The sequence below is a fragment of the Lacerta agilis genome, chromosome 2, assembly GCF_009819535.1.
Source record: "Lacerta agilis isolate rLacAgi1 chromosome 2, rLacAgi1.pri, whole genome shotgun sequence".
Taxonomy (NCBI): domain Eukaryota; kingdom Metazoa; phylum Chordata; class Lepidosauria; order Squamata; family Lacertidae; genus Lacerta; species Lacerta agilis.
The window spans coordinates 73,878,286-74,022,464 of NC_046313.1; the positions used below are offsets into that span (position 1 = coordinate 73,878,286).

Below are 144,179 nucleotides of genomic sequence, written 5' to 3' on the forward strand. Positions count from 1 at the left end.
AAAAGTTGAGATGGCTTGACACAGTAACAGGTTAATACGTATTGGTAGTTAATATGTGGTAAAAGCATCTTATTTTGATTTCACACACTTTCCTGCAGTTTTCAATTACAATTCTCACATCACTCATCAATACAGGGAAATGCCCTTCTTGTATGTAACCTGTCTATATTATTGGACAACAGGGTCCTTTGTAGATGTTCACTAAATTCTTTAAATCAACTATATCTATTCTGACATGCTGGTGTGGTTACTGACGGCAGGTCCTGCTTTGATCCGAATCTGAACTACTGTCTGCTTGAGGGTCCTGGAGGCAAAAGAGCAGTTTTTTGCTCTTCCAGGAATCTCTAGCAAGTAGCACAGTCTTTCCTTTAGACCCAAACTCGGGGGTAATGAGAGCATTTAAAGGAAAGCAGGGAGGGGCAGGTGTGACATACCTTGCACAGGACTCTGCCTGAATATTAATGGAAGGCAGAGCTCTGATGTTGCCTCAGCACCAGTCAAATTGAGGCTGAGCCCTGTATATAGGAGGACGAGCTGCATTCTAACAGAAAGCTGTGCCTTCATTGAAAGGTGCTTCTTCATATAATGGGGTCATGTCCACTCCAGCAGTCTTTTACTCCAACAGAGCCGTGGAGGAAATTCCGCCCACACTGGGACTTCTGTGCTAGTCCTCCAAGTGTGACGGTGGCAGAGAGGCCCGAAAGGCACTGGCACCACAGATATGTTTAGTAGAAGTGATTCTGGAGCTGACCCAGCTTGTCATTCCCCTTCTTATTCAGAGTCTTCAGCTTCATCCCCTGAAGAAAAGGGATCTGACACCACGTTCATGACAGAAGATGCATGCTATCAAAATGGTTCTGTAAAATATATTTATTTTTACTCTCCGTCAGGGATTGGGCTGGTAAGCTCACTCACTCATAACAGATGGAAGGCATCCCTTGCAGACAAGCCACTGAAATATCCACAACTTACATTTCTTTCCCTTGTGTTTTGGTTCTGTTCTTGTCATCCACCATACCTAACCAGCAATGTAGCATAATGTTCTGATTCAAAAAAATATCAGAGCTGGCTGACTCCACCCACTCCCCCTCACCACCACCGCAGCCACCCCTCAATCTCAGGTTTAAAATTGGCACTCTCCACCAGAAGCTTTCTAATACCAAGGTACTAAGAGAGATTTCCAGTACTGAGAGGTATTGCTTTTTGTGGCCATCGTAACTAAAATCCAAAAGCAATGAGCACCCTGTGTGGATCTGTAATTGCTACCTTATGTGGTCCCTGAGGTCCTGGTTTCAGCAAAGCAGCCATGTGTGCTACAGTCCATTTGCAAGCTCTTGGAATTGGATTATAGACTCATAAATTTGCTGCATGTTGTGTACACTCTCACTGAAACCCCAGAAGACCAGTTGAGTGTAAAGGCATTCCAGATGGGAATTTAAACGCTAAATTTCATGTCATATTATTTAACAGGTTAGTTTTTATCCCTCATTTACTTGCCATCTGTCATTACTTCAGTTTCCCAGCAAGATTGCCTGGGTCATGCACAAGCTTTTGAAAGCAGAAGAAAATTAATACTAATATCATCCTTGCTCATAAAATTGCTGCATTTAAAAATAAAAATTGAAATTATACACATGTCGTAACTACTGAGCATTTTAATCAGGATATCATTTGCTTTAATGCTGGGAAGCCTTAAATTATAGTTTCTGGTAACATGTTCTCATATATTGTATTTAAAATCTAAGGACAAGTTATCGGTCAGGTTTGCACCTGGGTTGTATCCTGTAGCACCTTTTTACTCTTTGACCAGTGGACACCTTCTGTCAGAAGAGGGAGAGAAACATTTATGATGATGATGATGAGGAGGAGGAGGAGGAGGAGGAGGAGGAGGAGGATTTGCCAATTCCCTGTGAAGACTTTGCACACACCCAAACCCAAATTCACTTTAGGGGTTTGGGATTTCTCCTGGAATATTGTGAGAGTTGATGCAGGAGAAGAGGAACAGCAAAAATTACCTCTTTACCATTCTGCTCACAGAACCCTCCACAGGATTAATATTACTGATTATTGCTTAATGATAAAGATAATCCCATTTCACCCACAAATGAGCATGAAATCCCTTTGCACATGATAAAACACATATTTTTTTGGGGGGGGGGGGATAGGGATAATGGGAGTGTAATGCAGGTTGACAGAATGGCACTGCAATTTTTATTTATTGTCATACTATTCATTTTTTGTTTAAAAAAAAAACCCAAAAACCTCTGTGGAAGGCCCATTATGCCCCAAATGCATTAAGTATTAACAAAAAGTGCATTGCTTTTCAGCATCTTTTGAGATCGGGTATCATTTTTTTGCCATAATGTTTACATCTGTTAATTTATGTGACAGCCTTAAATTCAAATCACAAAAATTCTGAAGAAATTCATAATATTGAAACTAATACTGAATATGAAGTGTTAAATCCTGCTTTCCACTATACCAAGGGATAGACAGACCTATTAAAACCCAGTATTTACATGGGCAGCCATTGCACAATTCCCCTGAGAGCATTGGAATGACATCAAGTTCTTTCATTCCCAGGGCCACTTGCTTTTGTTGCTCTGTGCTGGCAAGCAGTTCCATGCACCAGCCACTCCAGGTGCCCTCTTCTGAAAAGTTTAAAGGAATAAAACATATTTAGAGGTATGCAGGTAGTGCATAACCTTCATACTTCCTGACAGAGGAATTCGCTTAACTGTGAAATCTGAAGTGGACCAGTGATCTAATATGCTTGGATCAAATCAGGTGAGTTTGGAATTTAGAAATCTGAGATTCTCTCCTTATCCCTAGTTGTACCGAAGATGAGAAATAAAATATAGCATGTTTATATGAGAACTGCAAGCTTTAATCAGTAGATTAATCAATTAATTTTTAAAGGCCAATTTTAATCAGTGAACGCAATTTGTAATTGGGGAACTGAGAGGGCTACTGTTATACAGAACGGACAGAATGTTACAGATGATATATCCTTATTCTAAAAATGAGAGATAGCTTGTATTTGTTAATTTGCACATTATTTCATGCAACCTTCAATAAATATCACAAATGCTACCTATACAGAGAATTTGAAAGCATGCAATTTAATTAAATCTACACATTGGTTTTAAAGGCACATCATTAACTATGATACATAGGTATCAGTGAACAGTCTTAATCTACATGAATTAGTAGGTTTGTGCACAGGGAGCCTACAGATGGGTTTGGGTTCTTATGGTTTCTAGATTTAATGATTTGGGGCTCTACCACCACCACTACTTCATTGGATGAAGAGACTACATTTCCCTCTATTTATGACATTTGAAATATATGCATATCCACACATTTAATACAGCATTGAATATAGCATGGATAAATGCATTGGAATAACCAACAGTTGTGGAAGAAGAACCCCGTAAGCCGTGAGTACGGAGGTTAATTTGACCCAAAATTTATCAATTGGCTTTCCGGGAGGAACGTAAAAAGGAAGCCCGTTCCTCTCACTGCTGTATGGAAGAAAATAACAATGTTTCTAACTGCTGCTGCATAAGTGGATACATTGTCTCTACGGAGCTTTTTGACAAGTTTGATCGGCTGAATCCCCGTTAGGGGAACTAAGAAGTTGGAAGTATTTCTTCTTTAAAGACGTTGGATTATAATCTTTTCACCCTGATTTAGGGGAAAATGGCGGCTGAAACTTGTGGTTAATGATGGAAAAGTACTGAAACTTGATATTCCCTGCCTACTTCTACCATGCTTGGTTTCGTTTTTAAACTGGCTTTAGATCCAGGTATGACCCATGGACAAAGGATAATTCTTTTGAAGTTAGAACTGTTAAACCAGAAATTAGAATTGTTGAAGCAGGATGCTGATGAAAGGTTTTTTGCAACGGGAAGGACTTTTGAGAACTTTACTAAACTGGAAAGAAACCTTGCCAGGGAACTTGAGGAAATATTTGAGCAACAATATACAGTGACTACGCAACTCCAAGAAGAGGGAAAACCCTGTTGGTGTGAGAGGCCCAGGCTTGAAAGACATATTATATCCGATTTCTGGGGTGAGAGCCCAGAAATGAAGGGAAATTTTTTTTGGAAATTACAATTAGAAGATAACTGGAAGTTCGAAATAGAGATGCTGGAAGATGACGTTTTGTGTCCCCTGGAGTTCTCTGCAAGGATGTTTGTGGACTGTGTTCTGGCCTTTGGTTATAAAGAAAAAGAGGACATTCTGGACAATGATGGAAGGAGATGGAGAGAAGCCTGGTGGGTGATCCCGAGATGGCGAAGGAAAATGGATAGAAGAGGGATAGGGTGAATTTTTTTTAAAATGTAATTAGGACGGCTTATCATGGTACCCTGAAGTCAGTGTGTTAAGAAATTTTTGATTTGAATTAGCGAAGAAATACATGGATTGATTATTAGCAGTAGTTTTAGTAAAATAAGATGTTAAGAATTGATTTAAGAAGAAATATTTTGTATTATGAAGTTAAATTATATATTAAGAAGTTATATTTGGATATCCCGATGGTAATGGATTTAAATTTCAGAGATGAGAAGTTTTTAAAGTAAATTAGAATTGGAAGCATAGGAGAGAAAATGGGGGAAGTCCCCCAAGAAGATTTGAAACAAGATTTTTTAATTAGTGAAAGGAATGTTGGTGTTCCAGCGTAGGTTTGTATTTTTGTTATTTCTGTTTTGATTGTTGTATTTGTTGTTGTATTTGTTTTACTGTATGTGTATTTGTTTTTGTGGAAAACCAATAAAATCTCTGTAAAAAAAAAAAGGAATAACCAACAGTTGTGAATTCAAACCATTGTTTCCTTCGCTCTGTGAAGGGACTGGGCTTTTTCAAAAGTTATTTTGTGGTCAGATAAGTGCTTATCCAGCTACAATCTGACTGCTTTATCAAGATTTCTGCAAGTCCCCTATAGAATTATTTAAGGAATTTATACCTCACAGTCAGACCTCACACGGGCATTCATATAATGAACAATGAAAATTAGGAAAAATGGAATAATCAAATGGAAAAGACAACTGTTTCTTTATAAGAAGCTGGTTTTTTTTCTCTGCAGCAGCTCCCCACCGCTCAAATTTATTGAATGCTCTCCCCAGGGAGACACACCAGGTACCAACCTTGTCTCTGGCATAGCAATAGACAAGGATGTTTTTGTTTTCCTGGCCATTTGGGCAGCAACCATGATTTGATATTGCATTGTTAAATCTTTTTAAAATAGGTTTATGTGATTTTAACACTAATTTTGGTCCAGGACTTTTAAAAAAATGAATCAGAGTGATATATAAATTTAATAAACCTAGTGTTAACCGTATCTGGACACCATGCTAAGATCAAAGTGAAACTAACGCTTCTTCTTTTCACTCCAATATAACACCTAGTGGCTGTGGAATTTGTACAGCTAACACAACAGCAGGTTCCTAGGGTAACAGGTAGAAACTAGAGAAAATGAGAGAAGAGGAGATGGCCAGGAATGAGAATATTTGTGAGTTTGATTAAAATGAACTCTGAATATTTCTGAGTTTGCATTTGAAGATAACATAAATAAGATACAAATAAGAGAAATCGGATGAGGAACTGCAAACACTGTACTCAGTAAATTAATGCCAACAAGACATGCTTTTCTTCTGTTGCCATTAATTTTCTCATATGGCTTTTTAAAACTAACAGTAATCTTTGTTTTTAGTTAGCCAATTCTGATTTCCACCTTTTTTGTTCACTTATACCAAGCACGAGCACAGATCGACACCCGATTGTAACAATGGATTTTTGAGCAGTTCTTTGCAAACAGGAACCCAAACCTGATGTGTAGTGAACTCCGCACATGTTGTGATGAAATTGCACATGACTGACTCAGCCTGTGCTAGCAAGGGTGGAAGTTATAAGTAAAACTCATTGTGGTCATGGGTTTAATGGGCTCTGCACAGTACACCATACACATTTAAAGGAAATCCCTAGGATTAAAAAATTATAATTCATGTGGTGAAATAAATATAACTGGATGCATGCTAAGAAATAAGTTTAGGAATATAAGTACAAGGATGAGCATTCGGTGATAATAGTATTTGAACTGTATCTTTGTGTAATTAAGAACACAAATCAGTGAAGTACCATTGCAAGCAGAACTATAGAGCCAAGGATGGTAGGGACCCACTTCGTCAAATGCAAAACAGAGCATAGGAGAAATGTTACCAGAACAAAAGGTTAGATTTCTTTCCTCCCACTAACCATGCCTAACTTCAAAGAGCATGCAAGGCCATTTGGCAGCAGGAGTTTTTTAAAAAGTGCCAACTCTCAGCAACCTCACATTTGCTAGAAATGTTCCAACACTAGAGAAACAGCATCCCACCAATAATAAAAACAACAACATCCCAATCATCTCTCCTTCATGAACCAATGCAAAGCTCACTAAAGACATTGGGAATAAACAGGTTGACATCACTGTGAAATCATCTCTTCATTACTTTATTGCTTCAAGCCCAGCACTACTCCATTGCAAAACCTCTGTGCAGAAAACAACAAGCAGCTTTTCATTACAAATGGAATGTATCTCAGTTCTTTTCTTAAATAGTGAACTCAGTTATCTGGCAATGGGAAATTAGAAGTGCTGGGTCAAACTATTCAGTTTCAGCATATGTGTGCAAATGCCCCCCAGACATTGGATTAAACTGGAGGAAAACCTGTAACAATCAAGAAGTGTCCTTACCTTTACAGATGACACGCCAAAGGTTTTTCTTTCTTTCTTTTCTTTACAAACAAGCATAACCTTCCCACTGTTTCATGCGGTGGCTTGGCTGCTTTCAGCAACGCTCTTGAGGTAGAATGCTCCAACACTACATCAGGATGTGGCATAATTCACAGAGGTATTCTTGAGAGAGAAGTATGGCCAATGGTGCATTCTCAGGTACAATTCTGGAGAAAAGATGGCTGGTCCCATTGGGCAGTTGTTCATGAGTGACATCATTCCTGGGCATTCTGTCCCAGGAAACACTTCTGGGCTGCTGATCCACTGCCCAAGGAATAGGTGTACAGGTGTAGCACAGGTGGCGCTGTGGTCTAAACCACTGAGCCTCTTGGGCTTGCTGATCAGAAGGTCAGTGGTTCAAATCCCTGTGACACGGTGAGCTCCCATTGCTCTGTCCCAGCTCCTGCCAACCTAGCAGTTTGAAAGCACACCAGTGCAAGTAGATAAATAGGTACTGCTGTGGAGGAAAGCTAAATGGCATTTCTGTGTGCTCTGGTTTCCGTCACGGTGTTCCATTGCACCAGAAGCAGGTTAGTCACGCTGGTCACATGACCTGGAAAGTTGTCTGTAGACAAATGCCAGCTCCCTCGGCCTGAAAGCGAGATGAGCACCGCAACCCCATAGTCACCTTTGAATGGACTTCTGGAGATCTGTTGTTTTATTGCTGACCTCTGCCTCACCTGAGGTGTGACACTGATTTGTAAAACATGAAAATATGTGTTTTCAAAATAGATGGCTAACATAAAACCTTTGCACCATTCATGGTCAAGAATTTTGTCCAAACATAAATGTTGTCTGCTTATTTTCATTTAAAAAATAATTTAGTGAAGATTTACCAAAAAAAAAAAACCCCTGCTTTTCTCTTTTCCCAATGTTACCTACTGTATATTCTATTGATATTTTTCACAAGTGTCTATATAATGTTCTTTTGGTAATTTTTGCTATATTCTGAATTTGGGGTTGAGTCCCTTTGCTGCAGTTTGATCCATGGAGGCTTCCATAAGTGGGACAGCGAGAAATACACTGTATGGTGAGCTTTGTTTTCAATAATCCAGGACTAGTTTTATTTTGCTCATTGCTTAGGTCATATTATAGCTGATTCAGAGAAGCTTCCTGTAATGAAGGCAGGAAACATTCTTAGGGAAGCATCTGAATGATGAAAACATTAGTTTGATATAGCAGGAGATGAGAAGTGCATGCATAATTTTAAAAAATGTATTTACAATAACAATATTTCACAAAAACCACTGTGAGGCAATTTTCTAAGATGAATTATAGCTGCCCAAGACATAACTTTCAGATGTGACCTTTGTGTTATTAGAATATATTGAGGGATATAACAGCAGGTGACTATTCTTGTTTCATAATACTGGCCACAAATACAGCGCAATCTCTTTTCCTTATTATAATTACATCACTTTGAAACAAAAGCATAGAATAATAGAATCTTAAGAGTTGGAAGGGATAATGATGGCCATCCAGTCCAACCCCCTGCAATGCAGGAATCTCAACTAAAGCATCCATCACAGGTGGCCATCCAACCTCTGCTTAAAAACCTCCAAGGAAGGAGAGTTTGCCACCTCCTGAGAGAGTTCGTTCCACTGTCGAACAGCTCTTACCATCAGAAACATCTTCCTGTTGTGTAGTCAGAATCTCATGTCTCCCACCTTAAGTTTAGTATGACACATTTTTCCATCACTTTGTGATTTATTTTTTAAATAAATGTCTTCATGAAAATCTACCAGCATGCAGTATACATTTGTCCTGATATAACCTTTCTGTGTGCAATTCCCTCTAATATAATGGATTTTCACAAATATATGTAATTTTCTACATATTTCCCCATATATGCATAATTTGGAAGAGTTGCAGGGGGAACAGCTGGGGGAAAACTCGTCTCACTCTCGTAATGCTAACTAATACTTATTTAGCTAAATTCTACTTTGTGTGTGGATGCAGCCAGTGAGAATAAGGAGTCACCTGAAGCAAAAGAGCAGGAAATAATTTACCACAGAGGACTAGAAAATATGGAGTGTCCCGGGTAAACAGCAACAGATGGAACACATGTGCTTTAGTTAATGAAATCTACCAACTAAAGAGCAAATAATGATCTAATATTTCTGTGTTCCATGTTTAGGGGCAAACACATCCCTAAAACATCCATTTGAACTCTCCTGCATGCTTAAACTTTCAAGCAAAATTGCCAAAGACTTTCTCTAAAAGAGAGATTAAGCAAATTGTGCACCAGGAAAAGTATTTGTGCCTTTTTAGATGTCACCCTAGATATCTTAAGGGTACGAGGACTGATAGAAGCCCCTGCCTCAACTAAAAAGGGCCAATGATGCTTTGAGTACACATAATTCTTTCATGTAAATGGCTACCATTGTTAATTTGGATATGAAAAGCTGAGAGCAGGCATTTTGAAACTTTAGCTGCTGTTGATGTGCAAGTAAGGCTGATTTCACTCCCATAATTCTTGCTGAAATGCTCCAAACAGTAAGAAAGCTTCCATATGACCTGTTTATTGGTCATTCATCCTGATTACTTTTCACACAATATCTGCTGTTTATTGAACATTAATTGATATGTTTGTTTACATCAAGTGTTTTGTTATCCTAAATTTTGTAGTATATTTTCCCATCACTTTTATTACTGCAAAAAGACCGGGGTTGGGTGGGAGGCTGTTTTTTTCAGGGGTTTGGGAAGTGGGGAACAAATGCCCTTTAATTGTACATGCTAAATTCACTGCGTGCTCTGGTCCATGGGGTCACGAAGAGTCGGACACGACTGAACGACTGAACAACAAAATTCACTGCTGTATGTTAGAATTCCATCCATAAAATAGTGACAGTTGGGAAGCAATCTAAGCAGAAGACCCAAGATAATTAATAATGCTGAACTGGTGCCTGGTTGCCTTTGTATGCCACATTGAGTCCCATAATTAAAGGAGGGTAGGATAGACATGGAATAAATAGAGAAAAATAATTAAAACACTACTGTAGTAGAGGGCATATTCTTAAAATTCTACTATAGGCCAGGAAGGTTGTTGTTACAGTTTCACCGCAGTCTGTTCCGCAATCGCCCCCCATCAACCCCCCTCCCCAAGTCTAAAACTTTGAGTACTTCACTTTTTACTCTCTCACTCTGTGTGCAGCCTAGCTGAATTAGGATACCACAGCTGGAGACCTTTCTCTTCCAAAGTGCTACAATATGCAGTCTAAAGGAAATTATAGGGTAAGAAGTCCCAGCTGATTTCCCCCCTCTTCCTTCTGCTAGCTTTCACAAGGAGGAACACCACTGGAAGCCAGTGAAATTTAAAATAGACTGGAACTTTTCCTTCTTTGGTTTTGCGCTTTGGGGGGCAGTTTCTGAAAAATACGATTTGAAGTACATGGCAGCAAACTATCTTTCTTCTGCCACCTATTCCACATTGGGAGGTAGGCTGCCAATTGAACTTCCTGCTCTTTTTGAAGCACATCACTGCTACGCTTGTATCAACTCCGTCATTTGCTCCTGTTCTACACAGTGCTGTCTCCTCATGGGAGTGTCAGTGTCAGTGAAGAGAGGTAAAATGAACTATTGGATCACACCAAAAGTCCTTCAAAATTATACAAATTTGGTGAGCAAAGAATATAATTGTTAGAAGAAGTCAGACAGATATTAGCAAGATACTTGTATGCAGGACGAAAAGAGAAGGAAATTCTAGTTTTAAATTACGGCATGATAAAATTACTTTAACAAAATATGGGCACATACAGTTTTAAAGCATTTGGGGTGCAATCCTAGACACACTTACCTGGGAGCAGGTTTAGGGGATTTTGGGGGGTTGGGGTTGGGGGGAAAGGGCCTTCAACCAATCCACAGACAAAAAACTAGTGATGCTCAAAACTGCCCTCCAAACAGGCACAAATTCTGAGTGGTGATTGGACTTTTTTTCATCTGGGCAAGACAGTATTGCTCTGACACCCCTGGCGAACTGCTGTAACAACTTTGCAAGGCACTCTAGGGACAAAACCACTCAGATTCGGACAGAGCTGGATGCAGCAATTAGAGAAAGCCCAATAGAGGTGTCTAGAGCACTGTCTGTTCCATCTATACTGGATCAGTTTAGATTATTGTAGCCTGAGGATGTGAACAAACTGACTGAAGAAGTACAGCCAACCACCTGCCCCCTTGACCATTGCCCATCTTGGCTTCTTAGAGTTAGCCATAAAGAGTTACGGGGTGGGTCCTGGAAATTATCAGTGCTTCATTGTAGGAGGGGGAATACCACCTGCCTTGAAGGAGGTGGCAAGGTGTTCCCTCCTGGCCCAAGAAACTATTGTCCAATGGCAAATATTGCCTTTAGGGGCAAGATACTTGAGAAGATGGTAGCAGTGCAGCTTCAGGGATGCTTGGAAACTAATTACCTGGATCCATTCTAGTCCTGCTTCAGACTTGTCCATGGCATTGTAACCACCTTGGTCACCCTGGTTGAAAACATTTTGGCAAAATGTGACCCTGCTCATTTCTCCTTGATCTCTCAGCAGCTTTCAATACAGTTGACCATAGTATCATTCTGACATACTGTAATTTAGATCTCATATAACCCATGTTTTAAAACAGCTGCCTGGTTGCCAATTTGTTTTCGGGCTTAATTTAAGGTGCTTAAAGTCATAAATGACCCAGGCCCAAATGTTTGAAGGACCACACCCTTACCTACAGACCGCCATGTTTGTTAAGATCAGCAGAGGGGGCTTTCTTGGTACTTTTGTTGCCCTCCAAAGCTTGGGTAGTGGCGCTGGCCAGGGAGAGGGCATTATCTGTGGCATATGGTAACAATACAGTTTTTGGTATATGTTGGAGACACACATCTTTACCTGGGCCTTTGACAACTGAAATGCATATTTTCAGGATAAATCTCCCCCACCCCATTTTTTGTGATTACATTTTTGTAATTATAAGGTTTACTATTTTTAAGAAACCTATTTTTAACATTGTAATTTAAATTGTAACCCACCCTGGGACCTTGGAGTGAAGCATGGGTAATAAATTAAATTAAATTAAAATAAAATAAAATAGTAATACTCAGAAGTAAGCCCTAATGCATTCTTCTAAGTATATAAAGTTAGGCTAGTAGATTATGTGTCTCATAAATATTACAGTATAACCTTATTAACTATATAGAAAATTCTTTCCAGTAGCACCTTAGAGACCAGCTGAGTTTGTTCTTGGTATGAGCTTTCGTGTTGCATGCACACTTCTTCAGGTATTTTCTATTTTGTTTCGACTATGGCAGACCAGCACGGCTACCCACCTGTAACTTATTAACTATTTTGTTGCTGACCAGGGCAATAAGTATCCAAGCTTTGCTCTTGTCAATCAAGCCCTGTTTTTTGCCATTACACCTGCCTAGATTTGCAAGGCACATGAATTGTGCTCAGATCCAGAGCTCTTTCTTTTTCAGATGAAAATACCCTTCTCATCTTGCATCACTTGCTATGAAGGAGTTGTGTTGGTTCCCTTCAAAGCATGGTGCCATACTGAGACTATGGAGTCAGCATAAAATAAATTGACTTTGACACTCAAATAAATTAAATGAAAGGAACTATGTTTCATTGTACTAATTTTCTTATCTAGGCATTTCAGCTGAGCTCTGTGAAGTTTATTACGAATTTTCTCATGCTGTACAAGACAGACGGAAAGATCATCCTCACCACTTTGCACATTTAGCAAGATTCTGGTAAAATGTACATTTAAAAATAAATATCAGAATTTAAAAAGAGCTCTGTACAGCTGCCCGGGGGAATAAATTGTAGCTCTATTCCTAGAAGAATAAGCAGAATTAGTAGAATAAGGCCTGCTATAGATTTATGAACTAATTCTTAATAGTTTTGGTATTTTAGTACTACAATAAGTTCATGAAATTGTACAATCTGTTTTATTTGTTTTATTATGATGGACAAATTCTCTTAAATTACTTTGAGCAAAATTGCCTACTTCCTGATGTCATCCATTCTTAGGATTGGATTCCGCCTCATTTTTGTTATTGTTGTTGGCATGTGGTCCAAAGGAAAGCAGAGCTATACATTTGGCAACAACTTGGCTGCAGGGGTTGCCAGCAGAAGACCCACGATATGTCATCCAACCATCTTAGGGAACCCACTCCAGATATGTGTAAGGTTTACTCCTTAACCTCCTTGGGCAGGGGGTATGGATTATTCCTTGGGGTTTACTCCTAAAGCTTTCTCACGAATGATAGCATGCACAAACAGACACATTCACCACACCTACACACACATGCAGACAGACAGCTGCAAATTCAGACAGCCCTTCCACTAGACTACCAATCAGCACAAGGAGTAGAGTTCTTCATCACAGCACTTCGATGGGGTGGAAACATGTAAGGGCAGAGAAGCCCTCTTCTCACTCTGGGACACTGGCATTGCAAGAAGGTCTTAGGAATCAGGAAGGGGCCCCCATTCCTGTTTCCTGAGTTTTAAAACCCTGCAGTGGCCAATTTGGATGCTGAATGTATTTTAGAAACCCCAAACTGCATGGACAAGGAGCAAATAGAAAAGGGGTTTGTTTGGTTTTAAATGAAAGACATTTTTCTATTTTGGAGAGGTGTGTCTTTGAGGCAACCAAAATGACCTATGGTTATGGACTGTGAACCACAGTTTAGCCACCCCTGAACAACCGCAATTCCAGTCTTCCTTCTCAGATGTGAGTCCAATTAAATAACATTATTTTTTTACTTTTTGAAATAAAGTCAAGAATCCCAGTAGGGTTTTTTTAAAAGTGTATTTCAGTATTAATTGTTTTAATTGTTCAGCCAGTATTGTTTCTAAGAAATTATAGGATGTTAAATATGATGGAACGTTATGAATGTACATTTATGCTGTAATGATCTCATTAATTTATTTGTTAATCTCTTATTAAGGCTAAATCCTGACTTGCATACAGCCCATTATGGCTAGACTCCAATGCCATATTCATTTGGATACTAATCCAAACGTCCATCAGAGTCCTCAATTAGGTCTTCTTTTCTATCTAAAAATATTACTCAGTGCCTAGTAAAGCCAAAATTCTGCTCCAGCCAGACTTTACTTTTGCAAAAGTTTCTGCAACTTCTGGTAAAAAGACAGTCATAGCAGCATAGGCCCAGTATCCACAGAATCACTCTCAAGTCTCATCCTTTGCTTGATGTTACCTTTATAAATTTATTACCAGGAAACATGGAGTGCATACAGAGGATCATTTTACCACGTGCTATACAACATTTTGCCCCATGTCTGCATGTGAAGCATGGTAATACATCCTTAGCACTTGGCATGAGGAGACAGATTATCAAGTTATCCTGGAGTGTGAGAGAGACAGTGGATAATGTCATCATACCTACCTTTACATGGGCTTCCTGCCTAACCCTTATGAAGGAGAACATTGCATTGTGCACTTGAGGGTTTGAAAAGTACTTATTCATTCAATTTATACTTCATTTTTGAATCTAGCTGTCATAAATATATGTCCTATATCATCTATACCTCATGCTATTTTCTAAAAATGAAGCTTATGCCAGATCTCAAATACCTTGATGTTTAAGACTAAAGGCAAAATAAATTTAACTCTTCTCACCAGAGAGCCATTGTTCAAAACTTGGCGGAGGAGAGGTTATACAGTAACAAGGAATTTGCACTCTAACATTAATAGAAAAACTAAACATCCCAGTTCAAAAACAAAACTGATTCGCTATAAAGCCTTTTCTTTAAGTATTATAATTTATGTATATTATTACTTCTGAAGTGGCAAGACAAACTTCAATGGTGACCTATATTCATCATTTTTTAATCATAAGGAAATTAATCACAAAATAAATAGTGTCTTATCTCTAGGGATCCCCAAACCTTTAAAATAATAATAATAATAATAATTCAGGCCAAATGCTGCCTTTCATTATATTCTACCAAATGCCAAATTAAAAGTTACCCCAAAACACACAAACTAAGTTTTTGCTTCATGTTACTGTGATGCATCAGCATTTAGGCAGTAGTGTATGAGATAATTCTGGGTTACAGTATGTCCCACCCTGAATAATAATGGATGCTGCTTAGGAAATGACTGAAAATACTCTTATTGCGCAACTTTATTTATGTGTCAAGAACTATCTGACCACACTGAAAGTTAGGGGAGATATCCTTGCATTCTTCAACAATGCCGTAGTGCCTTGAGGGTAAGGTAAACCTGCTATCCTATATACCAGAGGTGGAACATCTTTGGCACTTGAGAGGTTGTTGGAGTCCCAAGTCCCATCAACCACAGCCAGCATGGCTAATGGTCATGGATGATGGAAGCTGTAGTACAACAACTTCTGGAGGGTTTCCAAGTTCTGTTGTGAACCATATATATTCTACATGAATAAAGCTTAATATTCTGAGTAGACCAATATATGATTGGGTTATTAAATGATGCATACTGTGCTCTGTTTGGGGCTGCCTGTGGAAACTCCAGCTACTCTAGAATGTGGCAGACATATTATTAATAATATTTGGTCCAATGATATCAGGAAAGATGTTGATTTGATCTTTAAAGGCCTGTAGGACCTCAATAAGTGCCTCATCCCAAATGTGTCCTTTCTCCAAATTGTAAGATTTTCAGATGAAGTGATGCTCTCTGGGCACTACTGCCAGCAAAGATAATGAGTAGTGTGCCTTCTATACAATGGTATACATCCTCATGGTTGCATTCCTATTTAGGAATTGGCCCATATGACCAATTCATAGGGGATGCTCAGGTATTTGGTCTGTCAGGCGGCTTTTTGTTGCTTATTTTGCCTGAATTGTTGTAGTGATATTTTAAAATGTTGTTAGCTGCCACAAAACCTATATTTTTGGCCAGATAATGAGAATAAACAAGCGTCAGGTGTGCTACACACAAGACAATTTCCTACACATATACATATTCCATGTTGGAAATGTGTTTTATTTATTTTGTTTAATACATTTATATACCCTACCTTGCATCCACCATGGAACTCAGGGTGACATATAGGAGCATAAATAAAATTTATATAGTGTTAAACTTCTCCCAGTACACTGCAAACATGAAATTGCTCTTCTTTAGTAAAAAAAATAATTATTATTATTGGATTATTGGGACAAACCAGAACATCATAAAAGTGTGGCAAGCTTTTAAGATCTCCAGAATTTGTCACTAGGCTGACAAGACGTTATAAAAAAAATGGGGTGAGTGGTAAGAGGAAGAATTAAAAACAACAACAACAACAACAATAACAACTAGAGCACTGATCCTGTTAGCTAGGGATGATGGGAGTTGTAGTCCCAAAACATCTGGAGGGCCGAGTTTCCCTATACCTGAATTAGGCTGAAACAGTAGCCATGAGGTCAGTTTGTAGACTCAGTTCCAAGATGGAGATTTCAGGTTAAGATCCTTGCAGGTGCTACAGATAACAGGTTACACACCTAGGACTCTGAGATGAAAGCACAATGACTTACCTACACCATCAGATGTTTAAACAAGCTGGAAGTATATATGTTCTTTTTTCCTTATCAAATTAGAACAGCTAGGCTGGTATTATCTCTCTTATATGAACACATGCACCTGCCTGTGAAGGGTCAAGGAGGATGCATACGCCATTTACCTTCCTGCCAGAGTGGTACCTATTTATCTACTTGCACTTTGATGTGCTTTCGAACTTCTAGGTTGGCAGGAGGTAGGACCGAGCAACGGGAGCTCACCACGTCGCAGCGATTCGAACCGCCGACCTTCTGATTGGCAAGCCCTAGGCTCTGTGGTTTAACCCACAGCGCCACCTGCATCCCTCTTATGTCTCATTAGGAAGGCATTAACAATTTTGTGAGCTATTGCATTAATTTTTAGCACCCAAAACACTTTGTGCCTTGTAAATGGTAATGACCTCACAGTACCATCTCAAAAAGAAGGGTTACCGTTCACTAAACGATAGCTCCTCAAAATGGACAGAACATGGTCCGTTACTATTTATCCGTCTGGGGGACAACAGAATTTTTTTGGGATCATGTATTGCATCGCATGCCCTTACCTTCTGAAATAAATGAAATTGGAAATCCAAATATGATGTCTATAATCCAAGGTACTATTTTGGCTAGTGGAACAGAACATATTCCTCTGAAATCTCAAATGATGGTCAGCATAAATATGATCGTGCTGTTAAGGACCATTTACTATTTACCAAAGTAACCTTCTCAGGGTTAAGTTGGTTACTAACCTTATGACTAATTATTAAAAGCTGTAACACCAAGTCTGTCAATAGTGCTGTCTTCTGATGGAATGGAATGGTGTGGAGTGATAATGCAGGCCAGCTTCATGGATAATCTGTGTCTGTGTTGTTGAGAACTGTGTTAAAAAACTGATTTCGTAGCCAGCAATACTGAATGCTATTAAAAGCTGGTGTGAATGTAATGACATCAATTGTGCCAACACATATCAAAGCAAGTATTAATATTTGCTTTACACTTAATGCAACAGCTGACTTTTTGCCTCCAGGCCTCCAAATAGCAGCCTGTTTTTAGATTGTTCACTTGGATATCACATATCTTGAACGTAACAAAAGTGTCAGGCGAAAACGAATATTTCTCTGACATATTTCCTTCCTCTTACCTGTTTGGCATAAAAATGAGTAAAGCTTTAAAATGAACATATGACCATACAACACATGCTCATTCATTTTCCAGTTTGAATGCCAATTTACCATGAGCAGCGTTCACAATTTAGAGGTCCGGTGTTCAAGCAGATAGGCATTTGGTCCATATTTTCAGCAATGGGAAAGCACAGGCAGTCAATGTTGGGTTTGGGGTACAGCAATTTCTACATCCAGGAAGATGCAGCCTGGGTGGATGTCACAAGGCAAGGCATCTTAACTGTGTTGAAACTTAGGCTGTGGTTCACGTGCCTGTTAACTCTGCATCTAATGTGCTCCCCTGCTGGTTTAGGAAGCGGTGTACACGTGACATTAAACAAAATCCACATATATTCTATTATGTGTCTATCCTGTCATTTCATATGAAATGCTGCATTTTGATGCATTTCTCCCCAACCTAGCTTCTGTATCAACTGAGAAAAAGAACAAATAAATAAAAGCCACGGGTGGTATCTTTACACTGTTGCTATAATGGAAAAGGATGGGAGGATATTATTGCCAATTTGGGAAAAGCCATGTGTTTAAAAGCACAGTATATATGCAGCTCACCTCATTTGTCTCCTGAGAAATCTCTATGTGGGACAAGAAGCTACAGTTAGAACTGGATATGGAACAACTGTTTGGTTCAAAATTGGGAAAGGAGTACGACAAGGCTGTATATTGTCTCCCTGCTTATTTAACTTATATGCAGAATTCATCATGCGAAAGGCTGGACTGGATGAATCCCAAGCCGGAATTAAGATTGCCGGAAGAAATATCAACAACCTCAGATATGCTGATGACACAACATTGATGGCAGAAAGTGAGGAGGAATTAAAGAACCTCTTAATGAGGGTGAAAGAGGAGAGCGCAAAATATGGTCTGAAGCTCAACATCAAAAAAACTAAGATCATGGCCACTGGTCCCATCACCTCCTGGCAAATAGAAGGGGAAGAAATGGAGGCAGTGAGAGATTTTACTTTCTTGGGCTCCATGATCACTGTAGATGGTGACAGCAGTCACAAAATTAAAAGACGCCTGCTTCTTGGGAGGAAAGCAATGACAAACCTAGACAGCATCTTAAAAAGCAGAGACATCACCTTTCCAACAAAGGTCTGTATAGTTAAAGCTATGGTTTTCCCAGTAGTAATGTATGGAAGTGAGAGCTGGACCATAAAGAAGACTGATCGCCGAAGAATTGATGCTTTTGAATTATGGTGCTGGAGGAGACTCTTGAGAGTCCCATGGACTGCAAAAAGATCAAACTTATCCATCCTTAAAGAAATCAGCCCTAAGTGCTCACTGGAAGGACAGATCTTGAAGTTGAGGCTCCAGTACTTTGACCACCTCATGGGAAGAGAAGACTCCCTAGAAAAGACCCTGATGTTGGGAAAGATGGAGGGCAAAAGGAGAAGGGGACAACAGAGGATGAGATGGTTGGACAGTGTTCTCAAAGCGACTAGCATGAGTTTAGCCAAACTGCGGGAGGCAGTGAAAGATAGGCGTGCATGGCGTGCTCTGGTCCATGGGGTCACGAAGAGTCGGACACGACTGAACAACAACAACAATATATGCAGCCATTTACTTGGAAATGGGTCACAATGAATTCAATGGAACTTCCTCAGCTAAGGGTTTTGCAGCATTAGACTAAGAGTAATTCCCACAGTTGTTCTACACAGGATTTATGTGTGTGTTTGAATAATTGGGTTGCAATCTAGGCAGTCCTATCAAACACAATAGGAAGTAGCTTCTAGTAAACAAGCAGTTATTTCCAAAAAAAATATCATCCTCAGCACTTCACTGCCCAGAAACAGTGCTCATGGAAGAGATGGGAGTACCAGCCACTGCTTCTTCCCTGCTATCTTTGACCAAGCACAATCAAAAGGACTGGGCAAGCAATGGTTGCAAGGAGAGGCCACTGCTGATACCTGAAGGCAGCCCTGTTTAGGGAAGTTTTTAATCTGTGATATTCTAATGTATTTTAATATTTGTTGGAAGCCACCCAGATGGGGGGGGTACAAAGAAATTATTATCATTATTATTATCATCATTATTATTGTTATTATTCTGATTGCTCACTTGCCACCTTGTTCGCAGAAGCTCTCTCTGCTCACTTACCCTTTCTCTTTCCACGGCATTGCTGGAAATGACTGGGACCCAAGTGAATGAGCGGGTGGGTGAGCAAAACTTGCTGCCATCTCAACTGGCCTTCTGTCCCTCTCTGGGTGGGAAGGATTTGCTGTACATAGAGGAAGAGTGCAGGAGGCGACTAAATGTAATGGTTGCTCCTTGCGCAAGCAGCTGCCTTTACTTACTTGTACACCTGTTTTCTCCCTGTGGACAGAGGTGGCATCTCTCTCTTTCTAGGCCAGAGGTAGCCAATGTGATGCCCTCAGCAGCCTTCTTGCAGGCTTCGCATTGGTTGGCCACTGTGGGAACAGGATACATGGGCCTTTGGCCTGATCCAGCAGGGCTCTTCTTATGTTCTTATGTCCTCCAGAAGTTGCTGAATTTCAGCTCCCATGGGATGGCTCATTTGGTAGAGCACAAGACTCTTAGTCTGAGGGTTGTGGGTTTGAGGCCCACATTGGACCAAAAGATTCCTGCATTGCAGGGATTTGGACTAGATGATCCTCACACTCCCTTCCAACTCCATAATTCTATGATTCTATGACCATTGGCCATGCTGGCTGCTGCCAGCAGAAGCTGGAGTCCATGTTAGCCAGGCCCAACCTTCTCTCCAAGCTACCCAGAGAAACAGCAAGAAATCAGCCAATATCTGCCCACTGCCTCACCTCTTTCTTGGTAGCATTGTGAGGTGAGCTGCCCTAGCTGGAGAGCATGGAGAAACTTTCTGGCCAAAGCATTTTTTTTAATTAATATATATATATATATATTGAGGGAGCAATTGGCGGACCTAATAGGCCAAGGAGTTCCTTCCCTCAGGTTGACTCATGGCCAACCTCCTCTCCCGCCTAAAACACTCCTTGTCATTGGCGTCACCTGGATGCACAGAAAGCTGCCTCAGAAAGAGGAGGGGCGGCCGGGGCAGGTCCTCAGCCATGCGCCGCGTGCCAGGCTTTCCACGCCGCCTCCCCGACCAGGGTCAGCACCACCGCTAGCGCCGCCCAGCTCTCTCTCGGCGGCTGGACGCGGCGGGCTCGGCTGCGTCTTAACTTTACCCCGGCGCGGGGCGGGCTTTGGCTACTTTGGCGGGAGAGGCGGAGTGGGGGGTACGGAGCCGCCCGGCGGCAGGTGCGGGTCTCTTCTGGCGGGGGCGGGGCCGCTTCGCCGGGCTCCTCGGAGCGGGCTCGCGAGCGCCTTTGTGTTGTGAGGGGAGAAAGGAAGAAGCCAGAGCCGGGAGACTACAGCGGAGCAGCAGCCACTGAGCAGCGGGCGCCGAGCTTTAAATGAGCATTCACACCGCGCGGGGAGAGCAGCGCGGGCTGGCTCGGACGAAGCGCGTGTGGAGGCAGCGAGCGCGTCCCCTCGGCTCCAGCAGGTAGGTCGGGCGCGAGGAGGAACGCGAGGCTGGGGGAGAAGAAGAAGAAGAAGAAGAAGAAGGGGCAAAGCGGGAGGTTGTCTGAAGCAAGGCAGCGAAAAAGAAAGGCTCTTTGGCAGGGGAGGGGGGAGGCTCCGAAGAGCCAAAGGGAAACGCTGCTAGCGGGACAAGGCGACAAGGAAATAAGGACACGAAGCGGAAGGGACCGCTATGGGAGTTGCTCGGAGGCTTGGGGAGATGAGGGTCCAGCCTGGGATGTCGGTGGTCAGGGTGGAATGAGAGGAACAAGAGGGGCTGGATCGGGCGCCAAATGGTGATTCTGATCTGGAATCCTCTGTTTAGTATGCTCTGGACAATGTTTTGGAAAGGGTGGTTCTGCCCTGGTCACTATTTTGCATTGCCCCCTCCCCATCCACACCGTTTCTAATTTTCCATAGAGGGGGTGGAGAATACTAATGATTCGGTTTGCGTTGATGGTGCGCGTCTTTGGCGCCTCGAATCTTGGAAAGGATGGGCAGGTAAACCCAGGCACGCAGCTGCGGACACTTTCGTCCAAACGGAAGCAAGCGTTTTGCTGCCCACCCATATTTTTGTTTTATCTAGGTCGCCGTCTTTCTACCTGTGGAATCTACCTGTCCTGGACAGATACACTGTGCTGTGCTTTAGTGTGCAAATACTCTCAGTGTATCTGAAGAAGTGTGCATGCACACGAAAGCTCATACCAAGAACAAACTTAGTTGGTCTCTAAGGTGCTACTGGAAGGAATTTTTTTTATTTTTTATTTTGTTTTGACTATGGCAGACCAACAGGGCTACCTACCTGTATCTCAGCAGCTTACAGTTCTGAACTTAACGCTGTAAACTGAACTAGATGCCACAATTCCACGTTGTGGAAATGTGTGTGGTGAAATAACCATTGGTATCTACTGGCACAGTTTTATACTGTGTACATAGAGCTTTCTGAAACAGCAACAAAATGATGTGTGAGGTTGTGTTGTTGTTTTTTTAAAAAAAAGACTTGCACAAAACATTCACATTTGTACAGTTTGAGCAGATGGAAAAGCCTAATTAATACAAGACACTATGTAATGTGAAGAAGGGGGATAATATGCACTGGTACCCAGGCGTAGGCTGTTGAAGTGTAGCAAGACTGTTGTAAACCATGTCTGCAATCCTATACACATTGTCCAGACAGTATGCCCTATTGAACTGAATGGAGCACACTCTGGAGTAGAACCTATAGAATTATACTATAGATGGAGCCAGCCTTTTCAAAATATAATTGGATCTGGCATTACCCTTCATCAAATACCATTTTGATGACTATGCCTTAAGTTTAAACAGAATTAGGTATTATTAGCATGCAAAATTCTTTTACTCTTGTGCTTGCCCTAGTATAAAAAAAATTATCAGACACACACTGAGACAATATTGTGTTGCCAGCTGTGCCGAAAGATTTGCCTTTTCTCTGTGCTGATTGTTGGCCACTTTGTGTTTGCTTCTCATTTGCACCCTGTCATGTTGCCTTCTGCACAGTGATATCAGCAGTGACACAGAATGCTTGAGATGCTCCTGAAAGCCAAGAGCTTTGGTAATGAAGGTCACTGAACAGGCATTTACCTAATGTCAGCAGAGTCATTCTTGTTCCCAACTTATCCCTAGAGGCAGAGTTCTTTAAGGTACTGAACTCCAGCCTAACCTAAATTTACCTGTAGATTCCTGAATTGCAGAACTCTCTGGACATAAACATACAAGCCCCTCAGCGAAACTGATGTACTGCATTTCCCCCTTTTCGTATAGGCTGCATTTATTCAATAGTCCCATGCTTAGTTGGCGCTACCCATCTAATTAAATTCAGTGAGAGTTCAGTGGGTAAACATGCAAAGAATTGCAGTGCATTGCAACTAAATAAAGCATTTTAAAAAAACATTTAGCTTGGAAACCTTTCTGTTCTGTTGAAGTAGCCAGTCTGGGCAGATAAAAGCAACATTAATAAAATGGCAGCGTCAACTGGAACCATTAAATTTATATTCGAATGAGTTGATAAATGCATTTTAATGAACCTAGTCAATAAATCATTATAAACATCTGGCAATAATTCAGACAGCTCCACATTATTTCTGTTTGAATTTGGGACAGAAGAATGAGATAAGAAGTCAATGAAAATGTAATTACCAGTGGCATTAATAAATGGAATGTCAGGAATGTTAAAACGTTTTATGTGTTGATTCAGAAATTATCAGTGAAACAATAATGGATGGTGCATTGCATTTGTAAATAGAGTGGTGTGTGTTTCTTTCATTCAGTAGAATATATTCATTATTTTTTCTCATTGATGTTGCCAGTCTTTCAAAATAAATGGAAATTTCAAATAGAAACAGTCAAATTTAGAACTTACATTAACAACCTTTGCTTTTATGTAATATTTAACTGAAATAAGCAACTAATTTCAATTTCAACAGTGAAAGGACAGTGGAACTTGCTTCTCAGTAGACATGTATAGAATTGTATTGCCAATAGGTGAAACATCACATATCTTACCGACATAATAAATGTTATAAGGAGTACAGAGACCTTTATTCCAATCTTTTCTGATAATTTTTCATTTAAGCAGTCCACGTCATCTTCACCAATGAAGGCTTAAATAGGATGGTGTGAAATTTAAAAAATAACTTTTTCAAAGAATTGACATGTTTCAAACCAACATGGTTGAAGTTTGATGCAGAATTAGAATTCTGAATGATATAATAAATATATAAAGCATTTATAAACCAGTTCATATTGTAGTTAAGAAGCTATAATTTCTGTTCACTTTACATATTTGCTCTGCTGCAGTGAAATTTATTTAAACATCCTCATAAGATGCAAGCAAACTTTAAAGGAAACCAGGTCAGGAATAGATTGCGGGCATACAATCTATGCAATTTATGTCCAGAAATAGCTACCAGATACAATATGACAAACTTCTTTTCCATGCACGGATCAGTTTTCTTTAGGGAAATATATCTTTTAATTTTGCTGTTGCAAGAGTCAATTGCAATATGGTTTGGGATCATTTTATATGAAAGTTTATAGCTGTCTAGAGACCAATATTGATCTAGCCAGAGTTGAGCACTTTTGAATTTCACTTATTTCAGTGGCAGAGATTTAGGAAGGCATACTTTTAATTAATGGATCTTAAAACTGCTTAAGGCTTATTTCCAGTACAGAGCTCATATGTAAGTGAAAATATGATCCTGAGCACAGATTGGTGCTTAAATAACCAATTTGGGATTACAACCAAAACAGTTTAGAAGATTAGTTTTCGGCAAATAAATCTATTGCTGTTTTTATCATAGACAGCAAAGTAACTTGCCTTTGGATTAAAATGGCACACAAACCAAATATCTGCAACTGCATCATAAACTTCAATAAGATATTCATTGAAAATTTTCAATAAGACCATGGTATGTCTTCAAAGCAGAAAAAGACAAAAGACCTGAAAGAAATCTTTACCATAAAGTTAATAAGAACAGAACATTTTCCCCTGGCTTTCTTTTATTCTTATTGGGTGGCTTCTGATAGCTAGAGGCAATGAATTACTAATCTTAAAGCAGATGATGTCATCACATTCTTCCACTTGATTGATCATCAAAATAGGACAATAATGGGTTCTGAAGTATATGCCCCATCCCCTTAAAATTACTCATTCCTTGCAGGGACTGCCTGTCCTGTAGTGCTAAATTTCAAGTAAAAAAGTCAACCTAATATGTAAATAAATGTGTACATTCATACATTTAAGAATAAAAGACACAATGGGATCTAAACGGACAGAAAACTGCATGATCGTCCCCCTATGTGTGTGTGCGTGCTGTAGATATGGCTTTCGGAGAATGAATTTTAAGCTTTAATTGAAAGAGGTATAAATGCATTGGGCATTCTTGATACATTTTGAACCTATTTTTCAATAAATTATTTTAAACTGGTAGTTTTCACAAATGGTAAGCAATTCACTCTTGATCTTGTTAGCGCACCTAGGCTATTAGTACATCAGGAGATGACTAATTTTCTTATTGACAAAGCTAAATTAGTTTACAAAAATGATATTTAGTCTTCAAAAGGGTTGAATGGTGAGCTGAATTAACATCCAATTACAATTATAAATAATATAAAATTACGAGAGATGTTACATCAGTTGTCTATTATGACATCTATAATTTCAAAAATAATGTTAATAATATTTTACGTTGTGGCCTTAACCCATTTTGCTTACTTGGACGTAGGTTTCAGTAAAAACTAGTGCTGGGTGATGATAACATTTTAGGTGTTATATTATGGGAGAATTAAAATGGGCCTTATTTTACAGATACAATATTAATTTGCAGAGCTTACAGTACATGGTAGCTGTTGATCTGATCTTTTCATATTGAAACAGTATCAGCAAATGTGGGATTATTCTGAAATGGAAAGAGAAAGGAAGGAGACTCAAAGCACATAAGAGAAAAAATTTAAAGGCTCATTACAAAATTATATTGTGGTGGTGGACTCTATTCTGGCCTGTCTATGAAATGCCTGGGACTGATTTGGCTTTTGCAATTCTCCATTTGAACTTTCCTTTTTAATTTAAATTTTCATACTTTATGAGCATTCTATTGTACAGCAAAACAGAAGATTATCAGGGGTTCATTTACCAAAATAAGTATAATCAGTAGACAATGATTGTGATGTAAATATTACCTTTTGAACTCAAGGAGGGTATATGAGAAGGAGGGGCATATGAGAGAGAGAATAATGAAGAGGATGTACTATAGACTCCTCCCACAGGCAATGGTCACGGTGACCAATAAATAGGTTTTTACTAAAGTAATACACATAGGCCTCTTTTCAATACGGTCATTTTTAGCAGAGATCATTGAAGCACATGACATCTCCAATGATCATTTGATGTTGTATGCACAAAGATAGCAGATTAGATGCAAGTTAAAGACATCTTAAATTGGAACTGACACACTATAAACAACTAGTACAGACATGTTCTTAGGCTCTGCTCTTGATGGTCTCTGCAACATCACCTCAGTTCACTTCACTGGGACTTGTGTTGAAGCAGGCTATGCATTTACACTGAAACAGGATGACAACCTAGCACCCAGATTCAAAGCACTACGCATTGCACAAAGCAATTCTGAAATATGAACCTATTTTTGTATGACATTTTCCTTTGAGTCGAATTGGTAGCAAAAGGTCATTGTATTTCAGAACGGAATGATAAGCCAATAGCTTCACAGTATTTTTTGTGATACGTCTTTCAGATACGGTAGATGACTATTTTAAAATAGATCTGCATCTATGTCTCAGCAGACCTTGTTTGTTTGGATGAATCCTTTAAAATGATGGGAAAGCAAAATACGTTTTTGAGGCTATTTTAGTAATGATAATTATTCAGTTATGAACATTAATAATATTAAAGGATTAAAATGGTTCGAATGTGTGATCATTAAAGCTTGTGAATATTTTTGTATGGTAAATTGGTAAGACTTTTTAGATTTTATTTGATTCATTCAAATTACAGACAGAAAACTCAGATGGCATAAAATTGGTACAAGCACCATTTGCAGAAAGGAGGATTAGTGTTCACATCCAATAAGATCAAAGTTAGGGTCAATATTTTGCATTCTTTAAATCTGATAAATGGCACGGTTAATTGATGCAACATTTTAATTGAAGCCAATAATTTGAACCCTGTGGAGATTTACAGAAGAGATAGTCAGCTGAACTGAGATCATTGTCTCTTGTAAAGTTAGTAGGTTCCTCAATCTGTAATTGTTATACTCTAAGAGAATTTGACAGGCACGCTTAACAAGCAATGAGTAATAGTGATATATGCTTGACCCTATACATGTAAACACTGACAAGCTGCACATAGTAGATTCTTAGTATAGTAATATTAAAGCCCCTCTGGAGCTAACATTTGTATGCCATCATATATACTCTAAAATATAATTCTTCATGGAAAAAAAATCTCTTAAATATTGGGTTAGTATTTAATTGAAATGCTCATTTAATATTTTTTCCTTGGAGTTATTTTTTGTTCAATTATTGAATTTAATAAGTGGTGTGATTTTTCTGGCTCTTGTCTGCATAATGCATTATGAAAATACAAGTTGAAGGCAAAATGTGAATTTGAGTTCTGGGCCTTTTGGTGAATTTTAGGCAAGCACAAATGATATTGCTATAGTTAGTTATTCCTCAGTCACATAGGCATATCTGGTTGAATTTTAGAATCCCTAGTATGGTGAAAGTAATTCTGAGCCTGATTAATGAGCATTAATTCGGTTGTGGCTTCTTGACCTGGCAATGACTGCTTGAAGAATGACAATGAAAAAGTCATTATTGTGACAGAATTCATTTTGGAAAGACAAGGTCAGTTGTAGCCATGATTTAAGAAGCCAGAAGATGAGGTAATAATATCTTGTGGCACTGTAGTGATCTAATGATGGGAGACAAAACACACTGCTATTATATTATATAAACCTTTCAATATTCTAAGGAAGGCATACATGCAAAACTTGGTACAACTTTTTTAGCCAAAAGAATACAACCTGTATCAGTAGATACTGGGGGGGGGGGGTGTTCAAACTGTCTTAAATGTATGCTTCTGCCATACAATTACGAAAGCAAGAGATAGAATGAATCTGATTTCAGGCTAGTTGGGTAGGCTGAATGTCAAAATACAACTAAAATAAGTTAATGTGTCACCTAACATCTAGGGAAATGCTTATTATATCAGCATTCATTGCATTGGGTAAAAAATTCCAAGCTATTTATGATCTATTGCTTTTCTGTTGATTGAATTTCAATGAAAACTTGCAGTTTCATAGTGTTACGTGTTTTTAGTGTCTTGATAAATCAAATATGCATTTATTTCATTGGAAATCAGAAGCAAAACTATACAATGGCTTCATGAGTAAAGTTGTAACAAGAGCCAGGAATGCTTTGAGTTAGTATAGTAAATTTCAGCTCCATACTATTAACTAATGTCATGTTAATTTCTTTTTTAATATATGTATGTCAAACATAAGGTTAATTAAAGTTAATGGAGTTTTAATACTTTTATGGGCCAGTAATTTAACATGAATGCTAATATATTTGTAAGTATACTGTGGGGTCTATATACTGCAACAAACCATGGGGACAAAGAGCTGTCAGAAGCTACTCTGGGGAGTAATGGCATCAGGTTGAGGGTATTTTGGAATTACTAAATCTAAGGATAAACTATAGACGTTCATTTTTATGCTACATGCTTGATTATACTACAATCTTATAATTTCTTCATGGGGAGCATGTTCTATTGAACTTAATTGTGTTGTTGTTGTTGTTGTTGTTGTTGTTGTTGTTGTTTAGTCATGTCTTACTCTTCGTGACCCCATGGACCAGAGCACACCAGGCACTCCTGTCTTCCACTGCCTCCCGCAGTTTGGTCAGACTCATGTTGGTAGTTTCGAGAACACTGCCCAGCCATCTTGTCCTCTGTCGTCCCCTTCTCCTTGTGCCCTCAATCTTTCCCAACACCAGGGTCTTTTCCAGGGAGTCTTCTCATCTCATGTGGTGGCCAAAGTATTGTAGCCTCAGTTTCAGGATCTGTCCTTCCAGTGAGCACTCAGGGCTGATTTCCTTAAGAATGGATAGGTTTGATCTTCTTGCAGTCCATGGGACTCTCAAGAGTCTCCTCCAGCACCATAATTCAAAAGCATTAATTGTATTACTTTGGAGTAAAAAACTGAAGTACGCATACTTTAATGTCCTTCCCACTGAAATCAGTTGGATATTGTAAAATAACATTTTTCTTTGTTAAGGTATGGTATTTCCTCTTGATACCTTTTGATTTTAATTACCAGCTTTTGATATGACGGGAAGTGCTGGTGTTCAATAAGTACCAACACTAATGATGTATTATTATTAAGAAATATATATGAAATAGAATAACTGTGGCTGCTGAGAACAGATATGGTGCATTATTTCCTTGGACAACCCTACTGGCAGTATCTGTTGAGAGAAATATTTTTGTTTTCCTTAACAATTTAAGATGCTGAGAAGGCCTCCATTCATATGTAGAATAAAAATGAAACATTATATACCTTTGTTGCTTTATTGACAAATGCATTGTTCAGCTTTGCAGCTGAATTTTACCTTCACTAACAGTTTCATAATTATAGTCCAAAGTAAGTTTTCTTAATGTATTTTCATTATCTCTACAGCTGTAAAAATAGAGAAACTAAAAAACAGAGGAAATAAAACTCAAAAGGACTTGAAATTCATTCTTATAGAAATTCAAACATGCCATTAATAACTCTACTTTCTTTGTATTTAATTTTTATAATAAAAAGGATAAATGTTTAAAAGTGTTTTATAATATGTGAATTTATATGTAATAGAATATTTTAAAGAGGGGGGGGGCAGGAATTTTCCCTTTAAAGTGGCCAGTATGTTTTTGCTCTGGCAATACTTGTATCTTCTTCGTAGTCTTTTCAAATGAAAATGTAGCAGGATTGGTGTATCTGTTCCATATTTTTTCAGTTGATAATAAAGTGAAGTTGCTAGTTTGTTAAACCACAGAAGTCTATTGCAATTTTAATGCTGAAATATAAGAACTGATTGAGGAGCATATTTTAAAGCAGTCACAAGTATGCAGTGACTTCCTTGCTAGTCCATCATTTTTTCAATTATAATACGCTAACTCAATTTTCTTTCAACACAACTTGCAAACAAGCATGTAATGAGAAGATATTGTTGTTTTTATTACCAGAATAGTCTCCATTTGATTGAATGCTATTTTGCCACCAGTTTACTTTATCGTCTTTCCTTGCCCATCAAGTGAGGCTGAGAATAAAACGTTAGTTACTCAGAACATGCTTGAATTAGTATTTTGATGGGTTTATAGCAAAGGGACACCCTTTAACATTTCTGCTTCTCCTGAGTTCTTTAAGTCATTTTGAGATATTTTTGAGTGACACCATATTCTTCCAGATCCACTACTGCCATGTGAGGCAGAGATGGAATCAGTAGTACAAAGTGCTTTCCAGCAGTTGGTGGCCCGACTACCAACTACAACCCTATCTGGACTGGGATAACTTGGCTACTCTAATCTATGCTCTGGAAACCTCGGTACTGAACTATGGCAATGCACTTTACCCAGCTGCCTTTGAAAACAGGTTGGGAACTTTAATTAATGCAGCTTCCCAGCTGTTGACAGGTTTCTGAGCCCAATTCAAAGTGCTGGTCTTGATAGCGCAGGACCCCAATATCTTATGGGATGCCTCTTCCAATATGAATCTATCCAGATCCTTAGATTGGCATTTGAGACACTGCTCCTCTGAATGAGGCTTGGAGGGTGATGACAAGGGAGAGGGTCTTTTCCGTTGTGGTCCTGTCTGTGAAATGCTCTGCACAGCTTGAGCTGCCTACTACCTTCCCAGGCTTTTGAAAGACAAGAGTGGAGTTTGTATCATTGTTAGTGTGTTGCGGAAGTTTCCTATTGCTGTTATGGGGACGATGTGTGCTTTTTATATGTTGTATATGGTGCAATATATTTATGTCTGTGTTTTTACATGTAAATTGCTTGGAGACTTTTAGGTAGCAAGTAACTATTAAATAAATAATAACAATATTGTTACAGCCGTGGGTGGAGAAGAAGTGGATAAGACATAACAACCATTTATCCATGTAAATATCACCAAAAGACAGATATTGCTTCAATATGTTGAAATGATCATGAGGTTTGCTTTGCTGAAGAGGCTAGTACCAAATGAACTTTAAATTATATAAATGGTTTGAGATACCGGAAGAGCAATGGGCAAGTATGCATTTTTTATAATATTGTGCATTCCTCCTTTCCAATTGCTCACAAATGAATAATTGTTGTTTTCCCATTGTTATAAATGCGTATCGGCATTTTCCTGTGTTCTGTTCATAATGCACAGTGGAAGGCTCCCATAGTACAACCAGACACTGTGGTAAATTAAAATCATCATCAAAATGAACGACAAAGAGTTATATATTCAAAAAGAAATGTAAATAGTGAAAACATTCCGTCTTTGTCTGCAAGGCTGATGCATTTAATGGGTCGTTTTCAAATGGTTCAGCATTACAAAGAGCACACTACTGAGAAGGAACTGGATTTGAACCAGATGCTATCCCCCCAAAAGGTGCTTCACAATCTATGATGTTCTTTCCTCTGTGTTCTTTCTAGGAATACAAATTAATTCTCCTTTGTTCAGGTGCCCACTTAATCTGATTGGTTTGGCAGACAAAGGAAGTGGAGGTGTTGCCATTTCTTCAAGATCCTTAGTGGGATTCTCAGCCTCAACTGGGAACAGAGACAAAAAGAGAGAGGCTCAAAGCCTTCCCTTGTGTAGAGCAACTGGATTTCCCCTTTCACATTCTCTCTTTTTCTCTGTTCTTTCACATAAAGATCAAGCATGTGTATCCGAATGTTCATGAGGCCCAGTTCTTGATACATTGATTTAAACAGAGAGAGAAGCTTGGCAAGATGCAATGTTGAAAAACAGGGTCAAAATCTGAAGTGACTTACTGCTTCTATTTTTAAATAACTCAGTACACTTAAGTTCATGTGAGATAAGAAGTAAGATCCTCATTTTCGGAAAACAACCTCCACTTGATCAGTGTGGTACTTAAAATGCATGCCATTTGGTCAGTTGTGGTTAAGAGTGCCATGATATTCAGCATTTCACGGATGAAAACATGGACACTGATGTGACCCACTGTCCCATTCTTACACCAAGGATCACTGCCTATGGCAGCCCTCTCCTCCATACCGAAGGCTCTTTCCCATCAACTATATACTGTATTTATCTATACCCCACAAGCTCCTGAATGAGGTATTTTACTAACCTGGTTATAACACTTTCCCTTTACTATCAGAGTACCCATTAGCAGGAGAACAACAGAATGGCAGTTCACATACTTTTAGAGTGCTCTACACACGTAAGAATGAGGTGACAGAATTCTAAATCACCATGTTACTCCAGGAAGTAGTTGGAATGTAGAATTTCCCTTCCCTACATAAACATTTGCTGCGAGAAAAGAACAAGCATACCAGCAAGAAAGCCTACAGAGCCCAACTCTCTGCCTTCTATTCTAATTTCTGCTTACAAGAAGCTTTTGGGTTAAATTCAGCATCACACATTGCAGTTTGCCAGAGAGAACAATCCCCCTTCTTCACCCATGTACTGTTCTAGGGTTCTTCCAACCTCCCACAGAGCCAATTGGTTGCAGAGGTGGAAGCCTTCACAGAGTGCTTGTGCTGACAGGAATCATTAGGTGAATCCCACCCTTTGGTTCTTTATTTTCATTTTTTTAAAAAAAGGTAATCCCCCCGCCGCTGCCCTCTGAAGCCGTACTGGCCATCTTCCCACTTCATTCTCTTGCATAGTCATTTCACCCTCTCCCCAGATGTAATTTCCCCAGATATGTGGCAAAGCAGGGCTGAAACCTGAGAAACACTCAGTGCATGTATATGCACACCAATGACATTTTAAAAAAGTATCCTCAACATCTCCCCCAAAAGGCAAAATTGAGACAAAATGGGTAAGAGGACTAGAGAGAGGTACCAGAAATTGAGGATGGTTGCAGAGCGTGTTACACTAACATTTTAATAATTCAAGAAATAGTACAAATTATGTTTGCACATGGTTGTTGGTTTGAAAAAAAAGATCACGTATGCAATTACTGCCACCATGACATGAGCATATAAAATGTGAAACTTGAGGGCTTCTTTACAGAATATGGCTGTGAATGCCAAACCTTATCAGCAACACATTTTTTTCACAGCATAAGGAGAAAAGTTCTTTGGGGTTGTGGATGTGTAAGAAATAGAACAAGTCAAGCAAGTTCACGGCATGTTGTTTGAACTGCTGCCTTTATATTGCAGCTGCATCAGATGAAGCAGCCCTGAGGATGAGTTTGTAACCCATTCATAGCAGTTGCAACAGCTGATACTCTTTGATGAATCTACCTTTGCATGGCCACTCCGAATTTTCCCCCCCTTGTTTTTGAGGCTACACAGGGTCTACTGGATTCAAGGGCAAAAAATGGTGTTTTGGAACTGTGTATGCATCATAGGATATTCCAATACACATAAATTCTAATGGGATGGATCCAGACTTAGTAACAGTTAAAGAAGACCCAGTGAAATGACTTAAGTTATAATAACCAAACCTGAACCATTTATTTCAATGGCTCTATGCTAAGTATGCAATCCACAACCCGACTAGGTAGTGGGGTTCTTAACAGCAGTGAGGCCACATCAGCTGTCTTGCTGGTCATGCTGTAATGGATTTGGTGTAACGGTTGGACCCAGTGCCATCATATGAAAGCAAGATCTAGCTTGGGTCAGCTTAGCTCCTAGTGCTACCTGCTGAGTTCAGTGATGCTTACTTCTAGGGAAATGGATATCCAGTTAAAGTGGAGTTGAAGTACCAGAGTACCCATACTGTAGCAGCTTAGGTATGTTTTGGAAATAGACATTTGAAATGTGACATTTTGAATTTTATACATCTACTAACAAATTTTAAATGTTCAGGGGATAATATAATAATTTTGGTTCCTCCCCACCTCTCACTTGATTCTTTCCTGTCCATACAGTGACAGCATTTCACTGGATAACTGTGAAAATGCCATGAAGTCTAGCAGTAGCTGCATACCAGCAAGAGTGCTATCACACAGAAATGGCTCAAGTATTTTTAATATTGGGCACTGCTGCTAGATTTGCTGTATGGGGAAATTCTAACATACCTCTTACCATCTCAGTTATCCACATCCTAGACGGTTATTTCACAATGCAATTAGCTCCTTGCGAGGAATCACACACAACGGCTTGCTGTTGTCAGCCTTATTGAATTCCATAATGGATTGAGGGTTGTGGCCTTGAAAATCTCTTATTGTACCACAAAGCACCAGGAGTGGGTTGTTAGTTCCTAAATCCTGTTTAGTGTACAAAAATTGTTTTCCTTATAAAACCTCCATCATTCTGCCTTCCCCATAACACTGAGTGCACTTGCAAGTGTGAGGATAAATCTAGTTCAGAAACCACTAGATGATTTGTCAACGGGTGCTTTAAAAATAAATAAACTGCACTATTTATTTTCTGCTTGAAATTCCCTAGTTGGTGGCTAAAGGAAATTCTATGGTGCATAATGAGTTTGTTGTAGTGCTTTGATGTGTGAATGCTTAGATGTAACAGAAGGATATGGGCACTTACTGACCGGGAAAGCTTTCCGCAAATGTTAAAAGGATGGCTTGTGTCAGACAAATACAGATTGAATTGTAATGATTTTTAATTTAATAATGGCAACATCCACTTTCACAATTTGAGAGATAACATTAAAAAGGCAGAATCTATCATTTCCTAGTTGTATCCTTTATGAATATATTCATCATTTACCTCTCAGAAAATACAATCTGATAGCTTCAGCAGTGGCTAATTAATTTTTCACTGCAATAGGTGTGCAATGAGATTTTTTCTTCCAGATAATTAGTAAGTACTGTAGCCCTGTTCTGCTATTAGATTCACTCAGACAGTTATTCATCACAGGAACTCAAGGTCTGCAGTGAACTGTCACTACACTTATCTGGCTTAATAAAGATAGTTATATAACAGTTGCTTCCCTCTAGCTGATTGAATTTAATTTCCCAAGCCGCCACTGGCTTATAATGCTGAGTGTCGATCTGCAAAAGTGTTTCTCCCCTCTCCTCTGTGCTTTTCTACTTGCATCTGTATTTGAGGGTTATTAGCACAAACCAGCTCAGAGTGATGGCTTGGACACCAGAGAGTCTAAAAGCCTCTAATAGCCATAATAATAGAGTTGGTTGAAGGATACTGGTTGCCTTGGCAACTGTGCACGTGCCATACAAGATAATATAACTGCGCTGGTAGCGAAATCTGCACTGCATTTCTATTCCAGGAGTTTTCTGCCATGTTGTGCTTTACACAGCATCCTAAATTTCTGAGCATACTGTACAAATAATGTAGTTAGCTAAGTTAATAGATTCCTTTTTACGTAAACAAGAAGCCTGGTGCTGTTTTCGTGAGTCCGTAATGTTTGCCAATGTGGCTCACAATCCAAAAGCTCACATCTGTGTCTGCTTATGTGTCAGGAGAAGTTTCTTATTTTTCACCATAGCATCCACACCTCAATCCACTAAACAAGGTGTTTTTAAAGCTCCCTAAATATTAGACATGGGACTAAGAGAAATGGTGTTGTGTCAAGCGCGCGCGCACACACACACACACACACACACACGTGATGTGCAATCTGTGCATGCAAATGAATTTGCTGGATTGTGGCCTTGAGATCTCATAGATTCCTGTTAAAATTATATTCTGTATAGGTCACAGCTTTGGCACAAAGTCACAGAGACAAATAAGAATGGTAAAATTCTTCATACAACAGAAATGTTTTTTTTTTAAGTATTAAAATTCCTGTTTAAACAATAGCAATAATAAACACTCAGTGCCTTTTGAATGCTCAAATTGCATATTACAATAATTTTGAAATATGACTCTATAAAAAGGGGTGCCAACTCTTTTCTGCTTGTGGGTAGGCTACATTTGCATTCCAGAGAAATTGTCGTGTTCCCCTGACGTGTTCTGCAAATCTCCTGTCTCCAGCTGTAACCCCATGCACTTTGATTTGGCTTGGGAGAAAGTATTTTATTGGCTTCTCTCAAGACTAATGTCAGGACACTCAAGGAAAGGCCTCTGTGTGCAGTAATACATTGGTGCCATGTGCTCTGTAAGGTAGTATTTATTTGAAGATGATGGGAGAATTAAGGTAAAGAGATAGTGGCTTGCCGAAGGCAAAATTGTGAGTTGCTGATGTGAGTTTTGAAGTAGTTACTTCACAGCTCACGCTCTTAACCACATTACAACAACAGCCTTAAAAATGATCGTAGATGCTACTTCACAACAACTCTATAAGACAGTTTAAAGACTGTGAGCTTAAAGACAGTGACTTGAAAGGCCGATTATGGCTGTTTTCCATCCTCCTGGTGAGCGGCAGTTGTGGCCTGATGTGGCACCTCCTCTTTTGCCCGGACGTGCTGCCCCATCTTACCCGTTCCCCTTGGCCACCACAGAGACTCACAGGTTCCCGCCAAACCCATGCATTCAAATAGACCAATCCGTGGCAGCTCCCCCCCCCGAGGGGGGGCTGACGGAATTCAAATCTGGATATCATTGCTGACATCCAAATCCAGCATTTCATCCACTGTATAATTTGCTTGTTGGAAATTTCTATAGGTACCAAGACAACAGAATTATGAGACTGTATTGCTACAAGTGACATGTAGGTGATGTGACAGACTGAAGTTGGCATGTGCATACTCTATACCCCATTCAGATGCCTGGATTATATTCATACCTGAGGTATCTCAAGGAAAAATAATATGCATATGTTTGAAACAAGTCAACTGAGTCTCTGAGGCTGCACACCTTAAGAGTTGGTGATAATGTGAGAGCTGAATTGGTGATTACCTAGTTCTTAGTTCACACTCTTACAGCCACAATGCTTTCATTCTGATGGTACGCTCTGATGGAGCACCTTTCCTTTTTAGAGCAACGTTACAGTCCCTTCTCTGTAATCACTTCAGCCACTCTTCACTACGGTGTATGGGAGCCGAATTACTCCCATTCAAAATGACCAATGCAGCTGCCTTTCTGTACGCACCAGTAGTTCCCTCCTGCTGTTATTATTTCCATGTGGTTGATTTGCTGATTATATTGTCCATTTCCCCCTCAAGACTATATCATCATCATCATTATCCTCTTCCTCCTCATTATATGCATGCACTCTTCCTCTGTGTATCGAGATTACTGCATTGCATGGGGTTGGACTAGATGACCCTAAGGATACATTCCAACTCTACAATTCTATGATGGTGGCAATGGCACTCAGACTAAACTCTGCCTGGAATATCTTTATCTATCACCCCATGAAACATATATGACTGATTTGGCACTACAGAAAGGATGACGTGCACCCACCAGTTAAGGCCTCATGATTTTTATGCAAACTGATTTGTATATGTATATATTATTTAAAAGTAGCCACACTCCTTAGTTTGTGGCACATTTCCCATGCTTCCTTGGTGCTGCCCACATCTTCCATTCCTTCTCTAGAAGGAGAGATGTAGGAATTGCAGTGGTTTGGACTACGGTAGAGAATATGACTCTTCCTATCATTCCCAGATGAATAGCAAAGTTTCATAATATGCTTGGTAACAGATTAAAAGCAACTGAGCATCACCTTTGGATCCTGACCAAGTTAGTTGAACTTAATTCCCATTAAAATCAAGTAATTGCTAAGTTGTCTAATGATTGCAGTGGGAACAGAGTTCAACTAAATTTATATTCAACCCACTGGATTTATATATGGTTGCTGGCTGCAGGTGTCAATTTTTTGGGGTTTAGCCACTGCACATGTTACTTGATTCTCAAACATTTGGTGAAGGATGAGCAAAAAAAGGCAATCTGTCAATCAGCAGGTGTATCTGCTTAGCTTCAAAATGTTGATAAATAGCAATGCCTCGCATGCTTTTCAAGTTCAATTTTCAGATATATTTTATGCCACTTTTTAACTCTCAAATTAAGAAGAATTGGAAACAGCAACATGGAAAAATGGGCTGAGAATAAAACTTCACTGAGGGAGCGTCACAGTCTTACAATGCGCTTGTTTATCCCCATTCTGTTCTGGGGTCCATGGTTTCCCAGGGCAGCCACTGGTTGAGCAGGAAGTAGGAAGTAGGCCACTGTCCAGTTCACAGCATGCTTGACAATGCATTGCAAACCATGACGAGGAGGATAAAAGAAACACTAGCTGTTGCCAGTTCTCCAGAGGAGACAACTGCTTACTATTTTGAAGGTCTCTAACATACTTCTGGCATTTCAGAACCTGTGTTCCATGTCAAAATCTAGAATGGAATTCATATTATCCTATAAAGTATCAATCCAGCATTGGTTTGTGTTTGTCTTGTTTGTGAGATATTTCCTGCTGAAGATGAACACTTATGAAAGGAAAGATTTAGAAATGCTTGTTCGTAACATTGTTATCTTCAGTGATTACCTGCAGGTTTCTTTTACTCTAGTCATCAGCTGTGGGTAATTTGGAATGCCATTTTCATATTCCCATTGAGTTCTGTTTTTCTTCAGCTTATTATCCTTCTTAAATCATCTTGTTGCAATTCAGAAAAGCATCTGGTTAATTTAATGGCAATCCATAACTCCCTTATATTATAACTTCCTTTTGGCTGCCCTGTCTCTTGATACCATTTTTATTTAATTGATTGATTGATTGATTGATTGATTGCATTCTTGGAGAGGAGTGTGTGTTTCATTCTGGCTGATTAAAGATAATTGGGGGAAAGAGTTGTAAGGTCTCCTTTCATTCAGAAACAAACTCATTTTCCATTTTAAAAAATCTTACTGAAGGAGCTGTTCTTTGAGCCTGTGTGGTGCTGTATTACTTTTATGAGAATTTTCGTTTTCTTCAAACTGCTATGGTGAATGGGACCAGTGAATTTTTATCTTTTTTATTGTGGAATTTACAACCCTAAAATTAGGAGTGTTAAGCACCCAGCTAGGCATGCTCATCCCTTTTATGCCCTCACACAGGGTCCAGTTTTAACAGCCTGACAACTAAGCATATGATCTGGATATGTCCTAATTTTAACAGACAGTGCTACCACGCCAATTCAAGTCCTTAATGTGGATCATGGTATAATGCAATTTACAGAAAAATTGTGCCAGAATATAAGTGCTTAGGACTGAATGTGCCACTAGTGCCTTAACCATAACCTGGCCTTCAATTTTCTGAAATTATGCTTCCACTGTGAAAGAAGCTTCTGTTTTTCTTCCTCATTCTTAGGGCATTTTAGAATTTCTTTATAATTTCAGTGGGTTTGGAACTTACTTTCATCATGATGAGATGGCTGAGGGTGGTGTGTATGTTTTGCTTTCCATTAAAAAATTCTCCAGTACTGGGTTGCCTTCCTAGCTACCCATGCTTCCTCATCTGAAGAAGCCCCATGGGAGGAGTAATGGCATGATGTCGTCTCCTGGGCTTTAGCTGAAGCAGTGGGCACCCTGGGAGGCTGCAGAATACACACCAGAGGTATGGTTTGTACAATGAAAGAAAGGACACAGGCTGCCATTTATTTTAGCATGCCCTCTTTAGTATTCCACAGTACTGTCTGACTCCATTAGTAACTTGGAGAACTACAAGGACAGAACCACTAGATAAAGACAGCAGCGGTTTCAGCCTGCCATGACCTTGGGTGAGCTGGGAGGAGAGAAAGTTTCTTGTGCAATTGGCTGGCTGGCATTATCAGCCCCAGCCAGCCGCGGGGAGTGATGGGGCTTCCCTACCTTAAACAGGCCAGTTACAGGCCAGACTGCAGGATGGGAATTTGGAGACAGACCTGGGTAAACCTGTCTTCTCAGGTCCACCTCCAAAATTTAAAAGCAGGCTGTTCCACCTTCCTGCATTCCATCCACCAACCTGGTAGATATTTGGCCCTGTCTGAAGGTAAGCAAGCAGTGCATCCATATGACCCTGCTGTGGAGTGAATCCGTCCCTGTATTTGGGGCCAGGGAAGAATTTTCTTTGAAGACCAATTGGGCCGGTCTGGGTTTTTTTGCCTACCTTGCAGCAATTGTGACATCTTTTTGTCACAAAAAGGCATTGGGCTGGATCCTTTTTCTAATTAGGGTGTGGAGGGCAGGAAGGAACCTTATTTCCCCTCTCCTGTGGATGAAAGTATCAGGGTACCCTGGTAAGGGGGTCCCAAGGGGAAGGATTCTGTCCACATGGCCAGATGGTGACTAATGGGCCATAGAACTCCCAAACTTGTCCTGGAGGGATCGTCCATATCTGATGTGTGTCAAACGGGAAGCCCAGCTGGCTGGTTCAGAGCAATAAACTGGGAGGAAAAAATCCCTAAGGGCTAGCAACCTGAACCCTATCAAACACAAATCCTCCTGATGGGATTTGGGTCATCTTTAAAATTTAATAGAGCTTTATCAGCTCCCAGTGAAAGCTTTGAAATGGTGCTGCCTAGCTCTGCCTCATCAAGATCCTAGTTCAAGTTTCCACACGTTGCCCAGTATGGGCTGGGGGAATCTGTGAAATTTAAAGGGGCTTGCATGCTGTTGTTGGGGGGGGGGGGTTGGCATTCCACTTAACCCCCCACTTAACTTCAGCACCAAGCAGCTTCCTTGGCTCTTTACCTTAGAGAGAGAAACTCTTTTTCTCCTTCCTCCATAAGAAGATACACCTCCCATGAAAGAGAAAATATGAAAGAGAAGGAGAGAACTTTCTGACCTTCTGTGCCATTTTTTCAAGTATCACCCTCAAGAAGAGAAGGCATTTTATTTTTGAAAACCTTCATGCTGTGTGTGTTGCAGAGAGCAGTCTCTTCCTTTTCTCTTCATCTACCACTCCCCACGAGTGAGGCATCATCTTGTGAATGGAGGAAGAAAAAATAAACACTTCTTAGCTCACCTGAAATGAGCTGGGGAGGAAATTTAGAGGTTTTCTTTTTCAAATTTGTAGCCTTTCATCCTCAAAATAAAATAAAAAAACTAGGCTGATGATTGGGGAGGGGGGCAAAAAGGCTGCCACTTATCTAAAATAGGCAATTAATAATTTTATTTTTGTTACTTTTTTGTTTTCTAGGTATTTTGAGCTCCCTTATTTATTTATTTTACAAATTGTTTACCAGTATGATACAGAACGTATTTATATTTGGCTAAACTACAAAGGGTTCAAATGCAAGGGACAAATTAAGGAAATCAGCAAAAACAAGGTTTATAATTATAAAATGGGGTACCTTGGAATACAAAACATAAATATAAGATGCATTTCTAAAACAATCTGTATCCCATGGTAGTAGGGCATATAATTTCTTGAGTTATCATTCTCACAAAATGATTAAAACCTAACACAGTAAATCACAATTTCAGGAAAAGAAAACTATTCAGTAGAAAAGCATGTTAATTTATAGTGGGGCAGCTGAAGGTATTCTTGGATGACGTAGACTATCTGAACCCATTCTAATCCGAGTTTAGGCGTGGCTGCCAAAGTATATTATTGGCCTTGGTTGTCCTGATGGGTGGCCTTTACTGAGAGTAGGACAAGTGTGACCTTGCTCCTGCTTCTTATCTCTCAGCTGCTTTTGACCATGGTTTCCTCCTACTCTATGGGATGGGAATTGGGGGCCCTGTGCTAATGCAGTTTCAGTCCTATCTACATGGCCAAATTGAGAGAGTAGCATTTGGAGAGTGCTTGTTGCCCCCCCCCCTGACAGTTATACTATGGGGTGCCTCAGTGGACTTGTTGTATCCTCAGTGCTGTTTAATATCTATAAGAAGCTGCTGGGACCAGTCATTAGGCAATTTGAGGCAAAGCACCATGGGTATTACAGCACTCAGCTCTATTACTGCATAGCATCTGCATCTGGGGAGGGCCTCCAAGCCCTGGACTGTTGTCAGGATGAAGAGGCGGGAGGGATGAGGGAAAATAGGCTGAGCTTGAATCCAAGGAAGTCAGAGGAGTTGTGGGTGAGTAGTTCCCATTTCCGAGAAATTGGACAGGATGAAGTCTGGACAGGATGTGGTTTGGGGGTGCTTCAGGATCCAAGTTTGTCACTGAAAGGAAAGCATAAGCACAGCAGTGCAGGCATTAGTGACTTACAAGATTGTATTACCGCGATGTGCTCTATGTGGGGCTTCCCTTGCACTTTGTCTGGAAACCGCAGTTAGTGCAGAAATTTTCAGCATGGTTGTTGACAGGAGTAAGATCCTGTCAGCACATAACATCGCTGTTTAAAGGTCTGCACTGGCTACCAATTCTACATAAAGCCTTTAGCATCTTGGGGCCAGTTTACTTGCAGGATTGCCTTAGCCCATATATGCCCACTCATCCACTTTGATTTATGGAACTTACACTTTTGCATTCTGCATTTGTAAGGATCCAGTATTTTAGTGGGGCAGCTCCTACACTCTGGAACTCCAGGTTTCACCGTATTCTTTTTCATATCTGCTAACACTTTTGTTTGTTTGTTTGTTTGTTTGTTTAGGCAAGCCTACCCAGGCATATATGTTTGATGTGTATTTTAATCTGTCATTTTAGCATACAATGCATCCATTTAATAGCTGGTTTTATTCATTTTGATTTTTAAACATTTTATATTCTTTCTAATCCACTTAGATGTTTTATTTGCAGGTAAGGCGCATACAAATTTTGTTAAATAAATGCTAGTTCAAAACCCAAATTTCAGCTTAAAGAGGAAAATGTTCACATGTCTTCTAAGGGCAGAGAGTCAAGCCTCAGCTGCAAGAAAATTCCAAATGGTAGAAGCCCTGATGGAAAAGGCATTCTCCTATGCTCCATCAAGCTTACATCATGGAAACATGAAATTCAAAGCTGAACCTCCTTGATTATCTAAAAAGGGATCTGAAGTGTGTTTCTAAAGGATACACCAGGCTGGTGTAAGGCTTTGTAGGTAACAATCAGCATAAAACAAACACATGTGATAATTAATGTCACATACTGGTATTTATGGGCTCTGTGCTTGTATTAGTATTTAGCCCTAGCTGTAACTTTTGGAGACTTGTCAAGGGCAGCCTACAATACACTCTGAGCAAGGCAATTGTAATTAAAGACATCACAGCCCTAAGAATACAACAGCTAAGCTAGGCTGAAGCCAGGAGCACCCTCGGGTTAATAGTAATAATAATAATAATTTATTTATGCCCTGACCACCATCTGGCTGGCTTTCCCAACCACTCTGGGTGGCTCCCAACAGAATATTTAAAAGGCAATAAAATATCAAACATTTAAAACTTCCCTAAACAGGGCTGCTTTCAGATGTCTTCCAAAAGTTGGGTAGTTGTTTATTTCCTTGACATCTGACGGAAGGGCGTTTCCAAGGGTAGGCGCCACTACCAAGAAGGCCCTCTGCCTGGTTCCCTGTAACCTCACTTCTCGCAGTGAGGGATCTGCCAGAAGGCCCTCAGCACTGGACCTCAGTGTCCGGGCTGAACGATGATGGTGGAGACGCTCCTTCAGGTATACTGGGCCGAGGCCATTTAGGGGTTTAAGGGTCAGCACAAACACTTTGAATTGTGCTCGGAAACGTACTGGCAGCCAATGTAGGTCTTTCAGGATTGGTGTTATGTGGTCTCGGTGGCCTGTGCAAACCTGTGCCTTCTGGGAGAGTGTGATCCTGTGAAGAACATGCAAGATCATCAAACGACTCACCGTCACCACTCCTATCTTATATGGACAGTTCATTTTCTCTTATTGGTCTAATAGCACCAATAGACTCCAGCCGAAGGTTGGAAGGTTATTTTATGCATATAATGTTTTGACTTCAGAATGACCAAGACAGACATGTTTTTAAAAGCATCTTAAAGTTCTACCAGCTAAAGTCTTTAAATAATAACCAGTTCCTAATAGTCCATTCTCTCTGTGTCATGCCCTAAAATGCCTGTTTCCATTGCACTCTGACATTCCCAGGATTCCACCACATTCTAGAACCAGACCAAGAAACTGAGCCCTGAGTGCAGGTAGAGCAGCCAAAACAAAACAAAACAACCCAAAACAAACTATTCATATTCATATGTGTTGCTTCATTAAGTGGGTTCTTTATCTTGCTACGTCCTGATATGGATCCAGAAAATGGATCCCACCAGTTTCTACACTCTTTTTAATCTTTGCATTTTTTTAAAAAATTGGTTGGTTAAGAGAAACAAAGTGATTTTTACTGTACGAAATGTTTCTTTGTATACAGATTGTCATTTCAGGGAATAATGCACATTGTAACGGAATTGGTTACTCACACAACCCATATTGTTCTCTGCAGCTTAAAACTCTGCTGATAATTATATAACCAGCTGAGTCCCCTATGGGAGTCTGTAAGTAGTAGGTAATCAATCTTTTCTTCTATTAGGTGCTTATTTATGCAAACACTGTTTTACAGACAATATCCTGTGTTTCCTAGTTATTTTGCACGTGGTTGCTTATCGATGAAATATAATCAAGCTGATAAAATAATCTCCAAGGCTTAATAGACAAGATACAACAATTAAGTGCTCAGCAAGAGAAGTAAATTCACTAACTGGTGCCTAAGGCCTTTAGGTGTGTACGATTGTAATTCTATAATATTGATTATTACAGTCATACCTCGTGTTACGTTTGCTTCACGTTGCGTCTTTTCAGGTTACGAACCTGGCAAACCATGTTGCATGCGCAGAAGCGATCTGCGTGCTTTGCACACGCACAGTAGCAGCTCTCTACTTACGGACTTTTCGGGGTGCGAATGGCACCCCAAAATGGATCACGTTCGTAAGTAGAGGTACCACTGTATAATGCATTTAATAATTATATCCAACCCTTCCGTGAATGATGCCCAAGGCGGCTCACAACAACAATACAATTAAAATAATTAAAACAGAAAAACATCAACTTTAAAACTATAAAAACGAATAAATAAGTGGGGGTTAAAACATGATAAAAGGGCAGTCAAAGTATTGTTCTGTATAAACAGTAGATATAACATAGAGCCAGTGTGGTGGGGTGACTTGAGTGTTGGGCTAGGGCCTGGGAGACCATGGTTCAAAGCCCCACTCATCCATGAAGCTCACTGGGTGGCCAGTCACTCACTCTCAGCCTAAGCTACCTCACAGGGTTGTTGTGAGGATGAAATGGGGAGGAGGAGGAGAACTATCTATGCCAATGAATGAATGAATCTTTATTTGCATCAGCCATCAGCCATAGCAATGAAACAAAAAAAAAATACAATATACAAAGAACAGGAATAAAAAGTCAATTATACAAAGTACATTTTGGGGTTTTGAATCAATAGTCAAATGGTGGAACTTATTCTGATTGCCCCAGCTAAAAACCTTGCAACCTTTGCTGTCACCTGCTCATCTTGATCTGCCAAGAGAAAGGACACTGTGGCAGTGGTTGGGTGACCCGGAATGGACAATAAAAGGAGGGGTGATAATCTCATTCCTCAAGTCTTTATAAAGAGTGTAAGCCAAGTGGCCATCTATGCCACTTTGACTTCTTAGGATGAAAGGTGGGATATAAATGTGTAAAGAGGATGGAGTAAATGGGGCAGCTGGCTTTTGGGATATCCCATGTTTTAGGCTTCTCCATGCCCATTTCTGTACCGCATAAAGGTTTTGAACAGGCAGGATGTTGCCGGTAGAGTAACATTAACACATGCTGCTATCCTCCTGCTGGGTTGGACTTGCTGTGTCACATCCACACCACAAATTTAAAGCTATTTTAAAGCACATGACTTCTCTCCCCCCAAATTCCTGAGAACTGTCATTTGTTAAGGGTGCTGGGAATTAAAGCTCTGCGGTGGGTAAACTACAGTTCCCAGGGTTCTTTGGGGGAAGTCATGCACTTTAAATGTATGTTGTGATTTGCACCAAGTCCTCTTTGATTATTTGGCTGCACAGAGCCTCATTTACATCAAATCATAAGCTTTTTACTACTTTAGTTGTTACATTTATATCCTGCTTTTTCCAGAAGGAGCCTCCGAGCAGCGTTTTTAGCTTTAAGACAGCCACGTGTAAGAACCGAGAAAGAGTGCTTTCACAAAGCCACCTAAGTCAGTTTAACATCTACTGTCAATGTAACAATGATATACTTGCGTTAATTTAGGAAATACAAGAGGTTGCTGGGGAAGGGATCTGATCTATCTAGGAGCATGTTGGGAAGCATTAAAATTTTAAATCAGAAAGTGCCGCAGATCCATAAATGTTACTCACATGTGGGGGAAATCTGATGATGTAGCCCTTTTTGCTTCCAAACTGAATTAAGTATTTGAAATTTGGTTAGAGAATAAATCACTGAATCGTCCACTTTGAATATCTGGTACAGGGATTTGCTGTACAGTACAAAGGTTAAACCAGATGTCCCATCTCAGACAAGGTCTCTGAGTTCAGGATAACAATTTTATCTCTATCTAGCAAAACACAGAATGTTTACTTCTTGCTTCATAGCTTAAAAGCAATCTCTTTTTTTTAATCCCAATCAATTTCATATTCAGCTAGCAATGTATCTTATTAAATTGTTTCCTTTAATAATACTTAACTGACTATTCAATAAAATTACATCTCTTTCTATAACAGATAAACAAATTTGATCCAGTCTACTGTTGAGATGACTGCTCCTCACCAGAGGATTTTCTTTTGAAACCTTTCTACAGTTTGGCACCAGGTGTAAACATTTTTCACAATTCTATAATGGAGTTCACACCTTACTTCATCCTTTAAGTTTTATATCATTCCTTGGATCACGCTCCATCCATGATGATCAGATCCAGTCAACCAAGCAAATACTGCTTCACAAATCTATTCAGATAAATAAGTTACTAAAGAATAAGTAAATTAATTAAATTAATTAAGTTAGGGAAGATAAAGCAGTTTGTGGCTACCTCTTCTGGGCTGTTGACATTGACTGGTTCTATATTTTCACCTCCTTTGTAAGCTGGTATCCCTGAATTTAAACCCTATATCCTCATCCTGTGGTGGTCGGTTTTGCCGTCTCCTGTGCTTCATGGCTCAATTTCATTTCATGCCCAGGGTCTCTTAAGGATCATTACCTTCTGCTATTGTTGAAAGGGCTTGTTTCATGTCCAACCACCAGGCCCACTGGCAGCAGGTTCCCCCAACACTACCTCCTTGCTGCTCCTGCTAATCTTCCCTCCAGCCATGATACCACAACACTATACCTCTCCTCTCCTTTTTGCATATGAGGGGGCTGCTTTTCACCTGTCTATCCACCAATAACAGACCTCTATAAAGGGGAAGTACCGGAGAATAAAAGAAGAGCTGGGATTTCAGTAATTTATCATGGGGAGGGTAAACTGAAAGATTGTTGGGGTGGAGGCTTAGTGGTGGCCATGGCAGTTTCAGTCCTTTATCTTAAAACACAGTTGTGTTGGGATTTAGAGCTCCTCTTGACAGCCACTGGCTTACAGCTACATTTTCCTCTTACACAATGCCACATACATAGGTTTTTTTGTACAGCATTTTTGGAAGGGGTAAGGGCAGCCACCACAGTCTTTTTGTGGTAGGTGGCATTTTCTCCCAAAACGCCTCCAATATTGCTACATCCAGGGCATTCATGGGAAAGAAAATGTCAGAAGCCAAATAGAGATTGGCAAGAAGAGTTCTGCTACTCCCTCCAGCAGCAGAGCTTCTTCTTCTTCTTCTTCTTCTTATTATTATTATTATTATTATTATTATTATTATTATTTAAAAAAGTAAAAGTGAAAGAATGTGCATCTTTTTGCAGTTGTTACCAAATATGGTGTGCCTGTACATACATACTTGCAAACCTGAATCTTCTTACACATGTGCTCATGGACCTGTTATTATGGGGATCTTTACTAGGCTCAAGTGTAAATCACAGAGGTTGTTGCAGTTGACCTGATTACTTTAAATTGCCCATGCTGTCTTGCCTATTGGGGGGGGGGGTGGAATGAGCAAGGACCAGAAAAATTACTGTAGTTTAAACAATATTGAAACAACACCTACGGCTGTTCAGGTCTCAGTCCTTTCTATGAATGCCCCAGCTGTGTGATGTGGAACAAGCGAAAGGGGCTTCTCAGTAGTGGCCTCAGCTTGCTTGGCTCCCGTATCAATGTCAGTTCAGCATCAGACAAGCACCTTTTTAATTTCCCAGTTTTTCAAATTATAGAGTGATTCTAAAATTTGCTGTAGTATATTGGGTTTTACTGGTCTGCTCTCTCTTACATTAGTTTTGTCCTACACATATACTTCTTGCTTTTAGGGATACATTTTGATCACTTGTGTGTTTTTCTTTAATTTGTTGACTTACATTGTTGCTGTAATTTTTGCTCTAGGGAACTTGTTCTTAGGCGGACATAAATGAATAAATAATTTTTGCAGTAAACTATAAATGGCTGAAAGCAGGACATAAAACAAGGCGAGTAGTTTCAGTAAAGGTAAAGGGACCCCTGACCATTAGGTCCAGTCATGGATGACTCGGGGGTTGCGGTGCTCATCTCATGTTACTGGCCGAGGGAGCCGGCGTACAACTTGTGGGTCATGTGGCCAGCATGACTAAGCCACTTCTGGTGAACCAGAACAGCGCATGGAAACGCCATTTACCTTCCCACCAGAGTGGTACCTATTTATCTACTTGCACTTTGATGTGCTTTCAAACTGCTAGGTTGGCAGGAGCAGGGACCGAGCAATGGGAGCTCACCCCGTCGCAGGGATTCGAACCACTCTGATTGGCAAGCTCTAGGCTCTGTGGTTTAACCCACAGTGCCACCCGTGTCCCTTTTTGTAGTTTCAGTAGTTCAGTCCTAAAAGCAACACAATATTGCATTGGTTGTCAAGATATTGGCTGTCATTCTATTTATAAGGAGGAAAGCAAGGGACTTACTTAGTCCTTCTCATATGGCCCCGGATAGTTCTCTGAATGGAGAGGTGTAGAAAGTGGAGTCCCCTAAGGGGCCTGTGTTTTTTTAACTTGTTTATAAACACTCCAGAGTTAGGGATGAGCAGTGAAGTGGCCAAATTTGCTGGTGATATTAAATTGCTCAGGGACATTAAAACACACAGATATTGTGAAGGACTTGAAAAGGACCTCTTCAGATTCAGTTGAATGAGCAATAAAATGCCAAATTCAGTTGAAACATAAAGTGATGCATGCCGTGCAAAAATAATCTGAATTACACATTTACAATCATGGGGTCTAAACTAGCTGTGACTAAGCACGGATGAAATATTGGGGTCATAGTGGTTAGCTTGATGAAGATGTTGTCCCTGTGTGCAGCAGCTGTGAAAAAGACAGATTCCATGCTAGAAATCATTAGCAAAGGAGTTGAAAATAAAACTGCTGATATCATAATGTTGTTATGCAAATCCATGGTACAGCCACATTTGGAATACTGTGTACAGTTTTAGTTGTCTCCCCTCAAAAAAAAGGTTATTGTAGGGTTGGAAAGGGTTCAGAAAAGGCAGCCAAAGGGATAAGGGGATGTGGAAACTCCCCTGTGAGGAAAGGTTACAGCATTTGGGAGTTTTTAGTTAGAGAAAAAGCGAGAGGAGACATGACAGAAGTTCATAGCATAGAGAAGGTATATAACACCCTTCCCCCCCCCCCACATAACACTAGAACTTGTGGACATTTAGTGAAGCTGAATGTAGAAATATTCAGGACAGACAAAAGGAAGCAATTCTTCATGCTCCGCATAGTTAAACTATGGAACTCACTGCCACAGGATGCACTGATGGACACCAACTTAGATGGTGTTAAAAGAGGATTAGACAAATTCATGGAGGATAATGCTATCTATCTCTGTTATACATGATGGCTATGCTCTGCCTTCACAATCACAGGCAGTTGCCAGACACTGCAGTGCTGTTGTGTCCAGGCCCTGCTTATGGGTGTCCCACAGGCAGCAGCTTGGCCACTGTTAGAACAGGATGTTGTTGGACTAGATGGGCCACTGGCCTGATCCAGCAGGCTCTTCTCAAATTCTTAGAACCGTTTAGCTTTGCTAAAACGTTTGTTACCATCTGAAATAAATTTGTGCATGCTGATGTTGCCTTAATATTATTGGGTGCTAATGTGTTAATATACAGGTGCCATAACGCATTGGGTCTTTACTGCTGTAGTGAAAATGGATTTGACTACTTATCTGGCTGCAGTGCACCTACTGCTAAAGGAAGCTACGTCCGCTTATTCTTAGTGACATGTATGCAGGGCCAGGCAATTTAAAGAAAATAACCTCTTATTAGCCAAAGAGGAACTGTCTTCAAGCTACAATAAAGCTTTTTCTTTTAAAAGCAAACCAATAGCAGTTTGTCTTTAAAAAGTGAGCTGTAACTCTAGGGTAATCACAGGTTTGAAAGCCTGAAGAAGAATGCAATTCATACAGAAATCTGAAAGGTAATTATATGGTTGTAGGCAATGGATGGATACAACAAACCAACTCCACTTCACTAAGTCCTGGAGGAGGTCATTCTACTCCAACCAAAAAAAAAGAGAGAGAGTGGGTGGACCCAGAATGGCTTTTACTGCCCATTTCAGACATGCCCACAGAAACTTAACATGGCTGAGCATCTCTGTACACCACAAAGCCATTAAGTTTAAAAAGTGGTTAAAATATTGGCCCCTTTCGGTATAGAGGAAGGCCATGAGGATGTGATATGGGGACCTACTCCCACATCCCGATAATCTGGGATACAAGAAGGGCATGCTATTCTTACAGTGGGTTTTTTATCTACTAACAGGATAATAAATGTAAATCAAATCCCAAGTCAGTGGCACTTACACTGGTGCATCAGCCACTGGATCATCCTGAGAGTTCTCTGCCTATTCCTGTTGCCTCATTAAACTTGTGGTGGCACAGCTAGTACCCCTCAAACACTGGGCTTCTCCCTTTCTCACAAAGATTGCGTGTTCAGCACAACTCAGCCGGTGGCTTAAACTGATCCATTTAAGTGCCTTTCCACATTTGCCATTTATGGTGGAGAGAAGGTTTGGCATGGTGCCACACAGCATCGTCATTATTCAGCTAGTATTCCAGAATAATATACTTGAAAAACCACATTTTCATCTACTGTACTGCAAAATATTCACTTTTGTAAAATACCTGAAATGGATCCTCAGCATCTTAATTTGTGTGATATGTGCACCATCCAAGTTTCTGAGCGGAAGGGTTGGAGGGTAGTGGGTGAGGTTTAGGAGAAGTCTCTTTTATGCCACTTCCCTCTGACTGCCCACGACAGCAATCATTAGCTGCAGACAAAATTTCATTGCAATAACCAGGTTTTCCATAGCTCAGGCAGACACATAGTTCCTCTTCTAATTTCCTACATACCCACAACATCAACATTTCAGAATATTAGGCTTTAAATAGAAGAAAAGCTGCAAAAGGGCTATCCCTGTGCACATGCTAATAACTGACAATTACTTCATGGAGGAGCACAAGTATCCGTAAGGGGTACGACTACAGCCACATAACCTTTCTTAATTTGGGCATAAACCATCATTAGTGTGGAAAGGAAATTGTACACCTGTGATGTTAAGCATCCTTAAACTATTGTTCTCAAGAATTTTTTGGGGGCGCCTTGACTGTGGAAAAAAAATGTATGCTATGGGTGTGATCTATGATACTTAGCCAAGCAAGATACAGTGTGTGTGTGTGTGTGTGTGTGTAGGCAATTGGCTCCAAGGCGGCAGTGGGCAACTGTGGCTTTGGCCTAATTTCATGCTGTTGGCTGGGTACCTGGAGGGAAAGAAGGGTGGAAGAAGACAAATGAAGAAGGGCCAAAACAGATGGAACATAGGAGGGAGGAGGTGGGAAGCCCTCTGCAAGTCATCAGTTCAGACCTACGGCAAGAGTGATATGTCCCTCCTACAACAGAAAGGAAAGACAGACAGAACCAGAAAGAAAGGACCAAACATTTAGCTCTGGCCCCACCTACCACAAGCTATAGTCCAGCCCCAGCTACTGCAGCTACACACCTCCTGCTGGATTACACCTCCGTAGGATGCAGCTCTCTACAGAGAAAGAGAGTTCTTCACCTATGCATTAAAGAGAAGGAAGCCATGACAAGTCAGAGAAGACTAGAAGAGAATGGGAAAGCAAGTCGCAACTAGGATAGATAACAACAATGGGGAGTTCCTCACCATACATTTAAAGCACATTCAATGTACACTTAGAGCACATGACTCTCCCCCTCCCCACCAAGCTAGTTTCCCCCTCTACAAAGCTACAATTCCCATCACCTGTAGCAAGTTACCTTTGTATTCCTCTGTTTTTGAAGACCCCCCCCCCTCCATTTATTTTTGGATTTTTGCAAATGTCGGGATTTCTCCAAACCCACTGATACATGCCTCTTGTGCATGGATGGTGCCATTTTGTGTATGAGCAAAGATGCCTAAAGACTGAAAATAGAAGGAAATGTGTAAATCCTTGAGTTCCATCTGTAGAAGACCTTTCACGTAACCCTGAAACGTCATTTGTAGAGGTCCAGAGGGTGGCAACACAAGAGCAGGCCTTTTCTGCAGTGGCTCCCCGCTTGTGGAATGCTCTACCCAGGGAGGCTTGCCTGGCACCATCATTATATTTGTTTAGACTCCAGGCAAAAGCTTTCCTCTGTAGCCAGGCCTTTGGCCTTTTAACTATCTGGGGCCTTTTAGAAGTGGGTGGGATGTTTTTAATGCATTTTCTCTTTCCTCTTGGTTTTAATATATCTATGAGGTATGGTGTGTGTGTGGTGTGTGTTTTTTGTTTGTTTGTTTAGTCTGTTTATTTGTTTGGTTGTTTGTAAGTTGCTTTGGGTTGCCCTGGGCAAAATAAAACAACTAACAAATTTAGTAAATAACAATACATATTGTAAACATCTACCATGAAAGTTATTTAGCTGTCATAACAGGGAAAGCGAAGCTAAAGGTATTTGATAGACAGCATACATGCTACAATTCACCTTAAAACATGAAATATTTTTATTTATTAAATGTGTTAGTCACTTTTTATCTATAATCTATGTTTAAAAACATAGACATAAATTCATTGTGCTATAGAGAGAGAAAAATCCTTTAGACATTATCATTTCATGAACCAAAGTGTTATGGGCAAAAGTCCAAAGCTGGATGACAAAGAGGTTCATATTTTTAAAAAAATAAAAATACTGAAAGCATTTATAAAACAAAAATATCAACAACAGCAACGGTAAACCACTTTCATAATTCAACAGATTTAAACTCTGATAGGTTAATAACCTATTAATGCTTACCTCCTAACGTTTTCACCTCCCAACATAACCATGAAAGACACTCACCCAGCTTTCTTAAAAATCTTCAGTGATTGAGGTTCCAAAATTTTCTCTGGTTTTACATTCAGAAGATTAAGCTGCGTGCTAAAGAAGCTTACCTTTGGTGGGAGAAAGTACATCTAAAATTAGTCCACCTCAGGCTATTGAGCTCCAGTGAATGTTTTTATAAGTGGAAAAAAAATCACAAAATCCATGACCAGCCACAGCAGCATTTCCTCCCCCCCCCCCCTTTTAAAGGCCCAAACTTTTAATGTATGGCAGTTTTGTAGGATCAGGATAGAGAGCATTGATTGATTGATTGTTCCCAGATTTGGGAAGACATGGGGGAAATAGCGACCTTTCTGGTTTGGTTATCAATGCAGTATTTCCCACCCAAACGCATGACAAACAAAACACACACACTAAAAGTAAACATCAAAAAATCCTACAAGTATATATATATATATATATATATATGAGAAAATGTGTTTTTCAGTGGCTACATACTTGCTATTTTACAGTCCAACCCATGCTTTTACCATAAATCTGGATATTTTTTCATATAGGTTAGAAATTAGGAGCTAAATAACTCAGGGCAAGATCTTAGCTGTAGAGACGATTACCATGGACTCCACCCACATCTTGGCAATGGATGCCAAGGATGCTATCTATCAATCTCTTCTGACCCAGTATCTCCTGAATTAGTCCTCACGCCAACTACAATAAGCTTGCTCTGTCACCAAGGACTTTTCAGTGGAGTCTCCCACCAAGAACCCAGATGAATCCAGGCAAGTAGACAAAGCATCAAAGCCCAGCCAGCTCTTGCATCGTGGCCTTGCATCTTTCGTCGGCATCTTGATTTAAATGTTAAGGCTCTGGTCAAAATGTTTAGCAGGTTGGTCCAGTCAAAGTTTCCATATAATTTGAGAATCTTCCATATTTCAGATTTCTGTCTCATTTTTAAAGAAAGTGTGTTCAGTTACTTTGCTGTTCAGAGGTTCCTTGTTTTAGATTTTTTTTTATTAGACACTAAAAGGTTTTAAGGTTTTAAGTTCTCTAATGATCCTATACCGATTTATGTCTTTATGGAATAAACATAGAAGCAAACACTGTGCTTATGGTTTATATGTTGCTAACTCTACACTGTCCTTCAATTTCTTCATGACATCCCATTTGCTTTATTTTGGACCGTTCCTTTAAGGTGGAATGCAAGGAATGGTATCCCTAATTGCCATTTAATCAGGGAGTCTAATTAAGTCTTAGCACAAAACATTTCCATGGGAAAGCATCTACATATGGTTAATTGCAGCTGGAATAGCAATTATAGGCAGTCATGTTGCCCCTCATTGCACAAACATGAATAGTTCATAAAAAAATAGGAATGCTGGAAAAAGAGAGCTTAGTTTTCTCAAAGCTCAGAAAATTCTGAGAAATTATCCTTAATATGAACATAACATCACTATGTGACTTTCCTGGCTAATGATTAATTGCAAATAGTTTATGAAATTATTTTTAACAAATCTGCTTTTTCACTAGATTTTGTTTTTGATATTTTAATATGCTAGATTGATATACGGTGTGATCAATTGACAAATACTGCTTGTCTTTCAGTAGGATCAGTGTGTAACTATTGAGGGAATATGATTATATTATACTGGAAATTTGGATAAATATTGCATGATAAGGCACAAACCACAAAGGGCTTTTCCCATGCTAATGTGCAAAAAAAAATTATATCCTAGGTTTAGGAATGGAGGAAGAATAAATTTTAAACAGATTTATACCCTGAATTTGGCAGTTCTAACCCAATTGACCCTGGCCTGCATCTGACCACGTCTTGTCTCAAGTATGACTAAGCCACTCATACATTGCTGAGTCCTCTTTTTTAAAATGTTGAACTAATTATACACAAGTTTATATACAAAACAGATGTGTACATTTATTATATAATATAAAAGAATCAAGATGAGTATTTTATGCAGTTCTATGCATTGGTGCAGGTATCTGTTTATGTGTTGATTACTTTGAGAAACCTGGAGTATAATATAAGTATAATGCATATAATATACAAGAAGAGTTTGTACTTTTAAAGGAACTGGTAAGAAATGACGGAATGGGGGGGGGGGGGAATCTGTCCAAGTAAGCTCAGTGCCAAGATATTCAGAAAATCCCTATCTAGAATCACAGAATTCCAGGGTGGGAAGTATATTGAAACATATTTTACTATGTTTTATATATGCTGCGAGCTGCCCAGAGTGGCTGGCGAAACCCAGTCAGATGGGTGGAGTATAAATATTATTAATTAATTAATCCCAACCCACAAGCCTGGAATGACCATCATCCAATCTTCCCCACTTCTAATAGATTATATATTTGTATTGCACCACAAAGAGAGAACATGAGGCATGAGGAGAAGCATTGCATAGACCAAAAATTGGGAGGTGCAAACCAAAGCAGTAATACTTTTAAGATAAAGAACAAAGTTTAATTAGGACTGGAATAATCAAAGCAACTGGTCATTTAGTTATATGCTGGGGTATATGTTTCCCATTGCAGTTCTGATTTCCAAGTTGGAATTAAATGCATTTATTCACAGGCTAATTTATTATGCTAATTAGTTAATTCATAATTACTGCACCATAACAACCAAAGGCAACTGTCCTCCTCCAGAGAAAGTGCAAAATAATCCCTTTTTGAAAAATGCATTCAGTAATTTTCCGTGTGAATTTCTAGAGTGTCGGGAAAGGGCACCGATGAAAAAGAGTAAAAGGGATTAGAAAAAATATTATGCAAGTCCATTCTACCAAAGCTGGCCAAGTAATGTTCAGAAACACTGTGGAAGACTCCAAAAAGAGGGCAGAGTTGGAGAGTCTAGTAAAAATTCCTCTGATTTAATTGTCATCTTCAAAGAAAAAGTATCCGCTCTCTATCCCAGTGTTCATTAATTCAGTGGGGCATACTCCCATTGAAGTGGGTATAGGATTGCTGCATATTTCTGGCCTGTCTCTGTATCCCATGTGTTAATTGAAAAATCCTTCCTAATGCCATGTTAAACTCTAGGCTATTGTTGTTGTTTTAAATGTATCTTTAAATTCATATTTTACCCCCAAAATACATATTCAGTGTGTATTTTATATCAACATAAACATCTCTAAACATATTTTACCCTAAAATTGTGAAAGCTTTTGCACGTTCTTGTACTGTTTTTGAGCCAAGAACTTTATTGCAAAATTCGGAGAAGTGCAAAATCCTAAGGAAAATTACATGTTAATTAGGGCAGTGAATTAGTTCAGGAGGTGTGAATTAGGTTAAACCACTTAAAGTGAGATTCTTTTCCATGTCTACTAACAGCACTGTCTTAGACACATTTGTTCACAATGGGATTTATTCCAAGGTAAACTGTGGATAGGATTATACCCTAAACTCATGTATATTAAAGAAAGAAAGGGCATTTGGAGAACACAATCCAGATGAAGTTAAATGCTTTTAAACCAGGGCAGTCCAACTTTTCATACCAAATGGGCTGCAAGAGCACACAGAACCCAAGGGCTGCACACAACTTGTTGCACGGGAGGCAGAGCGAGGGTAAAATTTGACACACACACACACACAAGCCCTTCGTGCTGCCTTCCCAAAGCTGGCTAAGCTTTGAGTAGGAGCTGCAAACCTCTGGCAGAGTCCTAGAGCCTTCCTATCTCCTTTCCAAAGCTGGGAAAGTGCTAACTAGACTTAGGGAAGGAGACAGGAGGCCTTTAGGACCTTGTCAGAACCCTCATACCTCCTTCCCAAAGCCCAGCACCTTGCTTACCAGCGCAAGGGCTGCAAGGAGCATCAAATGTTGCCAAGTGCCACCAAAACAGGCCTTGAGGGCCACATGTCACCATTGGACCATGTACTGGACCACCCTGCTTTTGAACCCATTGGTTCCAATGTAAGACATGCAATTATATGCTTAATGCTTCCGTAGAAATCAGTGGGGCTTACAGTATTTTAAATCTGGACTGGCGTTCAAGTATTTCTATTATGTACGGAGAACCGACAACAAATAAACTCTGCCCTCTGCCTGTTGTTTGTTTTCACTAAAATTGAGAGTAGGAAAACATCATATAGACTGGTTTTGAACCAATATAAGGGCTGTGCAGCAGTCCAACCATAGGAATGCAGAATCCACTGCATACAAAGGAGAAGAATGATAACACCTTAGGGCTCACTTGCGAATCTCCAAATAAAATTCAGTGCAAGACATGATCCCAAGGAGAATGCACTGAAATTATCTGTTAAGGTGTGTCAACCTCAGCTGTTCCTTTTTGGAAGGGAAATGTGAATAGTTAATTGCAGAAAGTATCAGCTTCTTGCTAGCATTAGCTACACCACCAAAGCTTTTATTTTTAAGTTTTACTGAAATAATCAGAATTGTTCTAAACATACTGCAAACAGCTTCCCTTCTAGTTAGTGGCCTGTGGAGCTTGTGTTTTCTGTAGCAACTGCTCTTGCTATCAAATGGTGGAATACAGCCTTACCTCTAGTATTGCCATTTTCATTTTAACAAGGTTATTTTGAAGAAAGGTGTTTCAGAACTGCCATATTCAGTAATACATGTTTTATTTAATATACCCTTTTATTACAGCAGCTTCATGTGGCAGCTGAAAGCGCTATGAAAAAAGGACGTAGTGTTGAAATAAATGGAGAAAAAAGGAACGTGTGTTGCTTTGTCAATATATTAATGAAATTCAATCAGCATGCAAAGCAAAAGAAGGCCAGTTTTCACCTATTGACCTCTTGCAAAATATATAAAAACTTATCTTGAGCTCCTACTTTTTGAAGTGAGATGAAAGGCACTGCTTCAGTTTATCTCTTACCTTCAGAGCAAGCTTACTGATTGTTTGTCCTTATCACTTCAAGCCAGAAACTTACCAAGATTGCTAGACACTTCAGCAGCACACAGTTTTAAATTCCCAATTTGGCAGGAGGTGGAGATTTCTTGTTTCCATTTAAACTGCTTTCATTTCAAAATGAAATCCCATTTAAACCCAAAGGTTTGGATTGAAGCCTAAGGATCAAAAGAAAAGGGGAGGAAAAAAAGAAATTTGGGTTTAACTTGAATTGGTAGCTGAAAAAGGTAACAGTCACATTCAGTTGCTTTTCAGCTCCAATTTCTTGCACTCAGGCCAAACAAAATCACCCTCCCTCCCCTGTGTTTATAATAGGACTGTCATATGTTTTTAATTTATTGTCGTAGCCTTGAGCCATCATAAAAGATTATACAAAACATATAAACAGAACACTCCCCTCCAGCAAATTGGATCGCATTAGTTAGTCCAATGTATCAAATAACAATCACAATCATGATGAAATTGCTGGTCTTACCTTAGCAGCTAGAAAATGGATATCACATATAAGTATATTGTTATGAGTTCAGGCATGCCAAACCCCTCTCAATTCCTGAATCCAGTAAGCGTTAGGATTTAATCAAGACTTGGGGTGTTAAACTGAGTGCTAGATACATCTAATCTCTGGAGCCAGCAAGTGTTAAAAGCTAACCAACTCACGTTAATCTACTGGCAAAGTGTAAGGAGTAAGGAGCACAAAGGAAGGGGCTCTGTGGGAGATGCAAATGAGGTGGCTCCGTCCTCCCTCCCTCTACTTGCAGCTAGTGAGAAGGACAAAAAGAGTTTATAGTTGAAAGTGTGTGTAGTGTGACCTAGAAGGGGGGAAAGAAGCAAACTGGAGAAAATGTCAGAGAACAATATTTGAGTATGTGGTGCAGTGAGTCAGTGTGTCTGGCTGTTAACCGGTAGGTTGGTGGTTCAAACCTGCCCAGGGATAGCTGTGGGCAGGATTCCTGCATTGCAGGGCATTGGATTAGATGACCCTCAGGGTGCCTTCCAACACTACAATTCTATGATTCTGTGATTCTGTGAGGTCTATCTGAATCCAAGGCTGCAGCTATGGGAGAACCCATTAACACCTTTTTGGGGTGTTAATGCTGTGAACCCCTCCAGCATAGGCTCCAGTTGCCTGGGATAGCTCAGTTATTTGAACATAAGACTCTTAATCTCAAAGTTGTGGGTTTGAGCCCCATGTTGGGCAAATGACTCCTGCATTGCAGAGGGTTGGACTTGATGACTTACGTGATCCCTTCCAGCTCTACAATTCTATATATGTAAATAAACCGTATATCATAAAGATACTACGTTCCCTACTCTGCCTCATTTCCAAAAGGAAACACGAACCTTGGGTAAGTGCCTGGAACTTCTGGAATCCCACACTACTCAGAGATTGGGGTGACATGCAACAATATAGTATTTGCAGAGAGGTGAAACAGAGAAGGATAAAACAAAACAGAAAAAAATGGGACATGTGACTGACATTCTCCATCAGAAATGTCTCACACCCACTCAAAATCTCCAAAAGAAACTTTTGCCAAATATTTTCAAATTTATCTGGAGTCACCCTTTTTAGATAGCTCTTATGAGTTATGAGGGTCAAGAGGTCATGAGACCATGATTGTGTGTGTGTGTGTGTGTGTGTGTGTATGTCTGTCCTTTTTATGGCTTTCCTATACACACACACACGTGTGTGTGTGTGTGTGTGTGTGTGTGTATGTGTGTGTGTGTGTGTGTGTGTGTGTGTATATGCCAAACCCTATCTCCAGAATGATAGTAATATGTTACATCCCCAAAGCATATGCCCTCTCCTGTAGCACTGGATCTCCAGCAATTGTGGCAAGAGGCCTTGAGTACACAAGCATGCTGGTGTCCAATGCATTTGAAATATTTGTTTGAATAACTCAAGTCTGAGACCTAGAGGAAACCTTCCCTGCTGACAATGCAGCCTTCCATTTAAATGGCTGCATAAGTGAAGGGAGCTCTTCATTCTCTTGCTACCTAGGATGATCTAATGTCTGCATCACACAAGCACTAGCAAACATATATGGTTTTCTAAGGATCTCAATGGTTCAGTGAAACTGGGGGGGGGGGGGCACACCAGAGGCAGCTGCTATTTCCAAGCATCCATGCCAAATTAAGTCATGCTGCTTTTGCACCATTGCATATATTGCCTCATTGTCTCATTCTGTAATTCAGCAAAGAGCTTAAAGGGCAAGACTTCTACTCTTCTGTCCTGGAGCAGAGACATATTTGCTGAAATGGCATTAGTCTCCTCTGACTAATCATAAACGCTCCTATATCTGGTTAACAAGGGCCCAATTGCATGTTATGTCAGACACAACTATTAAAAACCATGTTTAAGCTCGTCACTTTTATTGGGAAAAGAAGTCAGCTATGCATCTGGATCACACTCCCAGTCCCAACTGGTGGGCTCACACCCATTTTCCTCCCCAAAACTATGGCTCTTATTTTACCCTGAAGGGTGCTGTTCAAAATAAAACTGGCCAACTTAATAATGCCTTTTTTAAAAAAGGATGGTTAATTTAGCATGTAGTTTGGCCCCTAGTGCAAGTTTTCCCTTAAAGTATGAACAGAAAGTTTCTGTTCTCAACCTTCCAGATCAGACTGGAGCATATTATGCCAGTGTGAGAAGCGAGCTACATTCTTCCAAGGTTTAGCTTTTTTCAGGCCTCGGAGTCTGAACTTAGATTTCAGCATTGGCAGTGCTGCTCCAAAAGCAGTTCTCAAAACTAAGGTGTCACCCTTCTAGTGGCTATAAATGGAGCGCAGCATCACAGTGCAGACAGGATAGCATGACTTCCCCAAATAGCAACTGCTAGCAGCAATGCTAGCTATGCTACAGTCTCCTCACTGTCAGAAGCAAAACATTTTGGTCTCCTTCATATCTCTTCAGTAATTACAACTTACTGGATACTCACTCAGTTCAAAGTGTTAATTGACTTTGGTAGCCTTGAAGACAACCAGTTATATGCTAAAAATCAGGGAATCCAGTGATTAAAGAACAGTGTAAAATGTATAAATTTACACTCCTGCATCTCCCCTAATCTTGAATATACAACCCACCACAATAGATTTTTCAGTACATTTTCTCCTCATACTCAACTTAAGCTGAATTTTCCAGATAAAACATTATTTCTTTTATCTGGAAAATTAGGCTTAAGTTGAGACACGGGTAATCAGTTGACTAGCAACACAATCTCATTACCCAGAATCTTGCTGACACCAAGGCATCTATGAAAAGCTTCATCTTCAGTAGGCATCTTGATCCTCATCCCACTATCTCCCTCGGTTTTCAGAACCATGGATAGAGAGAACCCCTTAATCTTCACCCACACTTGGAATTCAATGTTAAATATTCATTCCTATCTTAGGTATAAGGTAGCTGAAGATTTAGTTGGCCAAGGGCAGTGTGTTCGGTGGTAGATATGAGCACTTCAGCTGGAAAACTATTTGAGAGGTGGAAATTAAAAGGAGGAAATGTGTATTTTCAGGATCCCTAAGCATTAAATGTTAAAGCTGTTTGCTAAATAACTGTATATGAAACAAACTATCATTTCTGTATTATAGTAGAATACTTTGCCCATTAATTGTCAGAATGACCTGCAGTTTACAATCTGAGAATGTGCTTTAACAGCGTGTGGATCCTTTGGCAGGTCACAAAAAAAAATTGAATTCTTTTGTATAATTAACTTGTATTACCACTTTTTACAATGCAACTTTAGTTAAATCCCCTGAATTATCGTGTATCCCTTTAAATCTCCGTACAACACCAGATTGTAATTCTGTAAGTTTTCTTCTTCTTCTTCTTCTTCTTCTTCTTCTTCTTCTTCTTCTTCTTCTTCTTCTTCTTCTTCTGTTGTATTCTGCAAAGGATTGCTGACACAAAATGAATGCATTCACATCTGAATGCTGGGTAGATTGTATGTGCACTTTGGGACCACTTAGCAAGCACTTGCCAGCCTGATAGCTCAGCTTGTGTTTAAAGCACTGTTCATAGCACCCAGCAAGCAACATCTGCAGAGTGCCTTGCAAGTTATACTGTCATCTGCATATAAATTAAACTGAGAATTTAAAGTGGAGTGTTACAAACTTTCTTAGGATACAGGCAGGGACTAATGGCAATCAATGGTTCACACACATTTCAAATTCAAAGTTCCTCTGAGGCAATTAAATGTAGCTGATTAGTAATTATCAGGAAAATAATTCACATTAAATATGATATTTATGCTCAAGCTAGATTTCACTCTCCACTTACCATATCATTATTAATAGGATACGTATTATCAACATGGAAAATATACGGAAGATGGCCCAAATCAATATATATTATACAGGGATGTACGCAGGAAGCTTTGAACCTTTCTTTAGTCTCTAAAAAGCATGGGTAGCATTCAACTAAGTTTTACTCAGAGTAGGTCTACTGATATAGGTTCATTAATTTCAGTGGAACTTCTCTGAATAAAACTTAGATGAATACTGCCACATGTATAAGAAGGAGAGAAGGAAACAGAGTTAGAAGGAAGTATGTTCTGCTTGCTTGCTTCCAGTGGTAACATTACACAATAAAGTTGGGCGAGGAATATTATATTCATTCAAGTTGTTTATATTCTGTTTTTCAGGTGAACATTCTACAGCAGTTTACACAGAACTTCATATATTAAAACTATAATAAATAGGCAGGAGACAAGCTACCGAGGGGGGGGGGGGAGGAGGCCTTTTGAAAACTACCCCTCAGGCAAAGATGGTTTGTGAGTAAACCTGTGGTGGCAAATTAGGGTGCCAATAAAAAGTTGGCCAAAGAAAGAGGAGGGATGGCCAGGCCAGGCCACTATTTAGGAGCTTGTCCCTCTCATTCCTCAGGGTAGCTCTGTGGTGGCAGTTGGGAGAGGGGAAGCATCCCATCTGAAACACAGGGAGCTAAAGGGTGGGCAGCTGTTCAAGCTTTAAGTTCTTTCCCCCTCAAAAACATGCCTGTTGCTGTTGCAGTTCAAGCTGGTGTGCAGCAGGAGCCCTGTACAGTATTAAGGACACATAACTCTTCTTAGTACTGCAAATTCAGTTTGCCCTCCTACAAACCAGACTGGGCCAAAGGGCAACCGTTAGGCAGGCTCCATCCACATGCTACAAGCCTGTCCCCATTTTACATCTGCCAGACTCTGCAGGCTGCTGCATCCCCGCAGCCATAAAAGAGAGGAAGTTATCTTTTTAGTGCTTTGTACTCACCAGAGGGGATGCTCTGTACTGTGGTCTAATTTTATTACGGCAATGTTGCCTCTGGAAGTACTGACTTTCTAACATGCTGTTAGGCTACAGGGTGCCATGTCTTGATACGACTTCTTTTTTTTTGGGGGGGGGGAGAAGCCTAAGGTTTTGTCTTCCTCTTATAGGTGGTCAGCCAAGAATGAGCAGCTGCTTTATGACTCATTAAGCCTCTCTCATCTCTCCTATGTATTGGAGGGACAGAAATTATAAGCTCTGGTTTCCTCTTATTTCAGTAGAACAGTCTATCTGTGATTCCAGGCACTGTACATACATTATTGGCCATGGAGCTCTGCATCTTGGATGCCCATATGGGTGAGCCAGTGTCCTTCAGGGAACCACCCCAGGGGAAAACAGTTCTTAGTCCCCATCTTCCAGCAGTCACTAGTCATGAAATACAAGCTAAGCAATATCTCTGTTGAGCTAGCCTTGTAAAAGCTGAATACCTTCATTAAGAAAGCATATAAAGACATACTAAAATATTATTAGTATTATTTAAATTTATCAGTCATTCCCCCCCCCCCACAAAAGTGATCCAAAACAACTAATTGTTTTGGAGGGCATTAAATCCAAGCATAATTTAAAGGGACCTGGCTCTTTGTTGACAGATAAAGTTGTTCCTCTGTAATCTCCTGTTTTCCTAAAACAGGGAGGGTGTGTAAGTGAACTTAATGATGCGCAGGGTGGGGGCAGGACATTAAACTAAAGGAAGGCTCTTTGGGCTGCAAGCTGGCAATCCTAAACAGTCTGAGGGTAGAAACAGTCACTTAATTTTAAAGGCAACGAATGCCTTTGTATCCCTAACATATGAAGTGTTTCCTCCATATATGTGAGAGACTGGACTAGCAGTTCCCATTTAAAAAGACAGGACAATATTAATCTATTATTGACAATAGTATTCCTCTGCGGATGCAAAGATGACCTTAATATGAAGAAAACATACAGGCTTTGACTCTGCGTCTTTATGCAAAGTCTTTGCCATTGCTACCTCCCGACCGTGCCTTTAGGCACCAGCTAGCCCAGCTGCAGCTAATATAAAGAGTCACTCGTGTAGCAGTAAAGCAGCCAACGGGAGTGGAAGCAGTAATTGAATTGCTGTAGAGAGACATGACAGTGAAGCCTGGGGTTTATTTCTGCTAGGAGCTGGAGAGAATCAGGGCAGTCTGAGACAAAGCGTTCATGTAGCCTCAGGAACTAAAGGCCTAGTTTTTCATGGTTCTCAAGACATGCAGTCAAGCACTCCCACCAAATATATACATGAGTTCTCCTACTCCTGCAATTTCATCAATTTCTTGAGAAATGCCTGCTTCCATATAACAAAGCTGTACTGGGTTTCTGAACTACCACTGCTTTGTTTTAAGAGCATGGACCCTGACTTGTGGACATGTTTGTTTCAGTGGTGCAAGTCTTTTCCCAAGCATGTTCGTCTAATGTATGACCTAAGTCTGTCTCTCACTGCATCTAATGCTTCCATAGAAAGTCCTAGCAACATAATGAGTATATTCAACACCATCTCTGTATGACACTGTTCTGTGTCCAAAATTAAGTGTTTGAAGGCTGTTGGATGTGAGGGGAGACCGCAGAAGATGAAACAACTGGTCTTCTGTAATCAACACAACAGGGAAGCAATTTCCATGCAGCTGAGGAAGTGTATGAAAGCTGACTCTGTTATATAGTAACAGCTTTGCTTTTACTGGTCAACAGTAAACTACTATTTTAGTTACATTTTCCATCTTACCTTGACTTTTCATCATATCATATCATTATAGACAGGGTTTGACAGCAGTGAATTTCTCAATGTTGTGGCCAATGTAGTTTCAAGTTATTTCACTTCCTGCACACTGGGTTGCTGGTTATTATTTATAAATGATTATTAACACATATATTACTACATGTGTTTCCATGGTGCCTCAAATAATAATAAAAAATCAAAAACATGAAAATAGTACAGTTTTGAAGAGCAGCATAAAGCAGTAGAAGGGCATATTAGGTGGGGTTTTTTTAATGGAGCTAAGTTTGTAAATGCTAATCAATTATTTGGCTGTGCCTGCCTCTTAAAAACATGAATGTGCTGACATTATTTATTAAAGTTTCCCCTAACCTTGACAGGATTGTATGCCATTCATTCCTCTTCTTTAGAGCTTTCTGGTGCTTATTTCTCAAGCCGAGCGTTATTTTAATATTGCATATAGGGCCGAGCCCTGTTTTAAATGTCCTGTTTTGGTTCTTTCTAGTTGTTGAAAAAGCTTGAGCAGTTTGTAAACTTAAATGCTACCTTTTTCCTTTATGCGAAATTCTTCGCTATTTGTATTTTCTTTCTTATTATTATTTTCTTTGTTTATAAACTCAATAAAGATAATTAAAAAAAAAAAAAAAAAGCTTGTGTGTTTCAGCAGCTCTATCAAAAATTTCACTGTTCTTGTATAAATCCTGAATACAAAGTGCTACTCACAGGAACTGTGGTGGAAGCCCCAGTAAATAACATCTTGGTTTGGTTAAAGATTTTGGTAATAGTGCCATTCTGGAAAGGAGTTGGACAAAGTTATGCAAAGGTTTTTGCATAATTCTCATACCTAATCAATTAAAAATATGATTTTGCATACAAAAAAATTTGTGATTTGTGATATCTGACCAAATATTGCACTTATATTGCACTTATTTTAAACTGGAAAACAAAACTGGAAATCTTGATAACAATGTACTGATAAACAAAATAGAAACACCTCATTTGTGCTTCTCATTTTCATCAGTAGGTGGTGCTAGAAATTTGTGCATTGGTTATTTCAGGCACGTTTCTGTTATTCAGTGATGCTATTAATCTTTCTCCCAGATAAAGAAACTCACATTCATTGTGGGTATTTTTTACAGGTGTCTCAATATTTTGCACACACAAATCTACACTTCTTTTTGCATTAGATTGTTAGATTAATAAAAATGAATTGGGGAAATGAATTTGAAAGAATGGCCCTTAGGGTGAACTTGGGAATGCAAATAATGTGTCGTTGCCCCTGAGAATTAGGGTAATGCTTTTAGCAAATGTTGATACTCAAGTGGAATCTGAGTACTATGACCCCTTTCCAACAATCCCTCTTTTTCACATTTACAATTACAATCAAAAAGTTAAGGAAGGTTATCTTTACTTCATCAGCATAGGTAAATATAACAGTTCCCAAAGCACCGATTCCTACTTGAACTTGTGAATCAGCAATGTTTACAACCCAGATGACTGCAAGGCAAGTGATGCTCTTTGGAAGGAAAAAAAGAAAGAAATTCTTCCACTTCATCAGCTCACCTTTTCATTTTCATCTTAATTTGCTCATCCTTCCATTTTCTTTTTTGTCTGCTGTGTGATCAAATGGAATAAAGGCAAGAAATATCACTTTTTACAAGACAATAAAATAAAATGGAAGTTTACCACAGTAAAGTGAAAATTTAATCTGGTGTGGATTATGATGAGCAAAAGAAGCCCAACACATTGAGGACTACAGAGAACCCATGAAAATCTCGTGATAATTTGAGCTGGTCCCAATAAAATGCATGACTTGTCTTTGCAAAGTCTTGTTGTTCAGTCGTTCAGTCGTGTCCGACTCTTCGTGACCCCATGGACCAGAGCACGCCAGGCACGCCTATCCTTCACTGCCTCCCGCAGTTTGGCCAAACTCATGTTAGTAGCTTCGAGAACACTGTCCAACCATCTCATCCTCTGTCGTCCCCTTCTCCTTGTGCCCTCCATCTTTCCCAACATCAGGGTCTTTTCTAGGGATTCTTCTCTTCTCATGAGGTGGCCAAAGTACTGGAGCCTCAACTTCAGGATCTGTCCTTCTAGTGAGTACTCAGGGCTGATTTCTTTGAGAATGGATAGGTTTGATCTTCTTGCAGTCCATGGGACTCTCAAGAGTCTCCTCCAGCACCATAATTCAAGGTGCAAAGTCTTACTCTACCAGATTCTGTGTATAAAATGGATTTGATTGTGTAATTTAATCACAACAAACAGAGGGGCTTGTACTTCAAATGGAGGTACACACATTTCTAAAACTGCTGGATGCCAGTGACTGAATGCAGTGGTGGACAAAGTGCAGGCACGCTAAATTGTTCTTTACCCAGCAGATTCAAAAAGATTGGTCTAAATGCAATGCTGCTACTCTGAGATGCAACTGTAGAATAAAGGGGAGAACAGTTTAGCTAAGAATTTATAGGAAAGAGTTCTGATTACTGACATTTTGATTGGAAATAATGACCAGAAGGCTGTAATTGAAAAGCTAATATATTTGGATTATAATTTATCAATGATAATTTTATCACCTCATCAGTCATACTGACAGTGCAACAATTGTCCATTAGGCATTCACTAAGTTATTGTTTTAAGCTAAAGCCTGCATTCATTATATGCTTAATACTAGCTGGTCCGGCCACGCCTTGCTGTGGTCCCCCCCCCCGTTCTCACCTGGTTTCCCACAGCTTATGCCCACAAACTTCTGTGTGCCCCATTTCAGTCTCCCCCCCCCCGTTTTCGCCTGGTTTCCCACACATTACCCCAATGAACTTAAGCCTGCCTTCTCTCAGTCTTTCCCTCCCGTTTTCACCTGGTTTCCCACAGCTTATCCTGATGAACTTCTGCGTGTCTCCTCAGTCCCCCCCTTTTCGTCTTCCTCCCACTCACACGGCGTGATTTGTTCCCCTCCCCCGCACTCTCCGTGGTCACTCCGAAACTGTGTTGATCTCCTACTTCCCTTTTCTCCGGTTCCCCCCCCCTCCGGTTTCGCCTGGCTCTCCACAGGCTGTTCTGTTGAACTCCTGTGCTGTGATTTGTTCCATCACCTCTGCACTCTCATGTCTGTTGCTCACTGTTTTAAAATGGGAATTGGCTGAGCCTGAGGCAAGGAGTTGTTATGGCGGTGGCAGCTAAAGGTTTATTCAGCCCCTCCCCCACCAACAGCCTATTGGCTGAGGTGACCTCAAGTTCCGCTCCCCCTCCCACCCTCTTTCTGAAGTCTGTTGTTGTAAAGCGTGTGTTGCTTTGACGTCCACTGAAGGGCGCTTTTTTGCACATATTCATGGATTTACCTGGGAAAGGTGTGGTATTTTTGCAATCTAGGTACCTAAGAACCTTCCCATATGGCCAAGGAATGTTGTGTGTGTCCAGATTTGAAGGCAACTGGTCAAGTGGTTACGGAGCAAGGCCTTCGCGTCCGCACACCCATCTTGAATATGTGTGTGTGTGTGTGTGTGTGTGTGTGTATATATATGATTCAATATTCATTTTATCTTCTAGTTCTTTCAAATAATGAAAGTTGAAATGCATGGGTTAGATCCAATGCTGGTCCAGTCAGAGTAGACCCATTGAAATTAATGGACAGAACTAACTTATGTCTATTAAGTCCAACAGGTCTACTTTGAGTAGAGCTTAGTTGGATACTATCCTATGGGTCTGTGTTCTATTTTTAAAAGTTTTAGTTTCATTGCTATAAGCATAGGCAGCTACTGTGCAGCCCATTGTAAAATATAAATATTTGGTGGGGGGGGTTTCATGGGAGTTATTTGAAAGGGCAACAAAGTAAAATACCTTGGGAGGTGGTGAACTCTCCTTCGATGGAGGTTTCTAAGCAGACATTAGATGGCCATCACCCAGGGATGCTTTAGTTGAGATCCCTGCATTGTATGAGCTTGGACTAGATGACGCTTGGGCTCCCTTCCAACTCAACGATCCTATGATTCCATTAGTAGTGTGGCAAAGGTATCATAAAAATAATGTGATCATTATAAACCACTAACTGAAATGATCACAACATTTGTGATCATTTTAGCTTATGATTATGATGGTTCTCTCTGCCTTGTCTTGGTTCATTTACCTGAAATGTGTACTGCAAAAGCAATTATTAATGCCGTTAAACAATATTGTATTATCTTAACCATAAAGTATACTTGTTGGCATACATGTTGCCTGTTTGTTTTTCTTCAAAGAAATCCAGCAACAATCAAGGGAACATGCAAGTTAAGGTGCAAAGTTACACCTGAATCCTAAAACAGTTTCCCTTTGTTTCTTATGCTGTTCAAGTAAGAATAGCATTATGACCAATTTGCAGAGCAAAATAATTGAACCAAGCATTCAGGTACTTGAGACACACCTGAATGGTGTCCTAGTGGCATGGGAGCAGCTTTCCAGTGAGCGGTTCCCACAACCCCACAAGGAGAACAGTCATAGTTCAGTGGCAAAGCACAAGTTCTGCATGCAAAGGATCCCAAGCTCAGTCCATGGCATCTTCAGGTAGGCCCAAGAAAGACTCGATTTAAATCCTATTGAGGCACTGCCATTCATAGTAGAAAATACTGATCTAAATAGGTCAAAGTTCTGACTCAATATAAGACAGCTTCCTATGTTTAAATGCCTTAAACAGTCCATAAAGTGCAATGATTTGCTAACCCTTTAAAACCCCAACCTCTGAGAAAAGATTAAAGGTTTTATTGTTTATTTATTTGATTTATCAAATATTTGTTTTATTTTTTGTTTATATGGTTAAACCACCTAATTCATAAGAAAGATATTGTGATGGTGGTGGTGGGCACTAAAAAAGTATATTAACCATTGATAAAAATTGTAACTAGAACCGAATGACTAACAATAAACAGAATGAATTATCTAAAAACATTTGAGAAACTAAAATGTTTTCAACAGATGACAAAACATCAGAATTGTAGGTCTCCATCTAATTTCAATAAAATCAGTGCCACTACGCTGCCATTGCAGTTTCCAGTAATATGCTGATGCAGAGCTATTTCAGGGTGCAGCATTCAGCACAATCTGTAATTTCTGAACCAGCCTCAAGGGTAGGTCCATGTAGAGCACACAACAGTAGTCCCATCTAGAGGTTACTAAGGCCCGCAGCCAAACTGTGGCCAAACTCTCCCTGCCCAGAAACAGCCATAGTTGGATTACCAGCCAATGCTGGAAGGAAGCCTTCCTGACCACTGAGGATATGTCTACCTCCCAAGCTATGTACATGCTCCTTCAGGAAGGGAGCAACCCCATCAAAAACAGGCAACTGGTTTATTTCCCAAACCTGGGAGCCCCTCACTCACAGGGCTTCTGCCTTTCATCTTCATTTTATGATTGCTACTTCCTCGTGTGTTTTTTCCTGATAACTTAAAAAACAACAACCTGAGTGTAATTTTGAAAAACATAATGTTGTGCATTTATCCGCGCATCATTTGTTTTGTGAATTGTTGGGTGTTGACAAATGTCATGAGTTAAACTCCCACTCATTCCAAGAAGGACTCCTATATTTGGATAAAAAGTACACTTTCGTGGCTGATTGTGATCAAGGGCACAATCTGAAAATACATTCAAGTTACTGAAAGGGTTTGAATTTAACTGTGATCATTTGTGTGTAAGGCCCAATTTAAAAAGTCTCCTGGTCTTGTTTTGCAGATCAATACGGACACCTATTACAAGATACCTGTTTGGATTTTAACACACTCAAGCATCACCTCCATTGTTATTCTAACAACCCCATCAAGCTTTGTTTGGGTAGTCAACAGCCGCAAAGCTGCTGTCCACGTGGACTGGTGCTGACATTTCTCGTCCAGCTGCGAGAGCCTCTCCATCTAAACCTAGAGACATGGCAACAAATGGAACAAAAGTAGCTGACGGACAAATCTCCACAGAACTCAGCGATGCCTCAATCACCAATGACAAGCCTAAGACACTGGTGGTCAAGGTGCAGAAGAAAAAAGGAGATATTCCAGAAAGAGACACCTGGAAGGGGAGATTTGACTTTCTTATGTCCTGTGTTGGTTATGCGATTGGCTTAGGAAATGTTTGGCGGTTTCCATACCTTTGTGGAAAAAATGGAGGAGGTACTTATTTCAGTTTATGTAATTAAGTGCTAAATATTTTTGATCAGAATCCACTACTTCCTGTTAATCTTACAAGACAAGCAGCAGAGAAGAGAAGGGAGAGCAGGCTGAAGTTCTTAACACAGGTCTTCAAATTGCATGATAATGCTTTTTGGAAGGGCATGCTAAACAGATTTCACTACAGTGGTACCTCGGGTTAAGAACTTAATTCGTTCTGGAGGTCTGTTCTTAACCTGAAATTGTTCTTAACCTGAGGTACCACTTTAGCTAATGGGGCCTCCCGCTGCCGCCACGTGATTTCTGTTCTCATCCTGAAGCAAAGTTCTTAACCCAAGGTACTATTTCTGGGTTAGCGGAGTCTGTAATCTGAAGCGTCTGTAACCCGAGGTACCACTGCATTTGCACACTGCGTTCCTTGGCCATGATCGGAGATCACTTCAGTGAAGGATGACAATATATGTATTTTGAGTTCCAATCTGGTTGTTTTGGAAGGCAGCAGAACACTTTCCCTATTATCCATTCGGAGGAGAGCAAAGAGGCTCACTGGGACCGCTCTGATTATCCTTTGCCTTGCCCCATTCAGAGTGCCACCATGATATACTATTATACTTGGCAGCAGCCACAGCAGCTAGGTTTTAGAAAAAGGATATGCCTTGTTTACTATGAGAACATCTGCTTTTGCCTTTAACAGGAAAGCCATCTCTTCCAGACTAAGTATGGCACCAAAAGGCTAGGTTCTGCAGCCAGGTCAAGGTTAGGTCAGGGTGTTCAGTAGCAAGAGTAGCTCATTCTTTTCTGTGACACAAAGCAAGACCCTCCTGTTGGGATTAGCTGCTGGTAAAGACTGCTCCTATCGAAAACAACAAGGCAGAAACTCATCTGCAAGCATTTCTTTGTAGCATGTGACTCAGCTCACACTGCAAAACAGCAAAGCACATCCCTAACCATGCATACGATTAGAGCAATGCCTTCTGCTGCTGCATTTAAAGGAAAAATGAATGTTGAATTCTTGCTTAATTCTTGATACATATGTTGGTTTTCAGTATAATTGCTCACTTTTTGTATCCTTTCAGGAGCATTCCTGATTCCATATTTCCTTACTTTAATTTTTGCTGGAGTTCCCCTGTTTCTTTTGGAATGTTCACTTGGGCAATACACATCCATAGGAGGTCTTGGAGTTTGGAAGCTTGCTCCAATGTTCAAAGGTACAGTGTTGAGTTAAATACATTGCTATTAATACCACAGTAGGTGTTAACATTCAGGTCATTCTTTGATCAATTTAATACTGCCCCACTTTTTCTAGTTCAAAGTTATTTAAGTATATTAAACGATGCACCAAACCATAAACATTTATTGCAAAAGAAATATTAAAGTGTTTACATAACTCTGAAATTGCACTTTTACAACAAGCCAGTGTAAACTCTGTCTATATCAGAAAGACAGACAGAATAACCAGGTACTCCTGGAATTTAATCCAGGCATCTCCACCCTTCATCCTATTTTTCTTTCCATACGCATCTTTTGACTATGGCCAGTGTGGCAATGTATTATCCTCAGTCTCAATTTCTCAGAATATTGTTTTCCAGCTGTAGGTTGGCTAAACATTCAGAACCCTTATTTCATTTGGCAACAGAACACTGCTTTGTAAAGATGCACTTTCCCTGGTTCCCTTTGCTTCTCACAGCGAGGGAACCACCAGAAGGCCCTCGGCACTGGACCTCAGTGTCCAGGCAGAAGGATGGGGGTGGAGATGCTCCTTCAGGTATACTGGGCCGAGGCCGTTTAGGGCTTTAAAGGTCAGCACCAACACTTTGAATTGTGCTCGGATATGTACTGGGAGCTAATGTAGGTCTTTCAAGACCAGTGTTATGTGGTCTCGGCAACCGCTCCCAATCACCAGTCTAGCTGCCACACTCTGGATTAGTTGTAGTTTCCGGGTCACCTTCAAAGGTAGCCCCACATAGACAGTCCGCGGGCAGGTGGGGTCTCAGTCTGCGTACCAGATGGAGCTGGTAGACAGCTGGCCTGGACACAGAATTAACCTGCGCCTCCATGGACAGCTGTGAGTCCAAAATGACTCCCAGGCTGTGCACCTGGTCCTTCAGGGGCACAGTTACCCCATTCAGAACCAGGGAGTCCTCCACACCTGCCCGCTTCCTGTCCCCCCAAAACAGTACTTCTGTCTTGTCAGGATTCAACCTCAATCTGTTAGCCGCCATCCATCTTAGTATAAGTGCGCAAAAACACATAGCAATTTTGTCTTATTTAGGTTTAAATCCCTCCAAATGTACTTATTATTGTTACATTCTGAAACTCTACTGCTAAGAATATGAGTCCTGATATGCTCTGATATGCTTTTCTCCCTATAGGTGTGGGATTAGCTGCTGCTGTCCTGTCCTTCTGGCTTAATATTTACTACATTGTGATTATTTCCTGGGCCATATATTACTTATACAACTCTTTCACCACAGTAAGTGATCTTTCTTCTCATGTTTAAAAAAACCCTCATTACAGACCAGCTTGATTAGCTGACCTACTTTAAAATAATAATAATAATAATAATAATAATAATAATAATAATAATAATAATAATAATAAATATCATTTTTTATTTACATAGGGGAGTTTCCCCCCCCCCCCGCTCACTCCTCTCATCAATCCCCCACCAACTTCTTCACGAGTTACTTTACTTGCTGAATTGTCTACCTAATAAACAAATCATTTCAGCTACTCCTTTCTGTTGCACATGGATCCCTATAGTAAACCTCCCGCATCTTCCTCCTCTAACACATTGTTGCTACTAAGAATCCTTTTCACTTTCAGACCAGTTATGAAGCCACGATCCCTCCCATTCTTTAACCCCCCATTCCCATGCCTCCTACACTTTTTTTAAGCCACCTTTGCACTCCCCCATTTTCATCTTCAAACCTTTCCCCTCCTCCCTCCTTTCTTCAACTCCCCTTGCACAGTCACCACCGCATTTCCATGCCTCTTCTTCTCTTCTATTCTGCAGCCCTCCTACATTTGCAGTTATTATTGTATATTTAAGATGAATAGACTCTTAAGAGCAAGCCTGTCAGCTTGTTCCATTATAGAAGGTCCAGTGGTGAATGTTATACATACAGTGGTAACTCGGGTTAAGAACTTAATTCGTTTCGGAGGTCCATTCTTAACTTGAAACTGTTCTTAACCTGAGGTACCACTTTAGCTAATGGGGCCTCCCACTGCCGCTGCACCGCCACCGTGCGATTTCTGTTCTCATCCTGAAGCAAAGTTCTTAACCCAAGGTACTATTTCTGGGTTAGCGGAATCTGTAACCTGAAGCATCTGTAACCCGAGGTACCACTGTATATGGGTGTTAGCTTGCTATTAAATTACAGTTACTACATTGAATCTGGAATTTCATGTAGAAGACAGCACATGGTGCCAGGAGTAATACAATATTTGAGGACTCCTTTGAGAAATGGAAGAGGGAAAGTAAAGCAGGGATGGAGAAATACTGAGAGGGCAAATGATGGTATTGACAAAAGTTTGAGTAGAGCTAGTGGGGAAAGACGGGAGGGGTGACAAGTTTTGAGTACAGCAAGAAGAGAGTTGAGAAAGGCTTTGTTCTGCTGGCTTCTGTGCTGTGCCTTGGCAACTCACCTCCCTACATCAATGGTCCCTTGTCACCTGCCAGGGTAACCAGCTTGCCTTCTTCCCCCATCCCAATCTTACAGCGGCAACAGGGAGAGCATGGAAAGGCATGTATACACACTAATTTGTCAGCATGACAAGAAACAAGTACAGATACAACATAAAGAGAAAACCTTCCCTGAGAATTATATGGTCCATGAATACAAGCCAATGTGAGTTGTCTTTCAGACAACATTCCTTTAACCATTCTAGCCAAATTTGCTCTGGCAGCTAAGACGTTTCGCTCCAGTTATGTTAATGCATTGTAATCCTAAAAATGTTATGCTGTAAATTTTTATGGTGTAGACTTCCACACTGTAGACTTTTATAGGATTTGTTGTGTGATTTTAGAAGTACGTTTCACTTTTGCCATCTGTTGTTCATTGTGAAGGTCTTTGGTTATATAAAATAAATTGAATGATTGATAGCTCCTAAGTTACTTCAGAAACTCACCTTTAAAAGGATTTATTTCTTACTATTATTGCCACATCCACTTCTTTCTATGAATCATGCTGCAATGACCGGAACCCGCTTAAGCTGTTTAATATATTTGTTTATTATTGTAGTCTAAGTAGTTATTAAAATATACTTTGTATAATTCTGGCTAAATGACAGCTTCTTAAAAACATGTATATTTTCAGAAAGAAATAAGGTGATATACAGTTCTATTTTTCTAGAAAAAGAGGTGCCAGAACTCACCATGAACACCTCCCTCATTCTCTTAGAATAGCAATGGTGCCCACCTGACAGGTGGCAGAACTGAGTTCCGGCAAGTTCTGGCTACAAATAAGCCCTGGTGATAGGGGGGAAATGATTTAAATTGGATGAACTTGAAAACTGGAGGACAACAGTTGTGTATGGACATAGATTAGGACCTAATAGCGTTACTAGGAAGTCATACTGGTTCCTTGACCACTGAAAGTTCCACCCATAGCATTTTGAGATGCTATTATTCCAACAGGTATTATAATGTTTTGGTCCATAAAACGCATCATGGCAACATACAGTACTGGCATAATATATAACTTTAATTTTCAGAGGCAGCCAGAAGTTCATATAGCAGTGGCCTTCCTCTATTCCACAGGTCCATATATTTATTTTTAACTATTTGTTTACTGTCTCTCACATCAACCTTGAGGTGGAATACAACTATTTTAAAACTTTAGGGCATGTTCACATATAACCAACCACACCACCCTGCCTACCGAATGATGGTCAATGATAACCAAAGCAACACACGATGACCAATTATAATATGATAGCACTACAACTCTTTATAAATTCTATACATAACACAGTACAATATGAACAAATATATACACTTATAAGGTTCTCTTGTAAACCTAGAACCAAATGAACAAAAGTCTATAAGTCTCTGAAAATCTTTAGAAGCAATATAAGTTTCTGGATGAAGCAATATATCAGATGCTTATCTGGTAAGCCAAGCTGTAAAGCTTTGTTATGGCGTCCAACGCTGCCGACAGTGATTCCGGATATACCAACTGTTTCGCGGGAATCTTCTTCAGCGCAGCAGAGGATACAAAAATGCTTCATAAACTACAAGAGAATTTTTGAAACGATGACCTGCATATACATGGTAACTACATAGACTCAAAACATTACAAACTATATACTTCAACTCTGATGTCAAAATAATGTAAAATAAGACCAAAGGTACATACCCCATCTATTTGAAGAATGAAAATGAATAACAACACTTTCTATGGAGCAGTGGTCATAAAGTTATGTAACCACTGCTGCTGACTGCATTACAAGGAGACTGAATTAAAGTAAATTAGATTTAAAGGCACAATACAATATAACAAACAGAAGGTAAAAAAAGTCAAAAATTAAATGAAACAATTGAGATCCAGTTCAGAATTGAGTCCTTCTTTTAATTCAGTCTCCTTGTAATGAGCACCACCTGGGATCGACTTTTTATATCTCTGGTAACATACAGTCAGCAGCAGGTTCTGGTAATTTTCAAACTGGATTATTACAAAGAACTCTATATGTGACTGCCTTTGAAGATGACTTGGAAATTTCAATTGGTCCAAAAATGCAGCAGCCAGATGGCTGGCTGGGGTTCCATTTAGATTTCACACAACCCCTGTTTTAAAACCTCTGCATAGGTCCAGTACAGCCATACCCCAGCTGCATGGGCAGCAGGAATGGGTGTGTCGGTCTTGTTCTGGTTAATTTGTCTTTTGCATGTGTTCACTAATACATGTATTCTATCCAGTATCTGTGTGCATTTCCCCCTGCACAGATTTAATATTTTTACAATAAAAAGTGCCACGAGTGCTGGCTTTAACACATTTTCTCTCTCTTTCTTTTTTAAACAGGCACTAGCTGTCTGCAGCAGCTAAAAAGCACAGCTGCTGCCATAGCCATTGAAAATTTGGCCAGAACTGTCCCTGGGATTGACAGTACATGATTGATGGCTTCCTCCATGGGTTCATAGGGGCAGCCATACATTTTTTATACGAAGTCCCTGGGATGGATGGCACATAATCACATCCTATCAGCCCTAAGGGGCTTTTTCTGGCCCCCATCTTCAATGCAAGTGGTGTGAGTTGTGCTTTCTAGTGGCTCCAGGTGGCTAGCAGGCTAGCACCTGCTGTTATAAAGTGTGTTAAAGTCAGGCCTCGGGCAACCTCACACAAATTTGTTGTGGTGCAGAATTCCTACAGAGACCTGCAATCTAATTGTTTCAGGATGCACTTGCCTGGGAATTCACAACCAACACATTCCTAATGGACCCGTAAAGTGGTAGAGCAAGGCCCAAACTCTTTTTGGCAGCCTTCACCAGAATAACGTATGAAATGGGTCTGAGAGAAAATGCTGGTAGGAAAAGAAACACTCAACTGAAGTTATTATTTTTTTTTGTTTCAGTTTAAAAAAAGAAAAATAAAGCATGTTTAGTTCTTCCTAATTGTGAAGAGTAAATCAGAAATGCTGGGAAAGGATTAGATAAATACCACTCTTCATGTCCAATTATGTACTATGTGTCTTCAGAAGCATACATATATAATAATGTAAGTCAAGAACATTTAAGAGACAAAAGTTACAACAGAATATAATTCTTGACAGGCATGAACCCTGTGGAAGCTTAATGCCCTGAAAAATTGAAACCAGCTTAGTTTTAACATTGGCTATCATTTCTAAGCAAGCATGATATACTAGCTGCTATCTCTTAAGATGACTTTACAAACACTGATGTTTTTATTCTTCTCTCCCCATTCTTTATCCTTGCCTTTTTAATTAGAATCTTCCATGGAGACACTGTAACAACCCCTGGAACACAGACCACTGTTTCTCAAATTATAGTATAGCAAATACCACCAACATGACAAGTGCTGTTTTGGAATTCTGGGAGTAAGTTGAGAAAAATCTTTTCCTCATCCCAATGAATATGTTCAGTTAATTTCTTACTAGATGTATAAGGTCAGCTAAGTTCAAGAAATTTATATATTTCCTCTTTGATTTTAGACGTAACATGCACCAAATGACAGATGGATTGGAAAAACCAGGCCAGATCCGTTGGCCATTAGCAATTACTCTAGCAATTGCCTGGGTTTTAGTGTATTTCTGCATCTGGAAGGGGGTAGGCTGGACAGGAAAGGTAAGTATGTTCTAAAAGCCTGTGCATTGTAATCAGAGTCAGCATAGAATTCTAAAGCTTTGAAATAGACTAGTCTTGCTGATACAGCCTTCCATGAGATATGAATGTTAATGCCCTTTTAAAAACTCTTTGGGTACCCCTGTAAATTACTAGAAGGATAGTGGTGCTGGTCTGTTGCAGACTTAACTATAAAAGGTGGAGGGCGGCAAGCCGTACAAGAGGACCAAGCATGGGCATGTCTAGCAAGGAGGGGATTCTGTAGCCCTACGCTTAACATGAAAGAAGAAAGAGCAGAGCATCTGTCTCAGATGGGGGGCAGTGGAAACTTTTTCAGTTTGAGGGCCACATTTCCTTCTTAGTAACCTTTTTGGGGGGGGGTGGCCACATGCTAATTGTGGGTGAGGCCAGAGGCAAAAGTAGGCAGAGCAACTAATATGAATTTCACCTTCTCTCAGTAAGCTAGTTTCTACACACACTGTTGCACACCTCCTCTGTCCTCCATCCAGGCAAGCAGTAAGTATTGCAGCCAGGCAAAAACACTCAACGAGGGTGCAAAGCAGGGCTTACAAGTGGAGTTGCTGGGATGGGGGTGTGGCCTAGGAAGAGTCGTGAGGGCCCAGTATGAAAGTCCGGAGGACGGCACTAGGTCCCTAGGCCTGAACTTCCCACCCCTAGTCTTAGATTCAGATGTGTACAGCATCACCACATTTATTTCCCCTGTATTTCTTAAACCTCAGTGTTAAACTCATTGCTTCTAACGCTATGCACCCCATTCTTTGTTTCAGGTAGTGTACTTCTCTGCCACATATCCATACGTCATGTTGATTATCTTGTTCTTCCGCGGAGTAACATTACCTGGAGCAAGAGAAGGCATTTTATTCTATGTAACTCCTAAGTTTGAGAAGCTCTCTGACTCTGAGGTAAGCATTCAGGCCTGGTAACCTAATAATCCTATGGGGAGGAGTTCAAGTGTTGCACTCTTCTGATCATTCTATTGAAGCAAGTGTTTCTGCGTGCCAGATGAAATGGAAACCCCTCTGCTTCCCCTCATGTGGTGTTCTGAGATTTCTCCTGTCCCACCAGAGCAGCTCTGGGAGAGGCATGGAAGAAGCCCTGTTGCACTAGCACTGGTTGTACTGATTTCTGGGCCATTTGTAGTAGTATTGCTCATATTGTCATTACACATTCATTGTCTATTATCATCTGTTTGTAACTATATATAAACTACCAATCATAGCTATGTGGACCTGTCTCTGTCCTTTATGACTAGGTATGGCTGGATGCTGCCACACAGATCTTTTTCTCCTATGGTCTGGGTCTTGGCTCATTGATTGCTCTTGGAAGTTACAACCCTTTCAACAACAATGTTTACAGGTAAAGCAGTTACCATTCTTTAGTAGCCTAGATTCCTAGATACTGCAGATAGGGAATATTTGATACAATTCACAGGGCACAAACATAATCCCTCAGAAGCTGAGAGGGAATGATTCTCTCCTACTGCACACAGAGCACATGGTGTTTCCAGATTCCTCCCATACTGGAGGAGCAGCTGTATTGTTCAAGGAGAGATCTGCATGAGATGCAAAGTGGGCAACATCTTTCCCTCTAATGCTTCATTTGGATGGTTTGTTCCCTATCAGTTTTGGCAGCAAAATGGAACCACTCAAAAATATTAGTAGTGGTTTCTACAATTTTTTTTTAAAGGTTCTCTGCAAGGACCTACATTCAGTGTGGCTTCCACCAAGACCTATGCTTCATTTGGGGTTAGGGAGGAATATGAAGAAATGTCTTATTGAGACTCTAAATTGATCTGCTTCCAACTCCCAGCATCTATATGAGAAGATGACTAAGCTATGTAACAATAAAGCAATTCAGATGGATCTGGCAACTTTTAGCATTATATAGCATAGCAGGGAGAGAATTCGGGTGAATAAGATAGATTTAAAGTATCTCTTTTCCTCTCCCCCCTCATTCTGACATCTTTCCTTCTTTCCGTGAGTCCTGAACAGCCCTATAATTGCTCAAACTCTGAACAAGAGCACTTTTGTTAGGTGCTGCAACATATTGCTGCAGAGCCCCACTTTTAATGTCAGAATATCACACTTCCCCTCTTTGCAGGCTCTTGGGAACTGGGATGTCTAGGGCAGTATGGCTACCTTTGCATGTCCCAATATTCCCGAGCAAAATTCATTCAGCCACCTCATATCAGGGTAATGTGAATTAGTACTTTCCCCTGCGAAACAGACACAGTGCTTAATAAGAGACAGACCAACGAAAGGCTTCTTTGTCAAATGAAGAAAACTAGCTAGAGTACACTGATCATTTTTGTATTTAAAAAATTAATCCTACATATACAGAGTTATAATCCAGTATCATAAGCCTTAAACAATTTGCCCTGTCAACAGGAATGTTGCTTGAAATCCTGACTTTGGACAGTATTACTACCCTCTTCTCTCTCTGTCTCTTTTTTCAGGGATTCCATCATAGTGTGCTGCATAAATTCTTGCACAAGCATGTTTGCTGGTTTTGTTATCTTCTCCATTGTTGGATTCATGGCTCATGTCACCAAACGTCCTATTGAAGAAGTTGCAAAATCAGGTGTGCAACCTCTTACCAGTTGCAGTGTCTAATTGTTTCAGTAGATAGCAGGGAAGACAAGTTACACTATAATTGGGGAATCTGCACTTGAGAGAACACCCCCCAAAAGTTCATTAGTCCTAATGGTTGTCTAGGAAAATAGAGCGGCATTCACTTGCATAAACGAGGCACTAATACGCTTATGAGATCGGTAGCCATTACCCCCAAAGTAATCTGAGAACTGTCTGCAAGCCTAGTGAGCAACACACCTCATGCCAAGGGTTCAAGAATCAATGTAGAAATGCATAAACAAGTAACTGCCAGCACAGTTACTTGTCAGAAATACAACATAGCAGCTTCATATATTTATACGAGATAACTTCATAATGCTTTAAGAGTGCAGAAGCTATTGTGTATAAAGAAAAACATATTGTAATTGTTTTTCACAAAAATATAATTGTTTCTATATCCATAGATATACAGAGAGATATATTCATGTGCATATTTAAACCTACACTTTCTAATCTCCGTTTCATATCTGTCTCAGTTTTTCCAGCTTTCTTATTATACAGTAGTATGAAATGAGATATTAGTAGTAAAATGACTAAATTAGTTTATAATTAATAAATTGAGCTGCTAGATATTGCATTAATGGTAAGTGACAATAAATACATTTCCCCCATTACCAGGTCCTGGGCTTGCATTTTTAGCCTATCCAGAAGCAGTAACACAACTTCCTGTCTCACCTTTGTGGGCAATACTGTTCTTCTCCATGTTGCTTATGCTTGGAATTGACAGTCAGGTAAAACAAAGTGTTATTGTTGTTTTTAAAAATGCTATTACTGAAGACAAATGTCCAACAGTTCATTATATGTTTATATCAATGCTATCTGTATCTCTGTATCAGTCTTCACTGATACCAGCCAACTTCATGAACCGCAGTTCGAAGCTGGCTTCTTTCTCTCTCTCTCTCTAAAAAAATAATAATAATTAAGATCAGCCCATTTCTTGAGTTTCAAGCATAATACTGAACAAGTTAGTTTAAAAAGAAAGTAAAGACTTCTGGTCTCCTGGTAATAGATGCAGAGGAGAAAAGGGAGAAGAGCACACAGGTCCAAGGCTCATTATGTCAGAATGAGGCCTATGGCTGAACTGGGGCATTAACACTAGTGAACAGTTTCTATAATGGGTGACTATTTAAATTTGTATGCCACCTTTCGTCCACTGATTCCAGGGTAGTTTACAGACAATAAAACAATACAAAAGAACCCAACTAATAAAACAGTAGCTTGCAGAACTTTAACAAGTATTTAAATAAACAAAATGTTAAAATAATATGCCTAGAATTTTTAAAATTTGCCTGGTTTCTAAAGCATTAAATCAGATAAGTTTCTTTGGAGAAGGTGTACCGGAGATGGGACACCACAGCCAATGTCTCTCTTGTCACCACCCATGTTACCTCTGATGGCAGGGGCACATGGAGAAGTGCCTTGACAAATCTCAGTCAAATTGACAAGATGTGACTTGAGACAATAAGCTAGCATAATGGATTTCGTTCAAAATGTGGCCCAACACCTATCCTGAAGACATCAATAAACAGATATGTAATTCTGAACATATTTGGATAATCAGTAGGAGCTGAGCTTCTACTTGCATTGCACAGAACAAACCCAAGAGGCATGGGGAAACTACTGATAATGCCATATGCATGGCAACAAATTGCACAAAGAGCTGTTTTAGTTATAAATAGGATATGATGTAGTTTCAGCTGGTATTGGAATGATGAATACCTATCTTTAATGAACTAGATAAGAATTGATAGCCAGTACATTAAAATAGTATTAGCAGCTAGGCAGAATAGAACCTACTGTTTATTTAAGGGAACTCTGTGGTTTCAATGGAGGAGGGCAGACTCTGAATTGCAACAAGTGCACAAAGTTACCAGACAGAAAAGAAAACTGTAGGTTTCCCATTATAGAGCTTCAGGGGTGAAAGTTGTATCTGTGAAAATTCTCCCTTGCTTAAATTCATGAGCACAGAATTTTCTTCTGAAGGCAGCAATATCAACAAGGTCCAGCCTATTAGGTTCTAGGGAGCTTCATTTCACTGACAAGGTCAAAATGGAAGATAAGGTGGGGAGTGTCAAAACCCCTGATGCCAATAGTTGTACCAATGAATATGCACACATCATAGTCTAGAACTTAATTTTTATTTTTAAATGTTATCTGAGGGAAAATGTATCCACAACAGAGTCAAACCTGTAAAAATCAGGAAAAGCAAACATACTTAAGTCTATTAATCACACTGAGTGTTTATTTTAGTGCAGGAAGAGGGCAAAGGACAGGCCACAAAGTTCCTTTGTGCTCTAAGAAGACAAATGAAGAAGCTGCTTTCTATTCTTGTGTTCTCAGCGATGACAGGGCTGCAATACAAATATTTGTAAATTAAAATTTTCTTTAAAATATGTCTGTGCATTGTGGCTTAGAATATGGAATCCCATAAAGTGAGCCTCCCCATTGTCTTGGTCCCTATAAGTGCCCTTGGTTCATGAATGCAGCAGCCTTTGCTGATCTTTTTCTCAGTCACTGAGAGCAGGACTGAAGGTTCTCCACTCCTTGTGTCAAAGGAGATTTGGCAGAAGCACGCTAAACTATGCATTAGAAATGCCTCACAAAACGTTTTCCTAAAATGTTTAATTCTAGCTTTTGTGAATTTTTGAGGTGTTTTTGTGTGTGTGTGTACAACTCACTTTCAATATAATTTAGGTCCCCAAACAATTGTGCCTATTTTCTTAAACTGGGCAGCCAATTATTATCCTGTCTCATGAGATGATGCCTTTACAGTAGCATAAATTTCCTCACTCTGACTACTTTCAGGATATTGCTCTTGCCAAACATTGTGAAGGTTTGACCCCCATGTCCCCCATTTACTGTTTCCTCAGAGGACACATTCCTGGTTTGGCTACATCCCTTGAGTGCCCTGGGTTCTCTTCCCCAATGTCCTATGCAAGAAGGGAAGGTACTCACCACAGCATCAGCATCAGTTCCAATGGTCTACAGAGTCCTCACTCCTCCCTATTAGTAGTTCAGGTACTGGGCCCATTACATGGATGTTCCCTCAAGCCAGGCTATTATTGACATCAGCAGAGGCAGCTTCTTTACTAGTGGAAGCTCAGCTACCATCTTTGGGTCCACGACCAAGTGTTTCCACTTCTCCAGTTCACTCTGGAATAAGCTTTTGGAGGGGATGCAAGCATGTTGTCAGGATGACCATGTGCCAGCGCCAATGATAGGCCACTTTACTTCTGCCTGGGCAATTCACAAAGTGGAGCCCCTGTGCCCTATTGCTACAGCTCCCAGCAAACAAGATTCCCACACTTTTGTATAGTAAATATTAAAATAATTTAGAATGCCATTTTGTTTATACAAGGCTGACATGAAGACCTTTATTAGCATTGAACCAATGAACCCAGAGCTGTTGCATTTTGAATGGGGGAGGCTCAATTTCATTTAACTGACAGTTCAGCCATGAAATTCAATGGGTGGCCTTAGAGCTGACCTGCATCACTGGGGCAGAATATAAAATATAGAACTGTAAATCCCCTTTACTCACCAACTCACCAAACAAGCACACACATAAACAAACACAGTGGGATGTATGTACATACATGTGAACAAACCTTATTTTTCATAGTGCACCTTACTTTAACTTTTGGCGAAAGTACATACATAGTACATTAGCAAAAGCAAAAGCTATTTCATAATGGGATTGAAATAATGAAGAGTCCTTATTCTGTTCATTCTTTCATGAAACCTAAAGTTCTTTTATAAAAGAAAATCAGCAAATTCATTTTGAAGAAACTGCTATTAATTTAATTGAGTCAAACATAGCCTTAACTAAGTTGAGCTTTAGGCTACTGAAATATAAAATGTAGCCTAATATATTTTCCCCCAAAACTAGGCCTGTGTCTAAGAGCTTTTGGGCTTCCTTGTTTTATTTTTCTTTAACCTCTTCAACTTCTTCATCTGTAGTATAATATGAAATAGTTCCACTCTACTGTCACAACACAGATACTACCAAAAATGGCTCCTTGTCTCATATTATCCTTAGTTAATCTATAGTATGTTAAAACATTCACCACTGTGTCTTAACACTCTTCCCAGTGGCTGTCAGAAATGTGCACCAGGCATGTAAACACTCATAGCTTGAGGGGAGAATGTCATGCGCTTAGTAGTTCTTTTGGTAGTGCAGCAAAAGTAATATTTGCGTATTGGGGAAAAAAAGTTTACTATGGCCCTAAGAAGAAACATGTATATCACTTTAAGCATGTACACGAGCTCTGCATGTGCATCAAAATGCACAAAAGGGTCTAAGTCAGTTTGACTATTATGTTTCTAAACTGAGGTCTAGATTCTCAGCAGGAACAAGTTAGCTTAATTATGATTAGTCCAGACAACCTGTCCCACATTATGCCAGATTTTAAAAAGCATGAGTTTCCTATTTTTAATTTCCAGTATATTTTAATAGGTGCAGAAATGTTGCCCTATAAATAACCCACCTGTGCTTTAACATGATTGCAGAAGCTGCACCACAACTCATGAAATGAGTCAACATTAGTCTAATCAAAGTTTATCAGAACTGGGCATATCGGTTTGCCCTGTTCCAGATGTATCTTGACTGCATCACAGCAGAACAGTTTGAGAGAAGAGAAATTGGAGAAGAGATAGGATAAAGCTGGATGTTGCTTTAGCTCAATCTAATGTTGCTGGTTTGGTTTGTGTGTAACCTCTCATTCCACTTTCAGTTCTGTACTGTTGAAGGATTCATAACAGCACTAGTGGATGAATTTCCAAAACTGTTACGCACTCGGAGAGAAATTTTTATTGCTGGTGTGTGTGTCGTTTCCTATCTGATAGGACTGTCCAATATTACTCAGGTAAATACTATATTGGGAACTTCTTGTCTCTAATTTGCTGAGGTCGCATTTTCTACTAAACAGAATTATGAAATACGAGTCCTCTGTGGATTGCCTATGAATTTAAGAAGCTGGGGAGACAGGAGAGATTTCAGCTTTTCCTAAACCTTCAAATGTCAATATCCTCTAAGGATTTGAGATTAGTATAATGCATATGAGCATAATACCTATATTTACTGGCATGTTGTCAGGCTTAATGCTACTCTTAAAACCTTCAGCTTGTTCTATTAAATTGATTTACAACCACTGAGGATTCCGTCTTGTTTTGGTAACTCTTAGATACCCTTGGATAGAAAAGGCACATAAAGGCTTGGTTATCATCAGCCAATGGCATTGCTGCATTTAGGAACAGTGTTTTATATAGTATGGAATGTAAGTAATGCCAAAAGCCATGGCAACATTTAAAACAAATACAACAATGGTATACTTATGGAATCTATCTTTGTACAAGAGCAAGACATCGACGTATTTATTATTCCTTCCCTATCCAATTGTGTGTCTGCTTTGAATTACAGAATTGTAAAATTGCAGCTAACCCAACCCCCTGCAATGCAGGAATCTCAATTAAAGCATCCCCGAGAGATGGTCACCCAACCTCTGCTTAAAAACCTCCAAGGAAGGAGAGTCCACCAACCTTACAAGGGAGTTCATTCCACTGTCGAACAGCTCTTACCATCAGAATATTCTTCCTGATGTTAAGTTGGAATCTCCTTTCTTGTAACTTGACTCCATTGGTTCAGGTCCTACCCTCTGGAGCTGGAGAACAAAAACTTGCTTCATCTTCCACGTGACAAATCCTCTAGCTCAACTATTTACTCTTATCAATAAATATGGAATTATCCCTATACCACCCTTCATCTGTGGATCACAGGGCTGTTTACAAAATAAAAATATTACACACCATATTAATTGATACTGATGCATAGTTGGGCAATTCACTGATTATTTGCAGTTGTATGGTCCAAAGGTCACAGTTATCCAGGGTAAGTGATCAATGAATACTTATAAACCTAGAGAATCTTTCCAAATAATAAAAACAGAACTGGAATAGGAAAGTTAAACAAAACAGGAAAGGAAATCTCAGAAGTGTGACGAACTTTTTCAAAAAAATTATATATACACATTTTATATATTGCAGGGTGGACTGTATGTGTTCAAGCTTTTCGACTATTATTCTGCAAGTGGAATGAGTCTCTTGTTTCTTGTGTTCTTTGAGTGTATCTCCATATCCTGGTGCTATGGTATGTGATGCTATAGTATTTTGAAATTTATGAAACCAAGCCAAAAGAATGTAAAATTTTTGTAAAGCAGCCCCCAGATGAAACGAAGTAATTATTTAAAATGTTATGTGTACTTAAAACTGAAATTATTTTCTATAATTGCCACATTTATCTTAACAAAGTAATGCCATACCTAGAGGTAATTTGAGGCCATCCGAACTGTTTAAGCGAGGGAGATGTGCCGTCTCACTGTATGTATATTGCACTTAGGAGGGAGGAGAGAATCAGGGTTGTTTGATAGCATGTTAATGTTTTCAATTGGAATTTAAGCATTTTTGGAAAAAGTAAGCAAGAACTGTAAGAACTCTGGCACTCGTCAAAGTACTACCATTCATATATGGTGCTATGGAAGAACTTTCCCTTGATTTGATTTGTTTTAAACGTTTTATGAGCACTGCATTGCTTATGAAAAGCAGTATCACTTTATAAATGTACAAATTATTAAATACTTGAAAACTTTTTAATTATCAACAAAATGATGGCTTGTCATTTGTGATGTTACTGGCACTGTCCAATAGGTGCTTAAAATATCAATGTAAGCACATTCCACATGGTACCGGTATTTCCAATCTCCATAGATGTGCTAGCTGGCAAAAGGCTTTAGAAAATGTTTTCCACCATGTAAAGCAGTCAGGAAATTTCCATGCCTAGAAAGGGTATAAGGACTAGAAAAAGACCAATAGAGTGAAATCATATGCACAAAACGTTTAGTGAAGGTTAGATTCCCATTTTACCATTATTTTGTGGATCAAAAATGTTTCACCTATGCAAAGTGGGGGGAAAGGAATAATTTTCCATCCAGGAAGTTAACAGAATTTGAAGATGCAATCAAACTAACAAAGAAAAATACATTTTCCAGATTATAAATGAATAACTACATAATACCTATATATTTAGGATTAACTAGAACCATGGTTGCAGTCCTGTACACGCTTTAATCTTATTGATGCAGTTGAGCTGTGCACACAAATTGCAACCCAAATAATAATAATAGATTGCAGATTATGCTACAAAGAGGCAATATATTAGTCGAGATTCTGTGGGATGCCCCTCAGATCCAGAGTTCCTATACACACGTATTGCAGCTCCTCAACTTAATGCTTTCAAATGAGCTTTTTCACACCAACCCTATAAGACTTTAATAAATCTCTTGCATTTTAATGACTTTTTTGTTGACTTCTCTGATTTATTTTCTTCATTGTTGAAGTATCTTACTGTAGATTATCGATTATATAAATCTAAGCATAAATTACTTCAAATTCACATGCTAGAATCTAGGCTTTTCCCTTAGAGGATGGGCATTTTTCTTCCTCTGTGCATTGTTTCTGCATAAGGAATGCAAATCTGATAACAGTGCCTACTGCTAATGGTCCTGTTCCTGGGAAGTTACAGTTTCCCTGCACTCAACCTATAATTTTGAATCATGGGGGAAACAGCTTTCTCATGACACATGTACTCCTTGTAACCAGAACTAATGATGTATTGGCTGTTGTTTGGATTGTTGTTCATTTCCTCCCTTCCCCATAGGCTGTGGGCTCCATTTCTCCAGTGCTAAAACCTCCCCTACTTAGGTCTGATTATTTCCCTGCAGCTAGGCTAGTCCCTGGCTTCAAGGCCTTTTTGGAGCCACCAGTTCTGTAGAACCACAAGTAGTGGATTGTTAATGGGTTTGGCAGGTTATCTGGCAAGACTCTCTGATACATTTAAAAGCTTTTCGCTCTCCTAGCCATTAATTATTGGTTTCAACTAACTAACAATTTGTTTGTTTGTTTGTTTGTTTGTTTAGGTGTAAACAGATTTTACGACAACATCCAGGAGATGGTTGGATATAGGCCCTGCATCTGGTGGAAGCTCTGCTGGTCATTCTTTACTCCAATCATTGTGGCAGTAAGAAACAAAAATATTACCATATAAAGTTAAAGATGTTAAATGCAATTAATGCAAATTTTTTAAAAAAATTAAAGTTCAAATGAGCACAAATAATCAAGAATGCACAGTAAAAAGGATGTCCAGCAAGGCTGTAAACGCTGCAACTACACTTGGCCGTTTGATTATGCGCACACACATTTGTGCTTTATTTTGATATAATAATGTACAATAATTTATAGAACTTACAATTCAAGCAAAATATTCACAAACGTCTTTCAAGGCTACAATGTAAGATGTGTTTTTATCTGTTCTCTAAATACTTTGGTCTACTTCTATGCCTTCTAGAGAAATAGTAACTAAAATAATCTTAATTAAAGTATACTTAATGAAATTCTAATTTCCAATAGTTAATGGAAGGACCATAACAACTGCCGACTCGCCCCGAGACACATTATTTTAGAGAATCCAGTGTTTATTTTTAGTGCACAGGTGATGATAATCTAATATAAAAGCTGCCATCTTCTATTTTCTTCTTTCCAGAAACTTTCTACTTTTGTCTTTCTTAGCTGATTCCACTAGCAAAAAATAGCTTTGGGCTCTTTCTAGCAAAGGGCTAGAGCACTGGTCATAGTGGTGAACGCACATATCACTTTATGATACTGAGAAGCAAAAAGAAAACCATGTAAAACAGGTTCAAACTTCAGTATAAATGTTTGTATTATTCTGTACATGAAAAATAAAATGTTTGAAAGGAGAAGCAACATGAGAAAATTAAAAATCTATGAAACCGTATGATTTCAAAATTTATAAATATATATGGTTCAAAATATCCTTTTGCATATCAAAATGCATGCCACACTGTTTAGGGCTATTCGCCAATTCAGTTACAAGACAGGTCAGATGGTTTAACATGCAGTTAGAGTTTACAAGCCAAATCTTGCAGGGCTCTTGGAAACAGATGCAACAAGTTGGGGGCCTATGAGGAATCACAGTGGTGTAGGAATAAATTAATGAGAAATGCTCACATCCCCATCTCACAACACTAGGATACCAATGAGCTCTGGGCTGGCTTCCATAAACATCCAGTCCTGAACCAGCATTTTGGAACTAATGCATTTGCACATAACACTCACATTGCCACAGAATTAAGCAAGGAATAATAATAATAATAATAATAATAATAATAATAATAATAATAATAATAATAATAATAATAATAATAATAATACAAATTAGCTGGCAGGGTGGAAGGACTTGGAGGAAAGAAAGTAAAAAGGGCACCATCTTCACTCATTCTTCTGAAGCCTTCCTCTGTTGCTATATAACACTAAAGGGCTATGCATCCAGCAGATGGGGGGATGTTATTTAGAGAAAGGGAAAAGGAAGCTTGTTCTTTCCTTCCATCTGAAAACTCCATACACAGTGCAGAGAAAGGAGATTTTCAGCTCCCTCACCTTAATCACCACTGCTAAGAACCCCACCTTCAAGATTCTTTAAACTTCTAGGAGCTTAAGGAAACCTTAAGGAGCCAGTGTGGTGTAGTGGTTAAGAGCGGTAGACTCGTAATCTGGTGAACCGGGTTCGTGTCTCCACTCCTCCCCATGCAGCTGCTGGGTGACCTTGGGCTAGTCACACTTCTCTGAAGTCTCTCAGCCCCACTCACCTCACAGAGTGTTTGTTGTGGGGGAGGAAGGGAAAGGAGAATGTTAGCCGCTTTGAGACTCCTTCAGGTAGTGAAAAGCGGGATATCAAATCCAAACTCCTCCTCTTCCTGTCTCTCCCCTACCCCCTGCTCCAATTTCCTCCACAACCCTTTCTCCAACTGTCGCCAACATGTTGTGGCTCCTGGTGGGCGGGATGGATACTGAATCTTTGCATTGCATTGTTTTATACAAAAGTTGTGCATTCCAGAGAATCTCCTGAGTATGCAGAAATTACTCCTTTGTCTATGAGGGACAAATTCAGTATACTGTAATTCCTATAAATCTTATATGCGATGAGGGGAAGGTAACTAAATGTCTGAAAATACCTAATACCCATAGTGTTGCATAGTAATACCCACAGGGGCTCTCTCCAGGTGTGTGCCATCCCTATCTCTGAGCGGTGTGAGATTCCAGGGATCCCAAGCATTTACACAGGGTTCATCTTTCCTTTTGGAAATGAGGCACAGCAAAGACTGTGGTGTCTTTATGAAATATGATATACAACCTGAGCCTGCAATGGAGGGGTTCACAGCATTAACACCCCGAAAGGGTCTTGTTTCTCCCACAGCCACAGCCTTAGGCTCAAATAGACATCAAACATTTTTCTGACTGTCTCTCCAGCTCGCTTCTTTTTTCTCCCAGCTTCTGGCTTACATAACTCAACTCTCTACTGTGACCTTTTGTTTTTCAAACTAGCCGCAAGCTGGGCAAGGGGTCCCACCCATTTGCCCCTTTCCTTTGTTTCCCTTAATGGTTCATCGGCCAGGCTATCACCTCAATGGCTTATATTTTAACACTTGCTGGATCCAGGGGTTAGAAGGGTCTTTGTACACAATCTACTTCCCCACCCTTACCCCAAACCCATAACAATACCATCAGAAATTGGATAGGTAAAATGGAAGAGGTCTGGAATTTTTAAAAGGGAAATAACTTTTCACTTTAATTTTTCCTATCCAAGCAAAGAACTACCTGCAAAAGCAGCAGCAGCACTACAACAAACCATAGCTGACTTTTTAAATGCTTTTATTTCCCCAGGGTGTATTTATCTTCAGTGCCGTGCAAATGACTCCTCTCACTTTGGGCGATTACGTATTCCCGGCATGGGGCCAAGGCGTTGGCTGGTTTATGGCTCTATCATCTATGGTGCTGATTCCAGGCTACATGGCATACATGTTCCTTACATTAAAAGGCTCCTTGAAACAGGTAAATTATGTCTTTAGAACTCTGCCTACACTTGGCAAGATGCCAGTTTCAGCAAGCACAAGCTGCTGTAGCATTCTCATTTACAATATCAAAGTATACCTCTTTGCTACAGTAAATTATCCCTGGGTCAGTCTTTTCTTATGATTTGTCCAAATGTAAATCAGTAGCAATGGCACATATCTCTATATCTACTGTATATCAATATGATAGCGAGCCCCTAGAGAACTTGCTAGCTGAAGGGTGGACTATAAAACATTTAAATGAGATAGGCAGCTAAGGTTCCCGTATATTGCAGCATAGGAATTATGCACTAGTTGCCATTAAAAAAGTGACAGGATTACTCAGGTTCTCACCTTCCTTTCTCCTTTGCAAGTAAACACATGACTAAATGATTTTCCTACTTTGTGACTGTAAAGATGAGTTTTAGCTGAATGAGTGGCCTTCTCAGTTTCCTCAGTCCCACTTTCATTTCTCTTTGTCCTGTTTCCTCCCAACTTCCACAATCTCTGGTCATTGGTTATGCTGCTTAGAACTAATGTCAGTGAAGACCGTAGCCCAGCAGGCTTCACCAACATCTCAACTCAAATCTTTGTATAGAATCTCAGCTGTTACACAGTGCATCAACTGAGAATGGCCACTTACTCAGTCTCTGGGTGGTGGCGGTGACCCATTGTGGAAGGATCTCGGCTCCATGGAGAAAAGGGCCTCTCCATCATAGCCTGGCCTGTTAGGTAATTTCCCCGGCTGGCCACAAAGGAGGCTGGGATAGCCCACCACCCACAGGAATTCAAATTGGCCAATCATTGGCCCAAGAAGGCAGTGCTTGGGTGATGGACCAGAATGAAGTAATAAAGTAGGCTGTCTGCAAAACTCAGTTGTTACACAGTGCATGGACTGAGAATAGGACAAACATTTTGATTAGGCAGGATTCACTGTTAGCTTACTATTTACTGATCTAAAAACTGTTATTGTCCCCAAAACTATTGATAGCAAACATTGGAAAGTTGTTCAGGAACTGTGGCCTCCTTCCTTCCTTCCTTCCTTCCTTCCTTCCTTCCTTCCTTCCAATTGCACCTTTCATGAATGACAACTACAGAACTGGAATATAAATTTAATGTAAGGGAAGCCATTCAAATTAATAACAACGAAATGATTCTCTCTCTCTCTCTCTCTCTCTCTCTCTCTCTCTCTCTCCTGTAGCGAATCCAGGTAATGATTCAGCCAAGTGAAGACATTACTCATCCTGAAAACGGACCTGAACAAGCCCAGCAGAGCAACTCTGCTAACAAAGAAGCATATATATAGTCTGGGTCATTGAAATGATACAAAGCTTCCTTTAGGGGGGCAAAAAAAACCATACACAAATGAAACATGGTTGAATATGACCACAAATTTATGTCTGAGAATAAAATTACCTACCTCTAGTGGCACAAAAGACCATCACCACTATAAGGGAAGCAATGTGGATACGATCAAACCGTTTTGTGGGCTTAGTTGTTGACAATGTTTTGTGTTTCCTGGCAATCCATAGACTGTTAACATTTTTATTCTCTTTCAGTAAGAGTTGGGTATCTTTGGGAATTTATAAACACATGTAGGCCATTTTTAATCTACCTTTTAACACAACAATTTGAAGTTTTGTGCAGCTGATTTTTATTAATATATTTCATACTGTTTGAATCCCAAGACTGTTATTTCTGAGAACAGTTAAAACAGAAAGCTGTTTTGTATTCACCAGCAAAGTATTTTTTACCAAGAAAATTTACAGTGAAAATACTGCCCTTAAAAATATTGACCAACTTTATTCTGGAGTTGGTTTTTCTAATTTTCATGAAAATCTTCTGATATACTACAGTATACTGAATCATTCATATACAAATGCCATTGACAAGCTATTTTGGGATATACAGTACAGACTAACCCTACCTATTGAGATGCCAACATTTAATGTATTATTTTATAGCAATATATCTTTTAGAATATTTTCCATGTCGGCATCTTTCACAGTATTGGGATGGTTTTTTTTTAACAAAAAACAAAAAGCCAGCCGCACAAGTGATAATATGACTTCATACTTCAAACTGTGAAGAGTCCCTCCCAAAGGCTGCCATATTTAAAGCTGTACACGTTATCTTTCATTTAATCCAGGTTGTGCTTCACTTTTAAGTTGTGTCATTGACAGGTATAGCACTTTCCCACAAATAGAGAACCAAACAAATAGCTTCTACATCGAGATGCTCCCCGCAGAATATAATTTAGGGCTTTAAAATTAGCACTGCTCTAGTCGGTCTGTTGAAGGTCTTATCAACAATAGAGGTTTTTGACTAGCAAGCATATTATAAAGCACTTTGAAGAAAGAATTTTATTTTTATGGTTTTATTTAGGTATGTATTTTTCATGGGAAAGTTGGAGAAGTGAGGAAACGGTCTTGCCATAAAAGGCTCCATTCTAGGCTCTTGCTTGCATTTTCCACACAGGCACCTAAAGCTAATGGATTTCTTCCTGTGTGGAAAATGGCAAGACTCAAGAGTCCATAAAGGCAACTCTTGTTTGGCAGCTATGAGACAGAAAGTGAGAATCGTAAGAAAAGTGGTATGTGATGTTTGATTCTAAATGACTGTGACAGAACTGTGCAATGAAACATGCTTTTCAGCGAAACCTTGTGCAACGTACAATGTTAGATAGCACACACTTTATGTAGAACTACTATGTGAACAACATGTTAACTGTGAATGTTGGTTTTTTTGTTGTTTTTGTCTGAAGGTGACAAACATATGTTCTTGCAATAAGGTATTATTCTCAGAATGTCAAGCACATTATTGTAGAAAATATATATATACATATATTTCAACTTAACAAATAAAAAAAACTCATAAAAAGAGTATTGTTTAGTAGGTTCTAAACTGTTTCATACAGTAGATCAACTGTAAAATATTCAGATATTTATGATACATGCTGAATATCTATAGATGAACTCACAAATAAATCCAAATGTCTTGTAGATTTTCAGGGTTTAGGGGGGGGGAGAAAAGAAAACATGTCATACTTCACTTGCTTCATATACATTATAACTGTGAATTTCATTAGACTTAAGGTACAAAATTCAGACTTTCTCTTTATTGTTTATGTAACCGAGTCCCATGTTGTTCTAAGAAAAATGCAGTATTCAATGTTTGATTGTAAAACAATTATGACAGATGTTTGACAGATTTGCTCTTTAGCAGAATCCTGTACAAACGTATCATATATAGCACAAAAATAGTGTCGTAGAACTACTGTGTGTAAGCTGTGAATAGCTGTATCTTTTTGTAGTATTTGCCCTAAAAAAAGAAAGAATATATGATCATATATGCTTTTTGCAATAATTAATTATTCTCTAAACACCAAGCAAATTTATCTCTATATAAAAATATATATGTAATATATACATATTCTAAAATATATATAGAGCCTGTTTTAAAAAAGAGAGAGTACAGTATAATTTAGAAAATTGCAATGTTCTATGGACCAAATGTAAAATATTTATAAAGATGCATTTTAAATGTCTATAAATGGTGTCCTAACTAAAGCACGGTTGTTATGTAACTTTCCAAGAGCTTAGGAAAAAGAATAAAAGTTATATTATACATTCTATGAAGTGGCTTTAATTTAATTCTTCAAGCAGAAGATTTTGAATGACTCTTATGAAACAATTTCCAGTATTTGAGAGATCTCTATCACCCAGTTTAGGCATCGTATTCCCATTCACACAATCCATGGTTTTTTGGATGTGGAAATATATGACCAGTTGCACATCCCCTACCCCTTACCTTCTCTTATCAAGTTTCCTTTAGAGGAAATATTCTGGTTTGTCAAATCACAGTTTCTCCATTGTATCTAAAACCTAAGGCTGCGTCAAATCCCACCTCCACCCCTGCCATTCACAATCCTTATGCTACTATTCTTATCCCTACATGATCAGCAGCATTGTCACCTCTTTGGTCACACTGCCCCTAATTGGCCCCATGCACTGCCTCCTTAAGTAAATACTTAGGACACCAGCAACAAGACTCATTGGCAGCCAGGAGGAAAGAAGTAAGGAAGTGGTTTATGGGAACTAGATTGGGACTGGGCTATATTCTAGCCATTAAGATACATATTTTTAAATAAAAAATTAATAAAAATAAAAAATTGGGAATTAGCATATTTGAGCCAAATCTTTGCTTTCAGGGGCTTGCAACCTTAAATTGGGAGAAAACTGGTGAGTTATCTCTAAGCTGCTACTCTTCCTCAAGAGAGAAGAAACGGAGTCCTGAGTCTTCAGTTTTGGATTCAGTGCTAATCAATGCATTTCTATCTGCATGCATGAATTTATAAATGCAGCCAAGTATGTATACTCTAATCAACACAGGAGATAAATAGATAGATGATAGGTAGATAGATAGATAGATAGATAGATAGATAGATAGATAGATACACACACACATACTTTCCCCACTTTATATAGATACATCATTTGTCACTAGTTCAGAACTATTAATCATTAATGCTTTGAAGCACTGATTTTACATTACAGATGCAAATATAATTCAGTGTAATCTGAAAACTGCTTGTTAATTCTTTCACATTGTGCTTGCAGCCAACTATAAATATATCTCATACATGCTTGTAATATATTTTATAATATGTATTAATCAGTTCAAAACCTACATAAATTATTGTGAAATAGAACGTTGATATTCCACTAAAGGAGGAATAATGATTTCTGCCAGCAAGCCTTATCTCAATGAGCAGAATCTAACCTTGGCTTGACATTTTAAGAGTTTTTTTTCCTTCCTGAGAGGGGCAAAGTTAGGTTCATTTATTTTGGAATTTTCTCTTTTTTGAATGTGATTTCCTTCTGCACAAAGATCCTCTTGCTAAATCACATCCCCTGCATGCAAAAGGGTGCTGCATGTTGGACCTCTACATCCAGAATCTAAGTATACATGCATGCTGTCAGAAAATAATGTTGGCACAATCATCCTTTGCAATGGTCACCTTTCAGGGAAGCAGGAGTGCATTCAGACTCTACTTCCCTTCTTCCTTGTCCTTCCAGCAACTGATAGTTCGGGCTGTCAAAAGCTAGAGATGGGATTATTAATAAAAACAATTAAAACATTTCAAAATTTAAAACCTGCAAGCAGCTAAAAACACATGGGCATTCTATATATCTGGGTAGGCTTCTCTAACAAAATATATTTTAAACCCCCCCAAAAAGTACAGTAAAGATGCTTTCCTCACGTCAGGAGCAGAGTTGGATACTGCCTAATGCCAAAGTCATTTGTAAATAAATGTGAAAATGCCACATGTATCAAAGAAGCCGAATACGATGTTGTGTTTAGTGTCTGTGGAAGGAGCAAAATCAGCAGGGTGAGCCAGCCCAGATCTGGTCTCTCACCTTGTGTCGCTTCATTTGTCCTACTGCTTCCAAAGTTTCCCATACAAAACTTTCTAAACCCACCCCTACTAACAGTGAGATTTTATGTGTCTGGAACACATCAACACTGACTAGGTTGGAGCTAAGAGAGAGAATGACTGTGTTAGGATTGTGGTTTGTATACATTTTCTGTTTCCTTAGACGATACTCTTCCCCACTCAGCACACTGCATCGGACAAGGGGTGGGTTGCTTTAATCTTACTCTTCCAGTCTTTCTGCTGAGATCATCATCTGTGGACTCACGCTCTGCAAAACAGTAGGTGGCCATGTCACTACATTTAATTTTCTTTCCGTTTGGCAACAGCAACTCAGCAACAAAAGTAAGCCAAGATAAGTTGCTGGCAAGCTTTGTTCAGCGCAGACAGTGGGACAGTGGTAGGCAACAGAAATTCAGTCTTCACATTGTCATATCCATTCCCTGGCTGGTGAGTAGATAGAATAGTGCAGGCACAGGCAAACTCGGCCCTCCAGATGTTTTGAGACTACAATTCCCATCATCCCTGACCACTGGTCCTGTTAGCTAGGGATGATGGGAGTTGTAGTCCCAAAATATCTGGAGGGCCGAGTTTGCCTATGCCTGGAGCAGTGGTTAGAGAAGTCAGTGGGCCCTTGGATTCAACTACCAGTATTGTTTCGTGATAGTTGAATGCTATTATGCTTCAGTGAAGCATGACCAAGAAAAGAAAGTGTAGCTGAATTTGAGCTAGTTAGCACTATGATATTTCATACTTTTCTGGAGAGCTGTCCTCCCTATCTTGGAGACATCCTGATAGCAAATGGAGGAGAAAACACAAAGAGGGTCACCTCTTCCCTGCGGGAGTGGAAGATTTCCCTGAAGGAATTTATGTTCTCACTTATGCGGAACGTTAGTGGAGCTACTTGAGCTTTAATTCCAATATAATGATGACTCAAGAAGACGGGCAACACAGAAACCTCTAGAAGTGATTACATTTTTTTTCTGCCTTCAGTCAAATGGGAGCATAACAATATACCCACTTGGTGGTGTCCTAGTGTCCACTATAGAAAGCCTCTATGCATTGTGCTTCTGCTGCCCAGGGTACTTTCTCTCTACAGCCAATACTTTACAGCCTTCAACAACTTCCTCTGAGTTTGGCACCCAGTGCTGCATGGGTTTTGGAAAGATCAACCCATTGGATCCACATTTGAAGTAGAACTTTGCAACCAATGTCCATGCAACTGGTTGCTGTTGGCATCTGTCTGTCTAGAGAGACAATGGAGTGTGCCTCCGAGGGTGGAGCCAAACCGCTGTGTCAGCAGCACCGAAGCAGTGACCTCTTCAGAGTACAAGCCTGGGAAGGATGTATGGAGGTCCTGGGCTGCCCAGACAAGACTCCCCTCTTGGCCTCACTGATGTGGTCCAAGTGAACGCAGAGAGCAACACGTTTGGCACCAACTTGGCTACAGGAGTTGCTGAAAGAAGACATACAAGGTGTGGTCCAACCATCTTAGGGACTCCACTCCATATTTATGTAGGGTTTTGTTCTCTCAAAGCTATCCTGGAAGGCAACAGAGGTTTAGGATCAAAGTTTTCCTTCTCCTAGGTGGTCTACCTTCCCAGTTTATGAGCCCCATTTGCTCCTCACCTTCCTCTTCAGCATGTGCAGAAACCACCTTCTTGACCATTGGACCCACTATTGGTCATGTCCTCTCAATCCATTGGAGTCTGTTTTCACATGCAGAGGAAGTCCAAAACTCACTGAGGGTTTGAGACCCATTGGCTACACTCACCCATGAGATTTGGCCTTCAGGTGCTACATAATGCTTTCTATACACATTCCTGAGGTCGATTTGGTATTTCTAATTTGACACACGCTGCATGCAATGTCAGACTCTCCCTATAATTAGTGGGAACAACCTGCCATTATAAGCTGACTTTGTTGTGGCAAACCTTCCCTTGCTCTCTCATGCAATATTGTAAGTCCCCTCTCCTCTCCTCTTCCTCTTTATTTGCATCTTTTTATAGCTATGATTTTGGGCTGGGTGGAAGGATATTTGCCTACAGGTCTTTAGTCATGAAATGATTCAGACACGCTCCCTTGGTCTCTAATGAAGAGGTCTGTGAATCTGAGCAGAGAGTGCACACAAAGTTCCTAACAATGTCAATCAATTAAGGGCGATTATGCTGAATAAGAAATCATCCGGAAGAATTTTACAAAAGAGAGTTTGGCATGCATTCCTTCATGATCAAACGTGTTTATAGTACTGCATAAATCATGATGTTTGAGAAGATAGTGGCCACTGATGTAACTAAACACATAATTAATTTTATGCTGTCCAGTTCACTTGTTCCTAGAGGAAGAAATTACCATTCTGCCCAAGCAAGACGGGTCCTTGTGAGTCAGTGACAAAATGACAAACTAGCATTTTGATTTGAAGCCAAGTGTCCTCTAAGCATAAATTTCTCCAGAGGGCTTGTAGTGACTGTCTTAATTACTATAGGTCAAGAAACACAGTTATTAAGCTCAGTTTGGATCTATCAAGATTTGCCTCATGCATGGAGCTGTCCAATGCTTAATATTCTTTTGATCATGTAATTTTGATAACTTATTTCCTCCTAGAAACATTAAGAAGGCTGTTTCTTTTAGCTAAGGAGGAGCAATTAACAATCAAGGAAAAGTAAATCAAATTAGTCTAATGAATGATGAGATATTTAGATAGATAGATAGATGATAGATAGATACTTTATTTTCATTGCACATAGTACAAAGAAATTGAATGCCATCCCACATTTACAGCCACATATACGCATTTATACATTTACAGCCACACATACACATACATACCATCCATCACGACTCCCCAATATCATATCATTTGGTTACAGCATTTAAAATAGTTATAGCTCTTGGATAAAAACTGCTTTTTAGTCTATTTGTTCTTGATTTAATTGTTCTGTATCTCTTGCCCGAAGGCAACCGTGCAAACAGACTATATCCAGGATGAGATGAATCCTGTAAAATGTTGTTTGCTTTTTTGAGACAACGGGAGCTATATAGTTCATCCAAAGATGGGAGAGGATGACCGATAATCTTTCAGGCTGTGGTTATGACCTTCTCGAGCATTTTCCTATTGGTGACTGTGCAACTGGCAAACCAAGCACAGATACAGTATGTAAGAATGCTCTCTATGCTGCCTCGATAGAAGGATACCAGCAGTGTCTCACTCAGATTGTTCTTCTTTAAAAGTCTCTGCTGGACCTTCTTTACCAGAGCATTGGTATTAGCGCTCCAGGTCATACCCTGCTCAATAGTAACACCCAGAAACTTGAATACAGACACCCTCTCCACCCGGATCCCACCAATACACAAGGGCTGAATGTCCGCCTTTTTTTCCTGTAGTCCACTACCAGTTCCTTGGTCTTAGTGATATTAAGGACCAGATTATTTTCTCCGCACCAACCACAGAGCCTCTCCACCTCGTCTCAATAAGGGGACTCATCCCCCTCGGAAATGAGCTCCACCACAGTGGTGTCATCAGCAAAGTTGATGACTTTGTTGCTAAGATGGGTAGCTGTACAATCATACGTATAGAGGGTATAGAGCAGGGGGCTCAACACAAAACCCTGTGGGGAGTCGATGTTAAGGCTAAGGGTTGTGGACATATATGACCCTACTCTAACCCTCTGAGAGCGGTCTGACAGAAAGTTCAAAACCCAGATACAAATGCAGTTAGAAAGTCCAAGCGCCTCTAGTTTGGACATCAATCTATGGGGGAGGATAGTGTTAAAAGCAGAGCTGAAATCCACAAACAGCACCCTCACATAGCTCCCTGGTTGCTCCAGATGGGACAGAACATCTCTATACAGTTCCTTATAGGAGCTGTATAGGAGTTCCTTATAGGAACTCTCCTTATAGGAGAGAGATCAATAAAAGTATTAAAGTTTTGGCTATGACCCACCACATAGTTAGGCTGTAGAGATTTAAGCATGCTCCTCTCTGTTGTAGTCCATGAAAGGTCTTCATTTTTGTGACCAGTAAGGCTCCCTTCACATGTTAGCCATTACTAAAATGCACCCCACTGTTCTCAAGAGGGTTTATTCACATGTAAGTGCGTACAGGGTTGCTGTCTTAGACGTGCAATCCTATAAACACATATCTGGGAGTAAGTTCTGCTAAAAATGGCACTCACATCCGAGTAAACAGGCTTTGGATTGTACTGCATATTTGGAAAACAGGGCTTTTCCCAGAAGGAACTCACAGGAACTCAGTTCCAGCACCTCTCAGGTGAGTGCCGTCGCCATTCTAAAAGAACAAGGAAGGTGTTCAAGGTGAGTTCCAGCACCTTTATTTCTAGAAAAATAGCAGTGAAAAATAGTTTGTGCTAACTCGCCATAGCTTTTATCAAGTTTACCCTCACCTTATGAAATCTCCCATTATGAGAATTCCAGGTGTGTCTTACAACTTTTTTGCAAAAAAAAAAATCTTGAAAACCCCTAGACTCCCACCCTCCTTCCCCTTCCATTCTCCAAAACTGCACTGTTGACTGCTTTAAGGTTTGCTTGCTTGCTTGCTTTTTTAAGGTAATATATAAAAAAGCAACAAAGTAATAAGCACTTATTTACAAAAATGTCTTTCATTAATACAGTATTTTCTTTGCCCAATGGCTTGTGGTGTGTATAAAGTTCTTATTCATGCCCTGAAACTGGTGAATGCAGCTGTTCCAGCCACACTGTGTAGTATAACATCACACTCTCTGAGGTGTTATCTAATGGGGCATGCAAAGTTTGAGACCCAAAGGCAAAGGCCACTCTGGAAAATTGAATCCTGTTGCGTACATCTTAAGCAATGGAATTTTTTGTGTGTTTAGTCACTTACCAAGCCTAGAAATGTTCACGCATATATTATGTTTAAAGACAAATGATTAAGATCTTGGAGTATGACCAAACAACCCCTACTGACAAAACAGATTAACTTCTAGTTTCTCTGCCAGGACCTCCTCTATTCCGTCCTCTTCCTCTAAGGCTGTTTTGGACACATTTAGCACCACCATCAACTTATGACTCACAAATAACTTTCCAAATTACCTCACAATAATAAGAAGATGAATTTGTGATTAACCCAACAGATTCTGATAAACATGGCAGACACATTGTAGTCTGAGAATCTATAGAAAACTCCCCCCCAAAAAAAAAAATCTAACATGCAGCTAAGTATGAAAAGCTTTTCCAAAGAAGAACATTTTACTTTTCTACTTAACATCTCAATGGCCTGACCCGATGCCTGTTTACTCAGAATGAAGTCCAATCACTATTCATTGGGATTTTACTCCCAAGTAAGTAGCTATGGGTGGGATTGTGACTTTTAATATCCATGGTTGTCAGTGGAGAGAGAATTCCAGAAGGTCAAAGCACCATCTGAAAAGCCTGCTTCTATCCTTTTTAGAAGATAGGTTTCTTACATGGGATTCTGAACAACCTCTTATCTATTTTTATGTATTTATTTAAGGCATTTGTGCACTTCCCCCAACCCACTCAACATCTTGATTGCTGATTATTTCAAATGACAGGAAGACTCATAAAGGGGAAAATGTTTCATCCTGTAGACTGGATTTAAAAGTGAAAATCAGCAACCTGAAATGTACTCAGAAGCCAGTCAGTAGTCAGTTCAAATCTCATAATTAATGCTAAGAATGGCAACCTTGACCTAGAATCCTGATTGGGAAGGGAAAGGGAGTTAATAAGAGCCCTGTTCCAGGCTAGAATTATGTCCTGCTTTAAGTATCTCGAATAGTGGAGCACATGCTACGGTACCACTCATGTTGTGGTTTTCGAATTTTCAGAGCTAAGAGGTGGCAATGTCATCACCCAAGATAGTGGTCTAATTTGAATTACCAAATTCCAACCCATAGGAATTTTAAATCAAAAAGCCAGTGTGAAACTGAAAGGCAGTATGAACTATAACTAAGAAGCAGAAAGGCAGTGCTGCAGAGTTCTCAAAGACTGAAGGAGAAAAGCTGACTCCACAACAGGACCGACTGGAGACAACGGAGTTCTCACTTACAAGGCCACCAAAACAGATAACGAGAAGCAAGGAGGAAGAGGAGGCAATGGCCAAGGTAGCTAGCCAGTGACTAATGATTAGAAAAGAACTTAGGGGGAAATAAACTCTGATCAGTTAACTACTTAAGAGAGAGGCAGGATTGGTAGAGAAAAATTGTAATGACCCCCCCCACAGAAGCCCTGGATTCAGTGTCCTGTACTTAATGCATGCTGTGTTCCACCATTGCTTGGGAGATCTGGAGGACATATGTTGCTGCCCCAAAGGCAGGAAAGGTGCATGGGATGCCAGATTTGGCATGCGATCAAGATGCGATCATTTATTTCACCTCTCTTCAGATGCCCGACAAACAATAGCATTCTTCAGTTGGTTCCTTTCTCCGCACCATAGTAACATTAAATGGAGGAGGAAGTAGGAATGAGTCTACTTATTCTGCCCACTCCATTCCTCTCCATTAGTCGGAGAACGATTGTCTGCAGCAGAAAGTCTGCTCTGTTGAGGTAGGCACACTCCCTGAAAACCCAGGCCCTAAAGCCTGTATAAGCCATGTTCAAATATATAAAAGGATGTCATATAGAGGAGGGCGAAAGGTTGTTTTCTGCTGCTCCAGAGAAGCGGACACGAAGCAATGGATTCAAACTACAAGAAAGAAGATTCCACCTAAACATTTAGGAAGAACTTCCTGACAGTGAGAGCTGTTCAGCAGTGAAATTTGCTACCAAGGAGTGTGGTGGAGTCTCCTTTTTTGGAGGTCTTTAAGCAGAGGCTTGACAGCCATCTGTCAGGAATGCTTTGATGGTGTTTCCTGCTTGGCAGGGGGTTGGACTGGATGGCCCTTGTGGTCTCTTCCAACTCTATGATTCTATGATTCTATGATAAGTAGAGCAGGCTTCCCATTACTGTAGACAATCAACCTCTAATTTACAGAGGGCAATGGTGATGAAAGGGAATGCCCCTACTTCCTCCTCTATAAGATATCAATCAAATGGAGGAAGAAATGCCTCAAGAACCTCTATGGTAAAAGAGGAAGGAAACACGTTTCATGAATAGAGGAGCAGTAAAGAATGGTGCTGTTGGTCAAGAATGGATTTGAGGAAGAAACTGAAATGAACCAATGTACGCAATGGTCACCCTGCCAGAAGGGTGGCCCAAGGACAGGAATGGAAGGACAGGTTCTTACAGTTCTTACAGACAGGTGAGGAGAAAAGCTGTGTATGGGCATTATCACTTCAGCCTAAGGTCCCGGCTTGAATAAGTAAAATAATACAAAATAATTATGTGCACATGGAAAACTAAATGTCAAGGACAAAACATCTAGCTTTGTATTCAGGGATTTACAACAATTATAGAGGATCATTCAGTCATACAAGTCCTCACCTGGCATCTGAAATGACATTGTTCCAGCTCAGCCTTCTTCCTAACATGCTATGCATGCTTTTGTGTGCATCATTCCATCAAGTCAATCCCCCTTTGCAGTCTAATATTGTTGCATTGAGTCACAGGTTTAGCACTGCACCTTTGATAAATATTAGGACCTTATACAGTAGCAGAAGCAAGACTGAGAAACACAAGGAGATTGTAGCTGATCTGATGGTGGAGAGACTTCAACATTTTCACTCATGCCCTTAGGAATCTAGCACAACGTGGCAAATTTTACAGATTACCACAACAGTTAAAAGCAGCAAATTATTCTGTGAATAATCATAAACTCATACCATTTCAGGATGGATGAAATAATATTATTTAGAGTTAGAAGGAATGCCATTTAGATTTTAGAAACCAAGAAATACTGAAGAGGCTATGGTTATTTTTATTCTTTTTACAGGCAAAACAGAGCCCAGAATTGGTTTTCTATTACTAGGAAGGAGAGTGTGTGTTTGGTCTGTGACAATTCCTGAAAAGCTTTACGCCTTTGCTTATACTACTTTCTGTTGCTAGGCAACACTGGGTTATTGATTTTTGTAAGCAAGAATTCATGCCCAGCCCCTGGAGGTTCTTGTTGAAAATGTGATTGAATGTTACTGCATCTATCAGGTGCGGTATGTAATCATACTCAAAGGTGACTCAGGTGTTTTGATATAAAAATCTACTATAAGTAACATAAAAAATACCTATCTGGAGTTAAACAGAAGTGTCAGGTTCTGCTAGGGAATTACTTCTAGGACATTACCATTCCCTGTACTCTGTCAAATCTGTTTGCATGAATTAATGACCAAAATAATTAGTCAAAATACAAAGAAGGAATAGCAGCTCACAGGAGAGGCAATATATCGTTATATCGTTTTTGGCTCTGGAGATCCTCAACGTAGTTCTTAGTGGACACAATCCATAATTCATTAACCTACAGAGTAGTCCTATTAGAGTCAAAGGAATTAATATAAAGGCTCTGGACTGAAATGTTTTGGCAAATAGTCATATGTTAACAAGAGGGAGCAGCTTAAATCTTCCTATGTAGATGCATATATTTAGAATTATGCCTGGCATTTCCTGCATGTTTCCACGTCTGTTCATAAAATTATTGTGCAGTGAAAAGACCACAGGCCAATGCTTTTCAATGTCCCACAAGATTAAACCTGTATTCCAGATGGTAGCATGAGTTTAAGCAATCCTAAACCTTCATGAAAAACATGGGCTGGTCTTAAAACTCTTGTCCTCTGGAATTTGAATTAGCAAAAGTGCAATCCAATCCAGATGTAGCACCACACACTCATGCAAATCCTCGTAGATATTGCTGACCTAAGGGTCACTTTGCTCGTAAGTTTTCCTGAACCAAAGGCACTCAGGAAGGTTTGGTAGCATTAGTTTTAATTAAGGCTACTTTACTTGGGAGCTGGAAATGATTCCAATGGACCCATTTATTTTACTTCCTGGAAACATTTGTGGAACTCAAACTGATAGAAAACTGTGTGGAAATAACAAGCTGGCATACATTCTTCAGCTGTTGCTGATGTCCCTAGAGCACTGATCTGGGGGGGAAACCACTTTACCACAATAGCCACATTTGAAATTACTACATTTGATATCACCCATCCAGGGTGAGGGCAAGGGTGGTGGGCAAAAACATTCACACACCTTTGTGCCATGCTGTGAGAAGGATTGGAAGCTTCTCCCGTGTTTGATCTGCAGCAGCGGCATATCACCACATACTCCATAGACCGATAGGTGATTATTATTTTTTTAGTCTCCCTGGGCTTACGCCCCTGGTGGGGGACAGTTTTGCTAACCCTAGATACATCTCTGAAGGAAAACTATTTGGTCGGTTGTGGGGAAAGAAGACAGTTTGGTGAGCAGAAACACTTTACATTTTTATGCATTTAGGATATCGTCCATCATCCAAGAACTGGGAGGGCAGATTCTCATGACTTAAAGTAGGGTTGCCACGTTCCAAAAAGTAAAAACCAGGACACCCCAAAAGTTGTTGAGTTGTTGTTGCTGTTTTTAGGAGGACCCTTTTCAGGAAACCATTTTCAATTGACTTGTCAATTGTTCGATTGACTTGTCTAAGATCCAGGACAAAGCACTACCTTTCGGAAATCCTCCTGTCCCAGACATCAATTCCACCTTTGAAATCACAGTAATGTCTGGGGAAATCCAGATGCATGGCAGCCATTCTAGTGTGGTTTACTTTGTTAGCTTTTGTGCCACAAGATTTGACTCTAGGGAGAAACCCATACACATGTCCTGATCCTCTGATATGCTCTTCCTTTGATCAGTCACTATGCATTATTTTAATCCAGTGTGCATGATTTGCTCTTGACTTCTTAAAGCACTCCCTCCACAGAGTCTTTGTTTTGTAACGTTAATGACATTGGACTTAAATACCTGAGCACAATTGTCAAACAGGAGCACAGCAGCATGGTGTGTGCGTGGAGGAGAGTTATACTGCTCATTTGTGCCTAGATCTTAGTTTCAGAGCTCCCACTTAGGATACATTTAATTGAAAATGTCCCTTGTTAGATTAGTACATTAGAGACATTCAAAGACACCCCCAATTAGCATCAGAATTAACACAAACATGCAAATTAACACAAAGCAAACAGAATCCTCTTATTTTCTTAGCATGTTACCCCTGAAAGTAAGCCATTCAAATCAAGGATATAAATTCCCAAATTAATCTGCATTTTTTCCTTGGTACTTTTATCTATTTTTTTATTAGACTCTTTATTATATGTGAATTGAATAGAACTATGTGCTTATCTCTGAGCAGGGAATATGTGGTGATGGGGTTTCTTCCTTTGGAAGGGCTAAATGAATGTGGAACAAGAGCACTCAATGGTTCCTGTGGAGATGATTGCTCCAGGAGGGGAGGGGCACATCTTAGAGAGCAGCGTCATCACCAAAAGGAGGCAGCGAGAAAAACAGCAACACCTTCCATGGCACATTAACCAGAAAAGTTTGAAGAACTAAGACTGTGACGTGTCACAACACCCTGTCCATACTGTGTTTTGTGCAGATGCCAGAAATGGTTGAGACTTCAGATAAACCATGTATGCAGCAGATTTTCAGTTTGCCAACATTGCTAAGAAAAACAGAAGACGTATGTCTTGAGAACTGGATGCTGTTTGACTTAGATGATGCTCAGTTTAGCTTTAATGTCTTGTTTACATTCAGAGGCTTTTCAAAACAGCTTGGCAAAACTGTCCGCTGTTTGTGGGCTGGTGAACTTCTAAACAGAACAGCAGTTCCACCAGAAAGCAATTCAATAAGTGGGGCAGTGTTTCCAGGTGGGGTGTCCATGTTCAATGTTCCAGCCAGCTAGCCATCTTCTCCACCTGAACGATCCATTCCATCTTTCTCTCCCAATATTCCATTTCTCCTGTTCCTCAGAACAGCCAGTCTGCACTCCATGTTGGTCTTCATTGGGCTATAATGGTGGAGGGGCTTCCACTTGCATTTGGAAGCAGGTTTGATTGTGTCTGTATACATTTTTTGCTTTGTTTTCTTTCTTACTGTACTGAGGGGAGTGCAGTACATAAAATTAAAAAATCTTCCATGTTCTCTCAAATGATATTGAAATAGATCCAACAAAAGATGTTCCCCCAGTGTGGCCTGATAAATATATGTTTATAATCCTCTAGAATCGACAAAGAAGTCACTCTGTGAGCTGAATTGTTCAGCTAAAATATTTTGGTTTCCTTCATTCTGTATTACACTAAATGTCAAATGGATTACTTGTCATAAGACGCTCTTTCCACAAAAGGAAATTCAACAAAATAAGACAGTAGAAACAAATGCAAATATGAAATTATGTGCCTTCTAGCCACATGTAACCTTTATTTAGTCCTTTAGCTTCTCCAAATGACCCTGTGATATTTTCTGCTGTTTCATCATCTCGTGTTTGTACCAAGGCAACCACATAACTCAGGCTTAATTGGGTAAATTGGCATAATTTAGTTTAGCATGTTAAAAGTGGCATCTTAACCTTTCTACAGCCACCCCTGCCCCATAATTGAAAATGATTTCGGAATAAGATGAAACAACTGACCAAGAGTTTAAATAATCCCATGTGAAGAATACTGAATGTGAAGCCTATAATTTCTACCCACTCAAAGATATATTCTACAGTGAGTTTCAGAAATGATGGTGTATCTGCTCACCTGAAAATGCTGGCAAAAGGAACCTTTAGTTCTGTAGCAGGTGTTGGGAATCTTTGTCCCTCCAGATGTTGCTGAAGAACAACTCCCATCAGCACCAGCAAGCATGGTCAATGGCCAGGGATAAGAGTTGTTCCCCATGCCAGATACAAAGGACAAGGCTTCTCCACCAATAATGCCACAAAATGAGTTTTCTCCATACCTGCGCAACAGGTTGCAACTAGGGCTGAGCGATATATCGCTATATCGTCCAAAACCAGTTTGAAGTTCACATCGTGATAATTGTTTCATAATATTTGAGCTGGCAATATATCGCGAATCACAATGTGTGTAAGGGCAAGGCAATATCTGGTTTTTCAACATCACGGTAGCTCACCAGCTAAAAGTTATCACCAGCTAAAGCTCACAATATCACAGTATTGCTAAACATTACAATCTACCACAATGTCTGAAACAAGGATGGAACTATACAGAGGCGAACAAGACATATCACCCACGCCTTGGAACTTTCCATTACTGGTATGGCAGTCATATTATACAATGAGGAAATGATGTAACTCAAAGTGAAATACTTGTCATGTTTCTATCTCAAATCAAGGATATATTTTTTAAATAGGCAAAGACTGGACAATAATTCTTTTTAAAACAATGTCAATGTGTTTTCATTATGTTTGGCACTTATACATGTTTATATTACATTCTGATGAACTAGCCCCCACGATGACAAAATGGCTTCTGGGAAAGCAAAAAGCTTTTTCAAGTGACATGTGGCATACTTTCACAGCATAAGTAGATGCTACAGCTGCATAGTGCCACGGGGTAAGTAACAGAATTCCCCTAGTATAACAGTCCACAAAGACATCTTATTGTGTTTATTACAGCTATACCATTCTGCTGATCTTTGGACAAATTTAAACATGACAGCTTCCACTCAGAGGCAAAAGAAAACCACTTGTCCATGTTGACACTCCACAGTGGTGGGGATGTCTAAAAGGCACTGTGCCAGCCAATGTGTTCACATAATCATTTATACCAGATACTGCATATATTTGGGTATGGACATTTTGGGTACTAACATTTTTAACATCATTCTCATTGCATGAAGCACTACTGCGTGGCTAAGTGTTGTTTCTTTTTAAATCATCTACAAATATAATTATTTATTCAATCCTTTCCATCCATGAATGGAAAACTCTTCAGGCACTGCATGCTTTAAAATAATAAGCAATACAAGGGAGGCCCCAGAAAGCAGAGGAGCACAAACCATATGGGCCAAGCTGGTGCCATTCTCACTGCACAGAGGAAAAAAAGGGAAAAAAATATCCCTCTAAAAGGATTGAGATCAGGGGTGCCCAAACGTTTTTCAAAGAGGACCAGATTTGATGAAGTGTACATGTGTGAGGCTGCAATACTTTGGCCACCTCGTGAGAAGAGAAGACTGACTGGAAAAGACCCTGGTGTTGGGAAAGATGGAGGGCACAAGGAGAAGGGGACGACAGAGGATGAGATGGTGGGACAGTGTTCTTGGAGCTACCAACATGAGTCTGACCAAACTGTGGGAGGCAGTGGAAGACAGGAGTGCCTGGCGTGCTCTGGTCCATGAGGTCACGAAGAGTCAGACATGACTAAACAACTAAACAACAACAACAACATGCGTGAGGGCCAACCAATGTTGTTGAGCTTTTTTTGGGGGGGGATTTTACCCCGGGATATTTACTGTCACGGGTGTCGGATTAAATCAACCAACAGGCCCAATTAGGCCCCCGAAACAGACTTTGGACATGCCTGGATTGAGATAAATATACTGAATTATATATAAAAGAACTTATTTTACTGGTCACAACTGGTAAGAAATTAACACATGAAATCACTCTAAAAGAGCCCCAAAGCAGGATAATTATGTAATTGCAAGGTGATTTATAAAGTGTTCCACTTCCACTGCCAAATGTAGTGAGCTATGTCAATAACAAGTCTAAAATTTGTATGGATGATTGTGTTCTGACTGACGGTCGAATAAATTGTTATTGATTGATTGATAACAAGTCTAAAGAGCAAGATGATTCTATAGCAGCAAACTAAATTATGAAGTATTCTATCGTGGGCTGGTTCTTTCGTCCGTCTTGCTAAATAAAACACAGTTGGGTTAAACTCCACTCCAAAGTTCTATACTGGGTTAATTTCCCTTACATAAATGAAATACTGAGCCACTACAATTAGATGCACATCTCTCCCTCTGTGGATACACCTAAAGACCTTCTCTGTCTTCAAGTACTAACTGTTTGAATTCAGACTTTGAAGAGAGAAGTCTTTTTGTCCCCCCTCCCTTCTCCACTGAGATTGTAAAATGAATATTTAAAATATGATGTACCTATCTCAGGAGGAGATTCCTGAGAGTCCCATGGACTGCAAAAAGATCAAACTTATCCATCCTTAAAGAAATCAGCCTTGAGTGCTCACTGGAAGGGCAGATTCTGAAGTTGAGGCTCCAGTACTTTGGCTACCTCATCAGAAGAGAAGACTCCCTGGAAAAGACCCTGATGTTGGGGAAGATGGAGGGCACAAGGAGAAGGGGACGACAGAGGATGAGATGGTTGGACAGTATTCTCGAAGCTACTAACATGAGTTTGGCCAAACTGCGGGAGGCAGTGAAGGATAGGCGTGCCTGGCGTGCTCTGGTCCATGGGGTCACGAAGAGTCGGACACGACTGAACGACTGAACAACAACACCTCTAACTACAGAGGCTCTGACTGTTCAGTGGTTCGGACAGCCCAGGAGCACATACCAGAACCCAAGAAAAAAACATTAAGGAGCCATTTTCATTTGGAAAGTGGGGGGCAGGAAAATGCTCAAGTGCCTCTCCTGGAGACCACTCAAAACTGCAGCTTCTGAAGACAACTTCTCATTTAAAAAAAGAAAAACACAATCAGGACTCTGTTCCACGTACTCACATGTTACATATATTTACATGTAATGTATAGTCCGCCCCAAGGTGCTCTTCAGGACTTGATTTTCTAAAAACAGTTCAATGTAATTGCTTATCCCTCGGGCAGGTTATTTCTTTTTATGTAATCACAGCTTCTAAGCAGGGATTTTGTACTGAAAAAGGTAAATTATTCTGACAACGATCATTTTACCTTTAAACAATCTGGATCTGTTGTCTGTCTAAAACACAATATATGCTTTAATGATACTTGACAGTGAACTGGAAAGGGGAAATTATAAAGGGGGGAAATGTTTTCAACAGAGTAGGGTAGCAGTACACATTTAGCAATGTCCCTTCTTATTTCAAACAGGTGTTTTCTATCTAAAACTAATGGTGAAATCCTATACAGATGTATTTGGGAATAGGCACTATTGATGTTTAAATTTTGTATTCCACACAATCTGTAACTGAAAGTAGTTAACAACAAAATCAATAAAGCCATAAATGACCAACCACAAACTGATCAACAGCAAAAGCAGAATAATCAAATAACAGAATAACCTCAGCGGAATAAAAGTTAAAATTAGCAGTAAAAGCTTGGAATTGTCAGAAGTGAAGGAAATGGAAGGGAAGCAACATAGAAATTAAGAGTGTGAACGAACCACAAACTTCAGTTTGGACCCAGCTTCATAAAACATCCTGTCGTAGTGCTTCATAAGCTGGAAAACTTGGCACAGGGTCCATCTCGGTCTGCTTCATTCTCCTTGACCTTAACCACTGGGAATTTTTTTTAAAAACAAACCTTTTGACAGAGTAAATTTTCCAAAATCACAGGCAAATAGGTCCAGAAACCTTTGTTCTGGGTATCTTTAAAGTTTGTTTTGTTTTTGAAGGAAACATCTATATGTTTGGGGGCAGAATTGAATTACATTTACAGGCAAGGCCACCCCTTCTGAAGCCAAGAAACCCTCTAGATTACAAAAGTAAAGATTCAGTTGTTTTACCCAGAAAGATGGGTAAAGTTTGCATAATCTCCTCTAGTGCTTGGGAGCAACTGATCTGAAACTTGCACACATGAAAGAGGTGCTACTGGATAAGAACCCTGTAAAGTTGCAAGCAGGGAGTTTTCTCCTAAGTGCCTTTACATTAGATTTTTGTGTGTGTGTGTGTGGTGGGAAAGCTGAAGGAGATTCACTTTCCAGGTAAAATACTTACCGGTACCTCTGATTACAAGCTTGACCTGTCAATCACAATGGAGTTCACCCTCTCCTTTCTCTAATGTTTGCTCTTCATCACTGCACCCTGGTGTCATTCCTTATAATATGGTAAACTTCAAGACATTACTTTTAGTGGACACTTGTTTGCAGCATTTTTTTTAAATTTCTGGATTGCCAAGGCACTTTGGGGTCCCTGCTCTGAAACATAAAGATCCTGTTTCACCTCTGACAAGAACAAAATCCCTTCAAGGTACCCACTTCAGTTGAAATCTGTTTCTCGTTTTCATGAGAGTGGAAATGTTCACAGTAAAATGTTTTTGTTTTGTTTTTTTAAATTATTTGGATTTCCACAACCTAGACATTTAAGCCAGAAACCCAAACCATGTTATTTGGTTATGGAGAAACTCAGACATTCTGGGATATTTGCTCAATGAAAAAGTAGGCTATGGTCCTCAATTTGCCAAGCCTGCTCTTGCATATTTGCCAATGACAAGACAGCATTGTAAATGTCAAGGTCAGGATGATGATGATTCAGTCTGACATATTACATGCACATCCGAGGAAAATTAGATGGCTCTGAAGACGAATATTACTGCAGAAGCCATTCCCCAACATTAGAGTTCACTAGTGAGTTGATCACCTTTGAGGAAACTCAGTCCTGTGTCAATAGCAATATTGCCACAATGTGCACGAGGTGCTGCCGTACCTAGCAAAGCAGAGAAGTCCCCCTCAAACCACAAAATATTATCAACAGGAAAAGGAAGCAATACATTTTAGAGTGGAGCCTGCACATGGAAATCTAATAAATCACCATCACTGTTATGTATTGAAGTTCTCACCCACTACTTAATAATCATTGTCTCTTTCTGTGTGCTTTGCTACCTTATAGCCATGTGTAAGCTAGCGTACTCCAGCTGAAGATGTTGACTGTGCAAGAAACAGGTGATAAATCCATGGAACTGACTGACACGGGCTATCATTCTCATCAATGCTTTTCACTTTATTCAGGAACAACTTGAAAAGTTAAACTGAAACCTCTGCTCTGATGCAGTGGCATGGTGCTTTATGTTCTGGTCTGTTGGTTGAGTTTATATTCTTCGTCCGTTTTCTACTCTTTGTACTATCTCCATTGGCAGAGGCAGTAAGCCTCTGAATACCAGTTGCCGTGAATCACAAGGTTTTGCTTGCAGGCTTCCCAGAGGCATCTGGCTAGTCACTATGAAAACAGGACATGAAACTAGATGGGCCTTTGGTCTGATCCAGCAGGGCTGTTCTTCGGTTTCATTTTTGTAAGGCACTTAAGAAACACTGAAATATTTAGAAAACATCTTAACTACCTTAAATCAGATCCAGGGGGACTTCCCCCAATGAATGTATTATTAGAGACTTCTCTTCTGGGCTCACTTCCTTCTAGCTTTAAAATATCACTACATACATTGCCGTCTCTTAAACCAATCTGTAATTATTTTTCTTCTTCAAGAAGCCTTTTTGTAAATTACCAGTAAAGGTCATCAAAAGATGAATACATTAACAGAACTGTCTTTTATTGCCAAAAGTAAGGATATTTAGATAAATGGATCTTGCTTCGTTAATTTTACGTTAATGGTATTGTAATGTGAAGCATTGATTATTATAGCATTACTAGGTCCTGTATATGTATCTTCCCCCTTTCGTCGCTTTTTTTAACCTGCCATAGATAACATTAAATCTCGAAGATAGTTGTGAATGCATTACAAATTGCAGTGTTTGCAGTGCAAGCAACTATAATAATCTTGCAATGTGTGATTCACATGTTTATTATAATTGGTCTATATCCTGGAAGCAAATTGAATTTGGCCTTTGGTGTTTCACAACTATGATAGGAGCCTGAAAATAACAGGCTTATTGCTTTCATTAAATGCATTTTAAATCATGGGCAGGGGAAATGCTACATTGCTCTGCCTTCAAGAGTTTCAAACCTGGTGTGTGTCAATAATGCAGAAGCAGCCTAGGAGAAAGCGCCATGAGAAAATACAGACCTGTGTATTGTTGAACATCCCAGTCTACTTCTGTACAAATAGCATCTGCCAATGCATGACATTATCAAGATATGAAGCAGCAAGGGAAACATTATAAACGCATAATTAAATTATGGATAATTATCTTAACCTCACTGTGGATAATTATCAACCCTTTGTCAACATATGAGTGGAGTGAAGGTAAATATCATATACTGCCCGTTTTTCCTTATAGAAGCACCACAAATGTCACTCTTTTAATTCTATGGCCACTGTTTGGGTGGCCTGTTTGGGTTTAGCTGCATGCTTTAGGTTTGGGTTTAGCTGCATTAGACAACTTCGTGTAAAATATAGCCATTGTAACAAAATGAATGACAGGGTATGGGATTCAAATGAAAAGTCCTGTTACAAAGGTATGACCGTTCAGTCAAATTGCATTCTTGGATCATTCATTTTATTGATTTTATTTATTCAATTTATGTACCATCCTTTAGTCAAAGGTCCAAGGGTGGTGTACAAAATTAAGAATAATAATTTATGCAGCGTAGTAATAAAAACATAATTCACAGCATACAGAGCATAATAATAAAATAACATAATAAGAGTCCCCACATATACATTCAACAGGCCATAGGCCTGGGTAAAGAGAAATGTTTTCACCTGGCACCTAAAGACATGTAATGATGGTGCCAGGGAGAGCATTCCACAGAAAAGGCCTGTTCCCTTGTTGCCAACTTCCAAACCTCTCAGGGTCCTGTGTCACCCCAGAGGCAATCACATTGGCATAGATGTTGAAGTCCCCCAGAACCAGCAGTCTGGGGAAATACTGAGACATAAAACTGAGAAAAAATAGGAAATGGGGGGAAATCAGAATACATAGTGGAAAAGAAAGTAACAAAATGAACCAAGGTAGGGGTGGAAGTGGAGTCAATATCAACTGTGTGTTTTGTGTTTGAAGTATTGTATTGTTATTGTTTCAAGTGTAAAAATGAAAATGATAGTATTTATATATAAAGAACTAGCAGTCTGGGAGCCCTCAACACCATCACTGAGACCAGGTCTGCCAGTTTGGGCAGGGAGACTGCTGGGTATCAAGGCAGGTAATAAGTGGTTGGCCATGCAAAACCTCGTTGTTCTGAGAAAGTAAGGAGAACAACAAACGCCTTGTGACACAAATATTGCTTGTAAATCTGATGACTGAGAGCAGCTAATTACCAGTAGGAAAAATGTGTTTTATTTTGAATAAATTATACTGGATGATAGGCATTCCTTTTAATGTGTTAATGACTTAAACCGTACATGCTTTTCTTGAAGAAATGGATTAAATAATGTTTTAATCCACATAAATTAAGTTGGGAAGTTAAAAGCAACTTCACTTACAAACAAACCTCTTTCATTGTTGAACTTATTATAATGTCTAGTGGCCTGTGACATTGCTTTGCCATCAATTTTCCTGCTTTGCTGCTAGAATGGGTGCTAACAGTTAACTGCTTTTCCTTTTAATTAAATGAAAATCTCAGGATTGAACTGCCTATTACGGAAGTCCCATTGTAAATGTAACTTGGCAACCATCTGGTACCCTTAGAATAAACTATAGCTACATAGCATACCTGGTCACACATAACACTAAGCCAAGGTTTTTAAATAAAAACAAACCATAGCTTATGACTGTGGTTTGTTTAATAAGCCATTGCTAAGCTGGCTGAGTTTGGATGATCAAATTAAACCATGGTTGATGAACTAAGGCTTAGTGTCATGTTTGAACCAGGTCTACGTGTCCAACTAGCCCAGTATATACTGCCAAGAGACATCAGGGATTGAACCTGAGATCTTCTACACACAAACCCACTTCCAGTTATGCTATCATGTTGTATACCTAAAATGCATTGGCAGCTCAAGATCAATCATCAGACTGGGACTGAACACAATCACTGAAATACGGGTTTCTGAAACGGTGAATCAGAGTCTGCAGGGACCCTACCACTCAACTGAGCAGCAGGATGTAGGCGTTCTCCATTCAAACTTTCATGTCATGTCATTCATCTTCCTTCTCCTATCTGTCTGCTCAGTTTTTACAGTAGATGCAACCCTGCTCACCAGTTGTTCTTATGTCATCACTTTCATTTATGCAGAGTATGATGAATATGCAAAGGGAAGCACAATTGTCTAGCCTCAGATCTGCATTTAGAGGAAGGAGAATTTATATCGAGGAAAGGCCACAGGAGAAAATGGATTAAACACCCGCTCCTGCAGTCCTTCAGCTGAGCTAGCCCTGTAAGAGTGCTGATTTGTAAACACACACACACACACACACACACACACACACACAGGATATCACCATCATCTCTCCCTCCATTGGGGTGCTATTTTGATGAAGGGTGGTATATTATATAGGGGGGGGGGGGGTCCTGGTGAAACATGTTTCCCAAGTCGCCTTGCACCTGAGATATTGCTGTTGAAGCTTTCGTCTAGTCTATGAGGCAGTGAAAGATAGGCGTGCCTGGCGTGCTCTGGTCCATGGGGTCACAAAGAGTTGGACACGACTGAACGACAGAACAACAACAACAACAACAACAACAACAACAACAACAACATGACAATCTTCAATGCATCTCCCATCAAATCTATTTAGTTCTTCATGTCCTGCTCATGAAATAATGCTTTAGCGTTTGATTGCACCAGCTTTTTCAAACTTGATGCCCTCCATATGTTGTTGGACTACAACATCCATCATCTCAGCTAACTGGCCATACCGGAGCTCAACAACATCTGGAGGTCACCAGATGAGATGAGGATACACCTTCTATATGCTGAGTTCTTCCCACTTACAGAGACAATGGAAGTTTCTAGTTCCTTTTACGCAACTTTTTGAATAAATAAATAAAAAGCCAGATTCTTGAGTGTAACAATCTCAGCAACCAGAAACTAACAGGAACCGTGGCTAAGTACATTCTGGAAACCAATCTGGAAAGGAGGTTATTTATCATAGTGGCCCTTTTCAGAGCTCCATAAACATTTGTTTCGCTCAAAAGTATTTTTAAACTCAGCCGGTAACACAATAATTTATTGCATTAAACTGTCCTTAAAACATCTCACTTTGCCTACCAATCAAGCTAATAGCCATGTCACATGAGCACTGCAGCTGGAACAAATTTGAGAGCTTAGGCACCAGCTGCATATTGAAAAACAAAACACCAGAAATGTGTTTGCTGGAAAAGTGGTTGCTTCACTGCCTAAAGCGTGCTCAGTCAGCGGCAAAATTCCCATAGATGGTTGCACCAGCATTAGTCCAGCATTACTGAATAACATTGCAAAAATGAACCTTTTCTATGGAAGGACAATATATTCTCTGATGTTTCTGCCGTGTCTTCCACTTGTTTTGCAGGTGACCAAGGAACTGCCACATGAAATACTGCCAACTCTAATTGCTGGAAATAAAATAACAAACCCTCATCTTTCTCTAATCCTTCTCCAACCCCACCACACACACAAAAAATCCAAAGTAAATAATCACATATTTTGGAGGCAGGGAGTGGCACTATGGTCTTGCACTTATCAGGAGTCACACATAGAGGATGTTAATAACCTGGATATTTAGTTTATAGGTATTTTAATTAATTTTAATAGATCTTTTTCCAGAGTCCAGAAAAAAACAAGCGTATTAGAATGCAGTTACTGTAACTGCCATGCAGAGAAACAGATACTAAATAGATAGCAATTGCAAGAGAGGAGCAAACACACTCACCAATATTAAATGCCCCACACACTCTCTGCATATTCATATCCTTCCTATGGATCACTGCCAAGCATACAAGAACAGCAGACTGTACACATCTCTGTAGTACTAATGGGCTCATGCCCCACACCCAGGACACTAACAATTATTCCCTGTGAGGGAGAGTGGGAGGAGACAGTCACTCAAGCAGCAAACTCTCTCACCCTCTTCAGAGGAGAACCACTAGCAATGAGTATCTGAAGAAGTGTGCGTGCACACGAGAGCTCATACCAATAACAAACTTAGTTGGTCTCTAAGGTGCTACTGGAAGGATTTTTTGTTTGTTTGTTTCCACTAGCAATGAGTTTTATATCCAGAGTTATCAAATACTAGATCCAGTTATTTTTGCACACTACAGCTGAACCAGAGTTGAAATATCTTATTTTCCCCTCTCCCGTTAGCAAAAAAAAAAAAGGTGTCCTGAACACAGTCAAGGATGACAGGGTGGTGTGGTGGAGCTTTCCTGACCTCCTGGCAGCAATTGGGGGCAAGGGAGTAGGGAGTTGATGCTGTGCAGGTGCACCAGCAGGAACACTTTGCTTTGCAAGTGCATTTGCACAGCACAGGCTCCCTGCAACCTTGTTCCTACCTCTCTTCCTCCCCATAAGCAGCAGCAGCAGCAGCAGCAGCAACTCTGCTACTGGGAGGACAGATAAGCTCCACTCTCCTACCCTGCTGCCTCCTATTAAGATTCTGGAGGTCAAAACTCACCTTTGTCAGTTACTCAGTGGTCTTGGGCAAATCACTTTAATTCAGCTCAAACCTGTGTAATAATAAAAAAGTGACTGACTTCACAGAGTTTAAAGGAATTGAACAAGATATTAATAAGTGTTTGATGAATATGTCCCGCTCTAGAAATGAGCCACAAATGCAAAATGAGTTTTCTGAAGCTAGCTAGGCTGTTTCTTCTTTCACAACATTACATGAACAGGAACTGAAAATTGTGTTTTTAAATTTCAGCATTAGCTTTTAGCTTAATGCTGGGTTTTCCTGGCAACCCTGTTCCTCAAACAAGAGAAAAACTAACCAAATGTTTATATTTAAATACTACCCAGTTGCCACCCACCTTCTTAGTATAATGAGCCCCCAAAAGCTCTTAATCAGAAGCTCTGCTGGTTGACTTTCCAGAGGTAAGGACTCTCTACTTAGGCATTTTCTATCAATCATCTACAAGGAAACCTGAAACAACTACAATACCTTTGACACCAGAACTGTGAAGCAGGTGAAAATAAACACAAAGGAAGCAGGAAATGAGAGAACAGGATAGGGATTAAAAACATGTGGACATTCAGGTGATGTTGGATTCCCATCATCCCCAGTCTGTATGTCCAATGGTTATGCATGATAGGACTTGTAGTCCAGTAACATCTGGAGGGTATGCAAACAATGGATAATATCACTGGAGGAAGTGGGTAGAAAATTAATACTGAGTGTTTTAAATAGTTGTTCTTAACAGTTTTAAACTGATAATTTCATTGTCTTGTTAAATAAAGAGGGGATAAAACATACAGGCAGGAAATATGGGGGAAAGGGGCACGAAGCCAAAGAAGAAAGAATAGGAGCCATAAAGGAAAGAGTGCAAAGTATAAAACAACATCTGAGGAAAGAGAAAATGAAGAGAGGGAGGCTGTTTTGGCCATGGGGGGTAATAAAGGAGAACAAAATCAGAATCGTGTAGTGCAGGGACTACAAATTCCCAACACACCTGTTCTCCAGTTCAGCCTACGGACTCCATATTGACTCAAAACTAATCTGCCCAATAGTCCATTTTCTCCCTCCTGCTTAATTCTGCACGTATTTTTTTCTGTATGAAAACTGGAGCAGCTTGAGAGAGGGTAGGTTAGCTCTGCAGAAATGCTAATACTACGGCAATGATTAGCTGTAGCTGACAGAATGCTGACCCAGTCAAAGGTGTCTGCATCCAACAAAATCCGCTGAAGAAACGTCAAAACAGATTAATGCAGCAATGCATTCATCTGCTTTTTCCTACTTCTTTGCCATCATCATAAAATGGAGGTAGGGAAGGTTCAGTCAGCCTTAGAATCTGAAAAATGAAGGGCTAAGCTACACATTAATAGTAGTAGTAAGTAGTATTGAGGAAGCTTCAAGAGGGGGAGATTTCCAGCAAGGCACTCCATGTGACATATGTGTGATTTTCTGCTTTATGATCCAGAAATCAAGATCTTTTCCTATAAATGAAAACATGTAAAATGCAAGACTTAGGACTTCTCAGAAAAATCATGCTTGATTTGACATTGTGACCTGAAAGATATAGTTCACAGTATTTCAGGTATTAGACAATTACAGGTTTTGATGGGTTTTACTGGAGCCTTTCAAGTTACCATTGCCCTCACAAGCTCTCTGCCTAAAACTGGGTTGTACTACTGCCAATAGCAGATTCATTTCCAGTATTTTTAAAAACTGAAATATACTGTGAATTTTATCCATAAGGTCCTGCAAGTAATGTAATATAATTGCCATATACTGATATACATATTAAATTTATTGAAGCAGGATTTTTTTAAAAAAAACCTATTTCACATTTTCTGAATATATTTAGATCAAGGGTTTCCCATGAAAAAATGAATGGGCCAGTTTGGAGTGATCATAAAACAGGGACAAGAGGAAACCTGGCTGAAGTGGTATTGGGTGATTAGCAAGCCCTCCCATACGTGATGGGATTGGGCAAAAATTATTCCCACATCTTCTAGTCTTTAATTAGGCCACTGCTGCAAGTTAGATCTGCACTATGCATCTGCAGATAAAAGCATCCTGGTGTACACTGAATTCTGGGGGCAGAATCTAGCCAACATGAAGCACTTTCAACATGAAGCACTGTGTGTGTGTGTGTGTGTGTGTGAGAGAGAGAGAGAGAGAGAGAGAGAGAGAGAGAGAGAGAGAGAGAGAGAGAGTATTCTGCAGGCATTTCACTTTGGGACTGTAAAGCTTCCACCCACCCCCACCCCCCAAGATAACATGTTTTAGGCTCCTGTGCTTTTAAATTTCTGCATAAGTGCAAAACTCTAAAGGGTTAAGTAGTTGTCAGCCCTGCCAGTGGAACTTCCTGCTTAATCCCTGGGAACTGGCAATATGTCTGACTACTGTTGACTCTTCCCCCTTTGCCTCCATTTTGTCACCAAGAAGTAAAGGTTGGGGTGGCATGTTCATTGCTCTCCCACCTTTTTCTTAAATAATGGCACAGATACAACTGAGAGCATTTGCAGATCAAAGGCAATTATATTTATTGACTAGCTTGAGGTTCTTAAGCCTCTTTTGAGCTGAGGCCTTTAAAGTGTTCACAGAATAATCACTGATATTTTGCACAGCAGTTCTCAGTTATTATACATAGTCAAAGCTGGTGGGAAATGCTGAAAACAGGCTCATGTAGGTTAAAAATGTCTAATGGGAGCAGGTTTCCAGAAAAGAATTTACTATAATAATTTCCAGTAGGACTCCGCCGACTTTTGTGTGAAAAGAATAGCTGTTCTAATCTTTGGACTAATTTCCATCCCCTTGTGTTCAGCCTTTAGCAGGCTAATAGCCCTGATGCCATCAACTTCTCTTCAAAGCTTTCAGAACTCCTCAGCCAGGTCGCCAGCTGTCATTCGTATTTGTTCAAATGTTAAGCGCTGGTTTTGCAGCTTCATGCAGGTAGATTGATCTGCTGAAGATGATGGCCCATTGTGTTGGCCTTTGTCAAGGAATCAACTCCTCCGTTTGCTTCCATGTGCACATCCAGCTGGGTTTTAAAAGTCCCTGTATGCCCCACTAAGAAAACCCTCTTATAAGCTTGGCTTTAGCCCATAAGAAGGCAACAGGGAGGATTTTGCTCATTGGTGGAAGAAACCAAGACCCCCAAATTGGCGTTACACTGAATAGTCAGACAAACTGGGTTGACTTCCCTTTCTCTAAAGGAAACTCAAGCTAATCAGCATAAGGTCTCAATTTTTTAATCTCCTACCTTCTTGAGGACAGAACAAAAAGCATTTTGCTAGGAAGATGGAAAGGCTGGGGGTTGATTTCTCTCTTTCTCTCTCTCTCTCTCTCTGAGAGAGAAGTCAGACAGGATGGAATGTTTCACAGAGACTTTGCTTATTGATTAATTAACTACCTTACGTATGTCTCGATGCATTTACAATCAAAACCTAATGTAACACAGTAGTTGGTGGGGCAGCACAGGTCGGGCAAGTTTGCTCACCTGTCTTGAACACCGAATATCTATGCTGGTTCCTGATTATTATCCATAATACAAGATATTTCATTCAACAAGGTAATGGTTTGCAACATTGAGGTTGACATAATTAAATTGCATGCAGCAGAGTTCTAAGCATGTTTACTTAGAATTGAGTCCAATGGCTTATTCCGCAGTAACTATATTGACAGCACAGTCCTGTGCACGATTACTTAGAAATGAGCTTCAATGAGTTGATTGAATCTGTGACCTGGCCAAAGCATTTGGATGATTGGGTGGTTTATTAATGTCAAAAATCCTATGTCCTTTTAAAATGTGGTGGGGGGTGTCATTGGGTGGTTGTTTTTATTCTGATTATGTATTTTGTGGTTTTATATTTTGATTTTATTCTGTTAACCGCCCTGAGACCTCTGGGTATAGGGCGGTATATAAATTCAATAAATAAAATGAAAATAAATAAGTAAATGAAAATGAAAATATACTAATAAAATGTGCATGTTTGGTCAGATGTAAGTCTCATTGTGTTCAGTGGAGCTTACTCCTAAATAAGAGTGCACAGGATTTCAGCCTTAGATTAATAATGTTGCACTGTACTTACCGGTAAATTTCAATTTAAGAGGGTCTGATCTGTAAAATGTGTGCCCTGTGTTTAAGCCTTTATGAATAAAATCTTTCGTTGCTCCTTGCTGTGTTCTTGAGCTTTGCTGCCGACCCTTTTTTGAATGGCCTGGATGCAAATTGACCAAGAAAATGAAAGGGGTGTTATCTATGATGTCACCTATATGCCACTGGTAGCTAGTACATGGGAGAGAAATGTAGATTTTGCAGCATTTGGTTGTGAGCGTTGAATAGTGACATTTTAGCTACGCTGTTTGAGGGATGCCTGTGGAGAAGGAAGGAAAAGCAAGCAGGAAGGGAAGAGTCACGAAAAAAGGATCGAGTTTACATCTGTGGCATTTCTGTTCTGCGTTCAAACAATGAATGATGGAGAGATGCACAAACAGATTGGGTTTGCCATAGAAGACTGACCTGGAGGTGACATGGAAACACCTACAATTACAGTTGTAATTTGTTGTGATTTTGTTGTTGTTGTAAACTGGTTTAAGGTTTTGTTTTTGTTTTGTTTTTTACAATGAAGCAGAATACAAATTTTACGAAATAAATAAATAAATTGCACTGACAGTTTCTGTGTCCATTTGTATGACTTCTCCGCTCGGTGTGAGGGTAATTGTCTTCTAGAGTTTTCCAGGCCCAAGAAAAGGTCACCTGTCTCGCAAAACAACCACAACTATCACACATTTCAGATATGCTGTTTAGCAAGGCACTTCCTTGTTTTTAAGGAGAAAGCATAACACTGAGGAAATTTTGGCTCAGAGCATCTTAATTCCTCCTTTGCCAGCCTTCGCTTCTCTAAACAGGTCTGTTCACTTCCAGTTGCTAGGAAACATATTTGCTTCACATGATCTGTGTTCTTCTAGAGCACAGACTCCAAGGGCAAAATTATGCTGACAAGAATAGAGCGCGTTTTTTCTTCGTGGTGCCCAGTGTCTTTCATACCACATTAAATCTGAGTCCTCTGTACGGAAGCAAGCAGCGCTTCTGCTCAACCAGGACATGCTTCTGGCCAGGATCTTAGAAAGAGCATTTTTAAAGGGGGAAACCAACAAATGAACTGAAAAGACTAAATTTTTCTTATGATAGTTTCTTACCCTCCCCCCCTTCCGCCGCCACCACAAAAAAGAGGGTATTGCTGCATTTAAATCGTTCACATGCTGCTGTTATTTGAATGGGACCGTTGACTCAAAGTATTTACTCAAAGTCACTAAAGTTTTGGATTTTTACTTAACCATTTAGGAAGCAATTTTACCTCAGAATGGCTGAGACAACTCTCCCACAACATACATATGAGGAAGAGGCCACGGTGGTGCCCACTACAGTTTATTGGCTTCCCATACAAGGACAGAGACCCCTGCTCTAACCTCTACAACACATAGGCTCTCAAATATTTTCACTGCAAGATGTTCTCTTGCTTCCAGTCTGTGTTCCAAGCATGCTTGCATTTGAAGCTCTATATATGGCTCGAGACCCAGGTTTCTGAAAAAATGCATATTCCTGCTCATGTACTGAAATGATCTTTAGCAGTTCCCTTTCAGGTGCCCCTGTCATCTGAGCCATCCATAGACCAGGGGAGCATTGGCAGGTAACAACTACAGAAAATGATTCTCAGTAGTGCCAGCCTTCCCAGCAAATGCTAATATCATGCTTTAGCTGAGCTTCCTGCATCGCAGGGGGTTGGACTAGATGACCCTTGGGGTCCTTTCCAACTCTAAGATTCTATCTGTGATTGTCTGCCAGGGAACAATGTTTTTTTCAAGTTCCTGGCTTTTTACATTCTAGCTGTTTTTTTTGTTTTTTTTGTGTGTTTTTTTTTTGCTGCTACTTTTCATTAGATATCTGGTTCTGTGGGTTTTAATTTGCTTGCATCTTATTATTGTTATTGTTCTCATGTAAACTGCCCTGGTAGCACAGCTGAAGAGAAGCATGCAGAATTTAACAAACACAAACAAACAAACAAACAACAAACAATCTAGAACATTGTACTGTTATGGACGAGACTGAGGTATCACCCTTAGGACTATACCACCCTCCTCTCTTCTATTTTCTGCCCAGCAATAAAGCAGGCATGTTTGTTGGCCCACAATGAAAGTTGAGTAACAGTTCGATTTGTGCTACAAAAGGGAACCTACACAAAAACAGCATCTGGAAAACCTGACTGTGGCATGTTGAAGGTGGAATGGCATTTGAGTCAGAAAAAGAGGGTGACAGAAGTATACTGGAAATATTAGGCCACTATTTTCTAGCAAATGAGATCACAAATCAGAACAAACAGAAGGCAATTTTCTTTGGTGTTTGTTGGCAATAAAACATACCCCCTCTTAAAGGTGCTTGTTGCAACCTCAGAAGCCTGGAGGCAAAAGCTTATCAGACCTACAAAAGGTCTAAATGAAACACCATACATTAAAGTGAAAAATTATTTTAGATTTATTTATTTCTAAAAATGTGTACACTGCCCATCAGTGCTAATAAGCATTCCCATTCTAAATTCTGTAACAGACTGAAGGGAGAGAAAGAAGTCTGTATCAGAATATGTTGTTAAGCTCAAACAAAAACAAAAAACCAACTCATTCAGCAATTGCTGGTCCATACACCCTGTTGAACAGAGAAAGATGCTGGCCATCAAGTTAAGTGCTGAAAATCAACTTAGAAATGCAGAAATCAGTGGGGGTTGTGGTTCATTTTATTTTTAATGCAATATCACCCACTCTGGTCTTTAAATTATTCTTATTATTTAATTTATATACTGCTCATATGCCAAAATGGTCTCTGACTGGGAACTCTGGAGTTGATGAGCATTAACCCTGGCAGAAGATCTGGCTTCCCCCATTCTGGTTTTGCCACTCACCCATGCTTTAATTTAAGGAGACTTACTGGGGGATATACCTCCTTGGATTCTGGCTGCCTGTAAAAAGTCAGGAGTTCACATAGAGGACTTTTGCAGCTCTCGGACAACCATAAACGCTGCACATCTTGAATTTCTTCCTTGCCCAGTCTTAGGTAGTTTTAAAGCGGAAAGAAAATGTGGAACTACCCAGACGTGACTAGCATAAGTTGGATTCTCCACTGGGCCTCCCTTTAAGGGAAGTGGCAGCCAGGGGTGAACGAAGGCTAACTGACACCCGGGGCAGGACAAACCACCAGGTGCACACATTGCACCGCTACATAAAATGCATGTGTGACATTGCTATGTACTACGCATGCGTAGCATTGCTACGTAGGGCACATGTGCGGCATCGCTACGTACAGCACATGCGTGTGACACTGTGCATGCGTTGTATGTAGCAGTTTGCCGCTGGAGCCACTCGAACACCATATGGATGGTGGCGGGATCCTCTGCTAGCGGCTGCAGACATGAATGGAGGATTCTCCATATGCAGCTGCGGTGGTGCGATGGCTGCCGGCACCGCCACGCCCAGGGGCAGCGGGGCGAGCACCCACGAGGTGCCTTCTTGTCACCCCTCAGACATGGCACCCGGGGTGCACCGCCCCCCACCCCCCCCTTGCAACACCACTGGTGGCAGCATGTGTGCCATTGTCTACTGAGAAGTAAGTCCCACTATGTTCCCAGCTTCATAGGTCTAGCGCTGCAGTCTGGGAAGGACTTGCATCTAGAAAACAAGGAATCTGGTATGGGTTTTTAATAAAACCAGCTTCTTTAATACAACAGTAAAATTGAGGCAACAAATGCTGAAACTAAAAGGCAAACTGGGCCAAACAGTTCAAAATGCATGAGGAAATAGAATTGTCTTGGCCTAGCATCAAAAAGATGGTTGTGTTGGTACCAGTCAAACTCCCTTAGAGAAGATATCCCAAAGGTAAAGCCCTCTGATTCTCTCCTCAGGCCATGGAGATGTGCTTCCTTGGGGGGGGGGGTGGAGGAGGGAGCTTCTTCAGCTTTAATTTGTAAGCATAAATCATCGCCATAACTTAGATGAAGTAAATCACTTACAGTGCACACCTATGCCAAAAAAACCTTCCTTGGAGGTTTTTAAGCGGAGGTTGGATGGCCACCTGTCATGGATGCTTTAGCTGAGATTCCTGCATTGCAGGGAGTTGGACTAAATGACCCTCAGGGTTCCTCCCAACTCTATGATTCTATGATTCCCTCTCCAGCAATGGTAAACCTCCTGGAATGAGAAGGGAGTAGCGCTGCCTTTGCCCTGGTGCCAGCTGGAAATGCTTCTTTTTTTTTGCTTTCATGCCAGCACAAGCTGTCATATAAATGGTATGTGTCAATTTAGCAGAAGAATTGGGAATTCAGCAAGAAAGAGGGGCTTTAAGAAAATAAAGCAGGAAATAGCTGGATGGCATTTATGAAGCTGAATCCACCCAGAAGCAGAGTACTATTGTCTACTCTGACTGAAACCAGGATATCTCCGGGATATTGGGAAGAGGGGCTTTTCCCAACTGTACTATGTGAGATCCTTTTAACTATATTTGTATCATACAAGAAGTAAAGAACATGTTCAAACAAAAAACATATCCAGCCTTCAAATAATTTGAGCTGAACAGATACACCAAAGGCATTAATCATAAGTGAAACTGAAGTTTCCCGAACACTTTAAAGCTGTAATTTAATTTGGCATAAAATTGCTTTCTGGTCACATGGTAAATGTGATCAAACAACTGTGTCAGGATTGTTTTCTAGTGTCTTTGTGTGCCTGCAGATAGGATTATTTTAATCTCTTCATTGTTGTGCCTGGCAGAGTTAATTTCCAGCACTGCAAGTATCGATTAACACTGACCATATTCCCTTCCTTACCCCCATGGGATTCCAAGGGGTTTGTGCCTGCTTGATTTCCATCCCTACTCAGGTTCAGGACTGATATCCAAATTTGTTCCTGAGAGCATGTTTTCGCCACACACAAAATTCAATCCCAAGAATTATGTGGTGATGTTGCTGAACACCCCCTTGCTGTGCCAAGCAGAATGCCTCCCTTTCATCTTCCCATGGATGGTGCAATGGCTGTGTGAGTTCCTGTGATGTAAACAGATGCCCAAAGGCTGCTTACAAATCTCAGTCTGAATGCTCAAATGCCAGCTCCAAGTATAGCACAGAGTCTTATGAAATGGAAAGAGGGCAAAGTATTACAAAGAAAATGGCTTCGTTTACTTCATGAAATAGCATTTATGGTGATTCTACAGTGCTGTGAGTTCTAAAATAGCCATCTTTTACCGATTATAACCTCTTATTTTCTGGTTATAACCTCACTCTGGACATTTCTGTCCTGACAGTGCCGTGGCAGTGTCTCTAAAGAAAATAAATAACAGAGTGCAGTTTTGAGTGAAGCAAAGACTGAGAATGACACACAGCTGCAAATAAAATGTTTAAAGTGTGTTTAAAGTGCAATATAAGTGAGCCTTATGGAAAATTCAATGCATTTTCAGAACGTTATTTATATGTGCATAGATTCCACCACAGAGAGAGCTGAGCTGAGCTCTGTAAATACTGTATCTTAGGGTCCTGCCTCCCTTTCTAGAGATCTAATGCAAAAACATTGGTCAGTGTTTCTCTGATGGAGTTTTCAAACGGTGCCTCTATCTACACTAAACTTGTATGTACGTACAGTAACCTTCTTCCATAGGAAACCAAGCCTCGGTAACCTCTGGACCTTGGGAGTTCTCAGCCCTCAGAGATGTGTGGTGGACGTAACAACAAATTGGGCAGTGTATTTACAGATGCATTATTTCTTTTATTTAGGGCAGTTTTTCTAATGTGCCAGTTGCCTCTGGCTTTCCCCCCCTACTGTTCTGTATGTTGCATTGTGCAGTGCTGCAAGATGGCCTTTCTCTCTAATAAGAACCCAGGAAGCTGATTTCTACTGAGCCAGACACTGGTCCAGGTAGCACACAGTACACACTGACTGGCAGCAGCTCTCCAAAGGCCAACCAGGAGCCCAACAGGACATGAGGGCCATAGCGAGGGATGGGGGCATCTATCCATTTTTCTCAGTACTGTGGTACCTTGGGTTAATTCGTTCCTGAGGTCCGTTCTTAACCTGAAACCATTCTTAACCTGAGGCGTGCTTTCGCTAATGGGGCCTTCTGCTGCCGCCGCACCGCCAACATGCGATTTCCATTCTCATTCTGGGGCAAAGTTCACAACCCGAGATACTACTTCATGTTTGTGACCTGAAGTACCACTGTATATCATTTTTCCTCCACCACCCATTCTTAAGTGCAACTATCCACATTTCTACATTAGTTAGTTAGTTAGTTAGTTAGTTAGTTAGTTAGTTAAAACAAAATAAAAAATAAAAAATTCCTTCCAGTAGCACCTTGGATACCAACTAAGTTTGTTCTTGGTATGAGCTTTCGTGTGCATGCACACTTCTTCAGATACACTGAAACAGAAGACCAACACGGCTACCTACCTGTAGTTAGTTAGTTAGTTAGTTAGTTAGTTAGTTAGTTAGTTAGTCAGTTATATAGAGTAAGTACAAACATTCATCCATGAATTTAACCTTAACAGACACATTTTGCCAAAGCATTTCTGCCTAATATACATATTTGTGTGCAATAAACCACACCAGAGGGGATGCTCAGGAGCAACTGTGTGGATATCCCTCCCTCATCTCACCATCTCACAGTCAGAAGTCATCTCTCCAATGGCTTCATGAATTATTTCCTGTAGGATGTAAAACACAGGAGCAGACAAACACAACATTGCTAGAGTGGACACAAAAGGCATCTTAGATGGACTTCCTCTGTGTAGCTGGAGATGGGTGTGGTCTAACCTGGGCAGGTTAACACAAAACTACAGGGACCAGACTCCATCTTCCTCTTTTGGACCACGATCTCAAAGAAGCTGCATTGCTAAGATGCTCTCTTGCTTTCCAACCAAGAGAGGACAAAGGAGCTGTTTTCCCTTATGGAACAGTCTCCTGAGTAAATGTAACTTTTACTAAGTTTAAGTCTGCCTTCTGGGATCATTTTGTGAACAGAATGATCTATGTAAGTAAACTCTTTTTATGCTTTTATAGAAGACTGTGTAGTGTCTTATTTTGAGAGAGATTAAAGGGGGAAATACCAGGACATTTATTACAAAGGTTTTAGTGAACCTGAGCAAGCTATCCGCTGTGTGTGTTTAAAAAGGGGAATGAGAACTCTGCTAATTTCTGGGACTTGTAAACACAAGTTGGAATAGGATATCTTAAACAATACATCCTCTCCTGCATCCCAAAACATTCCCACATTTCCTTATTCGTGTCAAAATGCACAAAATTGTCTTTTATGTTCCTAACAATGCTTCCCTCATTTTAAAGTCACCTTTGTGCATTGGGGGTGGGGGTGGCAGTGGTGGCTGGACAGGATGGCTGTGTCTCAGCACTGCTCCGATGAGCCCATTGTAAATAAAACGGATAGGTAATCTTATCTGCAGTCAACCATTCTTTTTTATTATCTTGACAGAACACATGTAGCTCTAATGATCTAAACTGGGTTATATTTGAATAGGCAGCAAAATGTTTTGCTGCTTACAATTTATTCATATAAGAGTGCCCCCAGAATGTAACTCAACCAGCCTATAAAAGGAGAGCCTTACATTTCTGAGGCATGGGAGGCGTAAGTCCAAACCAGTCCAAGCATGCATTCATGTGACCCTGGTGTGTTCATAGTCCATTTTGTCTTCTTGACAAAGTTGCTGAAAGTTTTCCTTTACGAAATTGAAAATCTTATGCAACCAACTTTATACGAAACAGGTTTAAGTGTCTTCCCAAAGGGTAAGACCTCTAGAAAAGGGTTTGTCTTCATATATTGTTGCATGGCAGGTACTCTTCTCAGATTTAAATAATTTCAGCACTTGTACTTTATATGCCAAGATTGCTTCTACAGAATTTTGTTTCTCCCGGAGTTTTCACCAGTTAACAAAACTCTACTTTTGAGTGTGGGTTCTCTTTTAAATGTGAACCGAACCCACTATCTCCTCCACCCCTAGTCCATGCCTGTTGCTTACATTCTTGCTCTGGTGTGGGCTTGTTGTGGTGATTGGCTGGGCATGTGCACCTGGTGAGCAGGGTCAGGGGTCACTGGCAGTGGTGGCGTTGATATGAATGCCACAGAGATATGTTTGTGGCTTTTGCTGAGCTTGGGTGCTTTCTGCCAGCAAGTGTTCTTCCCAGACACCGACAGTTCTGGCGGATTGCTGTTACCATGCAAAAGGGCAGGTTCCTATTTATTTTTTATTTATTGAATTTATATACCGCCCTATACCCAGAGGTCTCAGGGCAGTTAACAGAAAAGATCATAATATATAAAATGAAAATAAAAACATTAACCCAATAACAGCTCCCCCCAAAACAGCCACATTTTCAAAGGGTATAGGTATAGGGTGTCAATCAGGTCAATCAAAGACCTAGTTAAAAAGGAATGTTTTTGCCTGGCGCCTAAAGGTGTATAGTGAAGGCGCCAGGTGAACATCCCTGGGGAGAGCATTCCACAGATGGGGAGCCACTGCAGAGAAGGCCCGTTCTCGTGTTGCCACCCTCCGGACCTCTCGAGGAGGAGGCACACGAAGGAGGGCCCCACAAGGTGATCTCAGGGTCCAGGTAGGTTCATATGGAAAGCTACCCAGGTTCATGTAGATTCATATCCTATAGTCTGTATTGCTCTGATCTCACCACATTCCAGATCATTTTCACTTCCAATATAGAAACATGTGAATGATTACACGTGTTCTTTCTAAATCAGCAGTCATTATGATGTAATAAGGAAACAGAAGGGGGGAATCCTCTTGAACACGAAGCAGCATTTCTCTGGCAATAAATTCCAACAAGTTTGCACATGAACTCTGGACCATTGCTAGTTCCAACCCAGCCCTTGTACCATGGCAGGATGGGTCATCCTGTCAGCTAAGACAGATGCTGAGGAAAGCAAAAGGGATCAAAATGAGTAAGAGAATATCTTGCTCAATGTGGATAGAAGTGTTCCAAAGTTATTTATAAGTATGCTCCATTAGAATTGCAGGCAAGTAAATTTAGGAATGAAGCCTCTTTAAATAGACTAAACTTAGCCTTTTTATACCCAAGCCAATCTTTCAAGTGTATATAGTTGTGAAAGCAAGTTGAAGTAATTATGGAGGAGCTCCATAATTTCAGCTTGAGGCTGAAATCCCACTGCTGAATCTTTCAGGGAAGCTGATTATTTTCATGCACTGTGCACTCTTTGCTTTGCCTTTAACCCCTGCCCTCTCGTTCAGATTGGAGCCATCAAACCTGGAATCACCAGTGCATCGCTTAATTACTCTAATGAATCCATTTGTGTCTAAAGTGTCAGTGGTTAGCATAGGCTTGGGAAAAAATATGAAGACAGCTCAAAAACAAAACAAAACAAAAATAGCACCTCAGCTCTCATTTATCATGGCTGGTGGTCAGCGTGCTGATAGGACGAGAATCTGGAATTCTGATATTGCAGATGTAGTTGAGAGGGCTTGATAGACAAGTAAGAAATTGACTGTGAAATTGTTCTATGCAAATGTTCTTCCTTGAAAGGAGGTGAATGGCATGTCATCCTGTGGAATGATTTACATGAGCAACAGTGGCAGAGAGCCTCGTGAAACAAGAAAATATAGGCTCAGTTTGCTAGAATGACAATTTTGGTTCTTTGCTATTTTGATGTTTTGCTTTTTTATATTTCTTTTACATTGTTGGTTTTATGATTTTGTATGGATTTGTATATTTTTTTGATAACGTTGTGTTATACCAGATTTGTAGAAGGCTGGCATGTGTTCGAACCTGGTTTTCAGTTTATTGTTGATTTTAATTATTTCTGAATGTTTTAAACTTCTTCTTTTTTTACTGATAATGTCATTGTTTTACAGTGGTATCTTGGTTCTCAAATCTATCCGTTCCAGAAGCCCGTTCCAAAACCAGAGCATTCCAAAACCAAGGCACGTTTTCCCATAGAAAGTAATGCAAAATGGATTAATCTGTTCCAGACTTTTAAAAACAACTCCTAAAACAGCAATTTAACACGAATTTTCCTAACTAATGAGACCATTTCTGGGTTAGGGTTAGGGTTAATTTTAGGATTGGGTTAGTGTTAGGGTAAGGATTAGAATTAGTGTTAGGGTCACAGTTAGGTTCAGTGTTGTTTTATGTCTTCTTGTGATTTTGATTCATTTGCAGTTGGTTTGCTTTTTCGAATTTGTTGTGTTGCTGCTTTTTCAAGAGTTGCAAGTTTGTTGGTTTTGTGGATTTCTGGATAGTTTCAGTTTTAATTTTGAACGCTCAGCTGGGGAGCACTAAGCCTCCGCTTCCCAGCTGAGAGATCCCCACCCAGCTCCTGCTTGCATGGGAAGCTGAAGCTTAGCGCTCCCCAGCTGAGCTGCCCCATCCAGCTCCTACTCCCATGCAAGCAGGAACAGGGCCACTCAAAATGGAAGTGTGGCACTGAAAAAGGAAGTGTAACACTCAAAACGGACACATTCAGATTTCGAAAAAAGTTCACAAACCAGAACACCTACTTCCGGGTTTGCGTTGTTCAACTTCCAAGTTGTTCGAGAACCAAGCTGTTCAAAAACTGAGGTACCACTGTATTCTTTTTTTAAAACCACTTTGAAGTTTCTTTTACAATCAAGTGGTATATAAATTTTATGAAATGAAATAATATAAGAATTATGCTGTTGAATGTATATAATAATAATAATCATAATCCAAATTTTAAAATAGCACTGCTAACTACTAACTTGGAAGCATATTGAGACATACACAATTTAGAAATCAAGGAAATATATTTGGTTGCTTCTCTCAAACCTAGAAATTCTCATGAATTTCTAGGTTTGAGAGATTTCCTTGACTTGGAAATCTTCATTTGATTGTGTTAAATGTTCAGGGTGTGTGTGTGTGTTTTTGTGTGTGTACATGTACACACATTCATTTTAATTCCTCAAATTGTGTTACATATCCTTTATCATAGTTGTATTTGCATCTGCCTAGGAGATTTGACCAGCAGCTTTAACCTTCTCTCTCTCTGAGACACCAAGGCAAATTTTGGGAGGAAATCGTTTTAGAAATTAGCTTGGAGATTTGCCCACTGTGCCTATGGGTAATATAAAATGGCAGGTGCAAGGAACGTAATATTGCACCTGGAACTGATATTCCTAATGCAAACTGCTGGAAACCCTAAATGTCATTGGAGCAGCATACATTTTTTAGTACATTTGTGAAGAGAAGTACCTTGTATATGGAGTGGAAACTTTTGTGTGAAGAAACTCTGTAGGAGAGAGAAACATACACTTCTCTGAAAGTGATGGCTTTCCTGTTCTGACCTAGCACTAGATAGATAGATCCACAGTACACTGAATGCAAGCCTGGGAATCTGGCTGGTGGTAATATCACAGCAAGTATTTGGGCCCTGGTGTTATGAACAGGTAACAGGTTGCCGAGGAAATACATTTCAGAGTTGGAGGCATGAAGACACATTTGGTTCCGATAGCGAAGTGGTAACCAACTTGCACTAAAAACTGTTTAAAATGTGAGCAGTCAGTGTCATGCTGAAGCCATGAGCGCACTCAAGATAATGGTTCTTCTTTCTCTGAAAAGAAAAGTAATTGGGAAGTTTCAAGGAAGAGCAGCTGAGATTCTCTTTTATGAGTGGCATCTTAAGTGAGGATTCTCGGGGAAGGAGGCAGCCTTGAGAAGTTCTGCACAGAAGAACATTCTCAGATTGTCATTCCCCCTGAATCAGTTCTAGGGATTCCCTCAGCTTGCTGGAGAAGACCCAGGGAAGGGATGTGTGCAGAAGAAGGAAAGGAGGGAAAGGTCCTATGGACCAGCAGAAATCCTTGCAATGATTGAGTACAGTGGTTGAATACTCCCCAATGGGCTTAAGTTATATGGTGATCGATTTTGTTTAAAAGTTAGAAGAAACTTCTTAATAGTAAAAGCAACTTAACAGTGAAACCAGCTATCCAATGGGATGGGCTCACCCTCACTGCAGGTATTCAAGAAAGCCTGGACAGCCATCTGTTGGGTGGATGTCATGGACTGGCTGGATGCAGAGGAGGGGAGACACATGCTGGGAAGCCCCCAGGGGAAGAAGGCTCAGAGCCAGGAGATTGGTGGTGGGATGACGATGAGTGGTCAGAGGGAGAAGAGGAAGCAGGCTGGGAGGAGGAGGTGTCGGAAGCTGAAGGGGCAACAAGGTTTAGTGAGAAGGAAGAGCCTGGGGCAGAATCAGAGGCAGTAGTGGAGGCAACAGGTAGAGATGAGAGTCAGGCTGGTGAAGAAGCCAGGAGGTCTCTCTGTCTCTCCTGCAGTGATCAGCTCTCCTCCCCCGTGGCCTCCCAGAACCCACAGAAGTATGAAGAGGCCTGAGCAGAGACAGACAAGGTGTTGGAGTCTTAGATTGCTTAGGAAGGACCTGGAGGAGGAGGAGACTTAGAGAGCGATGGGAAGGCAGGACCCTTCAGTCCTCACAACTGCCTCATTGGGGCAGGAAGAGTTGCTGTGCTCACTGAGCTGTTTCTTTGAAGACGGAGTTAGCTTCACTGACACCTTGTGAGTGGAAAGAGAAGTGGCTGAATTGCAACTAATCACCAAACTTAAAACCATGGAGAAACCTGGTCTGAACAAAGACATTGGATTCTTATCTCATTATACATAACAAAGCTATATTTAGCCATCTCACCCCTTGCCCTTCCCTGCAAGACTAATTGCAGCCGTTAAGAGTCGTCAACAGGTTTTCCACACCTATCAGCTGATCACCCATTCCCACCACCCTTCTGAGTAATACCCCTCCCCACTCCCTCACTATATTTAAGGATCTGGTGACTTCTGTTTCGGTGTATCTGAAGAAGTGTGCATGCACACGAAAGCTCATACCAAGAACAAACTCAGTTGGTCTCTAAGGTGCTACTGGAAAGAATTTTCTATTTTGTTTCGACTATGGCAGACCAACACGGCTACCCACCTGTAACTGGAACCTTGTGAGTTGTTGCTGATCTGCTCCTAGCAGCCGCCCTGACAATTACTTGCACTGAGCAGGATCTTGGGCCAGGTGGTCTACAAAGTGCCCTCCAACCCTACGCTTCGGATGTGTATCCCATCGCATTTGGTCTGCTTGCTAATAAATCAAGTCCCTATAATTAATGCCATAAGTAATTACTTCAGTCAAAACCTACTGCTTTGGGCTTATGAAATTTATGCAGCTGACCTGGCAACCTTGTAACCTTGTAAAAGCTCTATTCCTCTGGCCTCTCATCTTTCCTCCCCCCCACCCCACCCCACCATTCTTAGGCTGAAACAGTGTTGATTGCAAAATTAGGCTCCTTGACATAAAGAAAGGACTTGATGAGCGAGGCTTTTAGCATTTTTGTTAAAAAGATATTTTCTGACTGGACAGTAATTATGGCAGCATCATCTGTGCCATCAGCAGCTGCACACACTTCCAGTTTGCTAGTGGAAGGAAACCAGAAATGTATGCAGATAGAATGGTTTGGATTGTCACACACAAAGCTTGTTGGATGTCACTTAGGGTCACCCCCCCCAGTCTGTAAAGCAGGGGTAGCCATTGGACTCCATAGCCAATCATTCTTGATAGCTAGGACTGATGGGAGTTGGAGTCCAGCAATATCTAGAGTGCATTGAGTTCCCTACCCCAGCTATAAAGGGCCAAAATGGCAAACACATGAGTTCAGTCAAGGGCAGTTGTTTTGAAGGAAATAAGGACATTTATGAGTGAAGATTATAGATTTTATTGATTATGCAGTAAGTCTTGAGCATAAAAATGTGGGATGTGTTACATAGTTACTGTCAATTACAACATGCTTTACTTCCTAGAGTGGACAGAGATGGGGGGGGGATAGCTGGGGGGAGGCAGGGGCCATCTTGTCACCCCTCCCAGAGTGGCACATGGGGCGGACCACCCCTCCACCCCCCTTTCTACGCCCCTGGCATAATCTACACAAAGTATAAAGCAAGGTGCAAAGCAGTTAAACACTATTATAACAAAACCCTTCCTAAAGTACTCTACCTCATGCTTCTGCAGCTGTCGGAGAACCCCATAGAAATGACTAAAGCCTCTGGCCTGGAGCTGTTGCAAAGCACCACTCTGGATCTCTGGTCTTATCCTGAGTTTTTGAACAAGGCTCCTGTGGCATATATTGGGAACATGGGAGACAACCATTGGCATCATCTCAGGTACATCAAAGATTTGGCCGGCTACCCTCTTCTATTATTAGCAGGGGGATACAAATCACTGTTCTTTCCATAGCTTTCATCCTGCAGACCCATAAATCAATCATACATCTTGGCAATCAGACCTGATGAACCTCATGTACTGATAATAGTCACTGCCTTATCTCCATAGTCTAAAAATAAGATCACATTCCCTATGACACGTTGAATCTTCATCTACCACATAAAATTACCCCTTAAAGGATGCGGTCTAAAAGGTCAAAATATCACAATGGCCGATTCAAGCTTCCATATAGGCAATAAATAAGGCATCAAGTATATACATTTGGATGCCACTTACATCCCCAAATACAATACAATGTTTCCAGTACAACATGTCACCAGAATCAAAATGTCAGCAGTCATGACCTAATTTAGGAAACACAATCTTTCTAAATTCTAGTACAATTCTGCCTTTGCTTCAGTTCTTTGCTTCAGTAGAATGTGGATCTAGCACTAGGTCCACCTTTTAAAAATAAATAAGTAAGAAATTTCATTTTATTTCATGACATTAGCCACATGGTGCATTGGATGACAACTTTCGCTTCCTTGTCATGAATCAGGAGAAATAAACCTAATAAGAAGTGTCAGAATTTTTTGACATTCTTGCTGAACACAAAAGTGCCCAGAGAGAAAGTTAACACATCTTATCTTACAAAATGAACTGGAGCTTTTAATACAGGATGGTAAATATGACCTGGTAGGCATTACTGAATCCTGGAGGGATGAGACTGATGACTGGAATGTAGGAATTGAAGGGTATAACCTGTTCAAAAGGAATAGACCAAAGAAGAAGGGGGGGGGACATGATATAGAAAGGCTGTGTACACTTGTGAAGAAATTCATGAAAACTGTAGCTCCATTTTGTGTGCTGGTCCTTTAAGAGTTGTAAAGCTGTAAGATTTGGGGGCAGAGATTATGTTCTTTAGCCACTGCAGTGAAACAAGAACATTAATGGAATGTGCCTTACTCTGCTATTCTGTGCTTCTTGGATTTCAGTTTAAAACATAAAGGATTATGGGTTGCAGCTATCTGACATTAAAACTAAGAAAAAATATAGTCAGGGGTCAGGTTTAGATGAAAGCTAATGCAAATGAATGACCTTGTAGGCACCTTACTCTTAATCTCATTGTTCAGTGTCACAGCCCCATTTCCATTAATGGGAACTAGTTTAGGTTGCTTTAAAAGGCATTAGACCATTTCATGACAGAGGTCTATCAATGGCTGTTGTCCCTGACAGCTAAATGGAGCCTAATTTTCGGCACATATCAGAAGCTGGAGGCAAGCAAGAGATGACTGTTGTCCTCATAATTTCAAATTGCCACTGATGAAGGTGCTTAGCTGAATGTATCCATGGTCTGAATCAGCAAGGCAATTGTGATGTTATTAATATTTTGTAGTTAATCTTTTGAAGAGAACAACCTCCCCCCCCCTCACACACACATGCACAGGTTATCACTATCTATTTCTACAGACTGAAATCTTCTTCACACAGATCTATGAAGGAATACACTTCATCCCAAATAAACTTCACCCCATGAAATGTTTCCACATAGATACACTCATGGATTTGTCTTGCAATGCAACAGGAAAAGGAACCAAATTCAACACCCACATAACAGTCCAGAACATGTGCAACCTCCCCTGTCTCAGATGTTATGGAGAAGGAGACCTGTGTGTCCACATACTGATGACTCTTTTTCTCAAAATTCCTAATGACCTCACCCAGTGGCTTCATATAGATGTTAAATAGCACTGGGGACAAGGTTGTACCTTGTGTGACACCATAGTGCCAATACCATCTACTTCTGCAGTTTCAGATTGAAATCAATGTATTGTCATTTGAAAATGCCAGCAGAAATTCCCTACCATTCTAATACAGGTGAGGAGAAACTTAGATGTTGCTAAACTATAACTCCTATAAGCCCCAGAAAGCATGGCTAAAGACTAGGGACAATGAGAGTTTTAGTTCAGCAACATCTGGAGAGCCAAAGGTTCCCCACACCTTTTCTAATGGCATTGTTTGAAGAATGCGGCATTTGTAACGTGCATATAATGACTAGGTGGGCATGCTCCATTCTGTTTTCTGGTCTTTCATGCTGTACTGCCGCCCTTTGAAAATAATCATTTGCATGCAGACTTGTTCCTTATCTGCCATTATTTAACACATAGTGGAATTTGCTCATCTCAGGCACTTGACCTTAAATGGAAGCAACATACTCAGCCTTATTGAGAATTCAAGAGCGGAAAACAGCATCTCTCTTATCAGTACCCTTGACAGATAAATTGTCTTGTTCATATTGTTCAGAGAGAGAGACCAATGCTATATTTAGGCCTTGGTTGTATTATTCTGTTTCCTTCATTTTTCTTCCTTGCTTGCAAGAAGGTCTCAAAGATTACTTCTTTCTGAGGCCTCTAGATGTTCCTTTATGCCTTTTTATGGTATCTATTCCCCTTCCTTCTGTGTTTTTCCTTTCATTGCTCCTGATTTGTGGCTTTATTGTGTTGCCTGCTGCTGCTTATACTGTGTTCATTGTGCCATCCAATTGTTTTATCTTTTTCATAGCAGTCTTCTTGGAACATTTGCAAAAAGGTGGGACATAAATCCAAAAATAAATAAAGACGAGTCCAGAGGTAACCATGCTGCGAGCAAAGAGGCAGGAGTGTGGAAAAGAGCCTTGTGAAACAAAAACAGTAAACTGCCCTGTAATTACAGCTGCCCATTTATTATAATCTGTTCATTAGGAATGGCAGCCTTTGGCTCATCCCTGAGATCTGTAAAACACTACTGTAAAACAAGCGGGGCCTCAGCAAGTGGACAGGTTCTTGGGAAGAATTCTAAGTAATCTAAAACCTTATAGCCAGTGCTATTCTTGTTTTGCACATAGTCCCAAGGAGAAGTATATAGAGGTTGGCAGCAGAACCAGCAGTCTTTGTGTTGGCTCTTTAAGGTAAGTGGATTAGAGAGCACACAGAGACAGGAAACCTGCTAGTTTGCATCTCCTTCAGCTGCCCTAAGCCAAGAGTACCTAATTAGCATGAACATCCTTTCATGCCTTTTCCCGCAGCTCCCAACAAATAATCAGCATGAAGGAAAAAGCAAAAGACTAAAATGTTTTCAGCGGAAGGATAGAAAACAATTCCTTCTTTGAGTACTGCTGCAATATGGCCCTCTCTGCACGCCATCTGCGTGCAAAGAGGACCCCCAAGCACCCACCCTTTGGTGGGTCCACAACTGCCTCAAAGTAAACAAGGGGCCAGGAAACTGATAATCACTCTACACGGACATCTCTTTCTTTCTTTCTTTCTTTCTTTCTTTCTTTCTTTCTTTTTCATCAAATGCAGCTCTGGGGAACTGTAAAAGCTGATTGGAGCAGTGGTGGGGGAAAAGAGTACTTAATCTCCCCCTCTCCCAGGCATTTTCCCATTCAAAATTGCACCCTACCCCACTGCTTTCTCCCTTCAGGGAAATATTACCTTACATCGTTCCTTCTGTGGGTGGAAAACTCAGCTGCAGAGGCCATTTTGAGTGGAAAACATTAGAGTGAAAGCATTAGAACCCCAACACCCACCCACTCCGCTTACCACTGCCATAAGCTTTTGCTCCTTTTTTTTTAGTACAGCAAAACAAAATAAACAAGCTGTTGGAAAGTTGTTCGTACAGAGCATCTTGGCTAGTTTGGATCCTGGAAGCTTTGGAAGTCTCCTGTTAGATTTTCAAAGTACGGCATCTGTCAGGGAATGCTTCAGGTAAGGTATAGCTAAAGGGACCCCTGACCATTAGGTCCAGTTGTGTCCAACTCTGAGGTTGCAGCACTCATCTCGTGTTACTGGCCGAGGGAGCCTGCGCACAGCTTCCGGGTCATGTGGCCAGCATGACAAAGCCGCTTCTGGCAAACCAGAACGCTGTTTACCTTCCCGCCGGAGCGGTACCTATTTATCTACTTGCTCTTTGACGAGCTTTCGAACTGCTAGGTGGGCAAGAGCTGGGACCGAGCAACGGGAGCTCACCCCGTCGTGGGGATTCGAACCGCCAACCTTCTGATCAGCAAGCCCTAGGCTCTGTGGTTTAACCCACAGCCCCACCCGCTTATTAAGGTACAAGGTGTCAAATGTCCTGTCTTGTAGAGAAAAGGACAACATGCTTGACCACATGGTCTGTTAGGGCCTTTCCAACTAGGGTACCCACCATTTTCCCTATTAGAAAAGGTTCTGTGCATTCACTATTGCTGAGGATTGCAAAGGGAAGGGTGGCAGCTTTCATCTTAACAGGGCTAAAGTCCATGCGAACTACAGTGAGCAAAATAGCTCCCGCTAGAAGTATAAATGTGGACTTCTTCATTAAAATAAAGGTCAGACAGCTTGCTACTCCAATGTATTTGCTAAGTTTTATTCCATTGGGGTTTAGCATCTTCATAAGTTAAACAAATAGGAAAAGTGCAGATTGGTTAGACTCTTCATCTGTGTGGTTACTTAAGGATAGGGTTGTCATATGTCATACTTGTCATACTTAAGGATAGGGTTTCCCAGACACATCCATTTTTGGGGGGACAGCACCCCCATTGGGGTGGATTTTTGCATTTTGGATTAAATGTCCGTGGTTGGGGGGTATTTTTTATTTTTATGTTTTTTTGTGGGGCACACACAATGCTCAGGAGGCACTGTACCCCAGAACAGGAAGCAGGCATCAGGTGGCCTGGAGCAGCCTGCCGTGGGTCACACTAGGCCTGGTGTTGTTCCTGGCCACTGCCATGCCTTGCGCAGCTTTCCCGGGGGCGCGCTAGGCTCCGTACCAGACCTGGTGGCTAGCAGGCCTTGCATGGCTTTCCTGGGGATACACTAGGCCCCACGCTGGTCCCAGCAGTTGCCTGGCCTTGCATGACCTTACCAGGGCTGCTCAGACTCCCATTGTGAGCAAGAGGCCAAATACAGAAAAGGTAAGAGAGGGGAGGGAAGAAGGGGGGAGCAGGTGGACAAGGAAGGGGTTAGTGGCAGAGAGGGGGCAAGCAAGCGAGATGTGGGATGGGGGGGTGTCCCGGTGGTGGTGGGGTGTCTGGGTTTTTGATCCCCAGAATATGGCAACCCTACTTAAAGAGTACCTAGAAAATCAGATGTCTTGTGCAATAACTCAAACCATCTTCTGATGTCATATTAGCCTTGGACAGGATGGTGAATTTGAAGCTCATCTATGCTGGCCCTGAAGCAGCATAGACTTCCAATAGATTATGGGTAGGGGAGTGGAGAGCATATATTTGTCATTTGCTCAGATATTAAAGTGTCCAAAGCCACAGCTATGCGATGTGACATATTCTATTTAGCATGACTTTATATATGCAAACTCATGCAAAGCCAGCCATGAAAGCAAGGCATTTGAGAAAATTCAAATTGACAATTCAGAGGGCAGAAGAAATCCACCACTACTCTCCATACATTTCCATGCCTCTTTCTTTTGTTGTCTTGCAGGAAGGCACAAACTTGATGTTATATGACCTAGTCAGAGCAGAGCAGGAAACATGTTCCTTAACCCTTTCCCCTCTGCTCAAAGTTAGTCACCACTTTTTCATCCACCATGATAAAGACATGGGCCACCTGGCAATAGGTTGGGTGTTTGCAGGCTGCTGCTCTTAGGCGAGGAGCCCAGATACCTGCATTGCAAGTTTCAGTTGCTTCCCTCCTAGCTACTGAACTATGGCATTAGCCATGCTATGTGTGCTTTTTGGCAGTGTGCCTCTACAGGGGAGACTAGGCAGAATAGAATTTGTGACTTCTATTCATGTTGGGGCATTATCAAAACCAACAATGAAATAAGTTGGTGGACACAGAGGCACTTTATGAATGTTTGTTATTTTGTGCTATGTTTAGCACATTGATATCATTGTGCTTTCGACACAATGGTACCAGGAGAGCATAGGATGCCAACTAGGTACATCAATAAAAGTTCTGGAAAATGGTCATTGGTTCTAGGGCACAGGGTTGTTCTGCCTGTGTCTAGTTTAGAAGAGGATCCATTACTAGGTCAAAGCCAAGCAGTCACAGGGGTGTAAAATTTGTTAATTGGCAGCAGAATCCCTCTGGGCAGCTCACAGATCAGTCTATGGGTCTACAGTAAGGATGCCACACTGCAATAGGGATTTAGGTGTCTATTCTATCAGTGAGCAAGGCTTGCTTTGCAAACAAGTTACTCAATGTTGACTCATTGAATCTGCCGAGAATTGCCAAAGTAAAATCTTGTCCCCATGAAGGCAAGACACAGTTTTTCAGTCATAGCCCTCTTCTGTGCAAAGTGATGATAACTATTTGTTTAATACCAGCCAAATTTACAAGATTTCCATAAGAATTAGTTACGGGGGGGGCAACCCAATAAAAATAAGGGACCCCCCCCCCCAGTTTTGGAGCATGTGCCTTCACTCCAGTTGCCAGACATTTAATTTTGGTTGGGGGTTTGTATTTGGTTGTGAGGATTGTTTGCATATGCAT

At 40.2% G+C, this 144,179-nt stretch overlaps 1 protein-coding gene and 1 long non-coding RNA gene across 2 annotated transcripts; one reads left to right on the forward strand and one right to left on the reverse strand.

The window, feature by feature from the left end:
• Positions 1–20,552: 20,552 nt before the first annotated feature.
• SLC6A1 (solute carrier family 6 member 1) lies at positions 20,553–93,090 on the forward strand. Its single transcript, XM_033140773.1, has 15 exons — positions 20,553–20,931; positions 70,402–70,829; positions 71,903–72,034; positions 73,199–73,299; positions 77,773–77,882; positions 77,997–78,129; positions 78,915–79,049; positions 79,400–79,503; positions 80,603–80,727; positions 81,396–81,508; positions 85,511–85,642; positions 86,820–86,922; positions 88,748–88,848; positions 91,569–91,736; positions 92,937–93,090. Exons 2-15 carry the CDS (start codon positions 70,592–70,594, stop codon positions 93,039–93,041), a joined length of 1,800 nt encoding a protein of 599 aa, XP_032996664.1. The 5' UTR covers positions 20,553–20,931; positions 70,402–70,591; the 3' UTR covers positions 93,042–93,090.
• On the reverse strand, positions 51,494–58,225 carry LOC117041724. The gene is made up of 3 exons (XR_004426002.1): positions 58,174–58,225; positions 57,721–57,856; positions 51,494–51,574 (listed from the first exon to the last, which is right to left on the reverse strand). It is a non-coding gene; the product is annotated as an uncharacterized LOC117041724 (long non-coding RNA).
• Positions 93,091–144,179: the final 51,089 nt, after the last annotated feature.

Coding starts and splice junctions, on each gene's coding strand:
- SLC6A1 (XM_033140773.1), top strand. CDS start 70,592: ATGGCAACAAATGGAACAAAAGTAGCTGACGGACAAATCTCCACAGAA. Junction 78,130..78,914: donor GGGTAGGCTGGACAGGAAAG/GTAAGTATGTTC, acceptor TCTTTGTTTCAG/GTAGTGTACTTCTCTGCCAC. Junction 85,643..86,819: donor GACTGTCCAATATTACTCAG/GTAAATACTATA, acceptor TATATATTGCAG/GGTGGACTGTATGTGTTCAA.